The following is a 144,179-nucleotide window of genomic DNA, read 5'->3' on the forward strand; positions in this document are numbered from 1 at the left end:
AAAGAAAATGTTCAGATCTTGCCCTTTTAGGGTTAAAAATGTCAAGTAAGAGCAGGAGAGTCTCTTTGCCACAGTAAACCATCCCCTGACATGGGGCTTGCTCATTGTTACTACACCCACATGGCAAACAAATGCAGCTTTAGGGCAGGCTGGGTCCTCAGCTGGCCTGTGACACCTTTCTGGCTCCTGTAAATACATTTTCTTCAAATAGGAACAAAAGTACAGAACCAGGAAGGGAAATGGTATTGCCTCATTCCAACACAGATCCACTTCTTGTCCCAACATGGTCAGGGCATGCACTAAGAGATAATAACAAATAATTACTGTGAGGTGTCTGAACACAGCCTAAGAGAAACAAGAGCACAAGTTCCATGGCAAATTGATGGAACTATTCACTTGAAGTATAAAATAGGCTTTGTAGATATTAAAGCATTAATTTATTTGCGTAAATTCAGTCTTGTAGTCCTAGTTAATCTGAGGACATTTATTGAAGTACATGGGACATTATAAACTTTTTAATTAAATATAGGAATTCTTCAGCATGGTGAGATTCAAACTCTAATTCACAAGATCCAAATAGGAAAGAAAATTATTTCCTGACTGAAATTATTGTGCACTCACCTGGAATGCACATTCCACATTTACCATATTCAGAGAAGGGAAAACAGCTGTTACACAAAAGAACATAACAGAGTAAATATTGGGAGCTGCAAGATGAAACAAGTGTGAAGATGAATCATCAGGAATGTTTTGCTGAGCCTTTGAAGTTGTATTCCCATTTATCTAGAGCGCTCAAATGGCAAAAAGCACAATGACCATGTGATAGTTTCAGACTGGCAAGTTGCATTCAAAGTTAAAATGTTTGATCTTATATTTTGTAGCTCTCTCTGGTTACACTGTTGGGCTTGCAGATTTCCTTTTTTTTTTTTTTTTTTTTAACTAAAATCTCTTTCTCATTGTAACTCATTCAACTATCTTAGCAAGGCTTTTGACATGGTCTTCCAATGTAGCCCTTAATCAAACTGGTGAAATACAGTTTCAATTGATGGGCTATGAGTGGAAAATTGACTGGGCAGGGAACAGGCTGCAATGAACAGCATAGAGGGCAGTGAATCCCAACACTGATCCTCAGGAGTCATGGGATCAAAGGATTGTGGAATCACTTAGTTTGGAAAAGACACACACAACCAGTCACTGATCCAGAGCATTACCTGCTTGCTCAGCCCCAGCCTGGTGGCTGTGGGGCAGCAGCCTTTGCTGGGGTCAGTGCTTCCAGTGCTATTTTTAATGACTCAAACAATGGAAGTCAATACACTCACAGCAGGTTTGTAGGGAATATCAAAGGGAAGGGGCCAGTACACTGGAAGGTGACAGAATTCCATTCAGAGGAATTCCAAAGGTATAGACTGTTTAACAAAAGGAAATGGAATGTCTGTCACAGACATCTTTTATGAAAAATCCTTTCCTTAAGATTTTTCCTTCTGAGAAGCTGAGAGGCTTCAGGAACAAAATGTGAACTTTGATTATCTGCTTCTGTGGAATGCAACAGGTGGACCTTTGATTGGTCCATGTTAGTTCTTTCTAAATAACAGCCAATCACAGTCAGCTGGCTCGGACAGAGAGTCCTTGACAAATCCTTTGTTATCATTCTTTCCTATTCTATTCTAAGCTAACCTTCTGATGAAATCCTTTCTTCTATTCTTTTAGCATAGTTTTAATGTAATATATATCATAAAATAATAAATCAGCCTTCTGAAACATGGAGTCAGATCCTCATCTGTTCCCTCATCCTCAGACCCCTGTGAACACGGTCACAGGACGTCCTTGTACTTGGGGTGGAATAACCACACTCAACTGCCCATGCTGAGTGCTAGCAGCTGGAAAGGAGCTGTGCAAAACACACCTGTGGTCCTGTGGGGCATGAAAATGAGTCAAAACTTTCTCCTTCCAGTGAAAAACATCCTGGCCTCTATTAGGAAGGGCTCGCAAACAGGGCCAATGAAATAATTATTCCCTTCCATTCAGCACTTGTGAGAAGTCACCTGGAGTTCTGTGTCCAGCGCAATAAAGGATATTGTCATAGCAGAGCAAGTTCAGCACAAGGGTCACCCCACCCAGAGGATTAGGGGGCTGGAGCACAGGATGAGTAGAGGCTGAGACAGCTGGCTTGCAAACCTGAAAAAATGAAAATCTAAAGGGAGGTCTGCAGCTGCTTAAAGAGAGGGTACAGAGAAGAGAGACTCAGACTCCTCCTAGAGGTGCAAGAGATAAAACTGCCAAAGGACACATATGGCAATAAAGGAAACTCTGACTAGTATGGAAAAATCATTCACAATAACAGTAAGCAAAATAATGTCCAGAGAGACTCTATCTCTTCACACTGGACATATTAAAATCTCAGTTGGACACACCCTGTGAAACCTGCCCTAAGCCTGGCCCCACTTTGAGCAGAGAGTTGGGCCAGAAAACTTGCAGAGGTCTTTTCTCATCTATTTTATTAAGAAGATAGATTCCTCATTATGGAAATTTATTCCATCCATTCTAGAATAAAGTGATTTATTTTAAGTCCCTCTTTCTTCATGGCCTACCATTATAGAAAATATGTAATTACATAACTGCTGTCTTGTAGATGGCTAGTATTACATGAAATAAATTCAACCTTTACTATTTTTTATCCAGGAAATTTATCATTAAAAAAAATACCCTACACAATTAGTACTTGGTTATTTAACACCCAGAACAATCATTAAATTAAACCAGAAATTTTTGAGAAAAAAAAACTAAACCTTATATGAGAAGACTGAGGATTAAGAAAATGAAATAGAAATAATTCTATAGAAATCTATTTTCTTGTATAATAATTCCATTTCAGATATTCAAATACATAGGCCAGTAAAAATCACAAAGCTACACTCCTTAGTTTATATATCAGAAATTACAAGTATACTACAGAACCATTCAATGATTTCTTTAAACACCTAACCTTTTGAATAGATCCATTATGAGTTGGCTGTGGCTAAAAACCTCAAAGATTTGTCAGCTGAGATAGATCAAAGAAAATTATGCTGATCTATTTGAGAATAATAGATTTATTTCAAGTGTTGAGCTGATTATTTTTTAGCGACTACATAAGATACTTTAAGCAGACTGATATAATTTATACATTGTGAGGTTGGATCCTAGCCCAAAGCTACAATTTTAGTTGTTAGACATCTAAGCCACAGCTATTCATTGTAAATTCCTTTTATATTGATAAACAACTAGAAATTTCTAGACAATTACTCTGAGAGAGTGTCTAAGTGCCAATAAATCACATTCTGGAGTTGCCTATTTACCTCCATTCATTGTTAAAAAACCCAGGTGACTGGAGTAAGGGCATATTGATGTTTTGGGTCAGGAGTGTTTCCAAGGCAAATATCAGATCGTGAATGGGGGAACTGCTTTCATCTGCCACAAGAAGATGCATTCCAGGATCACAACTGAGTACTTCTACTGAGACTAGAGTATTCACAAATAACCACTACAAAACTCAAATAGTTTATCAGAGTTAATCACAAATAACCACTACAAAACTCAGGTAGCTTATCAGAACTCCACTCCTCAGAATCAACTGTTTGGGTTCTACAGATTCATTCCTATTCCTTGCATCATTTTCTAATGATGACACAGTGCATAACCAAAATTAAGACCTGTATGTTTAACAAAGACTAATTTCATTTTAGGTATCCAGTCGCTAACAACTCATTCATGTTAAAGACTACCCATTTATGCCACCATGAGGTTACAGCTCATGAGGTTACCATGAGGTTACAGTTTTCAGAACACGGTGTCACTGAAGCTCTCAATTGATATTGTGATTTAGAAGTCTTCACTTATTGACTTTTTTGTTTATTTAAAAGAAGAGCAATGACATAAAAAGTTTGATCGGTAAATATTTAAATCTTCACATGGCCTTCTACTGACATTTGGAAGGTCCCCATGAATGTCATGTTAATGTGAGGTTTAGGAGACAGTTTCTTCCCTGAGGGCCCTTGGGATAGGAGCACTTTTTGGTTTTTTTCCTCTCAACAATTCTTAGTTGTCTCATCACCTGCTTTGCAATGAATTTGAAAAGTAACCCTCCTATGATAGACAGTGCAGAAATCTATGATCTTCTCTAGCTCCCCATGTTCTTCTGTGAGATCGTGTCTTGTAGGCATGGTAATAAATTGAATGAACTATCTGCCATGTGATTAAGCCTCACTTTGGGAAGAACAAGTCAATCAGATCTACCAGACTTGAAACAGTTTCAAAAGTCACAGACTACTGCTGTACAAGATGAATTTGAATGGTGAGTAAAATGATCAAATTAAAAAAAATAGATTTCTATTGGAAATCTCACTGATGGATCACTAGGAAAAGATGGGGCATAACTCACTGGTAATGGACTTAATAATTTCTTTCCAGATTATTTTGTTGTGTGTTTATATTTAATTATTTCCTATATTTTTTGCTGTTTGCTTCATTTCCAATGTTTGTTTGTAGTGTTCCTTTTACCTTTACTGTATCAAATTTGTACAATAAAACAAAATAACTCCACTTAACAAAGATGTATCAAGTTTTGCCAGGCAACAATATCATTTTAGCATGGCATGACAGAATTAAAACATGTAAGTTTTCTTATTTTTAGAATCTAGTGGCAAGTATAGGCGGCAATGGTACTAGACACTGCAAGAGCTTTTCTGTCAAACTACACAGGCCAGTGAGATGGCTGTGCAAAATTCTGTGCCTTACACTGAAGTAAACCCCAAATGACTTACTTTTTCAACTCAGTTATACACCAGGAATATGAAGAGCAGCCATAAATTCCGACTTGCCAGATCTCCCAATCCACAAATGACAAACACATCAGTCCTGCATGAAAGATGGCATTTTGGAAGGCAGCCTTGAAATCAGGTTTGAGATGATCTGTAGAAGTTATGAGTACTATGTAAAGTCACTCCTTGACACTATTCAAAACATATTCTCTGGGGTCTTGAATCCCTCACAGACAAAATGAGGCAGCTGGCCTAAGGCTTACAAGGCTTTTGCCCAGGATACGAAGGCCAGAGCTACCTACCGAACTTAGCATAGAGCAAGGAAATTGAAAATTAGTAGTAATTTTAGACATTAGAAGGAATTTCTTCATAGAAAAGGTAACTAGATATTGGAATGAGCTGCCCAGGGAAGTGGTGAAGTCACCATCACTGGAAGGATTTAAGGAAAGACTGGACATGGCAATCAGTGCCATGGTCTGGTTGACATGGTGGTGTTGGGTCATGGGTTGGACTCGATGAGCTCAGAGGTCTTCTCCAGCCTGGCTGATTTTGTGAAATGGACAGGGGTACACTAGAAGGAAAGGAAAGTAAATGTGTCAGACTTTTTCCAAATCTAGAGTCATGAAGAGTGGAGAAGCATGAAATTCCCCAAGTCTCACTGTTGCGTCATCATCAGAGATGCTCCATTTATTGCCAGGAAACCCATTAATGAAATTCTGTGAATTCAAAACAAAAAAAACCCCACAACTCAACCTGGAACTGCAGGAATGTACTGTACAAACAAACAATTGTCCATTTCATCAAATGGAACTATAAAACAAAACAAAAACTGAGCTGGCCAATAAAAAGATTCTGCAAATTATTGTAAAGAGAAATGTTTAACTTATGAGAAGGGTGGAGACTATTTTCTAACTGCTGGTCAGAGTAAAAGGAAACAATTCAGTGCTAATCTGACCAAGAAAAGTGAAAGCTAGGAATTGAACATTCTGATTTTGCACAATAAAAAATTAGATCGGTTAGGCAACTGGAACAACCTAAACCATAAAAAATTTGATTCTTTTTTCTATACAAAATCTTTCAGCTACATACATATAGGAAGATTGCATGCAAGTATCCATGTCACACTACTGGCATTGCTTTCAAAGCCCATGGTAAAGAGAACCAAGTATTCATTACAGACATAAGTTTTTCTAGTCAGAAAGAAGTGTTTAAAAAAGAGTAACTGTTCAAGTTCATTTACTGGTTTTCTTTTATCAACAATCAACTTAGAACTCTTTAAGTCTCATTTACCTCTGCAGTTAAAAAAAGCCAGTCACTGTAAAAGTTAGGTTAAAAAATTTCAACATTTGTTGTTTTCAGATCTTATGGCAAATTACTTATTTTTTATATATAGTATAGTAAATCAACATTGAAAATAATATTTTTATGTATGGCTAAATATCCATATATATACACATTGGTTTAGAATATCTTGCAATTATATGTTGACCATTTAAAATATCTCCCTGAGTTTTGATAACAGCAAGAATGAAAATAAATATATCACATTTTATTTTGGATTATGTGATGGGTAAATCTGTAACTTTATGCTGTAAAATATTCTAGGATTATTGGAAAATAGTATCTTTTGGTAACTATGAATCACAAACCTTTAAAAATACTTAATAATTAAATATTATTTCAAATAACTCTTCTAAAAAATATGAGAAAAAGTGCAAGAAATTTAAATTCATTGAAAGAACTATTCAGAAATACATGTTTCATACTTTTCAGGTTGCATGAAAATCCAGATATAACTTTATAAAATGCCTACGCCATGACGATGCATTTTCCTATAATAGCCTGCTTAAAAAAAACCAAAAAAAAAGACTGTAGTTGTTATTGCAAGTCAGGACAGAGCTTCTTATGACTGACAAATCCACAAGATTGAGTGGCTTGTACAAATCTTATAAATGTCCATTTCTGGGAACTGAAAACGAACTGGCTTCATTCTCTCCACATATATTATCTGTTCTTCCCATTCATTTTGCACTGAAGTTAAGCTTTCCTAAAGCAAATTGCAGACTGCTTACCACATGTAGCAATTAAAAAAAACTATCTTCTATAATTTTGCCACTTAAAAATGATTAAAACCATTAATGTTTATGAAAATTCTCATTAATTTAATTCAGTATTTTTATGCTATCAGTAGATGGAGTTAGTCAAAAACCCTGTTATCAACAATTCCAAAACTACTGTGATCCTCTTAGCACAGTGTGAAAAACCTGTTTTATTATAGAAATGTATCTGCCTTGTGTATATCACTCCTTAATTTAAGCATACCTGCACAAGTGCCATAAGCCCAAAATATTTTATTACAAATGAGGCTAGCAGCACCTGGCTTATGAGGTTGCCCTTTTGACATTAGGTCTCCTACATCAGGTTGCAAGTTTATTTGCCAGGCTTCACATAAATATGGGTGACTTGCTATGAATTTTTAAAGAAATGAGTAATCCAAAGTTTTCCCAAAAGCCAGAATGAAGGTGCTTAGTCTCTGGAGACTTCCAATGACACTGTACAGCAGCATCTGTTTTTTACCACCCACTCAGCTACTTTATCAAAGCTGCAGATATGAATGGAAAATTGAAGCCAAAGTCACTGTAGCAGAAACCATCTCAGATGTTTCCATAGTCATCTGTTATGTTTTTATAGATTTAAAAATCCTCATTTCAGGAGTGGTACTTCATAAACAAGGACATTAAATTGTCACTGGAAAAAATCTTTTCATTTTGGATGGTATTATTCATTCTTCATTGTTTTTCCCCTTTCTTTTTTAATCCTGAAGCTTTTCCATGCAGAAATTAATAATAAAAAAAAAGCTATTGAAAGGCTGAAAGTTATATTCTATATATATTTCTCTATATATATATATTTCTAATTTCATCGACTTTTTAAATGTCAGAAGTTTTTAATGACATTTTCTTCAGGTAGTTGGTGGAATCTGGTAAATAAAGGCATTTATTCAAGATGGAGGTTAATGCATACTGGCCACCTATTACAGTGCACATTATATATATGGAAAGAAGGGAAAAGAGAAGTAGCAATAACATTAGGCAGTAATGTCTGCTCTATAAAAAGGATTACTTTGGAACAAGTCCAAAAGGGACTGAATTCATATTGGAGTACAAAATATAGTTTTGTTCAAGACTTCAGTTCTGGAAGCCTTTGAGATGCTTGAATTTATCAGAATTTCAGCTCTTTAAATTCATTTATTCAAGCCATGCAACATTCTTCCCCTGCACACTACTGCGCCTGACCAACATCTATCTCAGATTTAAGCACAGCACAGATCCTGTGTCTGAAACCCTCAAGGGAGACAGTCTAGCAGTTTAACACAAAATGACACAACTCTACTTTAGTGGGAAGACAAAATGGATCAGCTCGAGAGAGAAGTCAATGAAGTTTAGTTTTAAGGCATATCTGGGGAAGAGCAGCAGTGCCTCTTCCTCTTTGTGTAACAAATGAAACACATATTGCACTGGAAGGCTGTGCAGCTCTCACACTGCCTGCACCGCCTCAGCAGGCAGTCTGGGCAGGCACAAGATTTAACTAAAATGTTAACACCAGTAGGATGACTATTATATTCATCTCAAGTTGGCGCAGCCTTCCTTAAATCTCCAGATTATAATTTATCCACCTATGTTTCTGACTGGTTTTATCCTACACCGTAAAGCAAAATAATTGTGGTTTTTTTCCCCAAAAATATTGCCCTTCTATTCAATCACAGACTGATGGAACAGCTGAGATTGGAAGGGAATCTCTGGACATCAGCTGGTCCACTGCCCATGGCCAGGAACACCACACATGGCAGCAGACCCTACCCATGGCAAGGACAAGGAACAAATTCCCTTTTTAGCTCAGTCTCTCACTGTATCTGGTGTTCCAGATCTGTTTTATAGCAGCTGACTTTTCCAAGCACACTTTCCCGAACCTTTGTGCCTAGCTCAGGAGCCCAGAGTCCACATTAGGAAATATGTAAAGATAAAGAATATGATGAGGCTTAAGAAGATTCTAGAGAGTTGAAAATTGGTAGAGTTTTGCCATAATTAGGTTTCCATTTTGTTGTGCTCTTTTTTCTGTTATTGGCTTTTCTACTTCTTCATTAATTCTTTCCCAAAACAGGAATTTCATCTGCCAATCAAAAAGCATACATTTTTCTGATGAGAATTTAATGAGTTTCCACTATTATTGTACTCTATTACGTCATTACAGCTTTTTGTGCATCTTTTCATAAATAAACTTCTGTGTTAAAAGCATAAATGACTGCTTTTAATTTATGCTTTTAACACAGAAGTACATATTTTTTTTAATTGCATTGACCTTTCAGTAAGTGAGAAACCCTATGGATTTTAATTAGAACAATACAGTGAATTTTGAGGTTTTCCATTTTAAATTTTGAATGAAAAACTGTCACACTTTAGGGAACAGCTGGACTATATAGCTAATTAACAGACTTTCCATAAACATTTTTGTATTATATTCAGATAGAATTGAGCTAATTAATAAAAATTAAATGCTAGCAAGGCCTATTTTCATTCACACAGAAACAAGGTAAATTCAGAAAAAGTTATCCAAACAAAGGATAACCTTTGAAAGGGTAATGCAAAGTTAAAAGATGCGTGGCAATGATTTTGAAAATAATTGATGATTTTTTATGTCATAATTATTTAAAGTACCATTTTCAGGGACTGGATGATCAGTACTTTCAGGAAGCCAGGCCTTTTGACAGTGCCTTGGTCTGGATGCCAAAAATATGACATCTATAGTGCTTCATATTACAATATTGGTGAAAAAGATTATACAAACCACAAAGCACTTCCAAACATGGGCTCAGGAATATCTGACACAGAGCTCAGTCGTTGCATGAAAAATTGCACACAGAAAGAAATGAATGAGAATTTTAAAACAGATGCACAAACCTCAGGAATAGAAAGCGGGGATTGTTAAATCCTATGGAAGGAAATGATACCAAAAGTAGTAAGGATTAATAATTTTCAAATGAGTTCAGGCCTCACCACAATGTTTAAGCAATCTGATGATTTGTACAATAATTTTAATTAGGCAGTGAAATGATTGTGAGAACTGAAAATGAGGCAGCTCCTGAAATTTTCTGGCTTTCAAATTAGAATTCTATCTGGCTGAGTTAAAACTTTTGAAGCATGTTTACACAAGCTCACAAAAGTGTGGAGAAAAATATGCAGGAACTTCTAAAATCACCAAATCCATCTTCCAGCTCTGACACACACTGGATTTCATTATACTTTTCAGCAATTTATAAAGGTCATATGTTAATGCAAAATACAATTTATCCCTACTCCAATTAGAAAATTGTTCCACAATCCAAGAGATTGTAAAATTCCAATTAAATATTGTTCTGTTTGAAATGGTCCCCGTAGAGTAGAGTGTCTGTGAAAACAGCAGTGAATGTACTCTGGAGGGCCTGGCCCAAATGAAATCAGGAAATCACCAAATACAAAGGCACAAGATCTCTCTAGGGATGTGTTGTCATGGCTGTCACTCTCTCCAGCCACTCAGTTATGCCACACACTCAGAGCTTCAGTATTCAAACAATACTTTCCTTTTGAAGCAAATTAAACATTGGTATGCAATCACAATTTAATCACATTTGCCCTTTCTTCTAAAATGTAGTGAAATGTGCTGAAACAAGACAATACTGACAGTCAAGTAAAATCTTCCTAAAACATCATAATCATAAATTCAGGTTATTAAATCACCATTGATCTTCTACATTCATCCTTTGGACTCTTGTATGCCTCATGTCCTAATAGTCATAATTGATAACTCCATAATAATCAATAATATAATACAATCAATAGTCATAACTGATAACTTCACTTTCACTGAAATTAAAAAGTGACACAATTTAATAGAGTTTGTTTGGTTTTTATTTTTTTAAGCAACCTGAATTTCTTATCCATGAAGCTCAGGTTCCTGCAGCAGTGACAAAATACCAGTATTCTCTCCCCTTCCTGGTAAATATTTTAGTTTTAGGATCTGTCATTCTAAGTTATGATGAATTTGCAAGACAACTTCCTTGTGAAGACCAAAAATGGAAATGCATAGTGTGAACATGGTTTAGATCATGCTGCAGCCTTCTCCACTAGGAATGGTAGGAATGATTACAGGCTGATATGACAGGAGAGATGTGATTATGGTAGGAAAGATATGATTATCATAGGAAAGAGTCTGTCCATGCTCACATTGTTGAGTCTCCAGAGGCTTTGCTGTTCCTGGCTCTGCCACTGACGCAAGCTCTCACTGAGGCTTTTCTGTTTTACCCTCTAATAATATTTAGGTTGCTTCCTGCAGACAGAAAGCCTTCTGTTAAATTTCCCAATGGACACTCTTGTAGAGATAAGAATTAAAGTTATAAAGAAAAAGTGATTGCACAAAGGTCACCAAAATACAAAGTCTGAATGTCCAGATCTTCCAAATTCCATTTTGGAGGCTTAAAGACAATTTATAACCTATATCTTTATGAGGCCTAACAAAAGTTAATTATTTCCTCACTATCAATCATCTTGAACTAGTGAAAGCAATTTTTTTTCTTGAGAGCTATGATGCTATCATTTCAGTTCAGATCTTTACTTTAAAATTCCAAGTGGTAAAGTCAGATGCTTAATTCCCAAACTTGGGTTCCTTTTTCTGAAGAGCAGGAAATTGCCTTCTTTCAGATGTCACTTTCGCTTTCTGCAGTCACGTTTCACACAGCAAGGTGTGCCTTTTCAAAAAAAAAAGGTTAAAAAAAAAGGGTGGGGCAGAGGAGGAACAGCTTCGCACACACATTAATCCCAAACAGAATGGGATCTCTTTGCATAATGAATTTCTATAGTTCCGTAATGAAACTGACCCTACTCCATTACCTTGTTTTTAGAAAATGAGCCATTGTTTCCTCTGTCAAACCAGCAGGAAAAGGCCAAAACATAATAAAGACTTTGGTTCAATAAATTTACTGTGAATTATTTTTCATTATTTAATTTTTTCAAAAGTCTTTTGTTTGTTTGCAAATGCTTTAAATAGAAACATAGCAGAGCAAAATTTTACCACATCACTGCTGAGAACTTTATAAGAGGAAAGCCACAATACAGGAACAAAATATTAAAGTAAAAAAGCTAAAGGTATTTCAGGTGCCAGCCTCTGCCACTAATGGTGTTGCAGTGCACAAAAGAAAATTATATTATCCTGAAATATGAAGCCTAATGTTGAAAGCCAAGCTGGGTGGAAAAAAATGAAGTGGCAAATTTTCAAACACAGACATTTGTCAGTCATCTTTCAGGCCAAGAAAAGAAGTCTATCATTTTAGCAACACACAAGTAGCATTTATGCTGTTAAGATATTCTAATTTTAAAGGTAAATGCATTTTTTTAAAAATCTGTTACTGAAAGATTTGTAGGTTCAAATAAGGTTGTTTACATCACTACAAATTTTATTGCTTCCTCTTTTCATTTTTTCTGATTTTTTCTTCAAGAGAACATATTTGAATCCTGACATTACAGATGATTACAGACCCTCACAAAGGTGAGCTGGAGGCTCACAATATGGTAATTTCATCAGTCATCTGAGAAAGGGCCTCTACCAGCACAAAAAACATAAAGATAAACCTTTTGATAGATAATGTGTTTTAGCTGCAGCCCCACCATGTTCCTTCCCTGAATACACTCACCAAAGCAGTCAAACCCAATTTTATTGGAGGTACAATAAAATTCTAAAAAGAATAGTTATGATTTTGTCACAGGATACTACAAAATAATCCTGGCTATAAATTAAGATTTAGGTCCACATCTGCAGCATCAAGTTAGGTAGTCAGGGGTCTCACACTGAAAGGTGTGATCACATTGAAAGGGCAATCAAGTCTGAAAATGTTCCTGGCTCCAGCACTGATGCCCACTTTGCCCTGTTCTCTATTCAATCCTGATATGGCACTATGCTAACATAGGAAAATCCTCAATTTTACCCTTCCCTAGTGGCTGCTGGTATCGTATGGTAAATATTCAAGTCCCGTATCCAGAGTCTACTGCTGAAAAGGTGTTCATGAGACAGCTCCAAAACAAGATAAAATGAGGCATGTTTTACCACACACATATAGTTATTTTCAGACAAGTGACAGAAGCTGCCCTTAATTCCAGCTGTTAGGTTCATTACAATGCCTGATGATTTCTGAATGGCACATAGAGAATTGACATCCACTAGAATTATTAAAGTAAAATTATTGAAGATGGGCAGATATTCTGTAAAGGGGCAAACTGACAAAAGACTACAGATGAAAGTTGCAAATATAATCTTTATGTAATTTCCAGAAGCTGGGTGTTAAATACCTAAGAACTTCTAAAATTACAAGCAAATCCACCCAGAAAGAGCTTCAAAAATTTGGTGCTTCAAAAACCCTTTCTGTCAGCAAGGGATGCAGTGCTTAATATTTGGCCAAACTATCACAGAGAAACTTCAGGCAGTAAGATGAAGGAGCTCAGATAGGTATGAAATAACAAGAACAATACAGTTGGATGTACAGTAGGCCTGCTTTGAGTTTTAATGGGATTTAAAACTCCCAGGGAGAAAATGTAATGAAATTTTATTGTTCTTATTATTATTCTTATTACTACTACTACCACTACCACTACATTTTCTGATTTTGTAGGGGTTAGTTCTCCTGGAAGTTAATTCTCTTCAATACCTCAAACCTTCAGTAAAATAAAATTTTCTGCAGATTACTTCATAGTACTTGGTGCAGCTTCTGGAATTACATGTCTATATATACAGATATGTGACATGTAATATGTGTGTGCATATGAGTTTGTGTTTTATATTCTGAAATAAATATAATAGTTATAGAACTATAAACTAAGAAGTTCACACAGGAAGAGTACAGTTAAGCTTTTTTAATGTTCAATTACTACAAGTACACACAAACCACATGGATAAGTTATATGAAATTCTACATTCATACTGTAAATACAGAAGACAATACTATTCATATAAAAGAACAGTATTTTAACACCTGCATATTTACACCTGAATATTTACAAACCGTTAGTAATAAAGTTATTTTAAAATCAAGTAAGATAAAAATGAACATTTTGTTCTACAGGTTTTAGGGGTTTTTTCTGTTTAAATAAAACCTTCAAGACATGCCACCCACATACAGGCTCGCTGTTGCCTGGAAATCAACACACCTGAAAGGATGGAATACTGAAAGGAGATAGTTTCACTCTGCATCATCTACTGAGAGTAGGTGGTCAGAAATTAATAGAGGTGGAAGACTATTTAAAAGGGACTCAGCTGGCAGAATGGTACCCCAGAAGTCCTACAGAAGTGCACAGCCAGGAGCTGAGTATTATCTACAAGGTAGGCTCTTTAATTCTATTACTGCTTTTTCTAGATGAGATTTAGTCACTCATTTAATTTCTTCTTTTTACTTTACTATTTTAATGTAAAATGAGTTTATGAAAAAAAGTCCAGTTAAAATACAACCTAATATTTAGAAGAAACTGCTCTAAATCATGTTATGAATTAGAGGCAGAAGAGTTACAGGTTAATATGAATTACAGCAAACCACTGGAAAACTGGAAAAACTCATTTTTAATTCATTAAGTAGTACCAAATAGTTTATATTTAGTCAAATTTGCTACAGTAAATAATGCCAGTTTTCTAGATACAGTATGTATTTATGAAAATAAGTATTTCAAAAAAACAGAAATGAATTTTTAAAAACTCCACATATGCAACCCTTAACATATTATATAAATATAATTACATATAATATATATATAGTGTCTTTAAAAAAGGGTTTCCTCATACAATTTTTTTTATTTATTCATTGGATAAATGTATTTACCTTTCAAATGTCCCACCATAAGAGCTGAACTTGTTAGGTCTATCACAGAACATCTGTAAATACAGAGCACAGTGAACAAGCAGGAGCTAACAATCACCTACACTTATGTTACTCAAAACTCTAAAACGTTCCTGATTTTATTAAGCCTCCTGTCTTCTTCTCCTAGTTCCAGAACTTGACAATGTATTGCCCTGGGAGCTGCTTCTTCCTCTTAAGTGCCTGCCTTATTGCTACATCCCTTGGTAATCCCCAGCGTAGCAGCCACCAGTGCTTCCAAAGTGTGCCGTGGAATGAGGTTTTACAGAAGATTGAGCAACTGGTAAGTCAAAGAGAAAAACACTGGCACAATTGATAGATGTCATTTTCCATCTTTCTTCAGTTTAGGTGTAAGGAATTCTCAGATGTGGAACTGCCAGATTACGATTTTTTTCGCCACATAATTAAGAAGTTATGAGTCAGATGTTCCTTCTCTCCAAAACCAATAATCCTAAATTTAGATTTTAATTCACACTCATCTTGTTGAATATATGACATTCGTGTGCCTTCCCAAGAATAGTGCAGAGTCATCTGGCAGTCCTTCTAACTGGCCTCAGCTGAAAGTGTAACTCCATATTGTGCTTAACCACAATATAATCTCGCTAAAAGAAAAAGACATCCACAGTCACAAAGTTTTTGGTACAAATACTCTATGCAGCTGGTTTTGAAATCATCTATATGGAAAGTTTCCTTACCCACTTTGACTTCTTTGGTGGCCTGCCCTTTCCTCAACTCTGTACATATTGACATTCCTGAAAAATTTGAAAAAAGTTGAAAGAAGCAGCTATTCTTCCCATTTCAGACAGCCTTGGGAAGCAAATGAATCTTCTTCAAACTCATGAGATATAATGTCAGTGTTGTCAGTTTTACACTTCATTGTAAAGAAACCAACTGAGAAGTGACTTCTATGAATTTTTTACATAATAAACCTGGTTAAGCACATGCTTATAGTTTATTTGTCATTTTTTCTTTAAGAACAAAAGAGGCTTTTCCCTGGAGTGTGAAGAAGTGAGCAATGAAGATTTGTGTTTCCCTGAGCAGATGCTGAAGGCAGTAAGTAGAGAAACACATGTACTTGACATTATCTCACTGTAGTAGCTTTACCTCACTCAGCCTATGCATCTTGTCATGAGACTTCTACACTAGAGTTGTGCCACATTGTATTACAGACTTAAATGATAACTCTGACTGCTGACTTTTCAGCCTAAATTATTTCCTGAAGAGGCTATTTATGGAAATCGATGTTTTCTTCCTTCTCCTACTATTTAAGTCACAATGCCACTTTTATAAGGAAAGGGTTAGGTTTTTCTTGTTAGTCCTGCTGTTTAAAGGGGAAAAATTAGTTGGAATCAGTCTGGTAGAATAGAAATCACCAGAACAGCATGCTGGCATCAGTTTAAGTCAGAAGCAGATCCCATAAAGGCAGTGCAGGGGTAATTCCATGTACTACTCAGTACATACATCAATTCATGTGCACAGCTCACTTTGCATCCAGATCTTCAGTGCCACAAAATAAGATACTGGCTGAGAATGTGGCACTGCACCCCAGCAATTCATTCTGCATGTTTCCAGCTCATCTCTTCAATGGATGTTCTAAAATGCACCCAGGGAACAGAAGGACAAAGGATGCAATATTGGCCTCTCCTGTATTTCATCTTCTTCAAGGTAGCGGGAGCTGCCCCTCATCAGACAGGGACTGTGCTTGGGAGGAAAGCCCTGCACAGTCTGATGTCTTGGGCCTTCAAGAATTCAAAAGATCTGCTTCTTCCTCTTGGCCTTTTATTGACTATTGCTTATGCATTGTAAATATAAAGGTATATAAATGCAGCCCAAAAATGCAAGATGGATTAATTTTACAAAATAAGGCTCCTCCTTTTTAAAGCAACTTGAATTGAAGCAACTCATTAATTGCAATTGCAAGTTGAACATACAGTTCCCAATTTTCAAATAAATGTCATCTTTGCAACGCATGTTACTAGCTAGAATTTTTGTACTGAAAAATTTAGAAAAGCACAGGAAAATGGTGAAAATTGTTTAACAACTTATGATAATTGGACTCAGGTAGTTGAAAAATTAACTTATGTTTTAGAGCAGATTTTACAAACTGAATTTGTTTATACTTTTTTTTTTTGTCATCACAGGTAAAATATGATAATGCAGCCATTGTCCATATATTGCATGAAATTGCTGAGTTTTTCAACAGAGCAGACACTCCTTTTCAAAATAAGGACACTTTTCTAAGAGAAATGTATGAGACTCATGCTCAGCTCAAGACATGTGTAAGTACAATTTATTCATTTATATGGCATGATATTCAAGTCAGGTATTCATGGTGAGGGAAATTGACAATATGTATGCTGAAAATGCAATAGAAAACTTAAAATACTATGTTTTTAAATATTGATACTTAAATCTTATGTCTGAAAGTAAAAAGATAGGCATCTTTCAACTCTTTTACTGACCTGTATGATACAGGCAATTTTAAGTTCACACATTTTATTTATGGGCTTATCTAAAGATGTGATGCTAAAAACCAGTATTTCACTTTTTTCTCCTTAAAGACTGCACTACTTCTAAACAGAATTACCTACTATTTTAAATAATATCAGTTTCATGTGTTTTTCTTCAAGTATGTATGACTTCTGACAAGCCAAGCTAGCATAAAAAATTACATGCAAATTGTAGGCAAAAAATCTTAGGTCTGCATTCAGCCTGTTTGAGCTGAGTGAACTACTTGAACATATGTGCAAATAGTCAACTCAGTTGGGGTCAGCTTAAGAACTATTTACAGAGGACAAAGCCTCAGATTTACTGTAGCTTCCCTTGAGCTAATGCCTGTGCCAGGCACCAGATTTGCAGGAGAGCAAAACTGGGCATGCAAAGAGTGGTGCAGGGGAGGGAACTCCTCCTCAGCTCCACGGGGCAGGGAGCTTTCCATGGCCGGACACTGGCCTGGGCAGGAGCACAGGGACACTGACTGACCTCCAAACCCACTCTGCTGCTCCTGCCAGGCCAGACCCCAGGACTAAGTGTGTCCAGCCATGGACAATAACCACTGCTTAATACATATATATATACACACATACACATCAATAGTTATTCTGTGCTACTGATCAAACATAATCACCTCTGCACATCTGTAACACTGAATGTCAGTGACCACCAGTTACTCTGAAATCTGTTTCCTTCAGACAGCACACACTGACAAAACCAGTATTGCTACAAAACAAAAAGATCCCTAGACCCTTGCCTTCCCTTGAACACTGGTATATTTATTTCCTGAGCTCTCTGCAGACACTGTGTGCTGCACTACCTCTAGCATTAACCCGTTCAGCGGGCTTGCACATGGCAGCAGAATTACAGCGCTCTCAGTTGATAACCATGTCCATCAGAGGGCACTGTTTGAACTTTTATGTCCTAGTCATTGTTCAAAATAACATTTCTCTTCTCTTCTCTTCTCTTCTCTTCTCTTCTCTTCTCTTCTCTTCTCTTCTCTTCTCTTCTCTTCTCTTCTCTTCTCTTCTCTTCTCTTCTCTTCTCTTCTCTTCTCTTCTCTTCTCTTCTCTTCTCTTCTCTTCTCTTCTCTTCTCTTCTCTTCTCTTCTCTTCTCTTCTCTTCTCTTCTCTTCTCTTCCCTTCCCTTCCCTTCCCTTCCCTTCCCTTCCCTTCCCTTCCCTTCCCTTCCCTTCCCTTCCCTTCCCTTCCCTTCCCTTCCCTTCCCTTCCCTTCCCTTCCCTTCCCTTCCCTTCCCTTCCCTTCCCTTCCCTTCCCTTCCCTTCCCTTCCCTTCCCTTCCCTTCCCTTCCCTTCCCTTCCCTTCCCTTCCCTTCCCTTCCCTTCCCTTCCCTTCCCTTCCCTTCCCTTTCCCTTCCCTTCCCTTCCCTTCCCTTCCCTTCCCTTCCCTTCCCTCAGCTGAAGCCCAGACATAACATTAGCCATGAATCTCTGGTGAAAGACTGCTTCAAGAAAATGGAGGAATTTGTGGCCAAGGTAAGTTCCTTTGGCTGTTTCTTCCTGGCCTGTTTTAATTTAAGGAAGTCTAAAGATAAAAAGCAGCTTCTTGTGCAAGAAGTCCCATGGCTTATCAAAGCTGCACATACCTGTGAAATTGTGCCCCACTTCCATGCACTATGGATTTTCACTCACTGAAAATCTTCTGGTCCATACTCATGTCAAGGCCAATGTATCATCATGGGCTTTTAAAAAACATTTCATTTTAATTCAGCACCAAAACCCATGGCAGTCTGTGCCTATTTAGAAAAACTTTACATCACATTGGTCAGGATTGGCTATGTGTCTGTTGGTGGAAAAGGTCATCATATATACTAAAGAATATTTATACTTTAGATAGACTTCTTAAAAATAATTTTTTTTCTTAAATTTCTTTTAAATAATTATATGCTTCTTCTCAACTCACATTTTGCTTGCCATAATATTGGATGTAATTTTTTTACAAACCAGTTAATAGACACTTCTTAATAACCTTTTTTTTTCACAGTCAAATGACCACTGTGTTTGGCAAGAGATCCATGCACATTCCAGAGAGATTCTCCAAAGAATTGAAAACTACGCTTTCAGAAGAAGAGCAAAGCATTAGCAAAATCAGTTCCCATCACACACTTCAAGGATCTTCTATCAAGTCAAGATGTAAAAATTAAAGGAAGAAGCAAATACACTGTATGCCTTTAAGACTATAAACAGATTAACTTATGTCAAGATATTTTTCTACACTAATATAAAAACTTAAGCCTTAATAAAAAGGATGCAAAAAACCCCTGTGTGAATATATTTGTATTTATTTGTTTTATAAAAACAAAGGTGATATTTTTCATAAAATAGGTATCATAGATAAGGCCCTCCAAAACTGTTTTCAAGCCAAAAAATCAGCAGATCAGTTACCCTGTTTGATATCACAGCCATCAAGCTATGGAAATACAAACCTCTGACAGCCTAATGCTTTTCCAATGCACATCTCACATTTGCACTCTTGCACTTTTACCACTGCAGTCACAAGGCTGCCTAACCATCCATGCATGAAAAGATCAACCTCTTTCCACAACACTGCGCTGCCAGTGGTGAGGAACAGCCATTCAGAAATTCTGAGATTGAAGTTTGGTCATCCAGATGCAAATTTTATACATGTACAGATAGTTAAAAAAACAAACACAACAAAACAAATGAACAAACAAACAAATCTCCATGTTCTGTTGTAAAGACTAGGCAGCTCAACAGCAAAATACCTTTAAATGCTCACATGGTAGCTAATAGGCACTGGCAGCACTGCATACTGGCACATTTTTCCAAACAGCTCACTGATTATTTCAGAGCCTGCAGAAGAAGATAACATCTATGAAACTGACAGTTTTGAAGGAGAGAAGGGAGGGGTACAGTGAATGAACAGTGTTTCATAATATCTTTTAGCAATGTGATACGCCTTATTCCTGTGGTTCCTGATTTCTAGGCACTGGTTTTCAAGCTGTCTCTTCAGACAAACAAAGATGGTAAAACAAATCAGAAGACTGCAAAAGATTCTAATATTTACTCTTAACTTAGATTGCACAAAGATGAAAAGAGTAAAAATATTTGTAATACCATATGGATGTCATTTTCTTACCATTTTTGGACATTGTTTGGTTGGTTTTAAATCTGGTTCTAGTCTTTACAGGCAGCCTAGCACCTCACTTCAGTGTGACTTTCCCAAAGCCATCTCTCCTTTCAAAAATGGCTTCAGAAAAAAACCCCCAAAATTTATCTTTTACAAAGAAATATAAGAGTAACCAGTTAATCAATATTAACCCTTTTGGACCATCACTTTGTCACCAAGTTTAACACAAAACTCAGTGGTGTTCTTTCAGGACATATTCATTATACTGCCCTGTTCTTGCATCATCTGAATTGGAAAGTGTTCACTCAGCTGAGACTTGATCAGTGTGCAGACACTGTTCCAGCTGAAAAAAATAACCCCCTGAAGTCACAGAGAAATCAGTACATGAATCCATATTCTTCAATGAATAAATTCCACTAAGCAAAATAATACATTAAAATAATGAACAGACTTTCCACATCTTTGAACTGAAGGAGTGTTTTGTATTCATTACTTTCTAAGGAAGATATTATTACATATTGGTGTTATTTTTATTTAAATCTAGCCTTTCCATCATAAATGGTAAAGTGCCAGTGTAAGCATATTATATATAATAATAGCATTAAATACTTAAAAAGAAAAATATAAAAATAATAATAATAAAGTCTTACTGTGACTTTCTAATGTGTTCCCTTGATTATAGTTCAATTTAAAACATACACATATTTATTCTGTAACATGTACACATTCGTAAACTGAGTTTGAGTACGATTATTATTCTAATGCATATGTCTGAATATTTATTTTAATACTGGTCATAACCTGTTTTGATCAGATTGGAAAGTACAAAAAGCATTTAGATTATTTAATGCAGAAAGTATAAGGAGACAAAAACAACTTTGGAAAAATAAAGGAGTGAAGAGATGCACTGGGCTTTCAAGTTTCAGATAATGAAGCATTTGATGAATGCATCATTTCTACAATATATATCCAAATCTTCTACCATACAGGAAGATTGACTAGTATTAGGAAATTTTTAGGCACCTAGCAGTGACACTGTGCATTTGAAATAGCCAAGGACAGACATTTTAGTTTCTGATGGAAAAGTTGGCAATTTCTAACTTTCTTTGGTCTTCAATGAATAAACCAACCAGTGCTCCCTTCATAGTAACACATTTTTCTGTTTATTCACATATTTGCAGGCAAGTTAGAGCGATATATGAAACTAAAGCATCTGTTATATTCTGTCAGGGGACATCAATCACAAATCATGGCCACAATCCACTCTGTGTGCCAGGCAGTGACAGAAAGTTTAGACCAGCAGGTATAAATATATAAAAATTTATATATATACATATATGCATCTATCTACCTATCTATCTATACATATACATATAAATTTACAAAATTTACATTTTTTTTTCCTTCATTCTCAGGAAAACTCTCTACAGCACAGGGTAGCCCAAAAATACCCAAGCAAACTTCAAAACACTTGGCCATAGCATGATCAACACACAGGCTAAAGATCAATACTTCACTTGGGCTCTGAAGAGAAGAATAACCAAGAGCAATCTTGGTCTTATACAACAAAAATTTAACATGGCTCAAAAAATATCAATGCATAACTCACTATTCATGAGTGGTTTATTCAAATTTTTATTTTTCCTGATAAACAGCATTAGAATTGCTAAAGGTTTTTATGCTTTGGAAAAAAAAAGACAGAAGCTATTTAGCATCTTCTAAAGCACTGATTTTGCAGTGAGAGAGAAAAGAAAAGGCTGGAGGGAAAAGATTTTTAAAAGGAAGAGAACTAAAAATATGAAAGAATTATCATGTTAAACAGCCTACACTTTTTCTTGGAAAGCTGTAGATAGAGGATTGAATATATGTTATCTTATTTAGCATATGTTTATGAAGTATTTCAACATGAAAGTATTTCAGAATATAAATAAAGCAAGCAGACTGTACACACTATGAAACATCATCTTTGGAATAGACAAAATTTATTCTTTTTTCTTCCATTTGAAGTGTCTAGCATGCACAAATTTAAAACTACTCTTTTCTAGTACTCTTTTCACTAGCATGCAGAAAATTTAAAACTACTCTTTTCTAGTACTTTTTTCTAGTACTTATGTCCAGCAAATATAATTTTATCTGCCTAGAGGAATTTGTAATATCAAAATTTAAGCATAGCTTACTTTACCTGTTGAGTATTCACACTCAAAATTTCATCTTAAAAGCATCTTTGTGAAACCTTATTCCTCAGTAGCAGCCTTGATAATTACAAGAAGTGTGTATATCCTCAGATGTAGCAAGCACAATCTTTTAATTAAAGAACATATTAAAAGTATAATACTGGAAGTTGACTAGCAATACTGTATTATATAAACATCATTTTTACTGAGACCAGATTAATGAGTCTTCAATTCCAACCCATGAAAGAGATGAGAGTAGTCACTCTTTCCAACATACATGAAGATCTGTGATAACTTTGAAAGTTTTTACCCTGCATTCTTATTTCCACAGGCTTTTCCCAATATCATGTGATGTAATTTGATTTTAAACTCTTCCCTAGTCTGTATTGGATAACCAGCATCATTAAAAGTCTAAAAGTACCCTTGTTATAGTCTGAACTGATAAATTTAATGAAGCACATAGCACAGTTTGGTTTGTCACTCAGATTCAGCATGGACATTTTAGTGTAGCTGATATAGTAAGAGCTCCTAGCTGCCTTTGACCCAGCTATCTCTCAAGAAATGCACCTGGTGGCATACAGGAACGGCAAAAATAGCAGGAGCAAGTTTAAATGGGCATATTTATGCTATTAGCATGTGACAACCAAAATATACACTAGTTATTTGATGTTTAGAGTTTTAATCCACTCCATTTGCACAGAGGCATCTCAAGAGGGACAGGGAAGAGCAGCATGAGGCAAAAAGGCACAAATGGGAAAATTCTGCTTACGGCTGATTTTACTCAGCTATAGCAACTGAGCTGTTGTTCAGTTTTTAACATAAACTCACAGCTGAAAACAAGAAGGAATGAGTGCCACAAACCAGCTTCTAGACCTTAATGAGAATACATGGCTTTCAGTTTAATCTGAGCTAACCACAGCATTGGAAGAAAGCAGCCCCACATTGCCTTTTATGTGATCTTCACTCAGACATAGCAGAGGAAAAAACCTTGCTACAGCACAGCTTGTTACAGGCTGGGGGAGCTATTTGTAGGCTAATAAGAGAAAAATAGCTGCTCTGAATTATACTCCAGAGAACTCTTCGTTCCTGATCATAACAGAGAGCTTCCGTTTAGCTTAAGCTCGTGTGAGTCAGTCCACACTGCATATCAAAACACTAATAGCTCATGGTGCTTTGATGAAGGGATTTTATTTTGTTTTGTTGGACTTTGTTAGCAACACACTCTTCACGTGAAAATCTTATTGCTGTAATCATCCTAAGTCTAATTTGCTTTAGATAATTTTGAAATGCTTAGAGAAAAATGGTAAGGATTTTATAGCAACCATGTTGCTCTTTACAAGTTACTTTTAATACTTGATGCACTGTCATACTACAATATTATTAAATTCCACTTCTTGAAACCACTCAAGTCCAGTACAATTTAATAGTCCCATTTTCTCTAGCTAGCTTGGAATATCAAAATGTTTTTTCTAATGGGAACTGTTCACAGACAACACTCTTTCTGACAAACAGAACAGCAGTTCTGCAATAAAGAAGCTTTATAGCTAAAGCTCTTTCCTTTTTATGTTTTTATATTCTCACCCCATCCTTTTTCCTTCTTTACTTGCATTTTCCATGAATATACCACAACTGCACATCAGAAAAACCTAGCAAAGTCTAGCTGAGTTACCAAGTTGTTTTCCAAGTAAGACTTTTCTTGCAGCATGGAGTCCTGAAAATAATTCCATCATCAACAATCTGAGTTCATAAGACAGTCTCACCAGAAATACAGAATTTACCTGGAACCCCAGCTTCCCCTCTAGAAGGGCAGGTCTAGCACAGAGGAACATGTTTAGCCTTTGTCCAGCTCAGCAGATTCACAATTCTTTCTAACTCAGCCTTGAAACTTCAGTGGACACATGGCTCCAACGTCTCAACTGTAAACTTGCATAGGGGTCACTTCAAAAACCATCCAGATGCAAAATCCTGTGCAATATTTTCTAGAATGATCCTGCTTGAGCAGACAGGTAGGACCAGATAACCTTCCAGCCTTAGCCACTCTGCTTTCCTCTCTTTTGCCGCAGAACTGAATGTTATTGGCAAGAATGACCTGCTGTTCCTGTTGATGAGAATGAACATTCTGCTCCTGCTATTTAAACACTGTCCATCTTTCTGTTTTGTGAATAACTTCTGCCTCTTAATAAATATAGATAATATAGGTAAAATTGCCAGCGAATATTAAACATTACAGATAAAATAATGAAAATATTATTTCCATAGGGTACTCTCTTACATCTGAATTCTTTATTCCTGGTCAAAGACATTTTCTTATTAAACTCTCATGTCCTGAAAGATATAACCAGATGCAATGTTCATTTTTAAGTACAATATTTACATGGCAAAATTATTTAAAGCTAATTTGGAAACTACTTCAAATTGTCACTCATGTTATCTCATAAGGTTTAACTTTGAATGCTTAACCCAGAGCAGAGGGGAAACTGTGCTGCAAGCCTGATGATATGAACTCATTACAAGGCTGAAAAGGTTGTAAAACTGAATCAGCTCCACGATAAAGGAACAGAGTACAAATCTCCCATTTGCCCTCCCCGTGTGATCCGTGTGCTGGATCCGTGCTCAGCAGCCTCTCCCTCCCACACTGCACCTTTCCTCCTAAGGATGGTTATTGCTGTTTTTCCAGGTGTTTGCTGACTGACAAGCCATGGAAGTAATTGCTGCTCCAGACTTGGCTGCGTGCTGCCAGACCTACTCCACAAGTCATATTCACTTTCATTTTCAGTGCTGGCCTAACTCTGTAGCAAAATCCCCTCCTTTAATGACATCATCTACAGCAGCAGGCACTGTGGCCTCTTCTCGGGGGGCATGGCTTTTGGGAAATTGTGGCCCTAACACCTGCAAAGAAAATGCCTGTAATTTCAATAATTTTGGTCTTTTCATGCTTCTAACAACTCTCTTACCTGCCCAAGTAGGTACCCCTTGGGTCTGAATCTGTCAGCTATAAAATTTTTCCTCTTTTCTCATTAATCACAATCCTACACTGACTCATGCTGTTCACCTACACAACTGCACAGTAAGAATTTCCTCACAGGACCCCAAATTTCTAAAACTACACCGGTTCTTTCTTAAACAAAATTATTTTCAGGCCAGCTGCAACTTGCTTGGCAGTGGAACCACCTGTGTAAGCCCCACCTGATGCTTTTAGCCTGTAACTGACATTCTTCCCTTCCATGGAAGATGCTATACCATGTTCCAAAGTACATCCTACACTGGGACACAGAGGAGGAGATAATTCAAATACACCTTCTGATCCTCTGGATGAAAAAAGTTGAAGAGACCTACACCAAAACACTTGTGAATGCAATAAGAGACCTGTGCCAACCTTTCTCCAGCTCTGAGATTCTAAAGGCAAGATGCTGTGTGAGGCATTTGGTCTCAGCAGCAAATGGGTGACTCGAGGTCAAAGAAACACTGCCTTCCTGGAAGGGAAATGAGCAGCCTAAGAAAATTGACTGTAAACATTGAACATTAAATGTGCTCCATCTATGCCTGATCCAAACAATCACCATTCAATTTACTCACAATATGCCATCTATTTTCACATAATGATCCTAATGGTAGTACTCAAATGTATTTTGAAAGAACTTTGGTCACTTACAAAAACAATCAAATAAATCAATTTTTCTTCATTTAAATTCTAAGGGGATTCAAGGAACTATTATGCGAGTAAGGAAAAAAAACAAAAAGGCAAGAAACCAGATATTTAATATGTTTGTATTTGGACATTTAATATATTTGAGCACTGGCTCAAACTCTTAAATTCTTCAATTCTATGCTACACAGAAGTTTACAACATTATTAATTCTGTAAATAAAAGCAAACCCAACCTGGTTTGGACTTTTTACTCAGCTCTGTTCCATAGTTTAAATATGCCACTTAAATTCTCAGTTATACCTGCAAACTATTTCTAAACTGGGGGTTCTGGCATAGGCAATATGTTTGGGCTGTTTTTGGGGGTTTTTTTATTGTGCTTGACTTTTTTTTCAGGGGGGAGGGTGGGGGTTGTGCTACAGAATCTGAGATTAGACTTTTTCTGGTGCTGTTCTGTGCGAGGGATGCATACAAATGCATTTTCCAAGGAATTCAATATTAAATACATCTTTGCTAACTTATTAAATTTCAGAGACAAGGAGAAATGGGATGTTATTAATTCCCCTCACAGGAAGAAAACAGATCACATTGCATGAGGCATCCAGACTGGCTTCTTGCAAATGAAAATGGCTCTGCCAGTTATTACAGGCTATATTTTTAATTCTGTAAGGGAAGCATTACACTTTTTTCATCCTCTGTTATGATATTGAATCAATGCCATAGAAATATTTAGAAGCAAGAGTACAAAAATTGTAGCAGTTAACTATTATATTAAAACTAATAATGGGAGTGAAAAAACCTGTTATTCTTATCTTCAATTTAAGAAGAAAGGAGGAAAGAGGTGGGAAGAAAGTGGAAAGTAGAGAAAGCAAGGAGAAAAAGAAAATGGATGATAAGAAAATACATTAAAGGAAGGAAAGGAAGGCAAAGACTGCTCTTGAAACGCTAATTATTTGGATGGAATACCTTACTTCATTGCATTATCTAGGTACTTGTAATCTCTCTCAGAACCTACTGGCTGCTAACACACGTGTAATGATGATCCCACTCTCAGCTCTGGTACCAAAATTGTTTTTTGTAGTCTCCTCAGTCTTGCAAACACAACTCTGTGGCACGGTACTCCCCAGAGAGTTTTCGAAAGAGACAAAAACGTCCTGCACACTCTGGAACACATTCCATTTAGAGCAGTTATGCTCTCCCTCCACCTCACTGCCCCCCAGATCAATGTCTCCATTAGGCTTAGGCAATTTTTACTCTTCTTTAATTTGAAGACACCATGTTGAACAAGAGCCTTTGGAGGACTAGGGTCACATCATGTACAATAAATTCTGCAGTCATGTATCACTCTGTCCATCTGAGCAGTCTGTCACTAATGGCTGCCTGAGGTCTCCACAGCCACCTAAGTTATTTTAAGCATTGCTGGAGCTGCCATTTTCAGGCAAGGCACAAAACTGCAAAGAAAACATGCACAATCTCTATTGCAAAGAGTGAAATCTATCCTCAAAGGTAAAGTAAACCAACAAGAAATATATCTCAAATCCATTATTTAACAGCACAAATAAAAGCAATATAAATTCTCACACTTCAGCAAAAGTATTTGGTAAGTAGGAAGTTGAGGATTTACACTGCAATGGACAACAAGGTCTTCTATTTAACTCTCATGTATTACAAAACATAAAGATTGCAAACTATAAGCCACAATCAGTTTATTTTTAAATAAACTAAAATTCTCCAGTATTACAAGAACTGTTGAATATTTGGGGGAACTACTGCACAAACAAGTATTTGGGAGGACTGCATTCTTAATTCATCATATCAGTAACCATGTATATGTAACATTTATAATACTTCAACTATATTGCCATGATAACTCTGTAAAATTCTATTCTTTGTGGAAGGGAACAACCATTGTGATGCTTGTAAAATATCAGAGTTTACATTTAGGAATGAAGTTACACTAACCAATCAAATTAATGAGATCAGATCATTACTAATGGTAGCATTTTTTGAAATATAGTTATGAGCACGTAGTTTTAAGTAGAAAAACATTCCTGTGATTTTTTGGTTGTTTTTCTCTTAGACATAAAAATGATTCTTAATGTCATAAAAAAGAAGAGACTACTGTCTCCTTGAGCAGACCTGAGTTGCACAAATCATCTACATTCTTTATCTTTCCTAGTTCTTTCAGACTTTTCCCCTTGCAGGTATTTCCATCAATCCTGCTAAGGGAAGGAACAGAGAAAGCTTCAAGCCAAATTATCCATTTGGCCCCAATCCACATAAGCACTTAGTTGATGTGTTCTGTATTTGTGTCTTTTCAGAAACAAGTGGCTAAACATTATTCTAACCAAACTCTGTCAAGGAATATGATATAACAAATCTTCAGAGAACTCCTTAATATCATTCACTCTTTAACAGTGGTGACCTCCATGTAATATTCCATAATGCACATATATATATATATATATATATATATATATATATATATATATATATATATATGTATATAGTCTAACACTTCAGTACATGACTAGGAAGGCATGCTCAATGAGATAAGTCTTGTCCAGGTACATTGAAGCCTTCCTCCACAATCTGCCCACCAATCAAGAGGACATTTTCTGGATGGGGACACTCCAACCCTCCTGGTGAAGCTGTTCCAAGGATTCAGTAATTCAGAAGTACTGTACAAAAGGATAATACCACCTATAATAAATTAGGGCATTAATCTAAAAGAAAGTTCTGCATTTTAGACAATGTTCTAAGGTTACTGTTCACATTTTTACACTGACCATCAAACGAAACAAACATAATTTGAGAATTATCCCATGAATAGTAAGAATTCTCCTTGGTATCTCAAATCCTTTCACACTAGTTAAGAGAAAGCTGCAGAACTATCACATTCTGAGAACACATGAGCAGTCCATATCCTTTTAATGCAGACTGTGAACATGTATACATTGCCCTACCCATATCCCAATACATACCTTTTGTGGCTCATACTACAGTAAGTTTGCAAATTATCAAATGATGGCTCACTGTGGAAATTTTCTAGGAAAGGGTTTCATTTTCTTCACCCCCAAACCTGGAGAAATAGCTTAGTAAATTGTATGATTGGTTAATTGACTAATTAGCACATTTCCTCGTATTGAAGTGTTCAGCAGGTTTTTTCCTGTTTTTGAGGATTTTTAAACCACTGAGCAATTATGATACATGTATGACTAGCATGGCTCAATTTTTCCAAAAAGAGTATCTTACACCATGTATCTTTTACAGTAACACAGATCCTCTTTGGTCTGCAATAATTTTGGGTGGTATTTAGCTCAGTTGTGAATTTTCCTACTCAATAAAACACAAAGAATAATGCACTTTTCAATTAGGAAGTGGACTCCAGGTCACATCAAACCACAGAAAGATGAGGTTTTAGGGGTTTAGAACTTGGTTGGGTTTTTTTTTCAATAATCAAAGTTTGAAAGTTAGATAACCAAGACATATATAGCATGTTGTTTGATGGTAGCATTAAGCAGTAAATTTAGGAGCCGGCAGCAGGAGGAAGGAAAAGCAGTGACACATAATGAACCTGTTGGGCACGAATTAAAAATGTGTATGTGTCATTTAAGAAATCATACACGAATTTACCAGAGAACAAATAATATCAAGGCTAAAGACCATACTGACATATTTTCCATATAACTACTTATAGAACATTTTCCATAAAACCCTGGAGGCTTCCAAACTACTATAAGCTGAACAATAGCTTTTGGTTTTAAAGCTATGTAACAACACTCCCATTCAGAATGTTTTGGCTAGGATTTAATTTGCTACTGATTTATCATGTTTTACATTTAGATTCTAAGATAAAAACAGAGTGGAAGAAATTACTTCTAGAAAGTACTGTTCAATCATTGTCTTTTATATTTTAATTAAGAACAGTTATAATTAAGTAAACATAGGAATTAAATTTGTGCTTTTCATTTACAGAAGTACCATTAAAAACTCTTCTACTTTTATTTCAGTGGGAATTTATTCAATGCCTTAAATTGGTACCTAATCTTTCAAGTGAAGAATCAGTTACAGCAAATTCAAAGCAACAGCCATTTGACATTCAAGAAAAGGTTGTAGCTCATGTTCAACACATGATTTTCCTTCATGATGAATATATGGTGATGTTTTGTCGTTCCTCACTGAAAACAATAAAAAATCCTCTATAGCTGACATGTAGGACCAGGAAATATTATCGTACGGGAAGTAGGGGAGTATTATGAAAAAAATCAGTCAGTTCTCTTAAAGAAATCACTGTCACCATCTGCTCAGAAATGATATCTAAATGACTTATTAGTTCCTTCTTTTCATGCTTATCTGTGCATTCCATGACTAGCCTGCATAATTTCAAAATGCCAGAATTTCTGTAAATTCTTTCATCTGATTTTCTGTTCTCTGCCTGGTTTTTAATAGTACTAAAAGGTTGAATATGCAGAATTTATTTGTCTTTATGGTTCCAAAGTGTCATGAAAGAAAGACAGCTGAGCAGAAGAAACAACTCCTCCAAGAACTTTAGACAAACTTGGAAGTGTGGGCTCAGGTACCACAGATGCCAGAAAATCCACACCCAAGAAAGGTCTAGCTGTAGAAAACTGTTTCAGCTGTCTGGAAATCCATTCATTCAGTTCTAGTATCCATGCTGTAATCTCATTCTCTTTGGGCATAACTTGCTCTTCCCAGGTGAACCGGATTTCAGTGGAAAATGCTGTGCTGGATGTGGTACTGGGTGCACCTGTGGTATCACACCCAGAAGATGAACTGTACAGTTTAAAGCAGCATCTGTAATGATGCTGGTGTAGCAAGGGAAGGTGGGTAGCAAGCCAATGTTAGAGGGTAAATCAGGATTTTTTAGGTCATGATAAGATTCAAAGATGGGCAGATATGCTTGACCTATATGGCACAGGGAACAAACAGGAAATGTGAAAAGGATGCACCAGACCACCTGCAATGGTATCAGAGAACAGTCAAACTCACCTGCCCTCTCTGTTCCAGGTAAACTGGTTCCATTTAGTATCACAGTAACAGGACAATTATAACAGCTAATGTAGTGTGCAAATGACCTGCTGAGGCTTTATTCAGATACACAGTTTATCTGAAAAGAGCCTATTCTCTCAGTGTCAGTATGATTTATACATGTGTACCTAGCTGCATTAACAATATCCCACAAGGCTAACACTGTTTCCCCCAACAATCTTCAACCCTTAAGCCAGGCAGTCACTCACTCTTAAGATTATAGGCAATTGTATTGCTGGAAGATATTTAAGTGTATCAAGACAGCCTCAGGAACAAACAGTTCCAAATCCATTCCTCTCCTCCCACCTCTAAAAACCCAACACAGCCAAAACACAATTCTTCCCCGACAGCTCTGTTGAAGAACAAGGAGTAGCTATAATAAATGATGAAAATATTAGCAGATTCCTTGTTACACGAGGGAGAAAAAAATAATCACAAGTTTAATTGTTCAATAGAGCGATTGAAGAAAAAAATACTTTCAGAAAATAGGAGCTCCTTAGCATCGAGGTTGTATTGGGAAGCAACAGGGACACATCTACTTCCAGAAAAAGTGTGAATGCTATAGCTACAGTGAATAGCCATTTTTAATGGATGCACCAAGCAAACACTAGCAACAAGAAGTTGTCTTTGTCGAAGTGGTCCTGAGATGACAATGGTCCTTCGTCCATGGTGCTAAAATAGTCATAATAGTTTCTACCAGCAATAGATCTTCTTGGTTTTACAGGTTTTGGATCAAGTCCCGAATCACTCTGTTGAAGATTGCAATGCAAGTTGTTTTCCATTACCATCTGTATGGCAGATTACCTTTGCCAAGTGGACAGTTTGCTTTATCTCTCTCTTTGAGTGACCACATTCACACCTCCTGATAACAACTATTGAATGCCAGTGCATGACTGATAAGAACTATAACATCCCATTGTGAGATGTGAGCCCAGAGGGAGGAGCCAAGCATTGCTACCCAGATACAATCCAGAGGTTTTTGAGACACCAGCATGGCTTTCCCCACGGGATTCCCCAGAGGAACAGCAGCTGCCTCTTCTTCTTCCATGGGATCTTCAGAGGAAGAATACATCCTTCTCTACAGATCCCCTTTGCTCCAACAGAACCACACCTGACACTGCAGGAGGGCTGCAGCCACATTTCCAATGGGACTGCCCCCAACAGCCTGACCCACAGGGTGTCAGGTTGGGTTCTGACTCTCAGTGTTGTTCTAGTGTACTGCATTGTTTATTTTATCTTTTTTTTTTTTTTTCCCTATTAAAGAACTGTTATTTCCTGCTCCCATATTTTTGCCTGAGAGTCCCTTAATTTAAAATTTATAGCAATTTGGAGGGGTGGGGAGGGTTTACATTCTCCATTTCATAGGAGGCTCCTGCCTTCCTTATCAGACTCCTGTCTTTTCAAACCAAGACACACTCAAAGACCTTAATTCAGCTTTTGCAGAGCTGTTCTCAAATAAAATAATGTGATTTCAAATCAAACCAAAATCTTTTGAACACAGCGTGATTTAAGGATTCTATAACAGAAGTTCACTACCATTATAATCTGTGACTCAAGACTTCAGATTCAGGAAAGAATACAGCAAATTCCCTACAGAGATATTAATGTTCATGGTATGCAATCTATTTGTCAATGAATCGTTTCTGTTTGTCAGATCACACTCATTACAGTCTCGGTGTAGATTTGCAAACTACAAAAAGTGTGGGCCGCCCACACACTAGGTATAAGTATCCATTTTCAGGTATGGCTTCAAACACTTATCTATGAGTAATTTTGACCGAACTACTCAAATGACTGTACTTCCACATGTGCCTGTGTGAAAGCTGACAGGATGAGCTCGTGTATTTTTACGATGTGAGTTGTCTGTGATGTGATGAAGACATTGAATAAAACCAGTAATTAACACAGCAATTAAAACATAAAACTCGAGTCAGCATTTTGATGCTGCTCCTGACTCTCTCCCTGACTTGCTTTATTATTTCGTGCAAGTAAGCTGGCCCGATTTCGCAAATACTTTTACTTATGCAAAGTACCACAAACAACTGTATAGAGGGTAATACAGCTTTATTTGCCTAAATTACCAAAACTCGGCGCTATTAATGTTTCTGTGACTATGCACGCTGCTATGATCAAGAGAATTACCCTGCCAGCGTGGGGTTACAATACAGGGAGTTTAAGAGCGCACTTAAGTAGTAGTACTTAGCACTAACCACTCCCCAGGCAAAAGCATCAGGGCATAAGAGGAGAACGAAAAGAAAGGCAGGAAGATTGCGATTCCCACCCAGAGCAATTCCTCCCAGCTGCTTTGCCTCTGTTGCTCTCTGACTCAAACTCTGTCTCAGTCGTCAATACTCACAGAATTCCTGTTCCTACCGGCGCCTGAACGCCCACTGCGGGCTGAGGAGCCTCAGCGGGAGCACACACCTGAGGAGCATGAGAGGCCAGAGGAGCAGAGCTCGGGGCCTCAGTGTGTCCCTGCCCGCCCCCGGGCCACGGATCCTGCCAGACGCGGCCAGGAGCCGTCTGTCTGTCTGTCCGTCCCGCATTCCCAGCGGGAATGAGCCGCGCTCTCCGCGCCCTGCCAGAGCCTTCCGAGCAGCAGCCGGGCGGGCCAGCGAGCCCGAGCCGCCCGGAGGCATCGGGCTGCGAGGAACCGACACGCTGGAAGCGGATTCCCCCCTAGAGCCTAGGGCAGAGCCGTGAGGGCGGCGGGAAGCCGCCGGAGAGCCTCTGCTGAAGGGGCTGCCCAGGGGAGCCGCAGGCGCGACGGAGACACGCGGCGTTCCTCAGCCGCTACTGCGGGGAGGATGAGCCAGCTCTAGCCAACACAACTCCCTCCCCCGCACTGCCGCCGTGCCAAGGCGCCAGCCATGTTCCCGCATCGCCCCCACCTCGGGCGCCGGGAAGGAGCGGGGGAAGGGGAAAGAGGGCGGGGAGGCGGCGCCGGGACTCCCGCCCCGCTGGGGCCGCCCCCGCCCACCTGCCCGCGCCCCCGCCCCGCCCGCCGCGCTCGCGGCGCCAGCTCGGCCGCTGATTGGCCGCGCCGCCCGCCCGTCAGCGCCGCTCCCGCAGGGCTGAGGGGGCGGGGCCGCGCCGCGCTGTCAGCGGCGCGCGGGGAGGGCGCGGCGGCGGGGCAGAGCGGGGGGCGGCGGGTGAGAGGAGCTTAAGAGCTGCTGCTCGGCTCGCTTTTTTTCCCGGGCTTTTGCACACAGTCTCGCCCCTTCCCTCAGGTTTTCTGCAGAGATTTACGTGCCGGTGACCACGCACCCACACCGGGCTGCTCGGGCTCTTTTCCCGCAGAGGCCGAACGCTCGGTCCAGCGGAGCGGGGGCAGACCCCGGCGGCCAGGGGCTCCCTCAGCGACCGCGCTCCGCCTCGCCCGCCGGTGCCGCTCCCGCAGCGCCATGGATCACCAGCCCAAGTTCTTCGAGAACCTCTCGGGCGCCGGGAAGGCCATCGCGGTGCTGACCAGCGGCGGCGATGCCCAAGGTAACGGCTCGCACCGTTTACTCCGGAAGCACGGGGAGGACGAGGGGAAGGAGCCGCGGGGGAGCTGCGGGCACGGTGGGGAGTGGGGCAGCAGGAGGAGAGGGCGAGGAGCCCCTGGAGGGCGGTGTGAGGGGCAGGAAGGAAGGGCCTCCCCGGCTGGCCGGGCGCCCATGCGGGAGGCCGGGGTAACAGCGTGGGCTGCTCCAGGGCTGGTGTCGGCAAGCCACGGTGCGGCACATGGAGGGAGTGGAGAGAGGGCTCTGGGAGCGGCTCACACGGGATTGCAGTGGTGCTCGGGTTCCTCTTTCCGTGCTGGCCTTCGACCCGGCTTTCCTACTAAGCGCATTTAAAAGATAAATCATTTTTGCACGGCTTGGGCTCTTAAGGTTCAAACATCCCTTCTTCCCTTCTCACCCCTTTTTCCCCTCTCCCTCCTCTGCCCTAGGCTGGGCAAGGGAGAGGGTAGAAACGCTGCTGCAGTAACTTTTACTACCGAGCTGTCTGCTTCCCCGGGGAGATGGTGGGGTGAGGAGGGATGGCTGATGCGAGCGGGGGAGGAGGAGGTCGTGCTGCCCTGCACGGCGGGTGGGAGGCTTGGCTGCGCTGCTGGGGCTCTGCCAGCCCTCGCCTCATCTGCTTTTTCACTTCGTTTTGGCACCAGCAACACGTTTATGTTCCTACCCGTGGTTTAGAACGCTCAGATGGTGGTTTACTTTCCCACCCCGTAGGAGTATGTTAGAAACGTGTCTCGCCTTCTTAAATCTCTTCAGTGTAGAGGAAGTCGTAGCTACTACAGGACAGGGCGAACAAAAGACCTGCAGACATTAAGAAGGATGGCAAAGAAAAGAGGCTCGATCACAATATACCTAGTCAAGAATCCATTTTTTTTCACACTTTAGTTTCTCCTTTCCTACCAGAATGGGTCCTTTCCAACTCAGCATATTCTGTGATTCTATGGTAATAGTTTAAAGTTTCAGTTAATTAAGATTTCAAACACGCAACGCTCCGTGCTGTTCGAGAGGACTCTTGCTCTGCTTATACGAGAAGAGTTGCTAAAAGCAATTATCATTGATTGAACACCTTCTCTTAATTTACAGTTGCTTTACTTTTTTTTTTTTTTTTTCGCCGGGACTGTCTCGAGAGTACTTTCGCCTAAAGAAGCAGCGGCACTCGTTCGCGTTTGTGAAGAGGATGGGGGGTGGGAGCCTCTCCTTTCGTTCTGCCTGAGCTCGGTGGGTTAGGGACTGATCTCTCCCCAGATTTTACACGGGGACGAGCCCGCAGCCTCCCCTCTCCCCTTCCCCGGGTTTCCCGGCGCGTCCATGCGGTGGTGGCTTGCATGGACCAGTGTCTCCCTCCTTCCCTCCCTCCGCCGGTGTGTACGTGATCCGCTGCGAGTCGCTGCAGATTCCGCCTCTTTGCGTCATCTGGGCTGGGAGAAGCATCCTCCCTCCCCCTGCCCGCAGGAATAACGGGGAGCCCCCGGGTTTACCTAGGATTAGCCGAAACTCTAATCGGGATGAAAGGGATTTGTTGCCATCGAGGAGGAAAATGTTGCAGTTCTGGATGGAAAAAACAAATCGATGCGGTTAAATGGCTTCTCTTACCCCTCGGTGGGGCTACACTTGTTCGAGTTTTAACCAGTTTGCCCTCAGTGACATCGGTTCCACTGCTATATGATTCTAGGAGGAACCGAGAACCTGAGCATCCCTGTGTTAATGGTCTGGTGGCCAAATCGCCATTTTCATTTAAAAGTGTGGCAGGGCACTGCCTGAAGCAGCAGTAGCGTGCTCAGCAAGAGGCTGAGCCCTGCAACTTGCTTCCGCGTGGCTGGAGATTATATAATGCAGCAGCAGATGCATCTCCTTTTATAAAGTACTAATCTTCGCTGGCCCCTGTGTGAATTAAGGCATTTGAAGGACTTGCAGAATCCACGGGTAACATCGAGACTTTACATCTGGCGGATTGCCACAGAAGCACGGAGAGTTCCAAAGTAACAGCCTATGAAAGTTACTGTCTAAGGACTGGGCTTGTCACAAAGACCAAAAAAAGTAAACTGGATGCCTTCCAAGCTGTTTCACTGGCAGCATTGTTGCCCTAACTTTGAAGAACAAGGAAATAACCTTCCCAGCATTTTAGAACTTGATCATTTTACCTGAATCACACAACACAGCGTGTGTGACCATAACCCTTTACTGTCTTGGTAGCAGCAGAGATGTGTAAAATAAGCAGCCTCAAGTCAGTTTGAAGGTTAGGAGTTAACCAAGGGACAGAATGAGTCATGCCCTGTCAAGGTCATTTGCCCTTTGGAGGACAGAGTGTAAATGTGTGAGAGAAGTGAAGTCCCGAAGTACACGGAGAAGGAAGTTGCTGTTACTGCTGTTTGAAAATAATCTGTTCCAGCAAAGTGTAGGTGAGGCAAAGCTGCTGACTCAGAAGTAGGCGAAAAAGTTTTAGGAATAAAGTTCCAGTCTTCTGTTTTGTTATAGATTCGTCAGACACTAAAAGTCTTCAAAATATCTGTAATCCAAACTAAACTCACAAACAATTGGGTAGAAAAAACACCTGTTAAACACAAAATCTTTATATGTGCTAGTATTTAGATTGGGCTGTAAGTCTGAGCACAGACTAAAATACACGTAAAATTATTTTAAGGTGAAATTAACCCCTTTGTTGTTATTTGTACTTCTAATAACTTAAAAGTAGAGTTATGTAAATTTCACAAGGCTTTCTATGTAAGTTTTCAGTTAGTTCCCTGCATTGCTGCTACTTCCTTGAAAGTTTCATTTTTCTTTTTTGTTTTTCTATATGTAGAATTTTAAAGACTATAGAATATGTATGTGTCATACTGGACTTTTTTTCTTTGTGGAGTTAAAGAATTTATCAGTGATTGGTTTCACAGGAAAAAAAGATCTCTCTTTAGTATGCTTATAATATGTATAAGTACTAAACTTGATAGTATCACTTCAGCTAACCAGTGTTAAATTGTGAGCTAAAAATGGACTTTCCACTGTAATCACAAGTACCTTGAGAGGCAAAAGAAGTTCTGACAATCAATTCTCAATATTTATGGGTTGGTTCAGTTTCTGGAGCATTTCTAAATTGTACTGGTTGCAGCTCAGGGAGGTGGTTTAATAAATGGGGTTTAATAAGTCACACTTCTCACTTTGTTGGATTCTCTGGCCATTGTGCTTCAGGTCATGAAGTGCCCTGGCTGACTTTTGTGCGGGTCGGGTTTTGTGCGGGTTGGGTTTTTTGTGTGGGTTGGGTTTTCTGTGGGCTGCCCGTGGCTGCACAGGCAGCCCTGCCCGCCGTGGGTGCCCGACGTTCCCGCGTCAGTAGCTCTTGGCCTCCCAGGAGCCATTCCGGGACCACGGAAGCGTCGTGGGAAGCTGTGACAGAAGGTGATTGTGCCCTCCTGGGGAAGGATGTGCTTGTGGCTCTGAGGCTGCTGCCCAGCCAACTGACTCAAGGTCATTGTCTGAACAGGGCCATGTTGTTTTTCAGACAAACTCAGATTCAGCGTTGAGGAGGACAGCACAAGTAAGGGATGTGATGGTCTGGAATATCATAGCCCATCCTGCTGAAATAAAGAGTTTTGTATCCCTACGTTCAAAGCGTTCCAGGCTTCCCAAAAACCAAACCCAAGCAAACCAAAGTTCCAAGTCTCTGTTAGTAGTGTAGATATACAAGTTTTGTCCTGGTGACATAGATTGGAAGAAGAAATCTTGGCACTGAACAGATGAAAAAGCTCAGCTCCTTCAGCAAATACTGGGTTTAAAAACAACTTAAAAAGAACCCTGAAGAAGCCTTTTGGATTCCAGAGCTTTGGAATACCACTGACCATGACTATGGAACCATGCTCTTGAAGCATTACAGGCTGAGGATGTATTTAATATAGTAGTGTAAATGCATTGATCTTGTCTGGGTGGCAAAATTTCTTTTTCCACCATAAGCTTCTCAACTAATACAGTAAAATAAATATTTTTTTTAAAAGTCACAAGCTAAAACAACCCATACTCTTCTTATGACATCCAAATTAGAGTTTATTTGTTAACACTTATGTGATTTGAACATAGTCACAAGGAATTTTTGAATTCTAGACCCCCTCAAAGGCACTTTTTCCAGCTAAGAATAGTGCATGCAAATAGACATGTATATGAAATGCATATATATGTGTCTATAGACAAGATAACTACTATTTGTATGTAAAATTAAGGAATGCAGTTATTAATGGATGAGTGTAACTGTATCAATGCATTTAGTATTCTTGAGAAGCTGCTTCTGTAATTAGTGGATTTAATGGTTGAAGCTGGTTTCTTAAGATTTTTATTTTAATTTTTAAGAAGGAGATGCATTTGCCATCTGCAATTGTATATATTTGTGCTGTAGAATGTTCTGATCTAATACAGTTGGTGTTCAGGAAAATTGTGTGATGTTTTCTTCATGTATCTAGAATAATTACTGTGATTCTATTCAGTAAAATCTGTAATGTAATTAAAAGTAAATCAGACAAATTCAAGTTGTGTTTTTATTGATTTGTTCAGTTCTTGTATTTGACTCCTTCTCTTTTGATGATTATAGACTCTTACTGACATAACCATTTACATATTTGAATAAAATCTTCCTGTTTGGTAATGTTTAGACATTTTCCTTAGTGATTTTTGCTATATAGTCTTTTAAGTCTGAATCTTTATTCAGGGTAGCACTGAAACATATGTGCTAAGTCATTAAGCCTGCATTAAAGCCAATGTTTATCTTTAAAATTGGTGATACTTTAGTATTTCTTGATGCTTGTCCAAGATGCATCGTTTTGCTTTTGAATGGTTTATGTTACAGTTATTTATTTAAAGGCATGTCTAGCTGACTAAAGCAAGGCAAACTTGGCTTAAGCACAAACTCATGTAGAACCTCCTCTCTTGTAGTGGTGCAGATGCCCATGGACCAGGACGTAGGCACAGGAGAGGGGTACTCTTTAGGAGGCAGAGAGAGCCCCTGAAATAATGTAAAGATTTCAGCAGTACTGTTTGTAACCCTGGTATGAAAACCAAATGCTCCTTTTAAGGACAATTGAATAAACAAGATCAAGGACAATAAATTATCAACTTTTAAATTAATTCAAATGTTATGTAAAGCCCTGAAAGTAGCTGCATTTCACTTAATCTTTGCTGAGTCCAAAAGAGCAAAATAAATATTTTCCTTTTTCCAAGGTTTTAATGCAAAAGCCAGTAGTAATTCAGAAACATTTAAAATAATACTTATATTATTAAAAAAAATACTGGTTTTACTTGTGGCTTTCTTTTGAAGCTGCTATTCTAATCCTATATGTTTATCAAACTGCATTTATTGTTCAGGACTAAATCCACAGTTAACCTGCTAAATCTCTTATAAAGTAATAAGCACGAGTAATAACATTTCATGGTTATTGCAGTAATTCACAAATACTTTTGTAAGATTCCACAAATAATGAAATTTATTAAACAGTTCTACGGAGGCTTCATGATTTTTTTTTCTTGAATTACTGCAGTTAAGACAGCCAAATTGTAGAAATCTAAAGCTGTAATGTGTTAACTGTGTTTTGTAGGTATTGAATTTTAATATCCTTTAGTCCTCAGCCCTCTGAAATGTAAACCAGGAGCTTGCCACCAGACAACCAAGTCCTTTTTCTCTATAAGGAGATAACATATACAACATGAAATAACAATGAAATGTAGTTACCTAAACTTCTAAAACTGCAGTGGTAGTACTGGGAAGATGCTGTCTGTGTTCTGTGGGATTACACTTTTTTTTCCCCTGGTATTTTGCCTTTTTACAGAGCAGGCAAATTGTGAATTTTCCTATTTTTCATGCAAGAAACATGGAAACTGAAAGGTATTCACTAAGAAATTATGTGGCTGTATTAAGGATTTATGTGCAAACTTTCCACAGCAAACTAAACAACAACAACCCCCCTCCAAAAAAAAAAACCCAAAAGCCAAAACACAACTGCCAAAAAACCTCAGTACCAAGCAGCAACAACAAAAAAGCCTCCCACACAAAATGTGCTTTAATAGAAGCAAGCTGTGGGCTTTGGTGAAAGGAGTACCTTGTGCTGAGTGTTCCTGTTTGTGGAAAATGGCAGTGCTGGGATGAGCTGTCAGTTTGTTAAAATTAAAGGTCTTTGTGTCTCAGGGGTGTTAATTTTGTTATGAAAACTGTTTCACTGAGGAGATAACTTTGCTCTGTTTGATCTGAGATTTATCATGCTAACTTTCCTTTCATTACAGACTGTCAGATGAGAGTCTCTGTTTTTCTTTGGCATCATCCACTTCTTTGTCTAAAGCTGTGCTTTTAGCTGGCTTGGCATTGGAAAGCTTTTTTCCAGCTATGCCACAAGGCCAACTCTGGCTGAAAGAATTCTTGCTACAATTTCCTAAAACAGGACTTACGTGACAACATTGTTACTTCTGATTTTTATCTGAAGTGTAAGTGACATCTACATAAACAGCAAAACCAACTTTTTGGTTGTGGCAAACTTAATTTTTTTGTTTTGCTTTGAGCAACTTCAGGGACTTACTGGTGTGCTCATAAGTTATGAATCTTTGAGAAAAACTCAGCCGGATTCTTTAGACAGGTTGACTTTTATAGCTCAATATTTTTTGCAGTAAAGGTAGATACTGTGTAAGATTAGATCTTTGGGACTTGCTGTGTTGTTTATATATTCTAGTTACAAGCTTTTTATATCTGCAGAGAGGAGAACACTTAGCACCTGTGTTGAGCAGCAGAGCTTACCTGCTTCTTGGCTGTTTTGATATTAAATGGAGGAGTGTTGGAGAATTGGTGCCTGGCACTTGGGGTTGTCATCCTTCTTGCATCCATTTTTCACTAATGTGCCAAGACGCACAGTATAGCCTAACTATTTCTCTCTTTGTGCTTTGTGTGAGCTCTTATGTCTGTTTTGGTGGTATGGAAGCAATTAGTTGATTAGTTCTGGAAAGTTCCTGAATAATGGGTAAGGTAAGGCAGTATCTGAAGGAATGAATTATAAGAGAAATTCATTTGGCTGTGTAGAGGGACCAGTGGAATTCCACTGTTGCTCAGGAGGTTAAGTGTTTGACCATGGGACTTAAATGGAAAATTTTCCATAATTATTGTTTGTCAGATGTCTTGTGAGCAGGGAATTCCAATCAGAGCTTGCATTTTTGGGACCAAAGTGGTGTTCAGACACTTTCCTGTCAAATGAGTCAATATGGTATTATTTATGTTAATTACATTTGTCTTTTTAGATGAGCGTCTGTCCAGGTCAACTTTGGCTCTGCTCCCCACAAAATGCTGTATATACACCTGTGTTATTTTGGAAATCCCAGAAAATCTGTTCAAATATAATTTCTTATCTGAAGAAGCTAAATTTTAGCTTGCTGAATGTTTTGCATTTCAGACTGGAAACTAACCAATATTGCAAAATTAATTTACTTCGTTGTTCAGTAGCTGTAACTTCTACAATGCTATTTTGCAGTCAGCAGCAATTTCATCTCTGATTAACACACACACTGGCATTCACATAATTATTGTAACAAAGAATAATTCTGAGCCCTTCATACTCATGGGCTGCTTGCACTGTCATTAAGCAAATTTCTGTTTTAATGGATGCTGGTCATTGTCTTTCTTTAGGAGTGAATTAGTGTTCCCTTTCTTTTCAAGACACAATACTTTTGCTCTGCAGAAAGTGCTGGATGACTTTAACAATGTGATTTTGCTTTTTCTTCCCAGGTATGAATGCTGCTGTGCGGGCAGTAGTGCGCATGGGAATCTATGTAAATGCCAAAGTCTATTTTATTTATGAGGTTAGTTTTGTTTCATTCATTCTGTATTTTGTCTTCTCACTAAACTTGAGTTTTTGTAAAAACACCATGGAGACTAAATAGTATAAATTAAAAATGTTGTAGGTGCCATTCCTTTTCACTGTGTGTTTTATTTTGTACTTTTGATTTTTATGGAAATTTACATCTCACAAGGTATATTCTTAAACTATGTAATTAAAAGTAATTTCTTAAATATATGGAATTCTTTGTGTGCTGCCAAAGACTTGAAAGCATTGTCACCCTGCAGTGAGCTACATATCTGTGCACTGGTTGGATGTTTGGCCTCAATTATTGTACTCCATAAATATTTTCCTAAACCTGTTTAAACCACTAATTCTTAATCCTTTGACTCCATTTTCCTAGAGTATGCTAAGGATGTATCCTCACCCTCACTTCACAGCTTAGTTTTGATCAAGGGTGCTGTGGCACTGGTGCCATCTTGCCTGACTTATAGGTTGCAACTGAAGAAACTCAACCAACAAACACAAAAAAGCCACATCAAAAACTTGACCCTCCTTGGTCTGTCCTGACATCAGAATTTTGTGGTTGAAATTTGTAACTGTATGTGCAGAAATATTGTAAATTTCTGTAGCAATCATGCAATAAGAAAAAAAGATGGGGCAAGTTTAATGTCAGTACCAAGGTGATGCTCCACTTGTTTGTATTCCTGGTATAGACTTTTGCAGTTAGACTTCCTTGTAAAGGGCACTTTCAGTTTTTATACAATTTTTACAATTGTAGATTAAACAATACAATAAATAGATACAATAGATAAGTACAATAAATACAATGCAGTAAATACATTCTGTTCCCACTGGAATTCCTGTACAGCTCATTAGTAGTCTGAGGTTATTACAAATCATAAGAAAAAATTTCTAAAGTCTAACTTTAATATAAAAATATAAAGTACTAGAATTCATAGAAGTGCTTAGAAAATGCTTTCATTTTAGTTTTGTGCATAGTAAATACAGAATTTGTCTTTAAAAAGTAGCTGTTTATCCAGTTTTTCCCTGTCTGCTTATTCCTATAGCTCATTTACTAATGAGATGCAAAGTATATTGAAATGCAAATAAGCAGAGGACTGTGCTCCAAAATTCTTTCTTACTACTGTGCTAGGGCAAGTTGCTCTGAATACTTAGTGTGTGCTAATTACATGGCCAATCTCTGGAATTCCTTCAGTGTTCAGCTGTTGTGCAGGCTCACTGAAATGGGTCAGATACTTCTCTGGAGGGTAGTAAGGAGGGTGTTTTGGGCATCTTTAAGGCCAGAACTTGGATTTGAATTTATTTTTTGATCAAGTTAAAGAATTGACATATTTTTTCACCTTTTAAACATATTTGGTATCACAGAGTGATAAATTTCAAGAGAACTTTAAATACTTGTTTTTTCTGAACTGGACTTATCAAAATAGTGCTATTTAATTTAGGGTGCTCCTGTGTTTGGTAGAATTCGCCAGTGTGAAGTCACAGATAATTCAGAATGAAAAGTGATTGTAAAAGAAGTAGTCAATGTTGGGAATTTTCAGTTTCCCATATGTATTGTCCTTCTGTCTTCAATGTAACAGCAGGGTCTCTGAGGAAATGCACATTTCATTTGCAAGTATGGGCTCTGAAAAAGATCTTGCTTCTAGATTAGTCCATTCAGTTCTGTATTTTGTAAAGTACTGAACACTAAGCTTTGTTCTTCTCTGACTGGTGATAATTGAAATATGAAGTCAGTTTTCCTTCACAATGCCTACAAGTACTTCAGAGAAACAGAGTTGCAGGCACCGAAATGAAACAGCTGTTTAATTTTACCCCTTTGAAATGGGAAACAGATGAAGGTGACAAGTGTAATAGAAGGTAAAAGTCTTCTTCTGATACTTGTCACTAATGTTCCCTGTTCTAAGCCTTTGTGTGATGGATAGAGGGGTTGTATTTTTGGGTATAGTTTGAGTTATTTAATGCTTTTAATAAAGTATTCCCTCTGAGTTACTTGAGTGTGTAAGCAAAGAGGATAGTGTATCTTAAGCCAACGTTTTGAGCATTTTAACACTTAGATCAGGATAAAATGATATTTGTATTGAAGCTGCTCTGAAATAATGAAGGAAAAACCTGAAGTGGCCATATCCAAAAGAAGAAAAAAAGTATTTGGATCCAAAAACGGAGTTAAAGGTCTCAGCCTTTTCAAGCTTATTTTGCTGTAGTCATCATATCCTTTATTTCTCCTGTAGCTGTGTCTGGACCTTTTTTACACTGCAAAACCATCTGTCTTCTACAGCTGTGGGCAGCACTAGTTCCATATTCTAAGTAAAAAAGTAATTCTGTTTTCCTAACTCCATTTTTCTTCATCTTGTGATGAGGAATTACCAAGATAAATTAATTAAAATTGGTAGTGAATAAGACCTAAGTAATTTTCTAGCCTTTTAAAATTGGTTTTATGAAAGCCCAAATAAAGAAACAGTTACATACTGGACTTCATGGCCTATTTGGACTTCAAGTCCCAAAAGGAAAAAAAGAGTAAACTCATGTGAAAGTGAAAACTAGAAGATAATTTATATAAAAGCTATTATTTGTTATATATCTTTTTTATAATTTGTATAAAACCCATGAATTTTTAGATATAAAATTTAAAAACCCCTTGTATTTCTTAATTCACTGAAGTTAGCACATTTCAAATTTTTGCCATTAATTGCAAATCTATACAGTTCTGCTAGCTTCACAGTTTTGTATTTTTTAATATTTTATTTTAGTCTGTAGTTATCCATCTTGACTATCATCTTATTATTCCTCAAATCTACTCCAGTCTGAATTAAAATTTGAATACCCACGGATTAATTTCACTCATGGTATGGGAATTTAGGAGCTGGAAGTATGTGTAGAGTATCAGGCTGTTCTAGGGAGATAGTTTAATTTTTTTTTCCACTGATCAGAAACTATTAAAATCAGGTTAATTTTTCTTTTGTCTTGTTTTTCCTTTTTAATTGAGAATGGGAAAAAAAAGTGATGCCTCTCATTTATGGCAGCTCAGTTTTAGAAACTTGAGGTCTTAAATATTTATACAAATAACCTGCCCTTTTTCCAGGGTTGAAGCACACAGTTCCCAGTGGATGTGGGCTCTTGCTACTAAGCTATGGAGCTTTTAGATTGTGCATCTTGGTTAAGAGTCTTTTTCTCCAGAGGCCAGCATTGGGAGTGCAATGGGATGGCAGCCATGGATTCCTGTGAGGCAAACTTCATGTCTTTTCTTGGGGGTTTGTGCACTCACTGGCAATATTATTTTATGTTGTTGAGCAATGGCTAAGAATCCTCAGTGAGTAAATTCACATAACTCTTAAAGCCCCAAATGTCTCACATGTAACACATCAGAAGATGATTGTTCTTTTTCAAAAGCTTTTGTCTTCAGAATTCAGGCTGGAAGCCATGTTTGCTCCTGCCACACTCTCCTGGAGTTGCAGTGTGTGAATGTACCCTGTGAGCACTGAACCCACAAGGATTCCTTCTTCTTCTTCTTTGAATATTTAGGTTTTGGGTACATGAAGGATTAAACATAAAATGGAGCTGATCTTCACACACACACTTTTTGACAGTTCATTTTTTCCATTCTTGCTACACAGTTTTTGTCTCAGTACACAAGCACCTGTATTTTTAGGATCTAAGTAAGAATATACTTTTTTAATATAAATTGACAGATTCCCACCCTCATATTAAGATCTGTAGTCACATCTGCCAGTGATTTTTAGTAACAATTGGAGCAGTGGTAAACTTTCAAACATACATTGTCCAGTCCTCATCAGTGTTTATCTAACTAAAACAATAAATGGAAATCATCATCATTTATACTCAATTGTATTTAGTAATTTATTTTTTTTCCCCAATAGCTTTTTTAGAAAGCTGTTCTAATTCTATAGCTTGTATCTTTTAATGGTGTGGAAAACAATGTGACAGTTCTACCTGCCTTACTCAGAGGTGGCATACACATACTTGGCAGACAACTGAATTAGGAAAAGTTCTTATAACAGTTAAAACAGATCATGATTCCAAAGGTTCCCTGCCCTTACCTTGTAGTGGGAGGAATTGTTAATATATCCCCAGTTCTCACTTGTCTGCACAGATATGAACTCCTGACTGAAATGCACAAATTCCTTCTATTTTAAAGAAACATGGAGCAGGAATGGGTCATAGCTCATCCTTAGCCTAGCTATGAGGTGTTTGATGTCTTACAACTTAATCTACTATTTTATCTCTTTACTTTGTTCTGTGTTTTAGATTTGTTAATCTGAAAATTGGGAATTTTATTCCATCAGTCTTATTTCTGTATAGATTTCTTATATTTAATACTTGTTTGGATGCACTTTTGTTTTTCCTCTCAAGTTAAAATGGAAGGTGAATGACTTGAGCACACATGTACTGTACATGTTGTTGTCAGCTCTCAGTGCAGCTTACTGTAGTCAGTGTTACAAACTGAATTAAGATGCAACATTACACTATTTACTGCCAGTGGATCTCTTGAGTTATTGTAGCTGTCAATGGAAATACTTAAAGAGAAAGTTTTCACTCCAGTACTGAATGATACAAGTAACATCCAATTCTATGTTTAAAAAAAATCAAACAAGCAAAGCTGGTGCTGAATGAACTTAGTAACTTATTAGCCATCATCAAGCTTAGTTGTATCTACTGCAATGTTTCTTTCTGAGGATCTTTCCACTTTATCTGAGGCTGAATTTTTTTTAAGTTGCTATGTAGATTAAGCATTATTCATTTTCCACTTTGCTCTAATTTTAATAAATTTTGTAAATAATGGCTTAGCTCTTCAAGTCACTGTGTGTGTGTACATTAACATAGAAATAGTGTGTCCTGTATTTAGGGGCCCACAAGGGAACTGGGAATATAATTCACCAGGAACTAATGGTGGGACAAGGAGTAATGGGGGCAAAGTGAAAGAGTGGAAATGCAGGTTAGCTATATGGAGGGAATTCTTTACTGTGAGAGTGCTGAGTCACTGAGCAGGTTTCCCAGAGCAGATGTGGATGCCCCAAGCCTGGCAGTGCTCCAGGCCAGGTGGGATGGGCATTGAGCAGCCTGCTCTAGTGGGAGATGTCCCTGCTGATGGCTGGGAACTGGAACTTGATGATCTTCTAAGGTTCTGTTCAGCCCGCACCATTCTGTGTGTATACATTAGATACACCTCGTACACATGAGAATGTACAAGATATTGAAAAGGTCTGTTGGATGGCAGAAATTAGAGATATAAATTGTTTTCCATCTTGATGCTTTTGGCTATTGCTTGATCATATTGTCTCTAAATTATTCAGTCAAGTCTCACTGAGCAGAAACTTTCATGCTTTCCCCCTGGAATCTGTGCTGGAATCCTGAAGTGCCTAATTGAGTAACTGGTACTTCTGCTGTGTCCAGGTTATCTTTACATTCTAATTTTCTTGTGCTGGTGAGGACTCAAAGTTTGACATAAAATATCATATATATTATATGAATACTAAGCCACTATAGGCTTAGTATGTTTCCAAGTTACTGCTTATTGAGTAAATTCTGCATGTACCCTGAATTGTGCCAAATTAAATTTTTCCAGTTTATAATGTCAGTTTTGCTGTTTTCTGAATTTCTTCTTTTTCTAGTTCCTGACTTATTAAAAAAAAAAAAAAAACAAAAAAGTGCAGAGAGGAAAAACTGTTAACTGATTGTTCCTTGGTATGGGGAATATATACACATAATCTAAAAATGGAGACATAAACACTGCCATGGTTATTTTTCTTTAGTAATTCTTTATTTATTTTCTTTAGCATGTTATGATTTTCTCTGTGAATTTAAATAAATGTCAAAAAGTTGAATGATAATTCCAGTTTTATTCTGGTGTCTGTCAGTTAGAGTTTTCTAAACTTAGGACTTGGCTGCTTTTTCTTTTTCTTTTTCTTTTTCTTTTTCTTTTTCTTTTTCTTTTTCTTTTTCTTTTTCGTTTTCTTTTCCTTTTTTTCTTTTTCTTTTTTTCTTTTTGCTTTTCTTTGTTTTTATTTTAAATCAATGCTCACAATATCACCTAATGGAAAATAATCTGTAATTGCCATCCTGCTAGTATTTTTATAGAGAGGAAATAAAGCAAAGCCAGACAAAACCCTTCAGCTGCTTGCTGGATAGGTTTCCTTGTTCCAGATAAGTGAAGTTCTTCTCATATGACAGCATGCAGTGGTTTCAGAAGACCATTTAAGTTAAGGTATTAGGAATTTCTTAAATGCATCACTAAAAATTGTATTTCTTTCCTATTAAATGTCTTTTATTTATTGTGTGACTGCCTCAAAAAAAAAAAAGGAAAAAAGGTTGCGTCATCTGATTTCTTGTTCTTTCATGAAAAAATTTAGATTATTGCTCTTTATCATGTTTTGGTTATTACCAGCACTGTGGGGAAAAATGTACAACGTGTTACAAAGATTTCCTAAGTTCATGGCCCCAGGCTGAGATTATGCTTTTAAGGAACATATTTTATAATGCATTTCAAAGTTCTTTGTAAATTTTTGAAAATATATTTGAATATTTATTCTTCGAGAAGAAGCTCATTATCATTCTAGTTTTATAGCTGTGTAATCTCAGTAAAGTGTTACCTTATCTTGATGATGTTTTTGTAACTGATCCTTTAGTAGGAGGGTTTGTTTTGCTTTTTCCCCCATAAAGGAAGCACTGATACCTTCTTGAACACAGTTTCATTTAAATTGAGTATTTTTTAATTCAATGTTTTTAATTAAATTTTAATTAAAGTGCACAAAGTGAGTATTACTGTAGTGGAAATTTGATGTAGTTTTTAAAATCAGACTTATGAAATACTTTCCCTTTTGCAGGGTTACCAGGGAATGGTTGATGGAGGTGATAATATTGTAGAAGTTTCATGGGAAAGTGTTTCGAGTATCCTGCAAGTGGTAAGTGCTGTGGGATGAGAGTGGGACCCAAAACCTCTTTATTCAAACAGAAGAGCCAAAATTCCAGATCCAGGCGCCTGCTGGAGTTGTGTATTTGGACTGGGTGTGATGAGTGGCCAGCACGTGCCTCTTCCAGCAGAGCCTGGTTTCTGCACTGACACTTGCTGGAGATCTTGGTGTGGTCTTGAATTTGGAGCCCAGAAATTATCTTGAAAATCTTTGTTCTAGATTTGCAATGTCACCTGTCATTAGCCTCCTGAAGCCATACAGGCAAGTCTATATTTAGTAGAAAAGACATTATAGGGCTAAAACATGAAACAGCTGTTTTGCAAGGCAATTAATTTCTTACGAAACCCTGTTGTCTTTCTGTGTAAGTGGATTTAGAATTATAGTAAGGGATGTAATTACAGTGCAGTTCTGCAGAGCTCACATACTGCCAGTGCCTTGGTACATTTTTGTTCCAGCATTCTGCACTGTGGCCATTTGGATCTCCCCAGCTTTTGCTCAGCATGGTAATGTTGTTGCCTCTTCCAGAGCAGGTGCTATGTTTGGGGAAGAGGCCTTACTGCTTGCCAAGCTTTCTGAAAATACCTCCAGGTGAAGCATGGGTTTCTTTGGTTTTTTTTTTTGTAAAGTTAATGAACACAAAACAGTTAGCAGAGACAATTTTTTGTTTTTTTAAACCAATGCCCTGGAGTACTGTGAGGTATTTTGTCCCCTGTGTTTGGTTGTTTTTCTCTACTTCTTTTTTTCCCCCTTGTCTATCTTGCAGAATTTTTAAGTAGAATCGTGGAATATATCAAGTTGATAGGGACCCATAAGGACCATTGAGTCCTAAAACTAAACAATATGACTAAGAGCATCATCCAGATTAATTTTATGATGACAGGAAAATTGAGTTTTCTTGGACAAGCCACACAAGAGCATAGGCAGGAGCAGGATGTAGGCTTCTGTACATGTGTAGGGTAAAAGAAAAACATCTTTCTGAGCTTTATTGCTGGTAATGCAGCAGACCAACATTGAACCTCAGCATGTATCTTACAGAATAGAATGTGTTGTTTTGATGAGAAAGATTTTACAGCCCATTGTGTATTTGTTTATTCAGAACAAGTAACACTTTGTTTCAAGTACAGTTTTTTTTCCTCTTGCAGCTGTTTTCTTCTAAGTATGAAAATACCTAGTTTTAGAGACATTTTTTAGTTCTGATTTTTTTTCAGCATCTCCATGGGTGCACATCTGTCTTTTTTTCTGGAGACAGCTGAATTCTGTTCCACTTTCTTTTTTCTTTCCACTAGCAGCTATGCAACACAGGTGACAAACTGGCCTGAGAGCTTAAATATCTATTGATAGGGTGAATTGTGTCAGTACAGCCACTCCAGATTTGAAGTTCAAATGTAGATGGATGTGACAGATTTACTACTAGTTAAAGTGAAGGGAATGTTTATGCAAAAGGGATGTAATCATCTCCAGATTTGCTTGCAGGACAAAAAAATACTACTTTTTACTGTGACAATAAATAAGGCAAAAATTAAACTTCTTAAATGACTGAACAACATAAACACAGAAGATGTGTCAATGATGTGTGTCCAGCAAGACACCCAGCAGTTTTCAGTGACAGGGCAGTTCAGTTATTTTTAAAAATACCACGATTTGCAAAAGAAGCTTTTAAATTCATATTAATAAATGCAACAGATAATCAGTAAAAAAGAAAATGTAGCATTAGTCTGGTCTATAAGGAATTAAAGACATTTATTTCCATAATTCTGTGGAACAACAATGGATGCTAATTTTGAATTTCAGGGATACATTTTTTTCTCTTATTGTCTAGGTATCTTGTGATATTTGGGAGAAAAATACCACACTGAGGCAAATTAATGTAAATTCTTAACTAGTTAATATATCACTTTTTAATTTAAGTAGCAACCTATTTATTTTAATACTGCTAAAATTAATCGGATGTAATTTAACATTTTCCTTCCAGAGTAGCTCTTTATCAGTCATTTTTGAGTGTTTTTTTTTTGTTGTTTTTGTGTGTGTGTATATCTGTGTGTGTATGTATCTGTTCTTGAACATAAATTCCCACAGGTTTGATAATTTGTATATCATTACCTTACCTCACTGTAAAATTGAAAGACGGAGGTTATGCTACAAACCTCATCACCGATCCATCTTAGAAATGCACAGCAATGTTCTGGAACATTGAATTAAATAAAAGTGCTGTTCTTGCCTGTGCTAGGGGGGCACGGTGATCGGCAGCGCGCGCTGCAAGTCGTTCCGCACGCGCGAGGGCCGCCTGCAGGCCGCCTGCAACCTGGTGCAGAGGGGCATCACCAACCTGTGCGTGATCGGCGGCGACGGCAGCCTGACCGGCGCCAACCTCTTCCGCGAGGAGTGGAGCGGGCTGCTGGAGGAGCTGGCACAGAAAGGTCAGTGTGCCCTCAGCCCCCTGGGCTTCCCCTCCAGTCTGCAGGGGAGTTATGGACCCTGACTGCAGGGGTGCAGGCTCTATCCGCAGGGTACGTCTAAAGTTTAAAAATCAAATACGTCATTCTAGGAAATCGCGTAGTTCTTAAAAAATAATACCTTTTGGTTTCTGTAGATCCGCTCATGTGGATCGTAAAGATCCAAAACAGCCAAATAAGTCACTGGGCAGCAATCTGTGTGGCTTTTGTCCTCTATTATGAGTAATTTTCAGGATCTGAGCTTCATACCTTTTGCTTGAAAAGCTCTATGCCCTCATATCCAATCTGAGGTGGTAATTCCTTTCCTACAACAAGTGACACATTTGTATGTTATTAAATTATGATGCTTTCCTTCCTATGTGTCATTGTTTAAGATCAGAACATTAAGAGGCTGTTGATAGAAGTACAGCCAGCCCAGTAGTTGCCTTTGATAGCATCCAGAAAAATGCACAGGGAAGAGTAAAGACTAAAATAATGCTGTGTTGATGCTATGTGTTACTCATAATGCATAAAAACTCTGATGGGTTCCATCCATTTCTGTCTTTGGAGCTTCTTGAACCAGATGCTGTTAGCAGTCCTTAATGAATTTCTCTTTCATGAATGTACACAGTCTACTTGAAGGCATAGAGAATTTTGCTGAAAACACTGTGTAGCAAGGAGTTCTGCAGCTTCACTGAATAATGAAGATTGTGAAGAATCTTCTTCTGTTTATTTTGATCCTGCTGGCTTCTAGATCATTTGATATCCATAGTTTCTGTGTTAGAGTAAACCATGAATGATCAATCCTGCTTCCTCTCTGCATGCCACTTGAGATTTTACAGCTGTCTTATTTTCCCTTCATCATCTCTTTTTCTAGATGGAAGAATCCTAGTTTGCTTAGTTGTTCCTTATATGTAAGTTCTATATCTTTGATCATCTTTGTTGCCCTTCTCTGAACCTTTTCCAGTTCTACCCTGTTTTGAGGTGGGGAGGACCACAACTGCACCCAGTATTCAAGATGAGGGCAAACCATGGATCTACACAGTAGTATAATGATGTTTGTTTTGTTCTCTACTCTTTTCTTAATATTTTCTAATATTTTGATTTTTTTTACTGCTATTGAGCATTGAAGCTGATTTATTAATGAAAACAGCATTTTTATATTATGCTGGAAATAGTGTTATTTGTTTGTGATGTTAGGGTACATTTTTTTCATGTGTCTTAGTTTACATTTATCTGCAATGAATTCCATCTGATACTTTACTGCTCACTGTGTCTTGCTAGTCTTCATTTCTTCTCAAACACTCCATATGTTTAGATCCCAAATAATTCAGTTTGATCAATGAACTTTGGCACTTTGCTGCTCATTCCCTTTTCCAGGTTATTGCTGAGTGAACAGCGCAGATCCCTGTAGAGCTCCATTGATTTCCTTCCTAAGATACAAGAATTTGTGTTTACCACTGCCTCGTATTTTTTACCTCTGTTTCACATTATTTACTCTATGAAAAGCCTTCTGTCTTGTACAGTGACTGCTTAGTTTCCTCAAAATCCTTTGGCAAAAGACTTTGTCAATGGCTTTTTAGAAATCTAAGTAGAATATGTCAACCAGATATTAAGTCACATTTGGAACTCTAGAAGAGGTTTGTAATGCATGGTATACATTCATAGAAAACATTTTGATTCTTCTTCACAATGTTATATATATATCTTCATGGACATTAGTTATATTTTTTCATTATGGTTTCTGCTGTTTTTCTAATGTAGACATTAAACACACTGATACATAGTACTTGAATCTCATATTAAAAATTTGGCATTATATTTACTACCATCCCATCCACAGATACTAAGGTAGTTTTAAGTGCTTAAGCATCTAAGGTGTTTCATCCTTGAGATCCTTTAGAGCTCTTGGATGATGCAGCATTTTCATTGCTGTCTTGGGAGACACTGCTAAGACGTAGAATAGGAGCTTTTCTGTTCTGTTTGCTTATTAATCATGAAATCAGAGCCTTTCAGTGTTGCAAAAGAGAAGTCTTCAAAAGTTGGATGCTGGTTTCTAACTGTTTATATATGCCCATAATCACATCCAGTTTGCATCCTTTTGCTTCTTCATTGCATGTTCTACACTGAAACTACAGTTTGAATGCTACTGTTTTAATTTGAAACCATCAATTTTAAGATTGGTTACAAACTTGATAATTATTTGACACTTTGAAATGGACTGAAAAGCTCTTATTTCCTTCCTTACTGTAAGGAGTTCTGTGCAGGATTCTTTTGTTTGGATGTTTGACTGGCTTTTGTTTGTAGTTTTGACTAACCTTGTTGCCTAAAATATCTAAACATAATTTAATGTTTGGATATGTTTAGTTTATAAAAGTAGAGCACCCAAGCAATACATCTAATGTTTTTTTTTTAGTAGTCTTACAGTTCTTTCTCTGAATACTTCTTTACAGGAAAGATTGATGCAGAGGCTGTTAAGAAATATGCTTACCTTAACATTGTGGGAATGGTTGGATCCATAGACAATGACTTCTGTGGCACTGATATGACCATAGGTACTGACTCAGCTCTGCACAGAATAATTGAAGTTGTGGATGCCATCATGACCACTGCTCAGAGGTAAATTGAGCATATTATAGAGACTGATAACAAATGCACACATGCTTATGCTTTTGTTTAAGTTCATTTTAAATAGAGGTTAGGTAGGTGGGGAAATAAAATTTCTTTTTGGCCGCATGTTTCAAATGTCTTGGTTTCTTTTTTTCTTAATAAGTGCTTTTTCATCATTCCTGTTATGGCAGCACTTCAAGTATGCAATCACAGAGACTGCATCAGCCTTAGGGGCAGACTTGGTTTCAATGTTTTGAGTCTTTTTCAGCCATAGTCTGCTAGAGAAGATCCAGACACACCATGAATAATACAAAAATAGCATCTGTGTTATATAAGCTTTATTTCAGTAAGAATGAAGCAATTAATTTTTTTTAAATACAGCTATACCATTACAGTTCTTAACTATGGGTCTGCATCATTTACATTTCCAGTAAAGGTTCATATCTTCTCTCATAGCATGTTTTGCAAGAAAGTAGTGAAAATGCATTGGAAGATACTTAATTTGAAATATATTATTTAATATGATAATGATTTTGTTTTTCTAATATTTTTCTGTTTTGCTAAGGAATTCTGAGTTCAGTAATCATAGTAAACACAAGCTGTTTCATGATACTAGGTTCAGTTAATTTGTTTTCTTATTTTGACAGCCATCAGAGGACATTTGTTCTGGAGGTTATGGGGAGACACTGTGGGTATGTATTGTCTTCAGCATTTTGTGTCTTGTACGGGTGCAATTATGAAAGAAATCTGAACCATAAAAGTCTCATAATTTGTTCTGTTTTTTAGCTATCTAGCTCTGGTTAGTGCCTTAGCCTGTGGTGCAGATTGGGTGTTTATTCCTGAATACCCACCAGAAGAAGGCTGGGAAGATTCAATGTGTGTTAAGCTTTCAGAGGTAATTTGTCAATGTGTTTGAGATTCCCTCATGTCTTTGTGCATGTTTATTTAAGCAGTGATGAAAAAATGTGATCAGGACTTTGAGCAAATCTTTGGTTTTGGTGTCACATAAAGTTCTCTGTGATCTTGAACATTTCTTTTCTTGTACTCTGTGATTGTTTTGAGAAGTCATATGACCTGCCCTGGGAATTGCATAAAGTTAAATCTATATAAGCCATATGTGTACATTTCCTCAGCAATTTGGTGTTAGACATTTTACTTAATCAGTGACAAGATGTGTATGAAAATAAAAGGCTGAGAACACATCACGTATGAGTGATCAAATACAAGGAATGTTTCCTCAAATCCTAGCAGCTTAATGTATAGCAAATGATTATAAAATTATGTTGTAAATTACTGTTGGTTTTTTTTTTTTTTAACTACAGGAATATGCTTTTATTTTTATTACAGAACCGTGCACGAAAGAAAAGGCTGAATATTATTATTGTAGCTGAAGGAGCTATTGATTGCCACAACAAACCTATAACATCAGAGAAGGTTAAGGATGTAAGTGTCAACATCCCTATGATACAAGATTTCTGTTCATAAGATGGGGCTTATTGTTAACAATAACATTTCTGTAGAGTAAATCTGTTCCCATTAAGTAGTTTATCACACAATTGTATTTTATCCTTGTGCTTTATCATCTAAAATTCCATAGTCAAATTAAAGGGCAATGTTTTCAGTGGCAATTAATTGGAACCTTTTCTCTTTGTAATGCAACACAGCAATTCAAAAGCATCTGCTTCATGTGTGCCTTAATTGACAGTTTGAAATCAGCTCAAACCTATATTTATAATCCTATTTTACTTTGTATGTCTTGTAAAATTTTTAATATTGGTCTGTCTCACAGTGAACTAATACTGTGTGCTTTGGACAAAGTCTTGTCCAAATGGTTGCTTTGCTAAAAATTTCATTGGTGTTTAAGATTAAAAAAATTTTTAAGCTGCATTTTTATGCCTTTTTTGTTTTTTTAAAGGGCTCATTAAGAAATAAATTGGGAAATAGTCATTGGTGGAAAGGAGCTATGATACTCTGGCTTTACCTGGGATTTAACTGTCCTGTGACTATAAGTTCTGTTTTCCATTAGCTGTCAGTTTTAGAGATACCTTTGACTTCATTCAGAATTGCACTTTTGTGAAGTAACATTTAGCATTAAGTGGTGTTAAATGTACATGATGCTAACATCTATATAAATAATGGTAATGATAAACCCAGTGTACTTTGAAATTCTTTGCAGCTTGTGGTTCAGCGGCTTGGTTTTGACACCCGGGTAACCATCCTGGGCCATGTGCAAAGAGGTGGAACCCCTTCAGCTTTTGACAGAATTCTTGTGAGTATTCCCAAATAACTGCTCATGCCACCACACAGGACAACTGCATTTTATTACTTATTTGGGGTGGGATGGTTCTCTACCTGATTAACTTGACAAATCCAACTGTTATCTCACACTGACTGTCTGAATAGCTCTAATTCAGAGTAGTGAAACACTTTGTGGGAAGGAATCCATGCTTAAGATCGAAGTGCAAAGCTTAATCATCCATACTTATGGATGTAAACAGCCCACAACTTTTTCACCTTACCAAGGAGTGATTTGTGGAGAAATCAGGACCATTTCTGTGGTTGGAGGCCTTGTGTGTTTCAGTGCCAGCTTGACCACTCAAAGGTTCTCTCCTTGCAGGCGAGTCGTATGGGTGTGGAAGCCGTGCTTGCCCTTTTAGAAGCTACTCCCGATACTCCTGCCTGTGTTGTGTCCCTGTCTGGAAACCAGGCTGTCCGTCTGCCTCTGATGGAGTGTGTGCAGATGGTGAGGCTCTGGCAAAAAGCCAGTTTATGTTATTTATTTACTACAACAGATTACTATGTACAATAATTGCCTGTCCTCATTAGGACATTGATGGAATGTGTTCAGCACTTTCCCGTGTTTGGGAATGAATAATGAAGTTCATATATGTTCTCTATGTGTTACTATTCACTATTCATTTGCAAACTATCAAGGAATAACAAATACATAACTTCTTAATGTTTTCTAAAATTTCATCTCAGAACTTCTGTTTTTATTGTTACAACAAATTCTTCAGATGCTTGCATCCATTTACATGTCATACACAAGTCAGGTTTCTTCACTAAAACTGCACAGTTTAAACTGAAGGAAAAAAGTTCACAATAGATACGTTGATTTCTTTGTCCCATTAAAGCTTTAGGTATTTGTTTCTACTTTCTTCTTCTCCTCCACCCTGTAATTTATTCTATGAGAGGTGGTAGCTCATAAATTGAGCAAATGTCAGTATTTCTTTTTTCACTTTGGAAATATATTAAAACATGGAATATACTAAATATTTGAAGTCCTGTATTTTTTAAACATACTGAGTAATCAACTTGTTTTTTCAAGACTCAAGAAGTCCAGAAAGCCATGGATGAGGGAAGATTCCTTGAGGCTGTGAGGCTTCGTGGAAGGTATGGCCAATAGCTTATATCAGTTTATTTGCTGTAGAAAGGAATAATTGTTTTGCTGTTATGCTGGCACATGACATTTTATTTTAAATATTTTACTAACTGTATGGTTTTATGGGTTTGAGAATGAGAGAAGACAGAAGAGTTGCCTAAATAGAATAATTGAAATTCTTACTTGCACCAAAACAAAGCAAACTGTAATTCTCTGCTGTGTCAGACTGGGAGCTGTTCCTGGGCTAACTGGTCACAAAGCAAAAAGCTGCTGTGCTGTATGACCTGACTGGTAGCTGCCATAAGTTTGTTTATTCATGAATTTGAGGCCAGTCCTGTGAGCTTGTTTTTAAGTAGTTGGTAGTTTTCCAGCAGTAATGTTGGAGGAGGTATTCTTCAGTCCTGTCCGGAGAGTGATTTCTGTTTCAAGTCATCTGATAATAAAATGTTTTCTCCCCAGTCTAGATAACTAATTTATTACCTGCATAGTTGTTTTACATTTTGTGACTCTTATCTTAAAGAATTGAATATTTTTCATTGTTCTCTCATTTCCGGTTTTTGCCATGTTTTGCATGTGCATTAACCATGGTGTCAATATTTAATACCAATTTTTTAATGTTTCTGAAAAATTCAAATGTTCCTTTAAAATAGCTATGAGTTTAAAATGTTACTATTTTATTTGCTTATCTTATTTGCTCCTTTGTTTAGGAGCTTTGAAAACAACCTTAACACGTACAAATTACTGTCGCACAAAAAGCCAGATGCTGAGCTTCCAAAGGTAAGGGGGTTTGTTAAAGTGCAATGCATGTCTGCTTTGGGATCCATTAATAACTCCCTTCAAACCTCTATTATAGCATAGGTTACAAATTAAATATTATGAAGATACTTGAAGCACACTAGTTTATTCTAATAATAGGTAACAGTTTTAAAGTGAAATACAATTGTAACTAGAAAATTGCTGAAGACAGTTTCCTTCTGTCTTGGATGTACAGCTGGTCCCAGTTGTTAAAATGTCTGGTCCTAATAGTTACTATTTTGCCCTCTGTTTCTTACCATGGAGAGAAGGAGGGGTGATAGTTTAAGATCATGATTAAGACTCTGAAAATATTTCAATAAAGGAGGGTTCTCTATTAAAAGAATTCTAAGCCTTCCTTTTGAAGGGTAAAACCACTCAAGTGTAAGGGCAAATACAGGAATTCATGGAAAGCAGTACTGAGGGCAGATCCATCACCTTCATGTGAAATAAGTCACTATGCATAATACAGTTTAAATTAAATAAATGGACATTTAGATTCTCTGTAGTTCCTAAGATTTGTATAAAAGGAAATTTGGATTTATTTAGGAAGCAGACACTAAATTTTGTGTGCAAACAAATCTTAGAAGGGATTTATTTTTGGTTTATTAGAAGTTTACTGAATAATTCTGTTTGATCATAGTTGGTCACTATGTCATCTCATCTTGTTAATTCCTCTTTTAACTGTGGTTTGTGACCATTTGTTACCTTATTTGCATAATGATGTTGCTGTTATACTTCCTAGAAGTCTTTTTCCCAAATAAATATTTGAGTAATGATGGCTGGTGGTAGCTTCTCAATATTATAAAGGGGCAAAATTGCATTGATAATACAGTAAGGTCCTAAGACTGACCATAAAGAGATCAGGGAATTCAGGGGTTTTACGTGGATGTTTAACATTTTCTTTGGCAGATCAGGTGTTTGGGTTTTGGTTTGTTGTGGTTTTTTTTTTTTTTTTGTGTTTGTTTTTTTTTTTTTTTTTTTTTGTTTTTTTTTTTTTTGTTTTTTTGTTTTTGTTTTTTTTTTTTTTTTTTTTTTTTGTTTTTGTTTTTTGTTTTTGTTTTTTTTTTTTTTTTGTTTTTGTTTTTTTTTTTAAGTACAGCAATCCAAATCCAGCACTGTTAGCCCTGGGCTTTTGTATTTTTTTTAGATACTTCTCTTATACCTTCTGTGATAAATGGCATTAGAAGGAAATGTAGGCCATGTGTAATTACTAACTACTCAGATTTGACCATACTAACAAAACCGTGTGCCTTCAGTAAAAGAGGTTGAATAGGAATTAAAAAGTAGATGAAATGTGCATGTCACAGGAATTGCGGAGAGAGCTAAGCTGATCGGATCAGGAGAGCCAGCTGAATGCTCTGCTTCAGCAGTGCTTCTGCACACATTATATTTTGCTGTTTGTGTTTACATTGCATTTTTATGCAATCCTTCAACTGTACAAGAACAAAAAAAAACCACCAAAAAAAAGCCCCCTACATATAGTCTGGTTTGTGTCTCTTTTATTGTGTTTTTTTTGGGGGGGGCTGTTGTTGGTTTGGTTTTTTTTTTTTTTTGTTTGTTTGTTTGTTTTTGTTTGCTTGTTTTGGTTTTTAATCAGATGAGATTCTATGATGGTTACCTAACAACTGTTCTATTTTTTTTTGTTCTGTTTATTTTTGTTCTCTTCTTACAGAATAAAGATAAATACCTTCTACCTCTTCTGCAGGACCAAATTGTTATAATTGTCATTCAAAAATATTTTTAAAACTTCCATAATCTGAAAATGTTTGGTGTTGGGAAAGATGCTGAGTGCTTGTGTTCACTAATGTTTTGTCAGCTGTTTGAAAAAACTGGCCAATAGCTTTAATTTTAAAACTTGCCTGTTCCTCTCTGCATTGTACTGATGATATACAAATAAATGCTGTGGTGCTAGAGTCTCTTTTCTTTTGCTTTTTTGTTGTTGATGTGTTTGCAAAAAAAATTCCTGCTTTAGTAACATGAAGCTGGTTGAATAAATAACAGTGGCCAGGTTGGGTGGAGCTCTGAGCAGCCTGGTCTAGTGAATGGTGTCCCTGGCCATGTCAGGGGGTTGGAATGAGATGATCTTTATGATCCTTCCAACCCAAACTATTCTGTGATTCTATTTTATGTTTCTTGAACCTGGGCTAGAATATAAAAACCTGAATAATTTAACTTGTAAACCAAATGTAATTATGATAAAGTCTTATTTAAGAACAAACATTCTTTTTTTTTTTAATTGTTTGTCTCTTTGATATTCTGCAAGTGGGAAAATGTGTCTGCTCCTTGCAGTTAACTTCAAATTTTCAACGTGTTTAGGGGCTTTGAAAGTTTTTTTTCCTGCATTCCAGTATTTAGCAATTGCATATTATGTACAAATTAACTATAGTGTGGAAATCAAAGTCCTTACTAAATACAATTTTCTATCTTGCAGAGTAATTTCAATGTGGCAGTTTTAAATGTGGGTGCCCCTGCAGCTGGAATGAACGCCGCCGTGAGGGCTGCAGTGAGGGTTGGCATGACTGAAGGTCACAAAATCTTTGCTGTCATTGATGGCTTTGAAGGCTTCGCTAGAGGGAAGGTCAGTGTCACGTGTGTGTTACCAAGTGCTAGGTACCCCATCCCACATGAACACAACCTTTGTTCATGTTCTTGGAAGGTATGTTCTGTCATACCTGCTGAGGGAACTGGCTCTCCAAGTGCTTTTATTTCATAAAGATCTCTAAAACCTAGATTGTAACTATTTCTCAACTATTCAAGTCTGTAAATTCATTTATGCTGAGTGTTGCTAATCACATGCTGCAGAGCTACAAAATGAGTTCAGATGAATCCTGCCTTTGAGTTTTGGTCAATGTTGAGCATCTTGAAGTTTTTTCAGAGTAGCAGATTAATCTCTGATTCTGAACAATGAGCTATTGCACATGTATTCCTTTGCTATAAGAAACTTTGTAATGGTGCTTACTGAGGGAGGAAGATTTTCTTTCCTTAGGTAAGTTAGATTCTTCTATTCACCTGTTTTTAAATGTTATGCATTGGTTGGTGTACTGAAGAGAAACTGAATGCAAGATTACTGATTTCTGTGCTTGGCTGGAGGCATAGATCCCAAAACTTACATCAAAGACCTAACTTAGATTTTTTTTTGCTTCACATTCAGTAGGAGTGGATGTGAAAATAGGATTGAGATATGAAACACAGTGACAGGTTCATCTTGGTCTGGAAGAAGAAAGAACAAATGGAATGGAAAGGACTTGCAGCCTACTGCAAGGCAACAAAGCAGTTAGGGTATCCAGGGGTAACACCGAAAGGGATTATAGTAGTTCAGGACAAATAGAGTTAAACTCTTGATGCTGTTTTCTTCCTTGGCCTCATTTAGTTTTAGTGATGTCACTGCCCACAACTTCTTCCAACAGCTTTTCATGAAGTAGTACCTGTTTTTTGCTGCAGCTCAAGAGAATGAACTGAATAATCACTGAACAAAATCTCTGTTTTTACTTTTATTCAAAGATTAAGGAAATTTCCTGGGGAGATGTTGGAGGCTGGACTGGTCAAGGAGGATCAATTCTTGGTACAAAACGGTAACATCAATATTTTTGTCAATTGATATGATGAACTCTAGTGCTTTATATAGCCACTGTATGATTCCATGTTCTTTTCTTCCCATTGAGTGTTTTTAAGTCCTCAGTTTTTTATATTGGGGTTTTTTGAGTTTTTCTTTTGTTCAAATCCTTGTGTTCCAACTTGGGTATCTTTATAGTGCTGAACCAGCTCTGAAGAGTTGGACCTCAACTTAAAAATTTCCAGGGGGTCCTTACACTTGAAAGAATTTGAAACCTGCAGTTTCCTTACACTTGACATGAGTCCTTATTGTTTGTCTGGAGGAGATACTTGTATGGATAAATATGTAAAAAAAACCAGTTGTGTTGCCTGCTGACTTTATGGTTTCAGCTTAGTAATGAATTCTTAGTGCTTCAGAGTCTGTAAATTGTTTTTATTTTTCTTTTGGTTTAATGATTTTTAGTACTCTTCCTGCAAAATATTTGGAGAAGATTGCTGACCAGATGCGCACTAACAACATTAACGCCCTTATGGTTATTGGTGGATTTGAGGTACACTGAAATATCTAATTATGTCTAAGTAGACTAGAATTCCTAACAAAATTAATAGTTTGGTTTGATTTTTACCCAATCTTCATGTAAGATGCATTTGGTTCTATGTGTATTTGATACATGACATAGATAGTGTTTAGAATCCTAAGTGTTGTCTATCAGTGGTTCTCTGGGAAGCTGGCATTCAATACAGTGCCTAGAACTGCTAAAGAGATGTGCTAAATGAATAAATGAGGTGAGATAGTGTTATAGTTTTTTGTATTAAAATAAATTAATGACTTCTGCTGTGCAAGTTTCAGTCTGTACTGTATCAATACTTAAAACATCTTTGCAGAAGTTCTTGACTCTTAGTAGAAATTGCACTATGGTTTCTTATTTAAGCCACTTCTCTCACATAGTCCATGTCAAAATCTGTTATGGGTCTAGAGAAATTTTTTTTTTCCTGTATTTCATGTTTGCTTTGTTCTAAAAAAACAATTAATTTTGGAAATTTTGATTCAGGAAAGTGTTTTGCCCACTCCTTGCAGAGAAGAATGTGCTCATTGCTTTTTGATAAAGAATGTATCTTCCTTTTTTGTCCAAGCTGTTAGCTATGACCCTAATTCAGGAATATCAAGATTTTTAAATCAGGAGTAACAGTACCTGAAGATTGGGGAAGTAGTTTGTTTTGTTGAAAACCAACTTTCTGTGCCTAAATTGTTCATTTTCAAGAGAACATGTGCTCTGTTTATTGTTTTCAAATATATGTCTGTTTCTAATACTTTCTTTTTTGTCTATGTTAGATTTTAGTGGTTCCTTAGTGCTCTGACTTGCTGAAGTGTGCTGTGGTAGAAATGGCTCCCCCTGTGGCCCTTCTCATTTTGTCACTCCCAACTCTGCCCTTCCTTTATTCATCCTAATTTTTCACCTGATGCCTGTGCCCAACAGGCTTACCTTGGACTTCTGGAATTGTCAGCAGCTCGGGAGAAATATGACGAATTCTGTGTTCCAATGGTTATGGTTCCTGCAACTGTATCCAACAATGTACCGGGTTCAGATTTCAGCATTGGTGCAGATACTGCTCTGAACACTATAACTGATGTAAGTCTGCTCTGGTGTGCATATACTAACAAAGCAGTTGTTTAAACTTACTTAATTGGCTACTACTGGATATTTTTGTAGACCAGAACTTCAGAAATGTGATCTGGGAAATTAAAATTACTTGATATAGCCACAGTCATGGCACCACTGTAGAAAAGAGAAAGTCTAGGATCCCAAATGCTTCCATTTAGTTTCTGCTGAAGCTACAATGACCTCTGAATTTTTTAAGTGCAAGATGGCATCTCTTGTTGTATAAGAAAGAAAGAAACCTAAAGCTGAGACTTGGATGATCATTTGCAGTGTAGAGGGGGAAAAAACCCGTGTTCATAATATAGAGTTGTAGTATACCCAGCTGCAGCTCTGAGGAAAGTTGCTCTGTTGAGAAGGAGATTCTTAGTTATGTGACATCTTTACTCCTCTAAGACAATACATAAAATCCGTATTTCTCAGTACTAGGCATTACATTTATTCTCCTAATAGCAGATTTAATAAATAGAGTTGAGACATGTGAAGTATTTTTTTAAAATATCAAATCCATTAATACAACATAAAGTAAAAATTGAATGTTTAATCTCTTATGAGGAAAAAGCTTCTCTACTTTGAGTGTGATAGAGCAGTGGAGAAAGCTGCCCAGGGAGGTGCTGCAGTCTCCTGTGGAGATGATCCAAACCCTCCTGGGTTGTTCCTGTGTCACTTGCTCAGGTGTTCTGCCTTGGCAGGGGGGTGGGCTGCATGACCTCCAGAGGTCCCTTCCAACCCCAGCCATTCCTCAGTTAATTTCAGTTGAACAGAAAGCTTAGTCAGTTGGACAAAAAGAGTTTCAAGTTGCTTTTGAAAACTAAATGACAGTTCTCTTATCACTTAAAGGTATTTGAAAATTTTAATCATGATAGCTTTTTCATGTCAAGGATTCTTCAGGTGCCACCAACTTTGAATGCACTACCATTTTTTTTCCTGCCATTCTAGTATAAATAATTTTAACTTCATCAAAGGAAACCCTTCAGTTAGGAAATACCAGTTTCCTGAAGTATTGCCTTGAATAAGACTGTAAGCTAACTAAAATTCACTGAATTAAATGTTTATTGACAACTTGGGTTGTATATCAAACAACTTGATGTTGTTTCCAGTTCTGGTAAATAAAAATATCTGTCCAAAATGACTGATCATGAACTAAGGTGAGTAAAATGATTGTGCATAACATCTGCTTTCCCTCTTTTCTTATCTTCATAAACTTTGTTAACCATACTGACTTCTTTTTATAGGTTATTTCATGCAAAGGAGATATGTAGTAGTCAGGCAGTTTGTGTTGTTTGCTTTTCTGTTTAAGTTTCTAGGTGTCATTTGCCTTCATTAAATATAAAGGTGTTTGTATTTTCAATGTGAGAGTTGAAAACTTTTCAAAAGCTTTTTTTTTTTTTTTGCTAATGGCTTTCTTCTGGTTGTTTTGCACTTAATTTTGCCTAGATTTTTCTTTGGATTAAATATGAAAAGTAATGGCTTAGCAAGATTTATATTCAGTTGAGTAGAAAATTAAATTTGGGGGTTTTCTCTTTTTTTTTTTGTTTGGTTTGGTTCGCCTTTTTTTTTTTTGGAGGGAGTAGACTTTTCAGACTTTTGCATTCGGAAGACATCATTTCAGTTTTTTGCTCTGATTGTTTGAATGTGATTCACAAAAACTCCCAGTGAAAAATGCATCCTTTCATTCTTGTGCCATGCTCAGATGAGGTGCAGTAGCAACTGTGCCCCTGTTAAATGTGACCAGATAAGCCCAGTACCTGTCATACAATTGACTGTCATAAACCAAAGTAGGAGGTGGACATGAATATCCATTTTATCAAGTTTATAGATAGGTTTTATTCCTGTTACCACAGTTAGGTCAATAAATGCATCATAGTTTTCAGTGCTGTCAGAGCACCAAAATGCTCAGTTTTTCAGTGCTGTCTGAACACCAAAGTGGCATCACACTCAGTTTTTCTGTGGTATGGTTCTTACTTGTGTGCTCTTGCCTCCCTCTAGTCAGGTAAGTACAACTGTGCTGGTAATCAGGGATTGTTGCTCTGTGCCATCATTAGACAATTGGCAGTTGTTTTAACTTGTCAAGTGTAAATAGTATGCTGAAACATTGGCTGATAAAATGTGTTAAAATTCTGCATTTAAAAAGAAAAACAAAAAACTGACTTAACAGATACATAACTTCTGAATGAGAGATTAGTAAAGGGTGTGCTCCTCACAAAGGCATAAACATTGCTCAATAACTACTTTAGATTCTATATCATGGGGACCCTTCTGAAATGTTCAATTTTTTCCATTTCTGTTTCATAATCTTGGCTTCAAATTTGATTTATCTTTTGAATAGTGTTTTGAATTTATGATAAACTGTATTTTTCACTTCACTTTTCAGAATATTAGAAAAACTGCTAATGACAGCATAAAGTACCTGGGAAAAGCTGGATGTTTCTACCTGAGGAGAATATGCCTAAGGCTGATCTTTATAGACATAAAAAGTTACCCTTGTAGGATTGCAGGATAAGAACATGAACTTCAAATTTTCTATTAAATGAAGCATCACTAAAATAACTACTATAATAAAAAATCTATATTTTCAAGTATGTTACTAATTCAATGAAATAAATAGGATATTAGTTTAGATGTCAGACCTCAGGGATGTGACAGCCATGAAATGAAAGGAAAGGTGTCAGCTAGATGACAATAATGGAACCTGAAAAAGGGAGAGACTAAAACTATTCCACTGTGTTTCTTTGACAATCATACCTTTCTTTTCACCAAAGGAAAAGGGGGTACAGATTGATGATTTGGTTTTGTAGAAAAAAAAAAACCAAAAACGTTCCCCGAGGAACGAAGAAAACTACAGTCAGGTGCCTTAAGGCACACATTTCCCATGGAAAACAGACATTACTCTGAGCTAGAAAGCTGAAAATTAGCCAGGCCACTAGCTAACCTGTTAACTTTTCATCTCCTTCAGTCCTAGTAACAGCTGATGTGGAGTAAGGGCAGTAACTCCATTCCCTTCAGTGGGCATTTGTATTTAGATCATTTTAAGTCAACAAACAGTAGTCTTTGCTTGACTGCAGAATTTTTATAAAGCATCCTTGGTTATGTTGATTATGGCAACAACCTTTTTAGTAACACAAATCCAATAAAAGGGTAGGAAATTATTAAACCATTTTATTAACATAGTGCAATATCCCTCTATGGCCTTACTGTAATAATTAAAAAAAATATTAGCATAGCAGTTGCTAAAAACATTGATCACTTATTTACCCTTTATAATTAAGTGACCATATATTAAAAGCATTTTAATGTTTTGCCACAGTGATGCAAAGATGTTGCATATAATCATCTAATGCTCGAGCTTGGTGAAGGTACAGTCATTGGATATGTTGGCTGAATCACTTGCATCAAATAAAATGGCAATATTTAATGCAAGTACAACATATCATAACTGCATCTTAACATATCATAAATGCAGACTAACCAGTTATGTTAGTTATTGCTCTACTTCTCCCTTTGACTTGTTTTTCCAGAAGTCTTAATATAAAACCTTTTAGAGAAACTCATGTTCTGCAGATCTCCAGGAAGCTGTGTGTTTTTACCAAACTGCTGTTACTTTGTATGTCTTTATTCTTTTAATGGAAATAAAAGTTCAAAGCAGCCTGACTGAGCTGAGCCAGGCAATTACTGGAATTTCCTAAGTGAAGTCTCAGCCACTCAAAAAACCAAATCCCAAATAACCCCTCCTATTTGTTGCTCCTGACTCTAGTTCTTCTGAGTTCTTTGGGTCTGAAAGTGCCATCTTTTAGACTGTGTTTCAACCTCAAACTGAAAGTATAGCACTGAGCCATTTCATTTACAAAACAGTGAGAAGAGAAATTTTTTAGAAAGTTGGTTTGTACTTATGCACCTACAGCCATAAATATCCTGTCTTCTCACTGAACAGGATCTGCTCTGTCTAGAACAAAAGCTCAGAAGGAGAACAGGAAGGGGGTTTACCCATAATTTTCTTCTAAGTTTTTCCTTAATCCAGTCACTGTGCAGATATGCCTGGAGATACCTCAGTAGGTAGCTAATTTTGATCTGCAGTAATTGGCTTCTCTGAACCCATTTGAGAAATCAAGAAAATGAGACTTCTGTGAACATCAGTTTCTGGGAGAAAGAGATGAAAACATCGTGTCCTATGTAATCAGGCTTTCTGGTGGAGAGCCATTACACAGGCAGTTTGAAAAATTGCCACACTTCATGAGAGATGCTGATGAGTTTAGATTAGAAATAATTGGAATAATGTAATGTATGTTTACTTAACACAGCTGAAAAATCTCAACATTTATTTTGACATCCACTAGGAGCACCTAATCCTTTTGACATGATGATATATTTTGTAGAGTTTGGAGTCATTCCAAGGACCTAAAACTGCTTTTCAAAGAATCCTCGAACTATACTTGCAAACTTTATTAACTCATCCATGTGCATACGTTCCTGGATTTTTCTAGGCCTACATCCAGTCTGTGTTCACAGAGGCAGATGTGTGATGTTGATAGAAACTTTGAAGGCATGGGTGAACTTTTTTTCCTTTCTCTTGGTGGAAATAGATGCGTGTCTTGACTTTCTAGGATAACATAGTTTTTTAAAAAAGTGTCTTTCTTTAAGCATTTTCTTCAAGTTGCAAGGGTTTTACTAGTTAACTTTCTAAGCTCCTTAGCATGTATCAAACTGTTCTTTAAGTTCTTTCTTGAGGAATGATTTCCAGTCTGGCTTTGTGATATGCTTTCCTACCCAGCTGCTTCAAACCTCTCTGCACACTTCACCTTCAGTCTGTACTAACTTGTACTAATCCTCTGCATTTCTTCAAAGAGCATTGTGCCAATGCAACCCCAGTGCACTGTTGTGGTATGTACAGGATATTTCCACTCCCCCCCCCCAAATAATCTCACCAATTGTATTTACTTGGGCCAATGGACAGCCACATTTACCATCACATGCCAGGAGTCATTAGCAGAGCAGCCCAAAGCCAAGGAATGTTTCACTCACACTTGTACCACTGCTTCAGGCCTTTGAAAGTTGTGTGCAGCTCTACGAGGCGCGTGCCAGCTTTGAGGAGTTTGCAGTTCCTATATGTGTTGTGCCTGCTACTATTAGCAACAATGTGCCAGGCACAGACTATAGCCTTGGTGCTGACACTGCCTTGAATGCTATTGTGGAGGTAAGACTGCATATCTTTTAAAAGTTAAGATGATAAAATGCATAAGATGAGGTTACTTAAAGACTTTGAAATGCCTGGTTTTCTTAAATAACTCAGTTACTTGTGTTTTTTAATAGTTAATACTTCAGTTTTCAAAGACTGAATAAAGATTAACCTTAGAAAAAATATGTTAAATGCCTAATTTTTGGGTACTATCTTTAGTTCTTCAAGACTCCTGCATTAGTGCTTAAGGTATTTTTACTAGGAATCAAATGTTTTGCTTTCTTCAATTTAATTTTTATCTTAACTTAAGTAAAAGATTACTTAGGTAAAAGAAGAAAGCACATATTTTATAAATAAATGCCTCATCTGCTGGGTGACCTAATGACTGAGCTCAGAGCAATAGAGCATTTTAAGTACATGATTAACACTAAACACATGAATAATCCCATAAACTCCATTAGGCTTAACATACATTAAGTGCATATAAATGCATGGATAGTATAAGCAGTTAAGTGTGTCACTGATGTTCAGCTAAACAATGCAGGGTCAGAACAGTCAGTGTTCTAGTTTTAGTCTACCATAGTTTTTTCCTTGGATACAACTGCTTTATGAGCTCTTTGAGTCCTATTTACTCTGCTTAAGACACAGCAAAGGGAACTGAGCTGAGATGTAATGCAAACAAATGAGTAAATCTTACCAGCTTTGAGTTTTTATCAAACCCATCATTAGCAAGCCATATAACAAAGCATGAAGTAATTTGCCAAGGAAGTCAAATCAAGACTACAGGTGCAGGGGGTTAGGAAAAGCAGGTTTGTTTTCCTGCTTTATACAGTGTTCTTACACAGAGAGTGAAAAAGCTCAGTAGATAACTGGAAGAGCTGTGGCAGCACACAGGGTGGCCTGGCCTTTGGGAGCTGCAGTGCAGCATCCCTGGGCTGAGATGTCCTGAGGTGTGGTGTGGGCTCATCATGTAACAATGTTCACAGGCAGGACATGGGTACTTCACCACTCCTTCAGCTTCCCCCCCCCCTTATCCTGACATTTATTCAAGTAGCTAAATCTTGGAATTGTGAATGATGCACCTTCAAAAGTGGTAACTTTGGAAACACAATGGGGCAACAAATGATTGCATATAGTGCTGCTTCCTCTTATGTAATTTTTTGGGTACTAAGTTAATTACAGTTTGTATGCATATCAGTGATGCTTTCTGTAAAACAAAATATGGTTGCATCATTTGAATTTTATTGTCATTAGGATGTTTAGTTAATGCTAATAGCAGAACACTTGATTTGGTGTTTCAAACATTAAGATTTCTCATTAAGCTGGGTCAGTTCATATGAAAGCTCAACTAGCAACAGAATTCCAAAATGAGTCCTCAGACCTTGTTTGTGATGTCTGAAACCTGCATCAAGCATTTGAGGTTTGGCTTTTCCAGCCTATAGTGTAGTGTATGAATTAATAATTCGTTTAAGTCTACCTGTGCCAATTTCATATTTGGGTATTTCTGTCACAGTAATTCTGAGAAAGCAAGAGTAGTGGAAAGTTTGTACTCCATCTCTTGTATGGTCAAGGACAGAAACCCCTCTAAGTAGATTTTAACTGATTAGTCCCATTGGCAATGACTGATTTACCTCCTTGCTTGGTACTTGGAGATTCTCAAAAGGCAGAAAATTCCACTCTCCTGCCAGCAGATGGAAAATCTTTTTAGAAATCTTGGGATTTACAAATACTAGAAGTCTCTCAAAATGGTGGAAGTCTTCACATGTATCTTTATTGTCTAAAGACAAGATTGTTTTACAACGTAAGTGAAACACATAGTACCTATCCAGTTTCAGGCAGCTCTTTAAAAAATGAGTTAAATTTCTCCAGTGCTAGATTATTCTGCAAAAATTTTCATGAAAGAATGTCTGCAAGGAGAAAGTCGAGTGCTTGGTGACACTGTAAAACCCAAGAGACGAAAGAAAGTGTCATTTTGAAAGACTGACAGAAAGTCAACATAGACTTTTGTAACAGAGTTTGTTATGGAGATACTTCTCTGCTTGGGATAACAGAATATCCATATTCTGAATAAATTCATGTGAATGCTGCACTTTTGTGTGTGAGCACATAATAGGCATATATGCAAATAAATAAATAAAATATGTATAAATTAAATTACATGTATCTTTTGCTAGCTTGACCTAAGTACCTGCATATACTGGTCTTAGTCTTTAAATCCATTAAACTCTCTTATATTAGAAATTCTAGAGTTTTTATATTAAGTTTTCTCATATATCAGGTAATGATTTGTTCTGTGATGTGTTAGGTATGGTTTTAAGGGCCATATTGCTCATAATCTGAATTTCAGAAGTAGTATTTTCAGTTAGCTGAATGAAGTTCTGGTTTTAAAAAACCATGAACTAGAAATACCTCAAATATTACAGCATCTACAGTTACTCATTCAAAAAATCAGAAAGTTGGGGGATTTTTTAATGTTACCATAATTCAGGTTGCAAGATGACAACTTTCCAGGTACCTTCAATTTTTGTTAAACAGAACTGGTATTGGGACACTACATCAGTTTCACAAAATTCTTCCTGTCACAAAGTGTGGTATATCCTATTTATTTATTTGTTTCTAAGACAAAGAAGAAAATAAGGGCTCTTTATTTCTCTGACTTGCTTTCTGAAAGGAAAATACATTTATCAACAACTTTAAAATAACTTCAAATGGTAGAAAAAATTCATTCCAGGAGGTCAGTTTGTCAAAAAGATTCTTGAGTATTACTAAAACCTAAAGGTGAATAGTAAACTATTTTCTGCATTTTCCTGAGTTACAATGTTTTCCTAAGATTCCTAGGTCTTGCCACACTGGAGATTGCCTCTGTCTTTGTTACTTTCCTCTTCTCTTAGGCAGCTCTAAGAAATAACTGGTTTCATGTAAGTAACAGATCTCCATGTAGAGAACATTCCATATGCTGGGCACAGTAAGGTGCAAATGGAGATTCCAGTCTTGTTACAGTAACTATGTACCTGTTTGTATAAAACCAAAACCATTTTAAAAAATGCACCAGTAGTGCTTGAATGAACTCTATTATACTGGAAATCATTGCTGGAAAGTAAATGGGCAGTACATGCTCCGGACTTAAGAAGTTCAGTATAGATGGGAATGAAGTGAATTCCAATAATTTCAATACTAAGAAGAAGTAAGCTTAAGTAATGAATAGAGTTAAAGAAGAGAAGTTTATTCATCCCACAATTCCTTGAAAAGCTTCGTTATATCTACTTGTATCTGTGTTAGAAAACGCAGATACACAACTGGTTAATGCCACTACAAACCAAAATGAACTCTTCTTTCAGTGTTTGCAGGAAGCAAGTATATGTTAAGAATTGCTAGTAGAAAAACATTTTATTTCTACCCTGGTGTTCAATGTAGGATTTATAAGAAATCCTTTATTGTATAATTATTATAGTTATATGCGCTATGCCGTTTCCGAATTCTTTAAAGATTCATTCTTTACAAATGCTTTATTTTTAACTCTTTTGTTACCAGTAGGTGACACAAAGTTGCATGACATACAAAAGCGTAAGCAGTGAGGGGTTGTAGTGCATACTCAGGCTGTGGTGTCTCTGAGCAGACGTGTGACCGCATCAAGCAGTCGGCCAGCGGCACCAAGCGCCGCGTGTTCATCATCGAGACCATGGGCGGCTACTGCGGCTACCTGGCCAACATGGGGGCCCTGGCAGCAGGAGCTGATGCTGCTTACATCTTCGAGGAGCAGTTTGATATCAGGGAGCTCCAGGTATTCAGCACCTTTTTTTGCTCATTCTTAAGTAGATCTAAAGCTGTTGTACGTGTGTATTGTAATCTGTGTACTTGAAGTAGTTGGTTCATGAAAGAAAGAAACAGCTGAGGTGGGGCCTAAAATCTGGCTTGTCATGCCAGTTCCTATAATATATAACATTATATAAAGGAGTGTGTGGAGGAATAGAATGTAAGAGAATAGTGCAGAAGGCAGTCTCACACCTGAGGAGTTGCAGCTGTACTAATCACCAAAGATTAGGAACAGCCCTGCCCTTAATAGGCCACAGCTGTGTCCAATGAAAAGACAAGTGCTACAAAAGACTGGGTTAGCTGGTTGAAAAGGGAGCTGCAGTTTGTGAGTTGTGCTGTGAGGAGCTGCCCTGAGAAATCACCGAGAAGGTTTGGAACTTCTGCAATAAGATGACAACAATTGGTGACCCCAAGTGATTCTGACATGATCCTGTGGTGATTCAGGTAGAGAGAGCAGTAAGGAGGTGATCCTGTGGTGGTTTGGGAAAAAGGTCTTAAATATTAAGCAACGTGATCCCAAGGTGATTCAGGAAGATGACTGCAGACCTAAGAGAAATAAGGTGAAAACAGGAGTGTAGACATAGACACAATCACTGTTGACACCCACGTTCACTAAAATGACAAAAATAATTATATTGGCTATTAAGCACTACTAGATTATTGGTTCATTTTTAGTCTTCTGATTGAAATTCAAATTAAATGAACAGACCTGGGTAGTTTTAAAATAAAGCCAAAACCAAGAGAACAGTATTTTCTTATTATGGTAGAGTTGTATTTAAAGGCTGTTCAGGACAAGAACTGACCAGTATGTCAGGTTTATTAGATACTGACTCTGTTACCACAGCTATTCAGAGCATGTCTGGAAGTGTTACTGAAATAAAGCCCTCAGGCTTTAAGGATTATGGATTATGGTGTACACAAGCTGATGTGGAACTTGTCTGCTGTGAGGACTTTTCACTTCTGAGATGGTTAGTGCTAGCTGCAGTCATAGGCAAACACAAAGTTAAAAGGATAGAAATTTCCTGAGAAGCACAGAGATGTGAAATGAATCAGAATTTATCCCCATGCAGTTGTTGCCAGGACCAGAAGTAAGGGCAGGCTGTAAACTTCAGTGGCAATTTTTGTATTTTTATGTATATCAAGCTGGATGCTGTAGCAGTATAGAATATAAAAAACTCCTTTGATTTAATAAAATCTGATATTTCTGATATAGAGAAAGATGTTAATTTTAACCCAAGATGAATTGCCATACACAGCATGTTATCCTGCATCTCCAAAAATCTTGATAATTTCAATTTGCACATAATGCGTTATGTGGAATATTCAACAGAAGTTCTCAGGAAATGTAGATTCATTAAAGTTGTTTCAGATACAGAGTTCTGTATGGATTTTTAAAAATACTTTTGTTTCTAGGCTAATGTGGAACACTTGACTGAAAAAATGAAAACCAGTATCCAGCGTGGTCTAGTGCTGAGGTAAGTAATAGTTGTAATAGATGGCATCAGTGATACTGAGCATTCCCAGCCAGGTAGGCTGCTTGGCCACTTGGAATGACACTCCAAGTCTATATTCCTTGATTGTTCCTTTAACTTGAGATTTTTAGAAAAGCTGTGCTTCAAAAGGCAATTCTGGGACCTGTCTGGAAGTGCAAGTCTAAAACTTCTTTCCCTGTAAATATTTGCTCTGTAATCTAATACTTCATCCTGTTTTCAGTCTGTTTTCTCATTGGGTTTGTCTTTTATTCCAGATTCCTTCTTACAAAAGTAGTGTGTCACACTATGACCTTTACTGTAAAACCCCTAAAAATCATGAGCCTGTTACTTAAAAGTGAGTGTGTGTGATCAGATGAAAATGTCCCAGCCAGGATTACTGCTATCAAGAAAAGGGAAAAGACTTGTCATTCAGTAGCTGCAAAGGCATCCAGTGCTTTAGAGTAAACTTGCTAACTGTCTGGCCTTAATTGTTACAGAAATGAGAATTGCAATGAGAACTACACAACTGATTTCATTTATCAGCTGTATTCTGAAGAAGGAAAAGGAGTGTTTGACTGTCGAAAAAATGTATTGGGCCATATGCAGCAGGTAAATAGAAGCCTACAGTTACAAACAGCACTACACTATTCCCCATGTGAAACAAGTCTGACTCAAGATAAGGAAAAAAGTGTGGATTTTTGTTTGTAGGCAACTCAGAAGGATTTTTTATCATCAGGTTTTATTGCAAACCTTTTTTAAAAATCTAGGAAAAATGCATTAGATTCTTTATTAATTTCATTTTTCTTCCTCTTCTGTCTCAATAAATAATTCCTCTTCTTATATTTAATTGTAATACCTTCCTCATAATACAATTATCTGCCCATCCATAATGTGTCTGCCTCTTGAACCCTCTTGAAGAGCAGAGATTTCATAAATCTATGCAGATGGGTGTTTTTGTGGAAGAGACAGAAGTGAGCTACTCCTTTGGCCTGTGTTGTCTGCATGGCTTTATCTCACTGTGCAGCTGGTGGGTGGGCAAAGGGAGGTCCTGATTTGGCTACACTTAGCACTGACCTGGAGGAAAATGCACAGTCCCCTCCATTCTTCTAAATAAGAATTAGAACTGATTCTGTGGGAATTCCACAGGTGCTGAACACAAATTTTAGACACCTTAGACTGACTAATGGGGTGGGGCTTTTGGTTTGTTTTTCTAAGTGAGGGAAATGGAAATAAGAGGTAGAGCAGGCCGTAAGCAGAGATAACTGCTAAAACAAACACCAATCCTGCTTTGATAAGCTAACCCAGAATTCAATTTTTGCACAGGGTGGAGCACCTTCACCATTTGATAGAAATTTCGGGACAAAAATTTCAGCAAAAGCTATGCAGTGGATCTCCAAAAAACTGAAGGAAACCTACCGGAAAGGTGCAGAAACGTTTGGTGCAGTTTCTTGTTACTGTCTTTGGTTGTCTGTCAGTATGTAAGACTCCTTCACTTTGCAAACAAATGACAATTTGTTAGTCAACATACTTCTTCCCATCTTGGTGTTTTTTATTATTCAGTAGTGCCTTTCTGTGCTTCTTGCTGTATGAGCATTTCCACTTGAGTGAGGTCAATAATTCAGATAGCTGTTTCATGATCCTCTTAAAATAGCCAGTGTGATGGAAGGTTTACATGCATGCAGGAATTGATGTTTGTATAGTTACATTTGTTCTTTTTTGTTTCATGCTGCCTTCATGGGAGACAGAAGGAGGTAATATTTAGTCTTTGACAATTATTGTAAAGCACTACTTCCTAAAATCTGATCTAAAACTGGATGCTAAAATTCAAGCATTTTGTTGTTTAACTGCACTGTTATTTCATTGCTAATCATTGAAGTTAAGCTAAAAAGATCTAATCCTATTAAAGCACTAATTTGATGTTATATTAATCTATTAAATAATCAGTAGCTGAAATTAGGCTACTGTAAGTTTTTGTTCAGTTTAATTACAGAAAAGTGGTATTTGCCCTTATACTTGTAAGAAAGATGCTGAATTACTTCATTGGTTTTAGGAAAAGTATTTGCCAATACCGATGACTCGGTTTGTTTGCTGGGAATGCGGAGACGCAACCTTGTTTTCCAACCCGTGGCTGAGCTGAAGAGTGAAACAGACTTTGTGTATGTATGCCCTGCCTGGTGTAAACACCTCACCGCAGCCTGCCTTGCCCCACTCCAAACAAACACTTCCCAACGCCTTCCTGCTTTTGCCTGAGGCCTGAATTCTCCCAGATCTACTTGGGTTGTTTGCTTCTCTCTTGCTTTTGTGCTTTTACTTCATCCTCCTTACACTTTAAAGTCTCATTGTGAAGTCTGGGACTCTGCTGTCCTGTTAAGTAACCTCCATGTGATTGCTTTTGCCTTAATGCCTAGAATTACTTTACTTCTGTTTTAGTTCACTGGGGCAGCATTTTTGTGCCAAATTGGGATTATGTTAAACACTTCCAGTACGACCTGTTCATTTCTTTGGGATTCTGTCCTTGATTCTTCTCATTTGTGTCAGTGTTTTACATCCCCCCATGATGGTCAATGCCTGATTCCATTCCTAAGGAAGGTGTTTGCCTTACCCCATGTATTTCACCTCCCTGTTTCCCCCCCAGACACAGGATTCCCAAGGAGCAGTGGTGGCTGAAGCTGCGACCGCTGATGAAGATCCTGGCCAAGTACAAGACCAGCTATGATGTGTCAGACTCAGGCCAGCTGGAACACGTGGCCATGCTCCCAAAGGAAGCTGAGACTGGAGCCATCTAAACACACCACATTTAGATTGTTGTCATAGATGCACATTGTGAGTAACAATGCTTTAGAATCGTTAAAGCTTTGTTTTGTAACATTTAAATTATTGTTCCAGCACTTTATGTGAAACAAGACGTTCAGCTGTCACACAGATTTTGTCCTGTTTGTGTGTTATATTTGAAACAAACCCTTGCATCTAATGGAGAACACCAGTACTGATACTGCCCTTTAACAAGCAAGTGCAACACCGTTCTATGCACTCCGTAAGTTACTCATCTACTGCACTTTGTATCAGAGTACTTACACCCAAAAATAAGTGTAGATGGCTAGTTCTTGTGTTGAGTTACAGGATGTGCTTAATGTTTCTGAAATGAAATAAAATACTGTTGCAAACATCTCATGTATGTGCACTTGCTTTTAAACAGCTGGGAGAATAATACTTGAAGGATTCTCTATAGACTCCAGTGAAGGAAAAAGAAACTCCCCTTTTCATTCCTCAGCTCTGCAGGAAGTAGTCACACCAGAGCAAGCATTTTTTCGTTGCTGCTTCAGGATCAGGCTAGGAGTTGAAATAATTTCCCATTGTACAGGAAAGATAAAGCTAGTTCTTGGGGTTGGCAGTGGGGAAGAACAGCTTCAGCAAGGTGAGATTCATAAGGGAGGAACCTGGCCCTTGCTTCATGTTTCCCTTTTCTCAGAGCTTCTTTAAGATCAACACCCCCAGTACTGATCAGAAAGGGTAACAAGGCACAAAAACAGGCAAAAATGTTTTCTCATGCTAGTTTATGTTAACTGCACCTTGACAACAAAGTAAATACTAAATCATGGCATATCAAAATCTGACTAAATGTTGCCCAAACTGTCAAGCTAAATGAACTTTATACAAAATAGACTCCCCTGATTGATTAGGGATTTTCCCACTGCACTGCACACTCAGCTTGCTGGAATGTACTGTCACAGACTGCTCAGGGTGAAGGTGGCTTATGCAAAGGCAGCTGGAATTACCACACCACAGAATGAAATCTGTCAGTATGAGAGACAGCTCTTTATATACCCAACACAAACATAATTTCAAACAAAACACCATTTAAAACTAGAGTTTTACATATACAAAAATATTTCATTTATATAGTATTCGTATGTGATTGGAGGAGTGAGGCTTCAGTAAAAGATTAAGGTCTGTCTTTGCCATGCAGAGCATGTAATTCTTGCTCTCAAATACTGTATGGTTAGAAAATTTTTCACATTGTTATTTTGAGAAGGGGAGCTTCTAACTGGTTTGGTGAACACTGTTAAAAAACAGCAATGAATATTTCAGTTGGACCATAGCACTGCTAAAAGTTACTAAAAACCCCTAATGTTGTAGTGCTGAACACCCAGAGAAAAGCCAAAGTCATCGTTTGACCCATGAGGGATCTTTGGTGATATCTGCATTTTCTGGGCCAAGTACAGCTTGACCACGAGTGCTCTTCCCAGCTGCAAGGTACCTGGAAATAAAAAAAAAAAAAACACATAAACAAGTGACAAACTGCTACATTTGGTTAACCACAGCTCTGCTGTGAAAGTTAAAAATACTCCCATCTCAGGAAGAGTGTCCTTTGCTGCATACAACTTGAGTTGTGCCCACTCATCACAACAACCTCTTCTTAACCCTGTACTTACAGGGAATCTTACATCTACAGTGGAATTCAGAACTCACACACAAAATGCTACAAGTGGAGTAGAACCAGCTCATATAGTGCACTCATACCTACTCATGCAGTCTACCCAGACAGTTCCTGGGCCTTTCAAAAGTAAATCAAACCAAATCTCCCACAAACTCAGAGTGTAGGAGGGAATTGCATCTGCTAAACATGCAATAAACAGGATATCATTAACATATCCTTTTCGAGGTTACAGAAGAAAATAGTGAAAGTAGTATGAAAGACCAAGGGAAGAAAATCAGTAACTTAAATATGACAACTGAGCAGAGGCTTACTTGTTTGATACATCAACCAAGTTATCACTGTTGACAGCAAAAAGTTGCTCTCTGTGCGACTGCTTCATTTCATCTGAAATGCCATACAGGAAATGACCCATTCCTAGGGAAAAGAAAACAAAACCACTCACTGCTCTGGTGCACTGGAATCTGTCACAGCCACATGCAGGAACAAGAGCAAACTACAACAGGAATATGTGCTCAAAAGGAATAGGGACTTCCATTAAATCATCATGCTGAGAGAATATCCAGCTGAATCGAGCACAGTAAGTTAAAACCAGGGTGAGGTAGTAACAGTTTCCTATTTAGGAAAAAAGCAATTCTATTTTGGCAAATGATTTAGTTTGTCAGAAATCTGAATATAACAGTGGTTCAGGAAACTCAAACATAATTCATTCTGAAGAGTGTTGGTTCTAACAACTTTTTAAACAAACTGCATTTCATGAAGCTTCTGTTTTTGGAACTATTTTATTTCCAATCAGTTGTGATGCATCTGCAATGTGAAGGTTTGCTCACAGTTTTGTACTACACAGAAATCTGCACACAAATGCTTTAATGTTTTGTTGGAGTATTTGCCCACAGCATTTTAATTGCTCCTTGAACAACCAGAGAACTCCAAAATAATCAGAGAAAAGCTTTTTGTCAGGCAAATAACCATAGGGAAATAAAGGTAGCTGGAAGGATTTGAGTCAACTTAGTCCAATCTCCCGCCCAAGGCAGGGCTGACTTCCCAGCCAGGTAAGGTTTTCACATCCATCTGCAGTGCCCAGTGACTCAGGAGCATGAAGGGACAGGCATTCCTTGCACCAGTTCCCAGGCCTCTGGAACAGAGCTCTCCTGTTCAGGGCTCTGTTAAGATCTGTGTTCAAATGCCAAAGAATGTTCATCATCCCTCGCTGACACCAACACCCAACGTGTGGCACTGCACTCATGTGCACCTCACACCCATTGCTTTTTAACTGCCCAGACCAAAACCAGATCCTGACAGGTAAAAGTTTAATTTGAAGTCTTCTTGTTTAAAAAGTTAGTGCTAATACAAGCACATTTTAAAATAATGCTGATCTTAACCCTGTAATTCCTTTGTGAATGGGAAGGAAATGTGTTTTAACTGGGCAAGTTTTGGACTGAAATTCAGCTACAGAGCAAGGGAGGGAAGTGAGGACAGCAAAGCTACATGTCAGTAAAAGATACTACCACTGCATCATGAATGTGCAGATCTGCAGAGAAGCTAAAAACACCCTCCACCCCAGCAGACAGACTTCTGTGCTCTAAATTCAGAGAACATATGCACAAAGGGCTAGTGACATTCACAGTCAGTATGCCTGCTTGAGTCAGGAAGGTAATCCCTCAGCTCTTTTTGCATCAGAGGACCAGTATTTCTTTTCATTTGTCTGCATATAATGCTCTCCAAACCTAAAATCATTTCCTCAATCAACCTCCATGAGACACAGAGGACCAGTAACACAAAACTTCAGCAGATCCTGAGTGGTTTCTGAAAAGGAGCAACAGGAACCAGCAGATTCATCAAAACTGCCATTATCTCTCATCTTCCAAACATGCATTTTAGCATCTAACACCGTTGAGCAAACTATATTCTTCCCTTTAAACCAAAATTAAAAAGCAAATAAACACTGACAGGCCTGGGAGGTTGATGAGAATGTACCTTTGTCTGAAGGAGCTATTGGTGCATCCACAGCAGCAAACACTGCTAGTTTAGCTTCATCAATATCTTGCTGGGTGAATTCTCCAGATTTGGCCCATTCGACTGCTTTTTCAAATGTTTTCAAGGTGGCTAATGAATTTGGGTCTCTTAGAAGAAAAAGAAAACACAAAAATTGATTACTTCAGTCTGAAAAAATGAAAAACCAAAATTCCTTTATTCTCACTTCATTCATAATTTACTATGCATCACACGTGGGGAAAAACAAATTATAAACTTCATGATAAACTTCATAAACAAAAAGAGGTTCTGGGGTTTGGTTTTGCATTTCTTTTCCAGAAGAAAAATATTGTTACGAACCAAGCAGATTCAGAATTTTAGATACACAGGTACAGAATTTCAGCTGCCTAAAAGTAGTTCCAAGATGTTGCAGAGAGAAGTGGTGTAATAAAAGCAGGTCAGGTAAGCCAGTGCTGTTCACAGTGGGCTCACAAACCACCACTGCCACTACTGCCCACACCAGGAATATTTATGATATGCCCTATCTTCTCTCAGTTGCTTTTCTTGCCACACCTGTTTTTACTCTCTGTAAAACAGGTGCCACAGGTTAGCTACTACTGGCAAGTTGAGGACTACTGCCAGGACAAGTCCTACCATGCTGAGACTTCACAGAAAGGCCAGACTGCTCAAAGCTCAGTGAGGAACCCTGACCAAGCACTGTGCCAGCCTGCCTCTGGGCTAGGAAAACAGCTGAAGCCAGGACTCCAGCCACACAACACTGCTAGTGGGGATTACAACTGTAATATGTCCAGTTGAAATTTCATCAGAAAGTGCCTTGGTAAGCTAAATGCAGGGTAACTGTTCTGGACTGGCAAAAGAGAAGAACAGAAAAGAAAGAGCAAGCAGTTCTAGCTTATCACCAGCAATGCCTTCTGCTGAATCTCTGATGATTTCAGCCACTCGTTTTAAGGAAGTTGCATATTTTCAACTCAGGACCTTAGGGAACACCACCATTCTACTTCATGGTCTCAAATTTAGAGTAATCTTAAATTTCCTTTTTTAGGGCCTCCTTAACCCAGAAATAAACAAGTGCAAGCCAGTTATACATAAATCTGAGATAGTGAACACCTAAGTGCAGAGGTGCAGCAGTGGTTGCTACTAGCAGAGATAAAGTAAGCTTTCCCAAGGATACAAACAAGATACAGCAAGGATGGTTTTATTAGGCAATCTAACTTCATCAGCACTGAATCGCTCACTTAATTTCATCCCTTCTATTTCATTTCTTGAAAGACTGCTACAAGAAAGTCACAAATAAGACACAGTGAAATGCAGTCAGTGGTCCCCTCAGCCATCAAGAGGAAAGAAATGCACTGTTACCTGTAGGAGTAGAATGTGAATATTCCATTTTGACTAAGTTTAGCACCTCCACCATAAGCCCCTCCTTTCTCTCTGATTTCTGTATGTAGGAATTTAGCTGTCATCAGCCGTGCGAGAATTCGAAGGCTGAAATGAGAGAAACAGAAGCAGTGAAGCTGTGAATTGAGCAACAGTGATAGTCCCAACTGCCTCAAAAGGTCACCCAGATCCCCATCTGCAATGCACTGCTGCTTGTAATCTATGACACTTTCAACAGCAATGCTCACTATTTAATAATAGCTGAATAATGTCACATCACTGTAAGAGGACTCTGAACTTTGTTACATGCATCAGGACTGTCAACTCAGGACATGTCCAAGTAGGTGGGGCTGTTTATTCCAAGGTAGGGGACAGCAGCCCCTCATTACTGAATCCCAGCATTTACAGGACTGCTCTGAGTCCAGCCATGCAGCAGCTGCTTCATAAAGATTTTGTGACAAATGCACTGAAAATGATTGCCTACCAACACTCCATTTTCTGCAGTCAGCCCAACCCTTTCCATTTTGCTATGTGCTGTGCAGTGCACTGAGAGCTCCCTGATGTTGTGCTCCCCACCTGGCATAGTCTGCAGCCGTGTAGGGAACGGTTCGAATGCACTCCCCGATATAGTTCACTGGGAAGGGAAGTACAAAGTGGGTCTTCATCTGGCATGGCTTGAAAGTAGGATCCTAGGAGGAGAACACATTATTGTCACAGCAGCACAGACAATCTACCCATCTGAGAACTCTCAGTTTTTTGAGAACTAGGAAATTCTGCCAGACATACACACAAATAAATGCTAAAGCTGTCACTTATCCTACCCTGCAACCAGTGACATTTCCCTTGTGTCTGTATCAGCAATCCAGTACAAAGAACGGCCTTGGAAAGCTAAAGGAGAGGGATACCATACATCAGCTACCCATCCTTTGCACTCCTCCCTCAGTTCTGCAGATTCTGAATCACTACCCAGGAGTTTGGATTTAGCCACAGATTTACTTTGACTGAAATGTGTTTGTAACTCTCTACTTGTGTCACACATGTACATGTCACCATATCAAATCCCAACCCATCCATTCTAGACATTGGAAACAGAGCCAGGAACTGTGTATCCACAAAAAAAGTAAGCTATTTATGACAGCAGCTGTAGTATAAACTCCTGCTCAAACATCCCCTGCAACAGACTCTATTCTTCCTTACAACCTCACTTTTAAACTTCCAGCCCCCTTCATGTCTCTGGGCCTTGGCAGAGCTTGCTCCTCTGCCTCTCTGACACATTCACCTGCTTGTGTGCACAAGCAGATCCTTACACACCTCCAGTGTCACTATTTCAGAACTCCCCATCCTCTCTTAAATTCAGAAACTCCATTCCCAGACCCTCATACAACTCTGGCTGGGCCAAGCAAAGCAGTGCATTTGCAGCACTGGGCTGAGCCCTCTCTTCTAAAAGGAGAGTTCAGGGTATGCTTTTCATCCCTGTAGCCAAATACAGATCTTCATTTTCACCTAATTTTCCACTAATGCTCTTCTGTCAGCTGTCATTCACACTAAGAATCATTTAGGGAGGAGACCAAGGAAAGGAAGGGACTAACTGGAAGTGATTGAGTTTGATGGTTAGCTGTGGAACTGAAGGGCATGAATTATGTTTCAGTGCTGCTGTAACAGTTTAAGATGGACCATTACCATCAGTAACAGCCCTGTAATACCAATACCCCTCACCAATAATGTACTTACATTAACTAATTTCCTTGTGATCTGCACACCAGTACCCATTTCACTTCCCACAGGTTTTGCTTCTGAAGATTTCTACAAGAGAGCCAGTTCTCATATTAAAAGATGATTTAACAATTCAGACCAAGACTACTACAAATGCAACCCCTTCCACTCAAATCTCTCTAAGGCAATTATCAAACCATGTCTTCACAAACATAAGCAAGGTACTTGATTTTATATTCTTTATATTTCCTAAACAAATGCCAAATTATTTTCTTCCAAGGGTCATCTGGCACTGAGAGACACCAAGACCCAGATTAAATGAGGCCCATAAAGTTACAAACTGTCATTTCACTCATGGGTAAGGAACTGGGAGCTTATTCCAGTTTCATCAGAAATTAAGACAGATCTGCATAGAGACAGAGCAGATCCTTTGTCAACTCCACTGAATCTAGCATATTTTGTGCCAAATGTCCTGAACACCCTGAAAACAAAACAAACTGACATACAACTGAGGAACTGCACATCATGCCCTATTTGCTTTTGGCCACCATTTCAAGTAAAGCTCAGCTAAAAGTTTTATGCAACAAGGAAAAGAAGAAATTCTTTTTTCACATCCCACACTGAAGCAGTAACCCCAGGGTAAGGCTTAGCAGCTGATCTCCTGCATTTCTATTGTCCACTGTGCTGCACTGAAGACACTCCATGGCAAAACAGAGCAGCTGATCACAGAGATGTCTGGCAGATTTCTTCAGACATGGACACAACATCTGACTTCAAACTTTTCTGATTGCATAATGGTACTGACATGATCGAGTCAACTGTATTTGATGCCCTAATGACAAATGACATTTTCTCACCTCAATCACATGCGGACGAACAGGTTTTCTCTCTTTTTTACTTCTGGCTATGCCCTTTAGAAATTTCTCTACTTCTTTAGAAGCTTCTGGTATCTGCTGAGGTGCTGCATTCACAGAACATCTGTCAAAAATACATATCAAATTTTTAAGTATGGTTTTATGCTTTCAGAGAGTCTTTTATAATTTGTACCACTTTGTCTTTCTAAACATTTTCTATTAAATCATCAGAATGCTAGGTCAGTGATCTCAGGTAATCACTAACAGAGAGAGAGGAAAAATACTCAATCTAGCACCTGATGTGGAAAAAAAAATTACAATCCAATAGCTGTTCTTTTGCTCATCCTAGACCAAAAGTTGAGCAGTAGCTGTCAAACCCCTTCTGTGCACTAGACAGGACTAGCTCAGTTTTGCAAACAAAAAGGTCTCTGAAGGAAAATAATGCCCTCTGTATCCTCTCTTTACAGGCTGGCCTAATATGGTTTTAAACACTACAGATATTTACATAACTTCATTTATCATTTCATGCTTTAAAAAACAAAATTTTGCAACTTATGTCACTTCAAACAGATCCATTTTGGGAACTAGTGCATCTGACATTAAAACTCCTTAATGTGCTCTCTTTACTTTTTCCAATATATGCATAGAGCAAGTTTCAGAATGTCACTCCTTTCCTTCTAGGAGTGAAACAAAAATCCAAACCAAACTATATTCAACTGTTACAAAACAATACAACAGGATGTGTCCAATGGGCACCTTGAAAGGAAAAACAAAAGGCACATTTTTGACTGTTTCTGTAAAATCACACAGGTCACTTACAAGCTTTGGGTACAAGTGTTACCTACAAAATTTGCTGCAAGTTTCTCAAACCATTTGAAAACTGAACAAAATGAGCTACCATAGCACCACAGCTCCTGCTCTGTAAGCAAGGGGGATGTAAATTAACATTTCTGTAGTTTTTCCACAGACATCCCATTTTATAAAACCCCAGTACACCATGAGGTGCACTGAGAAAAGCATATTCACAGCCCATGGCCTCTCTTTAACCAAAATTCCCCTTTCTTTTTAGCTCACCTGATGTTGTCACTGTTTAATAAATACTTCTTAATGCGTGGCAGTTTGCGCAGTACTGGTTTAATATCAGGCATTTCTGCTATTCTCTTCATCAACTTCACCTGGGCAGCAAGGGAAGGCAGAAAGACCACAGATTAAATCCACAGGAAGAATTAACACAAACCAGCCTGTAACTCCACAGTCAAGGATTTGGGCCTTGCTGAAGGGCATCATTAACATCTCACCTGATCCATCCCACTGAACATTTCCTGCAGCTCTCCAGAAGGTGTAAGGTTTTTGCTGGCTCTAATAGAGGCATATAAATGCCCACAATCTGGAATGCCATTTGACAGCTCCTGGGCAGTCTTCTTAACCAGCACTCTGAAATGTTCTTCCTCCTCAAATCTTGGGCTGAAAAGGAACACAAACATGTCTCATGCAAAAGGACACCAATGAAATTTATTTTTCATCATCCCAAGTTCAACAAAGTGCATTTAAACTGTTGGTTGTCCATTTAATCCACTATATAGTCATGCTTTTGATGCAATATGTAAATTTAGAAAGACAGAGATAGAATTATGAAAATAAATCCCAAAGTAAGATCTCGAAGAAGAGAAGAATGGTTGGGGGAAGAGTGAAAAAGAGAACCCCAAAACACATGCAAACCCACAAACAAACAAAACCCAATGTACTGTACTTGTTAAATATTTCACTCCATAAATTCATCATGTCTGGCAGATTTCTATCCAAGCACAGAGATGAAAAGAGCACACCCTGAAGGAAAAAAATAAAACACAAAAAACCCTTCACACAAGACAACCACAGTAATGGCCCAAGAAATTCACAGTAACTTTTCATGGATGTGATACAATGATGCCAACCTAATGCTACACATTACAAAATCACTCCAATGCAGGCTGTGCTACAGAAATGAGAGCAGATAGGAAACATGATCACTCTTCTCACAAAGCAAGCCTGGTAATTCCTCAATTTCTTCTTCTCAACACCAAGCAGCAGTTCAGACACAAAATCTTGTGTTTTTTCCCATAAAGTGCAAGTTCTGTTCTGGGCTGCATGTTTCTCCAAAGGAATTCCTTTAATTTAACTCCAGGATCCACACAGAGCAGACCCCCAAAAATCTCAAGAAATATTGCAGAACTGTTATGCCCAACAGACAAATCTAATGATGCTGCCAAGAGTGACATAACACATTAGCAGCAAACTGTGTGTAACACCACACCTTTCTGTTCCCTCCCTCTGCTCCCAAAATATTTTGGAGCAGTCAAAAATATGGTGACAGATGCAAGTGAACCATTGCCCTGGACACAACACCCACATCAAGCACTCCCCTTAACACAGAACACTAAGTTACTGTAATTATCTAATTTATATCTTACAAGGACTTTCACTGCACATTATTCTGACCCTTTGCCTGGAAGCCCTGACTGACCCTTAACTACAGAACTGTCACTGCAAGTGTAACATCTGTAAAGTTATGATTAATTTACCTGTTCATAGACATCGAGGTGTGAATCATCTGGAATGATATGTGGGCTGACAGACATACCACCTGTTTTTAGTTCTATTTTCTGGGCTTGTTCCCTGTAATCAAGGGCTCCACATCCCATCCTGTGAAAAACAAAAGAGATTTGTTTCCCTCTTCAGTGTATGCCAAAACCAAAATTCATGTAGCATTAACAAATCAGTCTATTTAGGACAATACTTATTTAGCAACTAAACAATTTAGGGCATCATCAAGAAAACATAATATTTCATGTCTTATAAAAGCTTCCCACCAAGCTTTTCCATTAAAGCCTCCTGCTAATTTAAAATGCTGTATTAAAAAGCATGCTTTATGTGCAGGCTTGCTACCAACATCCTTAAGAACTATATTTAATAACATAAGTTATTCTCATCAACAAAAACACATTCCTCCCAGCCCAGGACACTTGTTCTGCTCTGTGCTCCTCTTTCCCTTGTGATGGGGTCATTCTTTCTGTCCCCACGTGGCAAAATTGCATCAGAAGTCGATTCAAGCAAAAACTTTAAACTCTGCTAGGCTATTTCTCATTTGTAGAAATTTTCCAATCTGTTGAGGGAACACTTGTATTGACACTGGCAAAAAGGCAATGCAGAGACTGGTGGAGAAGAGGAAACAATTTTGCAACACTGGGGAATAAAGAAGACTTTTTTCTGCAGAAACCAACTTAGCCTTTCCCTTGAATAGTAAGAACAGATGCTGAAATTATTGAAGTCAGTATTAGTATTTTGACAAGCTGTATCACAGCCTTTTCCTTCAGCTTCTAGGAAAGCAAAGCTCTCACCTGGTAATGACATTGCAGAAGAGTGGCACATATGGCTTGAGCTCCTCAGGGAGTGTGTTCAGGCTGGAAACAGCTCGGAAATAAACCACCCCATTGGTTGGCTGAGCACAGTACTGGACAGGAATGCCATCAGCTGGGGATAAAAAAAAACAAAAGCAAAGAATAACCAGCAGCTTCCTACTACAAACACACAAAAGTAAAATGAGTTCCTACAAGAACATCCCATTAAGAATAATTTTCTGTTGGTGTTTCAGAGCCACTTCTTGTTTAAATTTTGCACATTATACTGAACACTGGACCAAAGGGGTCTTTCTGTTTCTATCCATAGTAAGGTAATGGACACCTGGACAATTTGAAAAGAGAATTCTTCTAACAGAGGTCATATTTTAGAAATAAAAATCAAGTAAATAGTAACTTATTCCTGAACAAGTCAAAAATTTTTTCTTTCTTATTTTTGCCATCATCCATTCAAAAAAAAATGCGGAAAGCAGCTTCTTGTACTGTACACTCTTCCTGAACCAGGCCATCAGAATATAAACATTAGAATTTTCCCAAAACCACGTCATTTTTTGCATCAAAATTAAACAGTCGTGACACTTGTCGATAATTTTTGAAGAAAAAAGTCTCTTAGAAATATACTAAAGAACAGTATTTACCTGCAAAATTTTGACAGAACTGTAACAAAATTCAGAACTACCACTACTATCAGTCCCTGGGGAAACCACTAGCAAAGCAGGGAAAAACTTGCACTGAAGTTATGAGGAATTACAGTAACATTTTTTTCCTGTGGATCCTCTATGTTATATTCTGTAAAAACCAGGTAGGGAGGGACTGCAGTAAGGAAGGCTTGCTGCCCCAGCTGCCAAGATTCTGCAGCCTGGGTGAGCCTTTGGAAAGTGAGGAGATTGCTCAAGAGCACTGAATGTGCTGGCCAGAGACTGCTCTGAGTGCAGGGCAAGGTGGGAGCATGCCTGCAGCAGGGAGGTGCCAGCAGGAGCCCCTGCCAGCCCTGGGAAGGCCAGGAGGCTGCTCCATGTCCATGCTGCCCCTCAGAGGGGATGGCTCTGTGGATCCACTGCCATGTCTGCCAGAGGTGCTGGGCTGGAGTGGAGAAAAAGAGCACAACTATGGGCCACAAAGCCAGTCCATGCGCTGGGCAAGGGGCCACAGCTGGCCAGCAGCCAGGGAACAACCCAGCAGTGCTGCTCTTTGGGACATGAGGCAGTGGGGACACCAACCTGTGAGTGCTGTCTCCAGCACAGTGAAGGGGATTTTGGGCTCAATGTCAGACACTTTCAAAGCTGGGAGACAAGAGGTATCCTGAGGTTTGCTTTGAAGGGCAATTAATTCCAGACCTAGTAAGAAGAGAATAGCAAATTGTTATTTTCAGCTTGTAGTGGAAGCGCTGTCAAGACCTAAAACCTACTGAGATGATGCAGACCAGAAAAACTCAAGAGTCAAGTCTGGAGTCTTCTAACAGCAATTTTGCAAATATTTTCCTAAAGCAAATCTGCAGATTATCATGTAACAACAGCAAAGAAAACACTCTTGTTAGATTCTCTTTCCAACTCCCTCTTCACAACCTGTTTACAGTAACATGCAATTTAATCTTTAAGTGACACCTGCCAGTCTGTCCTGTCACTCAGCAAGCATCGACCCAGACCTGGCAGATAAGGAGCTTCTTTCTAACCCAATCTGTTCCAGTTCTTACTCAAGTGCTCTGTCAGAACACTGATGCAGCTAAATTGTTGTGATTACTTTCACATTTCAGACTTTCAGACACTAGCTGGTCACCTCTGAGTACTCTCCAATTTATCTCTGTAAGTAGAAAGCCTCCTCTGATTTCGTGCTCCCCTATCTCCTGTCACACACCAAAGCTTCAGAAGATTAATGCCACAGTTTTGGAGGATTTCTGTGACTACACACTGCTTTAACAAAATTAGATGACTGCCCACAGTTTTCAAGCATAAGTTATTCTCCAGAATAAGTTAAACCCAGCATTACTTTTATAGTTGTTTTTTTAACCAGAAAATGTAAGAAATATAATTACAAAATGTAAGTTTTACAGGAGCAGACCTGAGGCTCATAAATAAACAGCTTCAAGGTACATGGTATGTAACTATCTGAAGAGAGGGTGCCAAGAGGATGGAGCCAGGCTGCACTTGGTGCTGCTGAGCAAAAGGACAGGAGGCAACAGGCACAAACTGATGCACAAAAAAGTTCTAATTGAACATTAGAAAGAAGTTCTTTACTGTGCAGTGACCAAGCACAGAACAGATTGCCCACAGAGGGTGTGGAGTCTCCCTCACTGGAGATATTCCAGAACCCCTGGATGCAATGCTGTGCCACATGCTCTAGGATGTCCCTGCCTGAGCAGGGAGGTTGGCCCAGATGACCAACTGTGGTCCCTTCCAACCTGACCCATTCTGGGATTCTGGGAATTCATCTCCCACTCAGTGCAGGTTAACATGGGAAAGAATAAACAGATTGGTATTTTAAAGCAATTTCCTTCCTTGTGCCCTAATGAAGACATTGATCATTCTATTTTTGATTGTTAAAACAAATGAAATATACCAGCCATACACTGTAATGTAAGCACTGCCCTGCACAGCCCTGTAACACATACACACAAATTTGCAATGAAAAAACCCCATCCCTTTCAGAGCAAATGCTGCAGAATGCCTGAAAATTTAAAATATTCTACAGAATAACAGCTAAAAAACTGCCATACGAATAAAAATATGAAAAAGCAAGTTAACCTTTTTCAAAGATTTGTGTTTTTTCTTCTTCAGAAAGCGCATTGACCTTTTTTTCCAGCTTTTCTGCTTCCATTTTAGCTTGTTTATCATGGTAGTCTTCCTCTGGACTCATTGACAGAGTCAGTTTGTGTGGATTATCCTGCAGAAATAAACCCCAAAACAAAGCATTAATTCTGAGGGCAACTTCCTTGCCTCAGCTTATTGCTCCATCAGCAGCAGATAAACAGCCTGTGCATCATTTGGCTTGTACGTTATCAAAAGCATCACAACCACACAGACTGAGCCCTTGGTTTCATACAGACAAGCTGCTGTGGGGAAGAGGCTGCTCACCACTAGAACAAGCACCAACAGCCTTCTGCTAAGTTTCACTCTGGAGTCAGAATCCCTCAGCAGCACACAGTACTCATTAGTTTAATTAAATCCATGTTAAACAACTGTACATAACTCTACATGCTGTAAGTTTTATCTGGAGGGTGTAAGATGGGGAAATTCTGTTAAATGCAGGAGGGTTTGAATAAACACCTCTTCCAACTTGCCCAAGCTTGAGTGCACACAGATCCCAAGTGATGTAGGATGTGCAAGCCTTATCCTGCTCAGAAATGCTTTACACATCACTCTCACTGCCACAGAACTGCAGGCATTACGCAAGGGCCATAACTGCTGCTGAATTCTTCTCTGTTTACACCAGACCACAGAATTTTAATATCAAAATTACTCAAGCAGCTTCCATTTTCCATAATAGGAAAGCAAGGCCAACCAAAAGACAGTGACCTCAAAAAATGTCCATTTCAATATAGGAGTCAAACAGCAACATCTGGCACTGACAAGCACCAATAATTTGGGACAATGTAATCAGATTCTGTTTTATGAGTTTATTTCCCCCATGCCTGTGTGTAAAGACTCCAGAAACCTGACTACAGAGTTAAGGAGAGAAATGTGAGATTAACCAGCCATAGTAAAATGGACAGGATTAATAGCATTCTCCCCCTTGCTCCCTGCCTGCCTGCTTTAGTAATTTCCCAGCACAAGGTACAACAATGCATAACTTTATCATGTAAGAACATCCAACTGTTCTCATCATTTCCTACTGAAATGTGCCTTTGCCTCAGCCCCTTCAACAGAACTGTACAGTAAAGGACATTCACAAAAACACCTGTATTTCTTCCCTACAGAAGCCAAAACTTTAACAGCTCCCTACTACCTCCAGACACTAATTAATATTCTTAGAAAAACTGATTTCAACTGATGCTACTGACTTTTGGTTTTTTTTGGAGTATATTAGAATCTGGTTTTATTCCAATCAGGATAACAGTTACTTTTAATAAATCTGCCTTTCAAAACAAACAAGCTGACTAAGGAAAAAAAAAAAAAAACAAACAAAAACATATCAAGAAAAGCAAACAAACAAAACAAAGCCAACAAAACAAACAAACCCCACAAAAAACCCACACCACTTCTGCATTGCTATCCCTGATTTGTTTTGTTTTGTTTTTTTTTTCTGGAATTATCTAATTCAGGGCTCCAGAACTATTCAGCATTATAATGCCTTTACTGGATATTTTTTATTTCTGCAAAAGCTCCAGAAGAACATATGGAGAGGAAAAGAAGAGAAAGAGCAGAAAGTAATTGGCACTGACAGAGAGATTCAGACAGCAGTTCAATGAACATGAGGAACACCAAGACAATCTTACTTGAAACCAAATCCTTTGCAAGGAAAATGAGATACACCTTGCTATGACAATACTAAGGAACACACTAGGTCCAAAATTCTCTGTTCACATCTGAACTTCTCATCAGAAAAAAGAGAACTTCTACAGGAATCACAGTTTGGTAAAACTTTAGCATTTTATCAGTGTTCTAATAACTGTGGTTCCAAATGACCAGCCAGGTAATTTTTTTCCCCTTTGAAATTGTGGAAACTTAAACCATTAAAATTAAGATGTTTCATTTGAATATATTGCGGCTCAAGTCACACCTAGAAACAGGCAACATGGTGATAAAAAATTAGTCTTCAGTTTGACTTCAAAAACAAAATTGTGTTTTAAAAATTAATACAAGATAACTTTCTGTAAGTTCGTCTACCTTGAAGTATGTTTTAACTTTTTCCTGAAGAAACCTGGGATTTTCTTTAAGACACTGCTTGAACTGAGACACTTTATCTGCAATCTTCAGAAGCTCCACTGGATCCCCATCTTGATTCCAGCATGAGGCTATGAACTGAATGGGAAAGAATAATTAGGTAAGCAGGACAATCCATCTGCATTTCTCTAACTGACAGCATCAGTGTTCCAAAACCACCTTAACACTTCTACTTGAATAGCAGACAGAGTGAGTAATCCTAACATAGCTGCAGGGGGAAAAACATTGTTCAGATAAAAGTTCTATCCCCTGTTCTCTCCATTCTTGCCTCTAATTTCACCATACCAAACCACCATTTTTAAAATTATTACCCTTTTTTTTTTGCATAGCTGTGCACATTTGGAAATATACTGTAGTATTATTTAGTCCTCCACATTAAAATTAGTTTTTCAGCTCAAGAAAGAAGGAAAAGAGAAACAGGTGGTAGAGACAAAGTAGTACATGCATACTACAGTTTTGTATCAGCAAGATGAAATGATTTATAGGAAGGTGACTCAAACATGTAAGGTATGGAAATTAGATGAGACTTTGGAGAAAGAAAATACTAAACAATCAGAAATATTCCCAGGATATTACTTTTATTTTCTAATCTGAGTTTGCTTAAGTTGCTATTGAAAGTTCTCCAAAACAACACAAGTGCAAGATACCAAAAAGTTTCTCCATTTCTACTCTGTGTGAATGGGGAAAAACCAAAAACAAGACAAAGTTTAAAATCCCTGTCAAATTCACCTACGCATTTCTCATCTCTTACTTACATGCAGGTTCATAAGCCTTCACCATTTTAAAATAATAAATATTTTTATCTATTCTGTGGAAATTCCCTAATATGATACAAAGCAGAGTATTATTTTAGAACATGCTTGAGCTAATTCTCCTGGAATAGAAGCAGTCACTCCTTATTTGAGGTCGCTGTGGGATCATTACAACAGTTCAGTCCTGGTTCTCAGCAGGCAGCCTGAAAGTTTAACCATGTATCTGAGAGCATTGTCCAAGCAGTTTTTGAGCACTGACAGGACATGACCACTTCTTCAGTGTCATGGTTCATCCCTGGCAGCTCAGCTCCACACAGCCACTCACTCTGCCCCTCACAGCAGGACATGAAGGGAGGATCAGAAGGGTGAAAGTGAAGGAACTCATGTGCTGAAATAAATGCAGTTTAACAGGTAAAGCAAAAGCTGTGTGACAGCAGAGCAAGCCAAGGAATTCATTCCCTGCTTTCCAGGGGCAGGCAGATGTTCACCATGCCCAGCACAGCAGGGCTCCATCACATCTACTGCTGGCTTGGGAAGACAAACACAATCACTCCAAACATCCCCTCCTCTCTTCTTCCCTCAGCTCTTAGTGCTGAGCAAGGTGTGGGACAATCCTTGGGTCATTTGGGGTTGGCTGTCCCCTGGTGTCCCCTCCCAGCTCCTTGCCCATCACCAGTCTCCTGGCTGGTGGGGTGAGGGGGACAAGCAGAGCAGGCCCTGACACTGTGCCGACAGTGAGCAATAATGAAAACACCTCTGTGTTAGCAGCACAAACCCAGAGCACAGCCCCCTCCAGCCACTGGGAGGAGATTTAACGCTATCCCAGCCACCTGGGAGAGCTTGTTCCAATGTCTGACCACCCTCTTGTGAACAGCTTTTTCCGAATATCAAAACTGATGCCACTTATCTTGACTTTAACAGGGACTTTCAAAGTCCCACACAAAATCCTCCATTGTTAGATTGGAAAGATATGGATTTGATGAATGGACTATGGGATGGATAAGGAGTTGGCTGGATGGTGACATGCAAGCAGTTGCACTCCAATGGCCAGCATCCAAAGGGAGATCAGTGACAAGCACTGCCTGTCCCTCAGGGCTCTGGACTACTGAACACTTTTATTTATTACACAGCCAGTGGCACTGAGGGCACTCACAGCAGGTTTGCAGATGACACCAAGCTGAGAGGTGTGGTGGACACTGGAGGGAAGGGATGCCATCCAGAGGAACTTGAGGAGTGCACCTACATGAACCTCATGAAGTTCAAACAAGGCCAAGTGCAAGATCCTGCACTGGGGCTGGGCAATGATCAATAATCAGAACAAGTTTAGTGATTTAAGGTTTGAAAGCAGACCTGTAGAGAAGGGCTTGGGGATACTGGTGGGTGAGAAATTGGAAATGGGCCCACAATGAGTGTTCCCAGCCCAGAGAGCCAATTGTATCCTGGCATGCACCAGAAGAATCAGGGCCAGCAGGGTGAGGGAGGTGATGCTGCCCCTCTACCCCACTGCCATTAGAGCCCACCTGAGGAACTACATCCAGCTCTGGGGCCTGCAGTGCAAGACAGACACTCACCTGTCAAAGGTCAGAGGAGGACCACAAAAATGATCAAAGTGCTGGAACACCTCTCCTACAAAGACAGGCTGAGAGACTTGAGGGTGTTCAGCCTGGAGAGGGAAAGGGCTTTGGAGAAACCTTACTGTGGACTTTCAGTATATGAAGGGGGCTTATAAAAAGACTTTTTACACATCCTGTACAGACAGGACAAGCAGAAAAGGTTTTAAACTGAAAGGTGGCAGATTTAGATTGGACATAAAGAAGAAATTCTTTACTATGAGGGTTGTGAGACAGTGGAACAGGTTGCTGACAAAAGCTGTGGGTGCTCCTCCCTGGGAAGTGTTTGAAGACATGTCAAAAGTGCTCTGAGTAACTGGATTTGGTGAATGATGGCCCTGGTTATGGCAGGGAGGTTGGACCTGGATGATCTTCAAAGGTCCCTTCCAAAGCAAACCATTCTATGATATCTATGACCACTTTACTTATAACTAGGTCCCTGTAACGAGTCCCTCTTCAAAGCCAACTTCTAAAACATGACTTCAGGGAAACAAACTGAAACATAACTCTCCTCTATGGGAGTATTAGCACTAAATGCTGCAAGACTGGTCTTTCAAAGCAAGAAATATTCAAGAGCTTTCTTTTCTACAATGAAGGTGTAGCAGCTGAATTGATTTCAAGATTTAAAAATGTTGAGGGATTAAGTTATCTGCATAAATATTTCATCAGATAGAATTACTCACAACATCTGAAGACATGCCAGAAACTACTGACTATTAAAGTCAGGCATATTTTGCCATATTTACCATGAAACATGACAGGAACTTAAACATTCACAATTTGACTATTTGGCTGTATGGCAATCTGATTTGAAACAGCTTTTGTTTGTGCTCACCCATTGACAAATCTCCTGTTAATCCAGGGTTCTGCTTTTTTGCCTAACTGTATATATCTAGGAATGAAACCCTGCTGAAGCAAAGAATATACATCACCTGAGAGACACAAAGCAAAAGAGCCACCGAGGAGCTCAAGTTGCTGCAGAGCAGAAAGGAACAGAGGAGATTAAAGAATGAGTGGCTGCAGGAGACCCTGATTTCCACAGTGACTGCAAATGCTGCACCTCACTCATTCCAAATAAAAGATGACTTGCAGACTCCTTTCAGACACAACATTCTGCTGCAGAATGGATTTTCTGTAACAGTTTGGTATTAAAATCTGAGGATAAGAATTGCATTACTGTACATTTTCCCTCGTGAATCTAGAAATGAACTTGCAGCAGTACAATCCTGCAGTCCATAGAAAAATACAGTCCTTCTATTTGGCTTTTAGAAAACACACAGGCATCTAGCCAAAACACACAGTTCCCAGAGCCAGTATGATATGCCCCTCACAGAATAACCAGTGCTACTGCAATCAAAGCTGCTATTCAGGCAAAGACAACAGGCTACCTGCCTGATTAACTCATACACTGGGAAGTCCACAGACAGTCTGACAGCTACTGAAAAGAAAGATGTACACAATATGACAAAGGAAGAGCCCTTAAGTGGAAAGTTTTACATATCAGGAGCTGACAAAATGACCCTGTAATTTACAAAGACATAGGTGGTAGATTTTTTTGTAACTATTCTTAAAATATACACACAGACTTACAGACGTCAGGGCAAGTCCAAAACTCGTAGACTGATGCTTCAACTGTATTTCAATTTTGTGAAGTAGAGCTTCAATCCTATCTTCCTCAAACCCTTCCCTTTGGGAAGAAGTGATAAGAGAAGGAAATCATATCCATTAACACTGATCACTTTAAGTGAAGTTATGAAAATGAATTATTAGATCAATAAAGGAAGCACTACAACATAATGTCTTTCACACTGAATTAAAATTGATATGAAATAATGCAATCATGTTGTATCATTCAGAGAAACTGAACTAACATCATTAAACTCCTGAAGGTTACACTGATGAGAACAAACTACAATAAAGGAAGTAGCAGACACAAGTGGTAAGAGTACTGATCAATATTACTTCTGCTTTGGGGCCTTTATTGCAATATAACTCAATTTTTAAGGCATGTTATTATAATTATATACAAGTCTGTATTATTACATGCCTACATATTATTATATTAACTAAGAGTATTCTGAAAAATTTAGCATTACTCACGCAATAACTTCATCGATTGTTCTGTCAATGATCTGTTTCACAGTATCAATGTCTCTTTCAGCAATACCCTGTAGACCCACGCTGAAATAAGCTTCCCTTGTTGAGCCATTAAACCTAGAGTAAAACATAACCAACTCAGTGGTAAGTACTAAAAAGCATTAAAGCTGCCAGGAGAGGCAAGAGAAGGGAAAAAATACCCATTGCTTCAACATATACAAACAAACAAGATTTAAAAGCTAGACAGAAAGTAAAATAATTACCAAAGAGGCAAGAAATGGAACTTAAAAGCATTTTTGTCTAATTTCAGTAGTAACAGCCACTTAAGAAAACCCACAGTATATAGTTTTGGAGAAGAAAAACTGCTACAGAAGTAAAGCTGATATTTTCTGTTCATCTTCCCATTCATCTGTAATTTCTTTCAGGTACAGAAGTCTTTTTAAGGTGGAAATTTTTGCTGTGTGTAACACCAAACACATACATTTTACTTAATCAGGTGAGTGGAACAGTACTTCTGAAGCAGTATTTGTAAAGTAAGTGGTTAAGGTGAAGCTTTCCATGTTTACTGCAATTGTTATCAACTGTATTACAAAAACTTATAACAGTAAAAACAATTCTATCCAAGCTGTCAGGCAGGGTTAACCACAAAGCTCATCTTTACAGAGACAAAATGGCACTTGCAGAAATACAGAACACCTAGCAGTTCAAAGCCAACAAACAAAAAGCAATAGGTGCTCATGCACTAGTAGAAACCACTATTACATGTCTAAAAACCACAGAAGGAATTCAGTGACAGGCTCAGGCCCTGGATTCTGCAATACTCATCTCTGGGCTCAAACTTATGCCTGTAGATTCATCACCACAGTCACTAAGACAAATTAAAGCCAGCTCACAGAACAGTTAAACTCTACATCAATCCAGTCAAACTGGAAAAGAATCAGCTGACAAAAAATACAACATAATCCCTACTTCAGTGTCTAAAGAAGGATTTCTACTGCTATGGAATATTAAGATGTCTACATGGCACTGGCATGCATCACACAGGACTTGCACAAAGCCAACTACTTCATGTAGAGACAGGTCAAGCCAGGCAGAGTAAGACACTAAAATTATGGGCGAGCATAATAAGGTTTTCCATTCGAAACACCTGAGAGAGCCACTGAACAAAAAGGCATGAGTTTTGTCATCCCAAGTCTAAAAATCAGGCAGATGAATCATGCCTGGGAAGCACTTCCTTCTTTGTGCTGACAAAAAAGGCAAAATGTGATGAGCAGCTGAGCCCAAGTTCAGTGCAGATAATGCACCCACCCCCAGCCTGCTGCGTGCTCAGGAGATGGGCTGGGAGCTGCAGCTGGAGCAAGTGTCAGCTGAAATGCCCTTTTGTACTGACCCTGAGATTAGCTGAGTTGGTTAGAGCATTGTGCTAATAAGACTTGTGGGTTCAATCCCTGTACGGGGCCATTTACTTAAGAGTTAGACTTAGTGATCCTCCCAACTAACAATATTCTGTGCAACATTCTTTACTGAGGTGATGGCAAGTTAATAGCACCTGATTGAACAAAGGCACATTTGTGACAAGCCTAACTACTACTAAACCACAGAATAAATACAATTAAAGCCACGTGGTTACAGAGAATAGCTCACAAACACTTCAGAGTAATACTGAAATGTCCAGGATGAAACACCCAGGTAAATTAAGGCACTGAAAGTATTCCGTATTTTATCCATATTTTATCCTATCTATCCAATTTTTTTTGGTTCATAAGCTGTAAACAATACAACTTTGATTAAACCAACTTAGCTTCTATCTAAGTACTTTGATGAGACAAAAGTTACATCTGAGAATACTTCACAGTTCATTGTAAGAGGAGAAATTCTTACAATGTTTTAATATTAAAATAAGATTACTCTATTACTCTGGTGTAAATTGCTAGTATAAGAGATGAGTTCTTCCAACTTAGAAGTGCTTTTTAGTTTTTCTAACATTGCTTATAGTGATGAAATGTAAATTGCAACACTTACCCAACATCAGGAGAAAAATCTGTACCAACACCAGACTCAATTAAGGCTTTGTAAAAAGGAGAATTCGGCCCATCAACCAACAGTGAAGATAACAGGCTTAGGGTGAATGTTTCAAAAGTGTCTGTAATACTGAAGAAAAACAGTTAGTTCTTAGTCAGTTCTTAAAAACCATATGTGACATTCAGTACCACTGAGTCCATTTCAAAAGGACCAGAAAACAAAGGTAGAGGGAGCAAGGGATAAATAACTGTCAGCTGTGAAGCCCACATCAGACCTTAGGGAAACAGGAGGGCTCCACATCTTTCACTTGTTATAACTACCAGGACAGCAATTTAAATTGGGCTGCAAGGGGAGATAAGTTAGCAGCAGGGTCATACAGAAGAGCTGGCACATGGCAGGAAACTGAAAGGAAGACAATGTTTTCAAATGCCTCATCCACTGAACATTCTGTAAAGTAACACCTGATTTGTCTTGTGTCTATCCACTAAAGCAAATTATTCAGCAATTAAACTCTTATTTACTAAAGCAGGACTGAGCTATTTTCCCATGGCATTATTTTCTTTAGAGATGACATTTATCAAGAGGGACTGGGGACAAGAAACATGCGTGCACCTTGCTTTAAGATCTAAAATGAACCTTTTATTCAGAATTTCCTTTTGATATACTTACTCTGTCAACAAGTAGCTGACACTGACAGTGGTCTGCTTGGAAGGGTCAGCAGCAAAGGAGTCTAAGCCACATGTTACCCTGTGTTCTCTCTATAAAGTACAATAAATGATACACAATAAACTCACAGCAGAAGTTACAAACAAAATGTGACTTGCACCTTCATAGCACCATCTTTCCAATTATTTTAAATAATTTCACAGATGCTCAAGAATAAATTCAAGATCCATGAGCAAACACACAAACACACAGTATCTTGAAAAATTAGTGCAATCTCAATGTTTAAAAGTGGACAATATAAGAGAAGTTGAAGAAAGTCTGGCCATAAATAATATTCTGAGCTACTTTTGAAAGGAATGTTTACATTTCTGGACAAGCCAGGGAGGAAAATGAGGAGAGGGGAAAAAGAGAACATGAAAATTATTTTTGACACCAATGTTTGGAAGGTTAGATACCATTAGAAAGCATATTTCCTGACACTAAGAACCAGTATTTCTTTCATTAGTCCTAAATGCTTTCCATTAATAAGTGCTTCAGTGTTTCAAATGACAAGGGACTTCAAAATTGGAAATAAGAAAAACAAAAAACTGCAGGCAATCATTACAGTACTGAAACTCAAAAGTAACTGCAGTCTGTCCCCCATGTAACCAAAAATTAAAATACTTCAGCTCATTTACACAATTCTAAACAAATTAGTAACTCCAGCAGGTTAGGGTAAAATATTAACCTAGGGGGTTTTTGGGTTTAGTGTTTTTTGTTTGTTTGCTGGTTTTACTTACAGGTTTATCCCAGAGTTTCTGTTTTGGGATGTCAGTATTTGATTCAATTCTTTCAAATTTTGCCAATGCTTCCTCATGTATTTGCTTCAGATGTTGCTCCAGTGGAAAATTACCATAAGTGAAAAATCTGCATTTCAAAAAAATATTGGGATTATGTAGTTGACTTAATGTGAAATTTGCAGTAGCTACCTATATTATACTCTGAATTTCATGTGCTTTCCAGTAATTCTGCTACATCTGGAGTGGAAAATAGTTTGGTGGGTCTTCAACCTATGCAACAATCTCTTGATAAAAATCCACATTTCTCAGTTTGTGGGCCACAAAACACCTTATTATTTTCATTATGTTCAGGTATATTATGTTCAAATTTGTTCAGTTGCAGGAATATACAATATTTGAGAAAAAAAAATTAGTAATTGAAGCCAGAAACCCAGTGTCCCTAAGTTTCAGAAGACAAAATTCTTATGGTCGTCACACTTTAAGTATACAATACAATGATCCATGTCCTAGGTTTTGTCAGTCTATAAAACATGGCTGGACTCCATGGGTCACTCCAGCAAACACATACCCACAGCTGGACCAAATATGAGCACAAGGTTTGCCACAGGTAAATCTCATCCCCTGACTAAAATCTCAATGCCAGTACAGCAGAACACTTAGGATGATGAGAAAAATCAACAGATTGTAAAGGCACTGTCATGACACAAGCTGATGTTCCACAAGTGAATTAATCAGAGTAACAGATTGGCCACAAAATTTGTACAGGAGAAAGAATTATTTCCCTGCATGTAACCTTCAAATTGACTTTCAGTTAAAACACCTTATTAATACCAACCAAATCAGTACCTGAATCAAACAACTATCCGTTATTTAGAACTCAATACAATGATGCAGGAGAAAATTAAATCATTCTTTTTTAACTTCTAACTCAATCTGTTACTTCAAAGAGGACAGGAACCCTTAAATTAATCTCTGTTACTTGTATCTTAATCCCCTAATATATATATATATATATATATATATATATACACACACATATATACATATATATATATACATATATATACACACACACACACACACACGTATATATATATACATATATATATATATATATACACACACACATAAATATATATATATATTATTATACTATTATATAATAAGCTAAGTGCTTATTAGTATGCTCCCTTCCCCCCAGCTCATATGAGTTCAGGTCAATTGATCCCAAATCACATCTGCATGATCAGGCAAACAGACACACCTGAGAAAATCAGCCACCTTTGCCTCCTGCTTTCAACTCACTCTTCACTGCTCTTTCTAGAAAAAATTCCTTGCCTCCATGCAGTTCTAACTGCTGAAGGGCACAGGTTATCTTTGTTGCTGGCCATGTGGATAAGAACACTGTGCTTCTGGTTTTCTCCTCACAAAAGTACAAAGAAAGCCACTAACCCAGTAACCTAGCAAGTTAAATCATCAATCTCACATACCTGGAATTGCTTGGATGATAATGTGTGGCATGGAACTGCTTAAGCTGCTCCCATGTAAGGTCAGGAATACATAATGGATCTCCACCAGAAATTACACCATAAGTGTGATCAGGAAGGATTTTGTTCTGCAGGTGCTGTGCAAATATTCTCTCATTATCTGTCTTAATAGGAAAACACCACATTTCAGTGAAAGCCATCAAAACACATTTAAAAGAGAAAAGGTGCTCAATGATAAGACCTCAGAGCTCTAACTTTCACAACCTCCTCACATGCAGTCCCATGTACTCTAACAAAATGAGTTATGGTTCCATACTAATGTAAGAGAGTATTTTACATTAAAATCCATTAACAAAGTGCCTTTCAATATGTAAACAAACTTTTGACAGGCTAACTTCAAAAACTAAAATCTAGGCAACAGTGTTGACTTTACTGCAGACTTAAATTTTCACAGGGAGGAATTGGAATCTCTGGTGCAATAATGCCATCGATAACCTACAGCTGAAACTACTTCACCATCTGAAAGAACTGAAACCAAACATCCACAAAACTTACAAATGCCCCTTTCATTTCATTAAAAACAACTCCTTTGAAGACTAGAGGTGTCTGAGGATCAGCTGGGTTCTCATGTTCTAACCTCCAACCTTCTTGCCTGAAAAATGAACAACAGAAAATGTTGAGAGTTTGAAGGTTTTGCTGATTTGGAGGCAGGGGGAAGCTTTTTCTTTTTTTTAAATTTAAGGTTTGCATACTTCTCAAACTGTCTTACCAGAAATCTAGCTGACGTAGACATGGAAAGAAAGCTGCATCCAGGTACACCGACAGGAGGTTCTGAAAGTCCTTGGGATTTTGTGTTGAAAATGGATAGAGTGTGTAATCACTAGCTGCATAGAAATAAACATAAAAATCATCAGAACTTTTGAAAGTCTAAGACATGTTTTGCCATTGTTGATTTTTAATTTCTCATCCATTTAAATGTCTGGAAAAGAAGAAATGTACTAAATGAACTGTATTTTTGCTGAGGAATACACATATTTAACACTGCAGCTATTTTACCACGAAAACTTTGCTTTAGCCATATATCCATATAAATAATTAAATGTATTTCTGGATACTATAAAGCTCCAGCTCTGCTGGGATTTTGTAATGGACAAATGAACGAGACTTATTTTGCTGTCTTGCCTTGTTAGCTTTCTAATATCTCAGAACACTCACAGCCAATAATAATGGCTCTCCAAAGCCAAATTAGGGAGAGCCAACAGACAGCTCTACTGCAATAAAATCTCATGCACTTTAAGTGGCTTTATTTCTTTTGACTTACCTGTGAATGCATTCATGAAAGTGGACAGTGACCTGTTTAACATTTTAAAGAAGGGGTCTCTGCAGGGATACTTCTGGGAGCCACAGAGCACCGTGTGCTCCAGAATATGAGGGACGCCGGTGCTGTCCATGGGAGTGGTTCGGAACTGGATGCTGCAAGAGAGCAGGGAGAGGAATGCAGTCACTGGGAGGAAAATGCCCCCACTCCAGCCTGCACCTGTGATTTATGGCAGCATCATCACTGTAACAGCTAGCATGGCACACATCAGATACAGAGTTTGACTCTTCACACTCCTGAGCGCTCAGCCATCTCTTTCAGAGTACAGCCTCTGCACTTCTATTTCTGGAGTTAGTACAGAAGTTTTCAGCACAAGAGTAAACACATTTATTTTTACCCAAAAGGCTCAAATAAAACAACTTCATGGAAGGTTGCATAATCTCTGTCTCTGAAAGTTTTCAAGGCAGGAACTGGACCTGAATTTAACATTGATCCTGTTTTGAGCAGGATCTGAACAACAGACATCATGATATCTGGTCCAACCTGAAGAATTCTAAGAAGCCCTACAAAGGAAGGGCTGTCCTCCCTGTTATCACAGAATAATCCAGCCATGATGCCAGATTACAGCTGAAAAAAACACAAGGTGATGTGGAGATTGAATGTGTAATACCTATATTAATGTCTTACCTGAACAGATTATTGGAGTCCTCCCGAGCCACATGTAAGTACCTGGCTCCTGTCCCATCGTGACTAAGCTTCACTGCAGTCAGGAACAGCTCAGGAACAGCTGTCACCTGCATTGGAAGAAAACATCTGTATTGCAGTGTGACTTCAACTAGGTCAAATACATCATTCATGATACAGGAATTACAGTTTGTTGGTCTTATACCTAATACTGACTTACATAGTATGAAAAAAATTTTTGCTCCTATGGTTTGAAGGGAAAAAATAATTACGCAAATGGAAAATAAAATTTAAATGAAATTTTTAACCCAATGAAAGTATACTACCATCGAGGAACCATACTCTTGTGGTATAGATAAAAAGTCAATCCAAACTACAAAAAGCAAAGGCATATATTCAACTGTCAGTGGCTAGGGAAGACACAGAAAAAGCAAGGACCCTGTTGTATCGCTAGCTCTGTCACTAGCCATCACTTCTCACAAATAACCTTTACTCTCCACTCCTGCTTTTTCCTTTGAAAAAAGTAGAAAGAAATTCAACATATTTCCATGGCAGCTTTCCAACCGAGGTATTAAAAGCATCTGAGGAAATAACGTTATTACTTGAATACATTTATCAAAACACATGCACACAGTGAAGTCCTGTTACCTGTCAGGACTTTCAGAGGGCCACACCGACTGGCCACATCTGCAGCAGACACATCTGCAGCTCGTAGAGTGCAGTATTTTCTCTAGAATTAGCTCCCTATAAGAATATGTATTAATGGCACCTAAAGTACTTGTCGGCAGAGAAGTAACGACAAGGAATTCCTGAATCATTTTTACGACTGATCACCCAAAGCAAGTATTTAACGCGCAGACGCCGGGCCTCACCCAGTGCCTTGTCAGCCCGGGGAAGTTTATGTACACAAACAGAGCAACGCCGGCGGCGCTCACCTGCTTCACGGTGAAGCCGTGGATCTGCTCTCCCACCCGGTACTGCAGCGCTCTCTCGTTCGCGGCAATGCTCTTCCACCTCCACGCCCTGCGGCTCAGCGACCTGAAATGACAAAAAGTTCCCTGTGAACAAACGCGCTCCGGCCGGCGGTGCCGCAGCCGCGACCGACACCGGCCCCGGGGAGCAGGGCCCTGTGCCGGGGCAGGGGCTCGGAGCTCCGCAGCCCCTCGGCCGAGCGCCAGGGGCCGGGGCCGCGCAGGGCGAAGGTCCCCGCCCGCTCCATGCTCGCTCACCGGCCGCAGCCCAGCAGCCCCCGGTAGCGGCTCCACATGGCTGCGCGGGGCCGGAGGGCCGGGCCAGGCCACACAGCGGAGCACGGCACAGCGCAAACCGGCGCAGGCGCCGCCGCCCCGCCCGCATTGGCGGCGGCCCCGCGGCTCCGCCCCGCGCCCGGCCCGAGCGGCGGGGCCTGCCCGGCCGGCCTCGGGGCCGTGTTTGTCCGTGCTCCGCTTGCCGTTCTGGGGAGGGAGGCCTGGAATAGCAGGGGAATCTCTGGGAAGTGCCTTTGCGTTGTTCACGAAGTTCTCAGGAAAATCGAAAGCTCCGTTGGTTGTGAAAGGAGCGACCTTTGAGCAGAGTTTATTGCTTGCTTTTCCAAATTAAAGAAAACAGCAAAACAAAACACCCGAGATCACTGTGTTCCGAGGGCTGCTCGCTCGTGCCCTGCCGGTGTATGGCTATGTTAATGCAAATACTTGGTGAGGAAAATGGGCAAGGGCAGCAGCAGTAGATGGGCATAAAGCCACTATAATGACTGTCGGAACTCAGTACATCCCTCTGGCTGCCCAGAGTTGCCGTGGATCCTGTCGGGGGCTCGGATACCCTGGCGCGCAGCCCAAAACACTTGTGGATTTGATTATGACCCGTGGAGCAAATTACCAGCTTTGTATGAGGACCTGGAAGTCACAGAAGTTTAAACAGTATAATAATAAAATTATCACCGGGTGAAAAGGTAGATTTTAGGATTTTTGGAATGGGGGTTTTGGGGACGAGATGGAGGGACTTGGCCGTGTCTAGCCTTTCTTCTTCTTGGCTTCATCTTCTGCTGTGATGCTGGCACTTTGGGATTGGTTTAGAGTAGAAGCTCACTGTCCGACCTAGGTGATAGGTTTTGGAAAATAATTGTAAATATGTTATATGTAGTTTGTAGCATAAAAAGACAACATCGCCCTGAGGGTGGTGAAAGTGCCGCTGGCTGCCCTGCTGAGCAGACCTCGGCTGGGCAGAAAGAAAATTTTATAGATAAGATTTAATGAACAACTTCAAGACCGAAAAACTGAAGACCTTTGACTTGTTCTTCGGACACATGGGCCGAAACAGAGACTTTGCACGTATCTCGGGGCTGCAATTAACAACTAAACTCCGAGAAATGACCTGCGGCTGTGCCCTGCAGCCACACGAAGCCTCTGCACGGCCCAGATAAGCTTGGAAACATCTTTGTCACTGTCGTGGTGGGACCTCACTGCGGCTGCACAGGCTGTCGTGTCCACTAGGAAAGTGCTTGTATGTGCCTGGGCTTTAATTCCTCTGTTTTGTAAATGAATAGGATTTTGAGATAGTAACTTGAAATTTGATTTCATTCTGCACATTCATGAGGTTGCCCAGAAGGAAAGCACCTATGAAGTATGGCCACCAAATTGCCAATCCCTTGTTCCGGGATATACGAGCCTTGTTTCCTCATTTAGACGTAAAATGCCTGCCTGGTGCCAAATGAGAGTATGTGGGATCTTATATATGGAGTAAAGGGCAGGTCTCACGCCTCTTGTCCTCAATTCTTTGGCTATGATGTAAACAAAAAAAAAAAAAAAACAACAACAAAAAGAAAGGAATTTAAAGTATGCTGGGAATTTTTGTGTCCACCGTCTTTGATCTCTTCTCAGGCCGGAGTTGCCTGCCTCCAGCTACTGCTGTGGTCAGTCCCTGTTGAGATTTTATCACCCTCTCATGACTCTGGATGCACATTAGCCCTCCTGCCTGCACACTGTCCTCCCCAGTGGCCACATGGCTCCTGGTTGCTCCAAGACCCTTCATTTTCTCTGGTTGCCTCATTTGTGTTTTCCATGTAATTTGCTGATTTCATCAATTTTTAAATTAAATTAAAAAGCCAATAGCTTGCCATGTTGAAGTCTGGGTGTTGTGCATTAACCTATATAACCTGTTATCTATCTTAATTCATACCTTCTTCATTCTTTTTGAAGGTTAGTGAAATGATCTAATACTTCTTGTAAAGCTTAGATCCTGGATACTAGCAAATGCAATTTGTTTGCTACCTGTTTTTATTATACCGGATTTCTTCATTACCTCCTCTCAATTCACCTCCTCTCTTTTTCCTATTTTTATGTATTTGTTTCTGATTAAGTTCAAATAACACCCCTTTTCATAGGACCTGCTTCCAGTATATGTTTATTTTCAGTCTATGCCTATGTTTCCAGAAGTAATGTCTAACACTGTCATGATAGCAACTTCAACATTTCTTCAAATTAAAACCAGACAATGATGTAAACATATAATGAACAATGTTCTCAAAATCATGAACATATTTAAAAAATATTTTTGAGCCTAGTGTAGAACTATGAGATTACACTGCATGGTTCAGTTTTCAAAGAGTTCTGAGTGTTTTCATATCCTTATTTATTGGTTGCAACAAGGTCAATTTGTAGCAATTTTTGTATTCAAGGATATACTGTTGTTTCTGTTGACTGTTCAGCTCCTTCATTTTACTAACAGTTTGCTAATCTGACCATAAGCTGCTGTCTCTCTTTACAGATTTCTTGTCATCAATATTTAGTTTTCTTCATGGCTTATAACATTCATCTTAATGGAACATCAGGCTGGCGTTCTGCTGCAGACATTTATTTACTTTCAGTTGATGTGTATATTGGAAGGATGATTTTCTGGCTGTCTGTTTTCATATCACTGACATAGCGTTTGACAGGCAACCTTTCACAAACTTCACCAGGCTGAGCAAGCAGAGTTTCAAAATACATCAAACACCATTCCTAAACTTAATTACAAGATGGAAGTCTTTTATATGATCCTTTAGACAACTTTAAAATATTTTTTCTTTCTTCCGCCATTGTCTCTGATATGCTTTGTACATCAAAGCTTTTCTTCTGTGAAGCAAAACAAACTGGTTACAGTACTATTTTTTTTCCATTTTCTTGCTGTCTAAGATCTCTGGTGATAATGTAAGAGTAGTACATTGTATTCTTTGTAAAATATAGTCATATCATATATATGCAACATGACTTTTGCATCTTAAGAAAAGAGTAATTCAGAAAAACCGCTAGTATGGGAAAATATAACATATTTAACATTAGTTTTGTTGATTTGTCTTGATAAATGGCATAAAACCATTTGATTACCATGACCAGATTTTGCTTTCAGTTATTTAGTGACAAATTCTATGTAACTGTAATTGCATCAAATGAGCTTTTCAAATGGTGAGAATGAGATGATAATTTAATTCTCAGTGTTTGAGTAGAGAGATACTTTTGCTTAGTATTATTTTCCTTCAAAAGATTTTGTTTTCTATCACATGTTTATGTAAGTTAGATATTTGATCTAAAAAGTCCCATGCCTACACAAGCTGTTTCTTTCAAAAAAATTCAACATACTCTGTTCAAGAATGGAAATGCTATTTTGCGTTTAGCAAGAAGTTCCATTCTTTATCCTCTGCAGCAGAGGTTGGTCCCTCCCACTTGACAAATTCATCTTATATTCATAAACAATGAGGCCCAAAGTTTGCCAAGTTAAAATATCTGAAAAAGAGATAGACTCTCTGCCTACCAGCCCTTTCCTGAAGGCCATGAGTAAAGGCTTTCTTTATGAGTGAAGGGGGTTCATGACAATGGTGTTAGCTGGTGGGTTGAGAATGACTTTTAGCATCCCAGATGCCAGCCCTGCTCTACCCCAGTTCCCTGCAATCACCACCCATCACCTTCCTGAGAGAGGTTCTGCTAATAATAAGTCTTTGAAAGGAGAGGATCATGATCCCAGCTTCAGTTGTACCTTGAGCATCACAGAACCCTGCTAGTACCCTTTGCTTTTGTACCAATTTTGTTTCTGGAATTTATCGTAGAATCATACAACAGTTTGTGTTGGAAGGCACTTCAATGATCATTGAATTCCAACACCCCCTGCCAAGGGTGGACACCTTCCACTATTCCCAAAGCCCCGTCCAACCTAGCCTTGAACACTTCCAGGGATGGGGCCTCCACAGCTGCACTGGGCAATCCACATCAGTGCCTCGCCACCCTCTGAGCAAGAAACTTTTTCTTAAAATCTAATCTAAACTTCCCTCTTTCAGTTTATGGCCATTACCCCTTGTCCTATCCCTACACGCCTTTACAAAAAGCCCCATTCTAGATTTCTTGTAGACTCCCTTTAGAAATGTTCATGTCTATCTTTAAGTGTATTTTCTTCGATAACAAAGCCTCAGCAAGCCAAGGATCTTGTGTCACAATTGTCAGGCAACATTCAGTGGGGCACTGAAATCAGTATTTTGCAAAGCCACATGGAGAGGAATCCCATGCCTCAGCACACCTTCTCATTCAACTTGTCTTTATTTTTTTCCAGATAGGTTTGCAAGAGGCAGAGACAGAAGCTGATGGTTGTACTGCTGATGCTTTTCTTCCTTCTTCCTAATTTCATAAGTATCTCTTTAGCCTGAAATTTAGGATTTGGACTTCCCTAGGGATTGTCTGCCCACTAGCAGCCTCCTGTCTGTAGCATTTGGAAGATTATGAAACAAATATTTGTTAAAGAGAGGGGAACATTCCCCACAAAGATTTTGCAGTAGAAATCAAAATTTAAACAAAGCCCAATGTTTAGGGTGATGTTTTTTGTAGAGTTTATTTCAAGAGATCCCATAAGGTGGAAATAGGTTTTGCGCTGGGCTTCGTGACCCCATGCAGGACTACAGCTGGCACATGCAGACCCTGCTTTGTACTGTCTGTCAGAGAACAGGATACTGCTATTGCTGCAGTGCCAGAAGTAGGTTTGTTCCCAAATGATCATTTGAAAGAAGGAAAAAAGGAAACTCATGCCTTGCTAAAAGCCTGGATAAGGTAGTATATCAGAAGTGCATCTGTGTTTAAGGGTTATTGTAAGCCAACCAGAGTATCTGGTTAGGGTCAAAACAGAAACCTTACTTAATAGTTTACATTTCAAATAATTTTACTACCCTCTTTAAAAATCTCAAAATATAACATTTTGATCACTCCTTCTACTAACAAATAGTGTGACAGTGAGGAATTCAGGGACAGGAAGGTAAAGAGGAAATAAAGGTTTGGGTCAAGATTGGTAAAAAGTACCTGGTCCTGTAATTTTATGCATACCTATAAGTGAGGGCACATATCAATGTTATTTGCACAAAACAGGATATCATGAAGAAATAAATGAAAAACATTGCTACAGAATATCACAAATGTAGAAGTGGAAGTTTGCTCAACACCTCATTTCTCAGGAGTTAAGCAGAACTTTGTGCATAACTTGAATACTGTCTCCAAATTGCAATTTAGTGTTGTGTTCAAGCTCTGTATGAGTCACTTGTTAACAATAGCAGCTGAAGGAATATTATTCTGTTTGGAAGGACCTTCCTTGGCTGGTTGCTTATAATACCCAGAAATATTCTGCTATGTAGCTTACCTATTCTTACCAGACTTTTCATTTATCCTTTTACAAAAATATTTTGGGAATATCTCCACTTAATATTAGTAATGTTACTTGCTGTAGGGAGGTAGCTCTAACATGGATTATCATGAGTTACTTTGAAGTCCATTTTTCTCAACAGAAAAAAACCCAAAAGCCTCACTGATAAGAAATTTCACTGTTGTTGTCACAGACCTGTTCATAAACTATAGTCCACAGCACCAAGAAGAGGATGAACATATTCTCAATACTGCAGAGTGATCTAGATTTTATGAATTTTCTTTTAACCTTTGTTGGCTAACCTTAGTTGGATTATATTTAATTTCTCAACTTCTTTGTTGAACCACAGTGAGACAAACCAGGGTAGAGATTAATGCTGTGCAGATGTGGTCTCTCACATAACTCTAACAATGTTCATCAGTCTTGCTCCTGTCACCCTGCTGACAGAGAGCCTTTATTAAGTCCTTAGCAGTGCAGAGACACAAATAGCCCAGCTACAGGCCAAAGCAAACTCTTTGTGTGTGGGAATAACAATGTCTGCATAAAAGAGTTGTGGAGTTCATGCTAGAATTTTCATTTTCAAAGGGAGCTCACTGCCTATATCTGCAAAACCACATTCTAGATCTTGTGGAGATGTAATAATGGAAAAAAAGTGAAATATTTGCCTGCACTATAAATGAAGCATATATTGGGGACAGATGAGATCTAGTCCATATCTGATGCTGTCCAGAATAGATGGCAAATCACTCTGCATCTATTTATGTTTCAACTACCACTCTGGAAATAATTTTTTCACATTATCTCTTACCTTTCATTTTGGGAGGAGGAGGACTAAAAGGAGAGAAAAAGTATTTAACCCTTCAATTTCCAGCAATTTTTACATATTTAAGTGTCACAGCATAAATTGCAGTCAAGACAGCCATGATACACAGAGTGACACCATACAATTTCAGAAAGTTTCAACCCATACACAGTAACACCTTAGCACTTCAGAAAGCTTTCATGTGTCTGCCCATACAGAGTCACATCAGAAGACTGCAGGTGTAGGCTCTTCTTGTTCTTTATCCCAATCTTTTATCCCCTCCTGTTGGTGCATTGCAGCTGTGTGCCCTCTGTTCTTTGGTGGTCGGTCAGTGCCCCTGGGCACTCCCTGGCTCCTTGCTGTCAGTGCTGCTCACCTGCTGCTTCTCACAGCTGTGCCCACTGGGGATGGGGCTCAGCCACAGCCCCGCTCCCAATCACCACAAACTGTGTGCCTGCACTTAAGTGTCAAAGTTACAGGGTGTCTCCATGATGAAAAGCATCTTCAATTGCAAAGCCAGAGAGAGAAGATTGTATAAATTAAGGCACTTAGCCCATGGTCTCCTCAGGCTACCATGTGGCCCTAAAATATAACTGAGGAGAGGGAATTTTAGTTTTAATTACCTGAAATAGTGAGAGCTGCAATACAGCTTACTGGGGCAGTGCTATTATAATATGAAAATGTTCTTCATCCCTCTTTGTGTGGAAAAAGGGCCTTGAAGGAATCTGAAGTGCAAAGCCCTGGCATTAAGTTAATAGTTGTATAAGGTGATGGCAGCCTAACCCTGTAAAGTCCTGTTCTAGTTGTCTTTTAGAAAAGGTTTTTGAGCAACTTATCTCCATAATTTTACCAGGTTTCATTTCAAGACGAGGTTATTCACTTCAAAAGCCTGAGAGTGAATTAATGTTTATATGATCTGAACCACCAGGGGATGGTATTGCCAGAGTCTGTACTCCAATAGCCAGAGGAGCAATTCCTTACTGATCTTCAGCTTTCCTTATTATATTTGAAAGCATAGTGTACTCAGCTGGGTGAACTCAGACATGCTGAAGTAGCAGTGACAGTAAAAATGCCATATTTTCAACTGTGACTACCTAAGGTAAAAGAAGTTTGTTATGTAAAGAGACAGGTGCTTGCATAAGTTGTGTACATTACATTGAAGTGAAGACATTCCCCATTGTCTGTCCCCATATTGCAGTGCTGTCAAAAGCTCTCATCCCTACTCTGATTGTTCATTTCCTGTGCTAGCAGTGTAAAATCATAGAACCATTTAGTTTGGAAAAGACTTTTAAGATTATCAAGTTCAACCATTACTGTCACATTGCCAAGTCCACCACTAAACCATGTCCCAAAGCAGCACATCTACATGTCTTCTAAATTCCTTCAGGACTGATGACTCAACCACTTCTCTGTTTCAGTGATTGACAACCATTTCCATTAAGATATTTTTCTTAATATGCAAATCTAAACTCCCCCTGATGCAGCTTAGGGCAATTTCCTCTCATGTCTTGTCACTGGCAGAAGAGGCTGATCCCCATCTGGCTGCACCCTCCTTTCATGGAGCTGTAGGGAGCAATGAGGGTTCCTCTGAGCCTCCTTTCTCCCGGCTAAGACCCCCAGGTTCCTCAGCTGCTCCTTATGGAACTTGTGCTGCAGACCCTTCCTCAGCTCCGTTCCCTTCTCTGGACACAATCCAGCACCCCAGCTCTTCCTTGTCAGGAGAGGCCCAAAGTGAGCGCAGGGTTTGAGGTGGGGCCTCACCTGTGCGGAGTGCAGGGGAGCCACGCCTTCCTCAGTCCTGCTGGCCACACAAGTTGTGCTGGGTTGGACTGAGGTAGAATTAATTGTCTTCACAGGGGCAGGTACGGGGTTGTATTTTGGATTTTGCTGAACACAGGGTTGATAATTTAGCAACGTTGAGCTGGGCTTACATTAAGCTGAGGCCTTCTCTGCATTTCATTCGCTCACAGTGGCCAAGGAGGCTGGGGGAGCCTGGGAGGGTGAGAGGAGACAAAGCCAAGATAGGTGGCCACAGCCAATTGACCAAAGGGTCATTCCAGACCGTGTGACATTGTGCTCACTATATAAAGTGGGGGAAAGAAGGAGAAAAGTGGCATGTTTGGAGTGATGGGGTCTTCACAAGTCACCATTATGTGTGATGGGGCCCAGGTCTCCTGGAGATGGCTGAACACCTGCCTGCCATGGGAACCACCAAATAATTTCTTCTTTTCTTTCCTTTGTCCTTGCTTTCACCGGGTCTTTATCTCACCCCTTTTGATTTGCTTCCCCATCCCACTGGTGGGACGGTGAGGGAGCAGATGTCTGGTGCTTGGTTGTTGGCTGAGGTAAAACCACAGCACAAACTGTGATGCCATGGGCCATCTTGGCTACCTGAGCACCATGTAGGCCACCTGGGCAATCCCATGCTGCAGCTGATTTGGGGTGATGCATGGGCTGATTGCTCAGCAAACTGAGCATGTAAGGGATAGGCTCTTCCTGCTTTTCCCTCATCTGAGCACTCAGCTTTTCTGTTGTTCATCTTGTCTCTTTAAACAAAACATGTAATCTAATATCCTTGGGACTTCTGCTCTCATCAGGTTCCATTGCAATTAGTTGGCAGAGTAGAGGGGAACTCAGTGATGGGCAGGAAAAGCATGAGCTGCATGTCTAATTTTCTTAGCAAACCAAGATGTACAAAGGATATCCAGGTAAAGTATTCAAAACATTCTCCAGTTCACTGACTCTTTCTGAAAAGCAAGGCATGTTATATTCTAAGTAGTACTTGGTTTTAGATTTTGTACTGCGTCTTAAACAGCTGTTTAAAATGCAGCACAAAATGCAACTTGACTTACACTTTATTATTGTAAACAAATGCTAAGCAGAAACCATCTGTATCTTCTACTGTTAATGTCTACATGGTGCTGCAGTTGGCCAGCTCTTATAAACACATTGTAGACATGAGACACAATTTCAAGTCTTGTTAAATGTCTTTTTTGTATCATCATTTTGTGCCATTGAAATTAAACTTTAAAATGCGGGTCATTTTTCTGAAGATTTGGAGTCAAAACACTTCAGAAATGTTGAAGATTGCACATTACTTTTTTAACTTGCTCAAAACCCTTGTTTTCAGTTAATTCTCAAGTCTCATGGGTCAAACAATTTTTGCTAACTTGCATATGCCATAGTAAGTCATATACTGAAATAAACAGCATTTCATGAAGTACAGATCAGTGCAGTATTGTCCCATGGTTTTTGTTCTTTCTGGTTCTTTCTCCATAGCTGCTGTTACAGTGGCAGCTGATGGAAGGAGAGCTGCACAAGTACTGCTACAACCAGAATAGCATCCTTCTGACAGAGCTGCAGCTTCTGCAGTCCTTGAGTTTCAGGCAGGGTACAGACATTCCTGTACATCTCCTGGGAGCTACACCTACGTGAGGTTGCAAAACTGAGGCAGGGTTTTATCATGCACCTTTCACTTCTACTTACAGTTTTCAGGACATGTAAGTCTCTCTCCTTTGAATAATCCATAAAGTCTTCAAACAGGCAACATGACCTAATCTGCTGAATGATCTCATGCTTTGTCAGATGTAAAATTTCTCATCTCATTTCCAAAGTGAACGAAATGAGATGATTTGAAGTTTTGAAAAGACGTCTCTGAAATGTATGAACATATTTGTTTCATCTTCCACATGTAACCCAAATACAGAGCCCATTATGATGTACTCCACACAGTATACAGTTCATTATGTTCAGCAACATGTCTCTCCCTTCGTGTATTAAAGCAAAGTATTCTCTTTCATCTCTGTTCCTGATAAAGACCTGCCACCTTTGCTGCTTAATAATTGAAGGCAACCTACTACAGAAGCTTAGTGTTGGATGACTGCCTGCAACAATAACATGAAAATTGAGTTAGTATTTTTGATGGCTTTAGTAGTTATTAAAACTGAATCCTCTATGTCATGACTCCAGGAATCTTAACTTTGCCGCTGACTTACAAAAAGAAGCCCTGACCTTGCTAAGGTTCATGGTGACTTTTTGCATCACTATAATCTCTACTTCAGTCACCAAGTCTCTCAGTCTTATTTCTCAAAGGATACATGAGTTAAGGCTGCTATTCTTATCTGTTTTATATATAATAGGATTGCATTAATTGATCAGTAGAACTCAGGAACAATATTAATTTATTTGTCAGAAACCTCTGTGTTGACATATATAGGTGAAACTTCCGGAGTTCCAGGAAAGTTGGCACTTTTTACAGAAATGCAAATTTATTTGTATACATTTGAAATTCAAATATATGTTGCTCTTAATCCTTCATTATGACTTTCAAAACAAGGTAATTTTTTGAAACACTTATTTTACGTAAATGGATTTCCTACACAAATGGATCTAGTTTAAACACAGACTAAGTCACCTCTATGGTGATTTTATACATTTTGAAAACTTTAGGGGTTTTTTGTGCTATTTTTCTTGGCAACATGAAAATTAATTCAGCAGTGAATCTTTCTCAAGAGCAGCAAATTCTCTAAAGCTTGCTTTTTGCTGATTTTGACCAAAATCATAGCCAAAAGCAGTGTTAAAAGAACTCATGATGTTAGCTTGTAGCTACAGCCTCCTGCATTGTTAAAACAAACAAACAAGGAGCATTTCAGAGTGGATTTCATCCATATGTATGGGGAATGTACATGTCACACAGCTTTCCATCCCTTTGCAGTGTCACCTCCCATGTCTTTCACAAACAAATGGAGAATGAAGAGGATGTGAAAAAATGCTGATCAAATCAAAGACCACTCTGCAAATAGGGTCAGCACAGCAAGGTTTCAGTTAGAGGTTTGTCCTTTCATTTTATCAGGAGAAACTGGACTGAACTATGGCTAATGGGGTATGAAGTCACAAACAGAAAAATTCCAGACTGAAGTTGTGAGGCTATGACAAAAGGGAACTAAAAAGAGATTGGAAGATTCTAATTAAAAAATGTACAGCTGGAAATATGGAATCCTTGGAGCCTCCAAATTTTACTGACAATAGAATATATGTAACATTTTTCACTTTACCTGTTCTATATACTTCACATTTCTGTGCTTAGCAAGTCAGAAAAAGGCACTCTGCTTCTGAATCATCAAATATTGTTTTTTAATTTTCCCTATAAGATGAATACCCAATAAAAACATCAAGGCGAGGCAGCATGTGTCAGTACACTTTGTCTCTAGAGTGACAACTGAGCACAAAAGTGAGCATGATAATAACTTTGACTTATTCAACTCTTAAACATAACTTAGGGTGCAATTGCATCCAGATGAGGCAATGTCTCATACAGTGCTGCTCTGGGCCAAAGCTTTTGCCCTCTTGCAGTTTGTGTGCCATTATTGTGATAAGCTCTTCTATTGTGCTTAACTCAAGCACATACAGTTTGCCATTCAAAACAGAACCAACAGAGCTTTCAATAAATGCAATAATGTACATCCTGAATGTCAGATACAACATCAACCAATAGAAAAATTACCATACATGGAAAAATCATTGAATATACATGCCCCCAGGCCTGCTTACTGATACAGTTCTTTCAGTAATTTATCTATTAAAAGTAGAGCTCACCAAACTCACATTTTGCCTTCAGATAACCGTGTTTGGCTAAAATAAACTATTTAACTGTGTGCTGTGTAATGTGTCAAGCACCCATGTATGTTGTACACATGCAAACTATTTAAATAAATTAGCCACGAATACCAAGAATGCCAAACATGCCAAGAATATATCCAGTTTGAGATTATAGATTATAGACTATAGATTATAAATTATAGAATATCAATTATAGATTATAGATTCTACTCTCTTAATGTTGGCCCCAAACCTTCTTCTAGTACATCAACAATTTCCAGAGGAAGGTTTGATGTAATTAAATTACAAGAAGGACTGAATTTATTTGCAAAACTGAACAGTTATATTTTCTGCTTAACACATTGTTCAAAAATAGAAGATATAAAGTCAAGCTAGGAATTCAAATACATATTCATTTTCAAAAATAACAATTTTGCACAAATAGGCTTTGAAATAATATCTCATGGGCAAGCTTGTTTTGAGAGAAAATTAATTGGAGAATTACATAATGTTGTTAGTAAGCAATTAAAATTCAACAGAGCCTTAAAATTTACACCTTAGGGAACGCTGGTCAAATTTACACATCTTTCAAAAATAAAAGTACAAACTGCTTCCAAAATGCTATTACATGCCATGCATATTTAAGAGTTTTCTGCTAAATGATCCGTTTAGCATAGCTTAAATTATCTTGGGAATACTCTTTTAGTTTAGTGACTTTGGAACTGTCAAAAAATTATTTGTCCTCCACAACTGAACAGGTTTTGTTACACTCAATCCATTCCTTGGATGACAATTTTGCTTTTTTCACACATATTAATGGTTCATTTTTTAAGGAACTGATACTCACAGTGGAGAATTTTAGGTTGATGTGATAGTAGGTGTTGGATTAGTGAAAAGTTATAAAACTCTCCCATCTTCCACACCTTTGAAGACTTTGGAGAAGGTAGAAGGAAAACTAATAGAATGCAAGACAAAGCTGGTGGGTATTTGTACCACACATAGGGTATTTAAAGCTGGCCAGAGAATAGGGAAGGAGAGGAAAGCTGAACTGAGGCTATGTCATGGGAAGGGAAGATATCAGTTTTAGGTGAGATCGAGGATCATGGCAGACTTAATGTTCCAGTAATGGTATTGGAAAGTGACACATGCTCTGATTTTTGCAGGAAAGTCACAGTTTGCAAGTTTGTAGCTCCAGAAGCTCCTGAATCATCTTACAGGCAGCTTTAGAGTTCAGACTGATAGCTTTAGTGTTCGGTTTTTGCGGTGGGTTTCATGGTTTAACCTCAGACAGCAACTAAGCCCCACACAGCTGCTCACACACCCTCCCCAGTGGAAAAGAAGAGATAATTGGGAGACTAAAAGTGAGGAAACTCATGGATTAAGATAAAAACAGTTTAATAGGGGTGTGGGGAAAGCTGCATGTGCAAGCAGAGGAGACCCGGGAATTCCTCCCCTGCTTCCCATGTGCAGGCAGGTGTTCAGCCATGCCCAGGAAGGCAGGGTTCCATCATGTGTCATGGTGACTTGGCATGACAAACTCCACCACTCTGTATGTTCCCCCCACAGCTTTGTACCCTGGTGTCACATGGTGTGGGACATCCCTTGGGTGAGCTGGGATCCGCTGTCCCCTCCAGCTGTCCCCCTTCTCTGGCTCCCCGGCCTCCTTGCTGGTGGGGCAGGCTGAGAAGCAGAAAAGGCTTTGAGTGTCAGCACTGCTCAGCCATAGGTGGAACATCCATGAGTTAGCAACAGTTTCCAGCTCAGATGAAGAGCCCAGCCCCACACTAGCTATTGGGAAGAAAATTAACTCTGTCCCAGCCAGAACCAGCATGGACAGCTCCCAGGCCTGCACACAGCCCTCTCCTGCCAGTGTCCCTGCAGCCCAGGAATTTCCATGACCTGAGCCTTTCCACACCTGAGCTGCAGTGAAGGATTTGTGAGCCCAAGAGAGCCAGGTTGGTTGTTGGTCACCAAGCCTCTGGAGAATGAGGGCTCTCCCCCTCATATCTTAAAACCTCCTGGATAAAGCACTGAGTTCTGTTTTGCAGCATTACTTCTACCCCAATCTTATTTAAAGCTGATGCCAGCACCCTTTTTATGGCAAAGCCGTGGCTTAACCTCCACTTTCCTGTCAGTCACCCTGCTGGTTTTAGCTTCCCTCCTTTTGCTGCTCCAATTGCATTATCGATTGGGCTGCCTCCAGGAGGAGCCTTTGTTTGACACAGTTGGCAGTGAGACAAGCCGAGCACTTAGAGCTCATTAGGTGGGTGGGATTAGACTCTAAAGCTAAAATCTGACACTGCAGCAAAGTGATAAAACTCCTCCAATGCTATTCATAACCTCCTCTGAAAATTGAAGGCAGTTATTGCATGTGCAATTTATGATTTGCTGTCTTAAAAGATCTCACTGGAGATGTGGTTCTCCACTGAAATTTTACAAATTTTTTAATATGTGGTCTAGGCTGAATTTTTGTTGTTTATCTTTCTAGAAATCTGTCCATGACATGACAAAACTTTGCAATGTGATTATTTTAAGCTGAAACTAGGTTCAAAATCTAGGTTTGCAAATGGAGCAAAAAAGTGTATTTTAAAGTGTCATAAAACTGCTGCCATCACTGAAAAAAGCAAGCTTAAGGTATTCTGTAATAGGATCAAAAACCGATAGTATTTTTCCTAAACGAAGAAGAACAATATCTTCTTTTATACAGCACAGAGAAGATAAGGCCATGGCTGTGTGATACAAAACAACACCGTGTTCCAGATCCCTCTGCCAGCTTCGAGTTGTTTGGTGTGGCTGAAGGGCAGAGCACATTCCCGTGCCAGGAATGTCCATGCCCATGCTCATCTGAGTTACAGAAACAGTGTGGTTCTCATTCCATGACAAAAACATTTTAAGACAAGTTGCAGTGTGACATTGGTACGTTTGTAATGCTTTTAGTTTTGTGGCTGGCCTGTCCATCCCTGCACTGCTTGGTGCACACAAACCTGGAATTTATGAACACTTGTGAAGAATGGAGCTATGATATAGCATGGAAAGGCACGAAGAGATGGAACATCCTATGTGCACATTTGGCTCTAAACAGCACACAGTAAATAAGAGCCCAGTGTTGAGTGTCCTGAGAGTTACCAGGAGTATTATTTTATGGTATACTAGCTATTATCACCACTAAATAACATTGTAGAAAAACCAGTGCATGATCTAAACCAGTATTCATTAATTAACAATTAGTTAACTATCTTCAGTTTTACATTTTCCTGTGTGCTGGGGTTTTTATACCAGTTAAAGTTTCTAAATCTAGTTTTGTGAAATAAAATGCAAAGATTGGTATCTAATGAGTATTTTTCTAATGGAGACAGGATGTATGAGAAATGTCCCACTGAGCAGTCTGGGCAGGAGTAATCTAGAAGGAAAATAACTGAATTATGAAGAAATAACCTGAAGAGTCGAAGCCAAGACTGCAGAGTCTCTGTAAAACTTCCTGGCTGTTACAGTTCCAAAGGGAACCACAAACAAGAAAAGAGTGGAGACCTCTCAGCTTCAGATGTAAGAAAACAAAGTTAGAGCACTCACTGATCAGTGAATACTGCCCTGTGCAAAACATCATTCTTTAATTAAAACTCTTCCTGTCTGCCAAGGGAGAGGACACCATGCAGTTTTGCTGGCAGCTAACTTTAGCCAATGGATTGTAGCAGTCTCTATATACAATATTTTCTTAAAGAACCGGAAGGTTGTGGTTGAAAGGAATGAATGTTTCTGCCCTTTGCACCCTTGAACAGAGGGAAACACTAATTGTCCATGAGGAAACAGCCAGCTCGGTTTTCCCATGGCCACTCAAGCTGTTGCACATCTGCACAGAATTAAAAGTTATAATTTCCAACTAAATAGACATACATATGTAGATTGTGCATTAATTAGCTGTGGTTGTGTTTAAAGGCCATGATTAAAGATCACAATCTTCTTGCCTAAAGGACTTTCCATGAAAATAAAAGGACAGTTTTTGTCCCCAGACTGGCTGAGGGAAATCCAGTTGGAATATTTCCCCATTTTGAACTATGATTAAGCAATGCCTTGAAAACTATATAATGAAAACATTCTCCATCATTTTCAATTGCAGTTTTCCAATTAACTCAGAGCATAACCTATTTAACAATTAGCACGCAATGATGTCTGTCCTTACTGGTAAAAAATATCAGTTTGACTTTGCTATGATGAAAGCTTTTACTTTTCAAGGGTTGATGCACTCACGTGTTTGGAAGTAGGCTGATATCAGATATGTCCAGCTGGAATATACATCCCACTCACTGATGGAATCTAGTGAGGGGTGTTTTCCGTGGGCGAAGTTCACCAGAAAGGAAATGGAAAAGGGGCCAATATCAAAAGGCATTTCGAGCTGCACAGAGAATACTCCATATGTTGGATTCTGAAATCAGCAGGCAGAGTGCTGAATGACACAGGGTGGCAGCACAGATCAACAATACTGCCTTCTGCCCATAGAAAGCGTAATAAATCCCCATGTCCTTGCAGAAATTTGTGGTTTTTATTGGGGCTTTTTGTTCATGGTTTATTGTCACTGTGTGATAGTTTTCCTTAAAAGATTGTTCACCTCAAGTTGGATTGAAGTCAAGGTAATTACTCTGGCTCATTCTAGTGCTAAATTAAGTCATTACTGGGTAAAGAAACAAGCTCCTAGGGTGGACAAAGTTAGATAATCCAGGTGAAATCCTGGAACATTGTTGAAATCAAATGAGTGGGTTTTTATGGACTTTAATGGGACCTGGATTTCAATGCTAGACTGGGAGTTTCAGCAGATCGAAGGAAAGGGCAGTAAGATTCAGGCATTTAAGTCATTTAAGTCCCTTTGGTTTGAGGACAGTGTTGCAGAGGATGGTTCTAACTTGTTTGGAAATTCTAATCCCAAATCCACATTCAGTCACTTGCCCCACTGACCTGATTCCTAGGAGTTTTGCATGTTTGCACTCCCCGTTGTCTGAATGCAAATATGTTGAGAAAGTGTGTGATGTTTCCTTTAGGCAGCGCTATTCCTGGAATTTCTGTCCTTTAGAGGGTTCAGTTTGAAAATTTAATATATTGTTTTAATTTCCACATATTCCTTTTGTGTAATGATACACAAAAGGCAAAATTAACTTGTAACTTTCAGCAGAACTACACTTAAGATTTATTTCTCCATGTCTGGGGTGCAGAAATTTGCGTTAATTTTTGTACTCATAACAGCTGCCTTGTCCATCTGGGTTTCCAGCCCACAAAGACATATGCAGCTTCTTAACTTTAAGCATACTAGTTTTGCCATTGCAATCACATGAAATTACTCCCATGTTTTAAGTGCATGTTAGCAGAATCAAGGACCTTAAGTACACTGTGAGGTAGAGATCATTCTCTAAATTCTGTGACTCAGTGGGAAGTAATAAATGTGTAATGCCCTTGCATTTTCCAGCCACAATGTCAGCATTGCTTTAATTTAATCCATTGTATTTATTGTCTCAGGAACAAAAGTCTCATTTATTAGTAAGTTTGAAAAAGAAAAAAAGAAAAGGGTTTTCTTCCATTTGCTTAGTCATTTATTATTCTTTAATGCGCTTTCAGCTCTTGTCCATTGTGAAAAACACTATAGTAACTGGAGATACAATGAAATTATGACATCTCAGGAGAAAAGAGACTTAAATCTGTGCAAATGAGAGAAGAAAGGATTTTTAGCCACTGTTCATAACTCTTTTCATTCATTTTGAGTGATATCTACTGAGAAGCTCTGTCTACTAAGCATTATATGAGAAAATAGGTTTTACTTTTTTGTATAGCTAACACTGAAAATAGGTGCTTTTTTCAGATTTGATTTCTTGTCTTTTGAATTAAAAACCAAAACACTTCACCCATCCTTTAAATGCTGCAGTGAAGATAAAGGTCAAGTGCTTTATCTTCATATAAAGATGATTACAATAATCTCCTTACTCATTCCCTTCAAAAAGCTGACTTTTCAGTGCCCTCCATATCTTTCATGCAGTCCTTTGCTTCTGGACATCCTTGTTTCATTCCCATTTTCTGGGTATGAATGCAAGAACACTGCTTTGGTCCAAGTGACTGCACATTGCACCAACTATCATTAGATACAGGGAAGATAATAAATGGAAAAGAAGTTAGCTATAAGAGGAAAGAATTTTCCATGAGTTGAGGCAATCTGTGTCAATGTCAAAAGGAGGAAGGACATTTTCATGGCATATATTATGCAGCTCTAAACACTTCCTTGAATATACATTCTGAGCACATAGTCTCTATGATAGAGGTTGTAAGGGGATTTTTAACTTTTATTCCTCAGGGCTTCATTCTGCAATGTGGTGTTGAAAGGCTGCAATTCCTTCTGAAATCATGAAAGTGGTGGAACGTTAGCTGATTTAAATACTTGTAGATCCATTCAAGTCTTTCTCCTTCTTTCAGTAACAGTTTACCCCAGCAAAAATCCTAGTCCTTAGAAAAAGGAATTTAACAGTTCCAGAAGCTGTTCATTTGTTACAGGATCAAATCAGCAGGCATCAACAGCACCATGAAGCATATTCCCAAGAGACAGCTGGGATTTCATACATCTTGGGTATCTGTCAGAATTCTGGTGCTAAGAAAGTAAGCACAATTCAGAGAGGCAGAAAAACCTGAGCAGTAACTACTTTGTTGCTAATATTGAGGTGGCATCTGATATTTGAAGTTCTAATCCTGCTATATTATGATACACTCAGATTAGACAGTAAATGAATTTTTAAAATAGCCAAAATGGCTAGGGATAATTGCAACCAAATTGTCCTCAATACTGTTTAAAGAATCATTAAGATAATAAAGATCATTAAAAAATTGCCCAAAATAGCTCCAACTATATTGTCTCACCTCCAAGTAAAAGTACCCAAGATGATTCCATCAGCACATCAGAGCACTGAGAATTTCTATGGAGATGTGAGGTGTAATGGATAATCTGACAAATGTAACTATTATGGTTTGAGCACATCACCAAAATAGCTCCCTGCCTTCTGGAAAGCAACAGTACGTTTTAGAATAGCTCAGACTCAATTCATATTGATCCACGTAAAGAATAATGACCAACCACACTGTTTCAGTAGAATTAATCCAATCTCTTTCCCTACTTCTCTTGTTGAAGCCTCAAGAGAGAGTTATTGATTTCTTATACTGTTATGCTCATTCACTTACTGTGTGGCAATGACCTACTTTCTGTTTAACACAGCGAACGCAGAACTCTGACTGCACCAACATCCAGCATTAGGCTTATGCATATAGAGCTGTGATTGTCAGAGATAAAATCTGACATCCAATAAGTCTTTGATCTTGAAAGGAAATGGTGCTTATTTGCATCTAAGTGCTTGCAAGCAATTGCAGGTAATCCAAATGGAGAATCAAAGCCAGAGGAGCTTTTTGTGAGTAATTCACATTTTAAAATTCTAGGCAAAAAGCAGCTTGGTTTTGATTTGCTCAGAGAAGCATGGGCACTAAATTTGCTGAAGTTTATAAAAGCAGCTCCTTTCCAAGTCCCTGTGACCTTGCCTTTGGCCATTGCAAAATAAATGCTAATTAATGGAGCAAAAAGTGATATTTATTTGTTCCTTGGAAGTCTCTTACTTGAGAAGGATGCAACCTGGAGGGGATGTTGATATTGATTATTATAAAAAGAAAATAGCATGTTTCCTCCTGTGTTACAATCTTGCACGTGTACTGGGGAGGATGGAAAGCCAGGTAATGAATAACAGAAAGGTTTGGCTCAAAGGCCTGTGGAGTGCACATCATCATGCCTCAGGATGAGCAGTGTGAGAGACACATGGCTTTATGGCAGGACTGCTTTGGTACTGGGCAAAACTGTCATAATCTTGCATGCTTTGTGCCAAGACAATTGATTTACTTGAAATTGGAAAATTTACTTGAAATGTGTAAAATTGGATAATCCCACTGTCAATTAGTGATGTCCTTCATGTGAAGGTAGGAAAAAGGCTCCAAAAATTTAAAAAAAAAAAAAGAGAGGTTTGAAAATTTGGGTTGAGAAGAACAAAACTTCCACTGCAAAAATTCTCTGTAGATGGAATTTTCATTGGTGATTTTGTTTTATCTTGTTTTGTTTTGTTGGTGTTTTAGGTTGGGGTGTTTTTTTGGTTTTGATTTTTGAAGAAAGGCCATTTAAAAAAAAATGCAGCATTTTTCTCAGAGGTAATACTGGGCAATACTTTGTGACACAAGTAAGACTTTCAGGTTTTGTCTAACTTAGATTCTTCAAAATGAATGCAGACTGTGGTACATACAAGTTTTGATTGAATTCATATTGTAAGGCAGATTTTCATACTTTTCTTTTCAGTCAGCATTCCTCCAGTGTCTTCAGAAAATTCCTGGTGAAGCTGGGCATTGCTCAGTCTAGATAAAGTTATCAAGCAAGCTCTAAATGAGTATTTAGGACAGATCTACATGAGAACCTTTAGCCAAAAACAGAGCTTAGCTCCTCATCCTGGTGTGCATGTCCTAGTTTTCTACTGTTATAAGCTTGTGAATCATGGCTACCTGGATAATATATAAATGTATGTGTCCAAAGTTTCTTTATTTTTCTACTGCATTTGTTTGAGTAAAGTAACATTTTCATCTACTCAAAAAGAAAGGAACTATGAAAAATTTAAAAAAATGAGTTTTTTATATAGTCTAGTGAAAAAATATAAAAAAATTTATATTTTTTAAATTTCTAGAATCTCTTAAAAATTAATTTTATTTCCTTTAAATTGCTCTCTTTCTTATGTTTAACAAAAATGAAGCCATCTCCTGAAAATGAAAAAAACCTCCATAATAAATGAAAAGCAGTATTGCTACAAGACATTTCCAGTGACAGATCCTTAGATTTACTTTTAATGTGCATATATGACAACATATTTTTAGAAGTTCAGAGCTGTGCCTCTGTAGCTGCTAGCTGCCCTGTGTTACTTGACAACCAAGTCTTTTACAGTGCATCAAAGAACAGGATCACTAGCCATTTTTCACATGCCAAGTTTCAAATACAATTTTATCTGGTTTTTGAGTGATCTTTCTGGGGGCAAAAGTGCTCCTATCACTTTTCTTTGTTCACAGTTCAGAAGCAGCAAGGCTTTTCACCTTCTCATAATTCAAAATACTTTACCAACTTTACTCTTGCTGTAAAAGTTAATTAGCAGCTATTATAACATTCCTTTCACTTTCTGACAAGACATATAGGCGTGTGTATATATACATATATAATTATAGTTTTACATCCTTTCATTCAGTGCATTGCATCATCTGAGCCTGCATGGTAAATGACAATTATTGTCTCTGTGTTTTCTAGCGGTATTAATGTTCAAAGTCACAGCAAACTGTCCTTCATATAAAGAAGTTTAATCCTAGAGTAATTAGGTTCTTCTTTCATCTTCTCTCACAAGACAGAGAAGGGGGAAAAAAATTCCAAACCACTAAAAACATGCAGGCATTGAGTCAGTCTTTCTGTGATGATGTAAGTGAACAAATAGACCGCAAACTTTCTGGGACAGTCAGGAGAAATCCTTTCATGTGGGGTGGATCTCAGAAACCCTGTTTGCAAATGTCATGTATGAAATGGATCACGTTGGAAGTCAGGCTGCTCCCCTGCAGCAGCTTCACCAAAATCTGTCTTGGTTTGGGAAGACAGATGTCTGCTAAGGAAGGCAGGAAGTGGAAAAATGTAAATCCCCTCCCTCCAAATTGTTCTAAATTTGAAATTAAGGGGCTCTCAGGCAAAAATATGGGAGCAGGAATAGCAGTTATTTACAGGGAAGAAAATAAAAAGATGAAATAAACAATGCAGTAATACAAAACAACACAGACAGAGTCAGAATACAAACTGACACCCTGCTGGTCAGGGTATGGTTGCAGCCCAATTGGAATTGTGGCTGCAGTCCTTCTTGAGTGTCAAGTGTGGTTCTGTTGGAGCAGGGATCCTGTAGAAAAGTGTAATCTTCCTCTGAAGATCCAGTGGAAGAGGCAGCTTCTCCTCTGTTCACTGGTGCTTTCCAGGTTGATTGAAAACAATCGGCTGGAAGGACCTGCCTACACAGGGAAATGGCACAAGTGGCCCTTGCTAAGATGTGTAATTTCCCTCTTATTATGCTAATTAAAGAAAATTGCTCTCAATAGTACAAAATGATATATCTATATTGGTTCAATTTAACTAGTGTTCCATAGCTGCAAAGGCAGTGCACAAAAGCAAATAAAAAGATATTCAGGTAGAATTTGTGGAGAGTGTTCAAGCAGCTCTCCAAAAGAAGAGCTAAGGTTTAGTGTTTCCACACTACAGATCCTGCTTTATGCTGTTCAAGGGATTTTCTACACTGTTTTTCTGATTTTGTAATATAACACTTGCTGACTCTCCTGATAAATCTGATTCAATGAAGACAGTATTACAAAGTGAAAAATGCTGTCTCCTTTGACAAAGAGAAAGCACATTTTTTTGGTCAGAATTATGTAATTTCACTTCCAAAGAACAAGAACAAATAAAATAAAAATCTTTTTTAGGTTTGTCCCAGGCTACTGAAGATTCAGTGGGCATCTTTTAAGTTAGCATTAATAAAAGTTCAATCTAAACTGCCTTAACTCTGATTTAAAGGGAGGAAAACAAGTCATGCAGCAACTACACTATACAATGTGGAAAATATAATGGTTGTTGTCAGAACCATAGTTTTGTATTCCCTGATTAATTTCCAAACTATCGTTGTATCTTTGGGATACACTTGAATGTAATTTCCATTTGTTTTAGGTGAATAGAAAGCAGAGCAAAATTTATGGTTATAGAAGTATTCTTATTTATTTTGAGAAAAAAAATCATTGTAGAAATAAAATGTAACTTGATTGACTGCAATAATCACAGTTTATATTCCAACAGCAGCCATGAAAAATCAACCTTTTCTGGATGCTGTATCCTTTTTTCTCTAAATGTGGGAGATCGTGAACTTATATAAAAAAAGGGTACAGCACTTTATTGTAGTTCTACGGTGACTTGGTAACTATTGGGGTGCAATTTTTCCATGTATGTGTAAAGTATAGGTGTTAGCTTTGGCAACCATAAAGTTTATGGCATTGGTGGGAGGATCCATTTCTTCACACTGTGTTACTGTTTTCCTAGTACTGTGGGCAGGAGCCTAAAAACACACCCACCACCAGCAAATGAGCTGGAGTGATAAAATAACGACACTGTCATTGCTGACAGTCCTACAGAAAGTGCCAAGAAAAGTTAAAGTTGGGCTTTAACCTGTGAACTTAAGGAAGGTGGAAAGTGGAAAGTGGAAAGTGGAAAGTGGAAAGTGGAAAGTGGAAAGTGGAAAGTGGAAGGAATCCCAGCAATTCCAGCTTGGGAGCACACCCCGTCACCTACAGCAGCAGATGCACCATGCATGCTCTTCAACTCTTGGGAAAAGATTCCATTTTGAAATCTGTTAAATATTACAACTTGTTCTGCTTGGATGGCCAACAAGTCACCAGTTACAAAGTGGTTTCCTGTTCAAAGAATGAGGTGCAAGGTGTCAATGAATTTCATAACCAGCCCCTGAGAGGTTACACTTTGATTAGGTTTTAATTGATAATCAAAGTAGAAAGATTCTGTCCAGTTGCTGGTTTCTGAAATCATTAAAACTCTCACCTCTGGTCAAAACTTATCATCTTCAGCTTATATTTAAGTTAAATGAATATTTGGAAGTCTCATTTATAGCAAAGTGACAGCAGGATGAATGAATTAATTTATTTTGTAGCATTGGCAGGAAAAAAAGAAACAGGCAAAGTAAAATATTTCAGCCTTGCTGGCAAGAGATGCATAAAGGAAGACCTGTAGTTTAGCTTTTAAATAATGCATGCAAACTCTACACTGGGGTTCCAGTCAGATCACCTGGTTTTTCAAGTAACAGGGGTTTTTTTAGGGTCTCCACTTTCTGAGAAGTAGCTGGAATTCACAGTTTGTTTTCTCTCTGTGCTCTCATTGAAGTTTTATCTGTTGAAGTTTTATCTGTCTGCACCTTTTTTGGATTTTTTTTTAAATTGTGTTTTGTTGTTTTTTTATTTTATATTGTTTCTTTGGGTTTTTTTTTTTTTGTGCCTATACTATCTATGCACCTGACAAGATTTTTTTTTTATACTTAGAACAGTCCAGTTAGGATTTTTTTGAGTAATTTTGCAAATAAATTATCACAATACAAAATGGAAATTCTCCAAGGTCCCTCTTCAAGGGCTATAAATTCAGAAAAGATTATATCACCTGCCACTTCCTGGCTGCGTGACTCTGACACCAAATCATTTCTATATTGTGGTTATTTTTTTCTGCACAAATGACAGCCACTGAGGTGCTGTGTAGCTCTCTTGGAGAGCAAGCTAAGCACTGGGGACAGGTGGAACATGCCCAGTTCTGCAAAGTGAGGGGTTTTGGGTGTGTATTTGGCTGGGGCAAGTGTTGGTCTCTGTGCGTGGTCACCACTGTAAGGCTCAAACAGACCTGGGGATCCAAACCACACCATGAATATGCAACATTCCCTGCTACAGATTGGAGGGAATCTGTTGGGAAAAAAGGAGTAATCACAATTATACCATTTATCCATTAGCTGTCCAGTGATTCTTCTCCTCACATTGCAAATTTTGGCAAAAATCAAACTGCTCTGATGAGAGAAAAAAAGAAAATGAAGTGTGTGGGAACTAAAAGCAAGGCATCACAGATTTGCAAGAGGTTGCTTTGTTGTGACAGGAGTAAATGATCTTAGAGTGACTTCTAGGTAAAATTGTGCAAACTTGCAGATGTTTCTCTTGGAAGAGGTTTACCTAATCTCTTACAAAATCTATTTTTAAGATTTCCTATGTTACCTTTCTTGAACTTTATTTGGTGTAAAAATGAGTTCTAATAATACCATGAAGACAAAGAGATATCAAGAGAGACAAACCTGAGCTGTTTAGTGAGATGATAGAAATTTATTATTCACAGCTGCATACACACGATTTTGAGTTCTAACAGCCAGCAATTAGTTTAAACAGTAATACCACCAAGGGAAGCATAACTTAGTTAAAATTTACATTTAAATGAGATCATTTGGAGAAATAAAATGCAGAACAATCTGTTATTTTTATATAACATTTCATAGTAGGTTTTCTTAGCAAGGTATTCCTCACAATATAGTTTTATTGCTTGCTGGTTGGAAATTGCTGTGATTCATTTGTATGTGCAGTGCAAAAAAAAAAGTCTCACTAACCATTTGTTCATTAACAACCTGATGCAGAAAATTATCTCTATTCAGGAAAGCACATTAACCACGTTTAACTTAACTTTATTTAGCTTGGCCCTGCTGAAAGCTCAGCACGTACTTAAGTGTTTTTCTGAACACGAATTGAAATTCCAAATGCATTTTTTTTGCTCTGTTCAATCATCTTCTCAACTTACAGAGATAAAAACTGTTTCTGTTATGATGCTTTTTGAATTTGCCAGCTATTTTGAATGCTTGTAACCAGTTAAAAACAATGATACATCATCTTTCACTAAGACTTGGTGGGGACTTTTATGTCAGATAGGAATCTCTTGGGATTTAATTGTGAATTTTAGAATTAGAACAAAATGAAAATTGGATATTCCATATTCTGGGAAGCTCCTTCATTTCTGTCTTTTTTTTTAATCTGAATTTTTGACTATTATTAGAATTAAAATGATCCCCAGAATAAAAATTTGCTAAATAAAGATTATTGACATTCCCAAGTCAAAATTAGTCCATTCAGTTTTGTCTTGATGTTAAGCATTAAACTGCATCATCTAATGAAGGAAGAGTATTTATAGGGTTTCAGGAATCTTTTTTCCAATTTCCCCACACAGCTGGATTTTCTGTCTGGACTTGTAACATAGAATATATAGTTTTTAAGGACTCTGGAGAGTAACTGTCTTTCCTCTGTGGCAAAACAAAATGTCCAGCTATCAGCTTTAACAGGACCCAGGCAAGGAACAGGGGAAAGCTTTTGGGGCATAGCACTCTGGAAAAACATCTTGCAAGGAGGTTGGCAGAGAAGGACCCTTAACCCTGAGCTCCCTGGGGAGCCAGGAGCCGTGCATGCAGCCTGGGGAAATGCAGAGGATTCTGCTCTGGGGGCTGATTCCTGGAGTGCCTCTGCCTGAGCTGGCAGGCAGCAGGCAAAGGCACTGACAGGAATGTGGCTTGTGGAGTTTATCAACAAAAATACTGCCAGCCAGGACTCTATCTCCTGCTGGAAGGACTACAGTGTGTGCCTGTATCCATGAGACACCTCTCTGCTGAATAAACTGGGTATGACAGAGTAGACCAGGGCCTGTAATGGATGGCTTCATTATCCATCCTGCACCTAGAATGAGCAAATGTTTCCTAGAGGACAGAGTAAGATGGGTTTGTGACAGAAAGCATTTATATAAAGACTTGATGGGACAGCTAATAATGAAAAACAGTTACATACACAGAATAAGAAGGTCCAGACACAAAGGTAGCTGAATTGAATTTATATTAATAGTGAGAGTTCTGTGATCTATTAATTATGAAAGAATATACTCTTTCATTTCTTATTTTTATCACTATTATTTCTTATTTTTCTCCTTTTTTTCATCCTCTGACTTACTGCAGTGGTTTTTAATACATCAGTGGCATGGCATTTTCTGACTAAGTGCTAAACTGGGCTCCTTGAGCTTTCCTCTCACCACTAGACAATGCTAATAAAACCTCTCTTGAAAAGCATGAGGTAAACCTGTTTTGAGATGGGTAATTGGATGGGTATCAAAAAGGCCTGTGCCAGCAAAAAAGTTTAAAAACATAAAAGCGAATGGTCAAGGCCAAAAATGATGTAACTTAATGAAAACTTGGCCATCCTCAAGCCCGAAACCCAGACTCATCAGTCATTCCTGATCACTGCTGCAAGCTCCAGTGTAATAAAACAGAGTTTTAAACAGTCTCGTTTTGACATGTTTATGCATTTGTGATGCACCCTTGTCTCTATCTGCAAACGACCCTCTGGCAGTGTCAGCAGACAGAGAGACCAGGATGGGACAGCCTTGGAGGCACTCATTGCTAATGGTCAGCTGTGTGCCTGGTCAAGAGGGAGCAGGGCACGAGAGGCAGCCAGCTCCCAAATCCCCTGTGCTGGCCTCGTGCCTTGGTGTACCCAGCTGCCACTTACAGAAACACTAAAATTCATGGTTAAAAATGTCCCTCTGAGGAATTTTAATAGCTGGCAACTAAGCTCTAAGTAGTATCATTTGTTCAATTGAAAAGTTTCTTTTAATTATCAAGTCAGTTTTCATTGCGACCTCTTAAATGTGTAGTTCCAATGTTTGTTTTCTTTCAATTGGACAGGTCCTTGTGTAAAACCACAGCTTTTCTCTCTGTGCTGTAGGCAGAGTGACAGCTTGTCAGGTTTTATTACAACAGTTGCCAGCAGTTTTCCTTCAGAGTTAGCGGAAACCTGAACGAGAGTAACTTCTCAGGCTTTGGCATTTCCTTTGTGCAGCACAGACACGTTGTGCAACCAGGCAGTCAGGCTGGAGTGGGGTGTGATAAATATTTGGCCACCTGACGTGATCAGCTGATAGCAACTGGGCAAACCCACAAGTGTGAAAATGCTGCAGGATGGATGATTCATTCTGGCGTGGGGCAGCATCCTCCTGGCTTTGTTGGGCTTTGCCTCAGACCCTGAGCTCCCAGCAGACTTTCAGATGTCCCTTCTGCTGAGCATCTGGGTGACTTAAATTAGAGTTATCTCCTTGCTATGAGGGAATTTTACTGCAGGTTGTTCACATGAAAGAAAAAATTATCTGCAATGGCTGCACTGGTAATGGCTCTTTAGAGTAAACATTTCTTCCTTATGTCATATGTGCAAGGAAAGCTTTCTGCTTGCTGCTGCTGCGGGCAAGCCCCTTGCCAGTGGATCCAAACAGGGCTTGAATTTGCATTTGCCATCCACAAATCTGCAAGCAAGGGACACATCTGCCTGTCTTCAACTTTTCCTGTCCTGAAGTACGTTGGTAGAATTGGCTTTGAGAGAAAACTGATCTTTGTAGAGACATATGCTGCTTCCTTGCACACAAACCAGCCTCCCTCACACAAGCAGAAATAGTTGTTCTTATAAGAACTGTGAGTGAGGTAAATATACACTAGATCTGTATTTTCAAGAATTCATAGCCATAAAGTTGATGTCATACAAAGGCATATTTGAAACATTGAACTTGATTTCAGTAGCATGGCCATTGTTGTTTGTAAGGAATAAATCAATCTGCATATCTCCAGAACTGGACTTGAATTTTTTGGTATTTAAAAATATTAAAACTGACTCATTCTTAGGGTATATGTCATTTTTAAGAACTTTCAAAAATAAAAGCATCCTGCTGGGAATATTTATAAACCAAAATGAAAATTGTATTTTAACTAGAATGTAGAACTAAATAGAATTAAAATGTATTTTAACTAGAATTCTGCTATATTAATGTCTGTTCTATTAAAACAGTCTGGCAAATAAATTTCAATTTTTTCAGTGGAGAATGAAAATTGTGCAGCTGCTTGACTCTTAAAAATTGCCAACATTTTGCTTTCTGTTCTGTAGAAGAAAGAAAAAATTTCAGGTCTCATTTGGAAATTTTTAGATTTCATATAGTATTGACTTCTTATTTTCCTTTCAGCATTCTCACTTCTTAGATATTCTATAATAATGGAGTGAAATTCAGCATGCATTACATTAAACCAGCTGAAACCAGGAAAATCTGTGTCAAGGAGGTGCCTCTGCAGTACAGAAAGGGATCAGTTTTCCACTGTTTGTTTGCACTTTTAAGGAATTGGTCCTACCTGCACTGCATGAAAAGATTGTGTTTTTCTTTTCTCAAAGATACAGAGACATTGTACTGCAGATGCTGGATAGACACAGCTGGCTAATCCAACTGTGCTGGCTGTGATGCAGGTGAATAGGGCAGGAGAGAAAAGATTTTTCCTTTTCTGGGAAATCATGCCCTGACTTCAGCAGATTCCACAAGCATTGATGCCCAGGTGAAGGTGGGGATGCCCAATGACTCATAAGTGAGCAGGGACAGCAGAAGCCATTGATCTGTCCTTTGGTTTAGGATGGTGAATAAATGCAAATATGGTCTTCACTTGTGTTCTTTAAGGGAGCTTTGCTCCTCCTGAGCTCTCCCAGGGCTGCGTGGAAGAGCCAGGATCGATGGCAGGCTGTGTGCTCACCGTGGCTCCCGAGCTCATTTCTGCTTCAGCAAATAAGAACCTGGTGCACAGACTGACACGGGGCACGCTGCTGAATGGGGATGGGAACAGAGATTAAATCACTTGAGACTGTGCTCCTCACTCCTGGTTTTGCTTCTGTCTATTTGAAGTGCAAAATAAACTGGACATGTTCATAAAAAGTTTCAGCAAATGCTTGTTATATCTTGGCTCTTATTTTCTGTGTGTGTTGATCAAATAGAGACAGATGGAATCTGGTGGTGATTTAAGACATTAATGTGGCCACAGATTGTGCTGTAAACCATATTATAATCCATGTTTCATATGGAAGCTGAAATTCTAGACTGAATAACGATCTTACTGTTCAAATACAGTGCATTCACTGTCATTTATAACATAAAAGGACAACTGCAGAGTAAGAAAATAAATAAATATATGGGGTTACTTGTAGGAAAGCAGAATATTTATCTATTTGAGCTTGAAAAGGTGTCCCAGGCTGTGATTTAAGAGGGTAATGATTGCAATAAATCAAATGAAGCAGGGGCCTAGATTAAAGATGAGAAAGCTAACATGGCCAAGATAAATGCATTTGAGTAAAGTTACTTATTTGTGATGATTGCAAGATTGGGTTCTGCAGCTGGTGTAAGACCCATCTTAATTTTCCTGCTAACAAAACAGGTTTATAGGCATCGTGTTACTTGCTCTATAACTCCATGAATCTTGTATTTTAACTAGAATTCTGTCATATTAATGTCTGTTCTATTAAAACAGTCTGGCAAATAAATTTCAGTGTCTGGAACATGCTGAGGTGTATCATGAACTGTCAAAGCTTTGTACCCACAATTCTAATTCAACCATTTAATTGCCTGTGGCCATAGGACTCACAATACCTGGAGGTAAATCAAACATATTGTGCGGACATGTGTGTACGTTTATATATTTAAATGTCTGTATATGAATAAGTAGTTTATTTCATTTATCTGTATTGTTATACATAATAACAACAAGATTCATTTTCCTTATTGAGGCCATTGTCTGAATGTACTTTGTTGCTAATATTTTCCATCCTTGGTATCACTGGAGACTTTTTTTTGAAAAAAACAGAAGAACACAAATGTTTATAACTTTATTATTTTGTATGCTTCAGCCGTTTTATCTGATGTAAGTATTTTTAAATTATTTCATTTTTAATCTTATTTTATACAATGAATAGAGCAGTGGAGAAACTCATAACAGAAATTGAAAGCACAGGGATATAAAAGATGAATAAGGGAATGTGATAAAAAATGCAAAATAATAAAAAGTATAGAAGAAATAGATCAGGAGCATCTGTTCTCCCTGTCTCATAACACAAGAATATGGGGGCTTTTATGAAATTAAAAGGTGGAAAATTCAAAACAGATAAAAAGAAATATATTGTTGCACAGAGCTGGTAAATATTAAAACTTCTTAGAAAGAATGCTTTTAAGGCTGAAGACTTAGTAAGATTAAAAGGTAGCTGGATGTTTATGTAGTTCCCAGGAATGTCCCCATCAACAATAGTGAATGATAATATAAATTCTGAAAGATTTAATAAGCTTCATGCCACAGGTTTGCTGCAATCTTTATCTATCCCAGCTCTGGGCTCTGTCTGGCAGGCATTGTGTTTCTTGGTTACGTGATCACCTGCTTCTGGTGATTCCCTGGGAAAGGGCTGCAAGTGAGACTGGTGTTCCTACGAGAAAATATGGCCTTTTTGGGTAATACTGATATTCAAGGAGCTTCCTTGTATTCCTTAGAGGCTCTTTCTACAAAAATGTGATGTTTTATACAGAGTTATATAAAGAGCTCACTGGCTGAGGCTACAGGCAGGCTCAGAGTCTGAGGCACCTCTGTGCCCAGTGTTTGTTCCTCACCACTGAGGAGCTGGGGGTGATGAACCAGAGCTCCCAAGGGCTGAGCCTTCACTCATCCCTCTTCCCAGGGAGGTGATTGTACATTATCACACCTGACTCATGAGATTGGGGTGCAGCTGAGATCATGGGGACTTGTGGGCTGCAGCAGCATGGATTTACTTGGGCATCTTTGAGGGAGAAAGATGGAATGTAGAGTAAATTGGGGTAAGACATAGAAATATTCTGAAATTATGATTATGAATCATGCAATTTCAAGGATATGAGCCAATTTTAAAAATCCAGCCCCTGGGGATTTAAATTAAATATATATGTGTATATATATATATATGTATATATATATATATATATATATATATATGTATATATATATATATTCAAGGAACACAGTTTATAGATTTATAAAATTGTGAACATTTGAAAGTGGGAGGAATTGGGGGGTTGGATTTGCAAAGAAGTACAGAGGGATTGGTCCGGTCCTCTTTATTTGAATTAAAAAATGAATTGTTTCACTCTCTCTAGAGCACTAAAAATTAGATGACATTTTAAATGGACAGTCGATAGTTAAAATGTCTTAGATGAAATTTTAATCCCAGTCTATATTATTCCAGCCCTGGCAGTGTTCCCTTTGTCTCTGGGCATTTGACTGACTGCAGTGCTTGGGCCTCACATGCTTGGCTCACGTGCAGCAAGTGCCTTGGATGGGATTCATCTGAGTAGATGTAAGCACCTACCTTGGACACGAACAGTCTGGATACTGACAAGCAGAGGACATGAGGCATAACTCCTCAGAGTCTGCTCCTGCACTCCCTGGCCTTTCTGACAGACAGCTTTGGCAAGGGCTCATTGTCTTCTAACTCTCTACTAGGAAGAAGCACCATTCCCAAACCATTCATTCATAACTTTTTCTCAGAGCAATAAATATTTCAAATAATTTTCTTGCCTTATTACTCTGAATTTTCTTTAAGCTTTTAAACAATAGATAGAGACCTTCAGGAGCTCAGGAATTACTTGAAAGCGTGCGTCTTTTTCAAAATTTTGTCTCTCCTTCTTTGTCTCTTCCTCTTTACTAAAAACTGAACTGCAAACTTCCATTCCACAGTGTTTCACTCACTTTGCTCCAGTGAATTCCTAAGCAGCTCTTACAACCAGTTGTTCATCTTAGCCAAGTCTTCGGACTTGAAATATTGGCACATCCCGGTCTTTAAGCACTGCCTTGTCCCAAAGCATTTATTATAAACAGATGATAATTAAGATTCATATGATAATTAAGGTTTAATGACCATTCATTATAATCCATGTGCCAGATGCAAATTTACTTCCAGTGGAGTGAAGTCAATATAGAGTGAAAGGAAGCAGTGATGGTAAACAAGCACCACATTTATCATGGCATGGTGAAAAACTCCCGGTATCAAGTTGTACGTAGGGAGGTTCTTCAAACACACAATTGGTCACAGTTCACTTTATAGGTGTGGATTAGTTGTCATTTATTACTCCTTTGTTTGACTACCCTGCAAGCAAATGAGTTCACGTCTGACATTATACATAGAATAATTATTGTTTGAAACCTTTCATCAGTTCTCTGTGTTCATGATTTTTCTCAACTTTTCTTGATTTTCAAAAGCTGTTCATGTCTACCAAGAGACACAATTCAAATATTCAACTTGAGAAGCTAGCAAAAGCCTTCTTCACTTTTAGCATGACAGTCATCCTACAGAAGGGCATATATCCCACAAATAACAAAATTAGTCTTCAAACATTTCCTTTCTCCCACACTAATATGTGGAATGCTAAGCATATGCAGAATCCTTGCTGAGCCTCTCAGTTCAGGTTTTTGGTATTTAAGTGGAGAATTCCCTTAATTATTCAAACAAATTAACTCCTTGTTTAATCAATTCTTGGAGATCAAGTCTCCAGATAGAATTTCAAGGGTGGAGTTTTGATGGTCCAATAGATTATGTCCTTTAAGACTGTGGGGAATTCTGTACCAGAGACAATAAAATAAGCCTATTTCAGTGTACATTTTGTGGAATTTAAAGTCATGAATGATACCCCCAGTGCTAAGAGCGTTTGTCCTACAAATCAAACAAAACTGCTGACTGCAATAAAAAGTGACTGCAGCCTTTGAGAAAATGGGGAAAATCATATGGGACTGAATAGCCTAGCACCAAGGAACATAAAAGAGATGGAAATGTTTGCAAAAAAATAGCATCACGCTTTGTAGAAGGATAAATGTTTACATGGGTGCTGGGTGCTTGCTTAAATCGCTGCTAGAATTCTTTTCCCACAGCATCTAGAATCAACAACCTGAATTAAGAGAAGAATTTAAAAGGGGTGTTTCGTTTCAGAAGATATGTCTGGGAAAATTTACCATGTCTACAAATGCATTTCAAGTAAATTGTTAATAAGCATAAGAATAATTCTGTTCTGATGGATGACCTCTTCATTTTTAACCCTGCATGTACTCCTATATTTAGTTGCAGTCTACTTCCTTACAACTATAGATGCCCTAAGTTCATATGTGCTTAGAAGCAGATTAATTAAATTATATTTATGATTTTTCTAACATGAAACATTTTCCTATCATAATGAGGTTGAGGGGCTTTGGAGTAGAAGAACTCTCCTTTTTTTTACTCTGACTAAGGAACTAAGAACATAACTATGACTTTAATAGAATACAAATCTTCAATAAGGGAATGTTCTTAATATAACCATCACATCCCTTCTGATTTACTCCAGTCTGTCTTGTACAGTTCCATTGAAATGAGTTAGTTCCAACTTCCTGTAGTTTTCCTCAGGTATTTTAACAGCAATGGAGTTATTTCTTGCAATAAGACTATTTCTTGCTCATTAGCATGCAATTGCCATGTTATGAATGATGATAAAAGTACTAAAATAATTATTCCATTTTACAAGCTTAGGTTCATGTTAATGAATATTTTAAAATAGTCAGAGAATGAGATAACATTTGGTTACCATCCAGACACTCTCTTGCCCTTCAGAATATGGCCACATATTGTACACTGGTCATGAGTCAGAAACGAAAGGTATTTTTATAGCTAATGTGAAAGGCCGTAATCTTTACACAGTATTTCTCTTTCTAAAGCAATCTTTATTTATTATTTGGTTTGATTTTAAAGGTAAACATGTATGTCTGAGTAATAATTGTAAAAAACCCCACAAAGACATTCCCTTTATTCCTTGTAAGTGGAAGGTGGGTGAGGGTTTAACCTCAGAAGAGCTGACCTAGGGAATGGTGACTTACTGGGCTGTGCAATTGTGCTTATGGAAAAGTTCCAAGTTTGAGGAAATCTGGCAGTAGGACACAGACAGAGTTTTATGCTGATGATCAAACATGGCAAAGGTTCTGGTACTTGTAAATTCCAGTCACATTATCTCTTCCTGAAAAATGATGACTTGTTTTGACAATGTGTCGCTAAATACATACCTCCTAAATTAGGAGCCTGGGCTCTGGGGGAATGGATACAGGATGGGGGTTTGAGAAATGGTAAAATCCAAACTCTCCTCCACTGCTGACCTGCTCTGTGTCCAGAGGCAAGGTCATCAACTCTCAGTCTCAATTTCCCCCTTGCAAAAGTTCTCTGGTCATCTAAACTAAACATTTATTATGGATAATTAAAATTGTCTCATTGCAGGGCATTGTTTCAATGTTCTTTTTCCTATTCAACATTTTCCTATTCAACATTCAACATGTAACATTTAGTATCAAATATTCATTTACTTCTGGCTTCTTTGAGTTCAAGGAGTCTCAATCTCTGTTTATTTATGTTTATACATCAAACTAAAGGCATCAATCTTTTGTGTGTGTGTGTGTGTGTGTGTATTTGCATTTGAAATCTTTAACGGCCGGTAAATAGTTAAAGAGCCAGTTGAATGTGTAAAGTGCCCAACTATGATTTGTGATATATCAGTCTTTCTTGTTGTATGAAATTCTAGCTGCTTCTGTATTTTTGAAGGTTTTAGGAGATTACTAGGTTGGATCCTTAGCTGGTTTCAACTGCCATAGCTCCGCTGAAGTCAGTGACAGTGTGTTTTAAATCAGACCTGCAGGACCCAAGCACGATGGTGGCCAACTTCATCAAACTGTCATATTTCACATCATTCTGTATCAAAGCTAAATGCAAATGCTGCACTGCACATGATACATTGCTCAGGAGTCAGTCAGATCCAGCCAATTTACATCAGCAGATTAGCTTGCTCAATTCGTATAACCAAACATCCAGCACTCACAAAAACCTCCAAGAAATTGAAAAAAACGAACTGTGGGGGACAGTGAAACCACAGACCAGAGGTACAGGCTGGCCCTACATGTGGCTGCAGTGGGGAGACAGGGGTGCCTGGGGTTTAGCTCTGTTGCTGTCACTGATTTATTGAGTGACCTTGGAAATGTCTTTGTGCCGCAGTGACCATCTGTAGCACCACTTAAATACCTTGCCAGCTTAATTGCTGCTTCTCAAGCATTGTAAGACCCTTTGGTAAAAGACATCATGTCTGTTTAATGTCACACTGTTTTACTTGAAACCCAGAAATGTTCAGAATATGCAATGCTGAATGTAACGCTGTTCAAAACCATATGTCTTATTTCAATAATTCACTGTGAGTACCTAGGGAAAATGCTATGCAATAAAATCCCATGTTAGCCTTCCTTAGATACAGTAATTGTAAGTTATCTCAGATGTCTGTAGATTTCAATCCGAGCGCTTGTCTCAAATTCCAGCTGCTTTAGTAATTTATAAATTACAGATCTCATCCAGCTCCCACTGAAATCAAAGGAGGGACCTCCACTGATTTTGCAGGATGCTGGAACTGGCCTAAAAAGAATATTTGAGAACCACAGCCATTAAGAGAAATTCATGCAGCACCACCATGTTACACAAAAGAGAAGAGATGCACAACCAGTCCTGGGATGGTGATACTCAGTTTTTAATGGCAATTAAAAGGTTTTGGTGTAGGTGAGCTAAAGAAAGAGTGAAATAAAATTACCTACACTATGTTATCTGAGGTGGACTGGTAATTTTCATATGAAATAATGCATATGATAGTGTAATTCAGCTGGTTATAACAGGAAACCTCCAGGTCTCACTGACTAATTTGTTACAGCAAGTCCATATTAGCATGGATCCAATTTTTTAGTTTAAGTACAAAGAAACTTAGAAAGTCTCTCACAAAGTGCCCCTGTCAAATCTCAGAGAGAAATTCTGCTTTTTACAGTGTGTTTTATTTGTACTTGGGGGCATGTTCCTAATTACAGTTGTGGGAGTAATTTGTAGAGGGTATGCAATTTGAAAAATAGAGCTTTTCTTTCTGCTGGCAGAAATATTTGCAAGTGGATGATGGTGTCCTCCAGTGTCTGCTCTGAGGTTCACTTGGTGAATCTCTCTTCCAGGCACTTCACAGAGAGCAATTTTAAATGCCAGAATAAAAGGCATCTTTGCCTCCTGACCCCCCATTAGGCTCTTGTTGCATACTGAAAGAATGAGAGGAAAAGTTTGGCTGTGGCACACACCAAGCTGAAATTTTTGCAAGATGGTGTAATTGGAAGGCTTTTAAATTTATAGCACTTGTCCCTTTGTATCCCCTCATTTTTTCTAGTTTCATTCTTCAGGAAAAATAATATGTTCTGCTTCTCCTTGCTATGGCTGAGCTGCTGCTAAGAGTTCTGTCACATTTACCTAAACAATCACAATAAACACCATTATTAATCACTACATTATAAATCATTTCTAAAACATGAAAAAGAGTCTATAAAAGTATAATTTGCTTTGTTTGCAATATATTGTCCTTCCTCAGTGGCTGAAATTCTTTGCTGTACAGAAATTTTACCTACCAGACTCCAGAAAACACAGTGACCCAATGCTCTTCTGTTCAGGTCACATCCAAAGGACCTCAGCATAGACTGACAAAGGACAGATAATCCTCATAATAGTGCCTGTCTTTGCCATCCTTAAGGTATAAAAGGGCTCTAAAGGAGGCCAAAGTGGTCTCCAGAGGATACTTTATGAGAGCTTGGACACAAACAGTCTTAAAGCCTGGCTGAACACTGGTGGACATTTTAGGGTTTTTCAGGAACATTCTGAACACTGAATAATGCCACCCTTCTGTGCCCTTTGGACACCAAGGGAAGCAAATCTGTCTTGTACAAAGAGCTGAGAGGGTTCTTGTACAGCCCCTGCATTTGGGTAATGAGAATAAAGCTGCAGTCTGTTCCTGTGCTCTCCCGTTGCCAAAAATTGCACAGATTAATAACAAGAAATATTCAACCAGATTCTTAGACAAAGGAACCTCATGTACCCATTGGCAGCACCGGATCTAGCCAGGTATTGGACAGTCTGGTCCAAAGTACAGTGTCCTAATGTCCTAATTTTGCTGCTGATTATTCTTGTTGCTGATTTATTAAATCAGAGGTTATTTTAGGCAAATCCATCTTGTAATCCAGGGTCTGTCAGAAGGCTCCTGTCTGGAAGAAGCAGAGGCTAGAAGTAAGTGCTACTTAAGACTACTTGTAGGAGTAATTTCCCTTTTAATATCATATTATATATCAGGTGCCTGCCATGCATCAGCAATATAAAAGCTGGAGTAATCAAATTTAAAATAGGATGAAAGCAAAGCATGTTACTTAGCTCTGTCACATGCTGTTTCTATACTGTGTACAATGGAAGCAGGCACTGAAAGTAGAAGTACATGATATTAAATTTTATTTAGCATTTGCCTGGAGTGGATTTTCATTTAGCAATGTAGAGAGAGAGACTCCTACCCATTCATGCATATAGCTCTTATTTACAGTGCTGTGAATGACACAAGTCCCTGTGTAAGAGAACATATTTTTTTCCCAAACAGAACCATACAAGTGATGCTTTTGGTTGCTTAGAGATAACAACAGTAACAGATAGTCCCAGACTTTGCCTACTGGCTTTCTTCAGCATGTCTGTGATTTTATTTATTTATTTATTTATTTATTTATTTAAACAATTGTTTATTTGTATTGGAGGCTTTTTTGAATAACCCAGCACAGCACGGCAGCAGGGGCTGGAGCTCCCGGGGTTCCGTGGGTGCCGGGCTGGCTGCAGGAGCGTTCCACTAGGTGACAGTGTGCTCCTCGGAATCCTCGCCGTGAGGCGATGGGAGGTATTGAACCTTGCTAGGACTGCAATCATCGTTTGAAGAAAAATGTCCCCCAGAATAAACATTAGGAAAACTGCATACAAATTGCATTGTCTTTTCAGGGAAAAAAAATAAAAAATACCCCATGAGCTTAAAATGGGTTACAAATGGAACTCAAATACATACAAGTAACATGATGATTATTACGTCTCACCTCAAGAGAGCCAAGCATTTAACTGAGGTTACATATTGAATTAATATAAAAAAATATTAAAGACCACCCCCTAGCCCCCCTGCAGTATTTCTTTTTTCTTTTTTTTTTTTTTTTTTTTTTTTTTTTTTTTTTTTTTTAAGTAGCGCATGTTTGAGATCAATGGGGAAGGGTGATGAGGAAAATGTGGAAAATCCTTCCATCTCTCCTGGTAAAAGAAGCAGAGAAGCAGAGAATCAAAGTGTGTCTTTATCTTTGGGGTGGGGGGGGACTATCAGATGATGTCTACAGA

General features: G+C 38.4%; 2 protein-coding genes across 4 annotated transcripts; one reads left to right on the forward strand and one right to left on the reverse strand.

Annotated features, from left to right (window-relative positions):
* The first annotated feature begins 34,322 nt into the window (after positions 1-34,322).
* PFKP (phosphofructokinase, platelet) lies at positions 34,323-77,493 on the forward strand. Of its 3 annotated transcripts, none has more exons than XM_058042325.1 (23): positions 34,323-34,687; positions 42,437-42,510; positions 49,352-49,429; positions 51,666-51,855; positions 54,324-54,489; positions 55,128-55,172; positions 55,267-55,375; positions 55,828-55,923; positions 56,657-56,749; positions 57,098-57,223; positions 57,809-57,873; positions 58,570-58,639; positions 61,089-61,235; positions 62,159-62,229; positions 62,673-62,760; positions 63,688-63,840; positions 68,906-69,058; positions 72,657-72,821; positions 74,267-74,328; positions 74,823-74,934; positions 75,649-75,748; positions 76,376-76,481; positions 76,961-77,493. In XM_058042325.1, the coding sequence occupies exons 1-23, from the start codon at positions 34,603-34,605 to the stop codon at positions 77,109-77,111; spliced, it is 2,505 nt and encodes an 834-aa protein (XP_057898308.1). In that variant the 5' UTR covers positions 34,323-34,602; the 3' UTR covers positions 77,112-77,493. The 3 variants fall into 3 exon arrangements, with proteins under 3 accessions (XP_057898308.1, XP_057898316.1, XP_057898324.1); XM_058042333.1 differs by lacking the exon at positions 68,906-69,058 and adding an exon at positions 76,071-76,076 and having other exon boundaries at positions 34,325-34,687; XM_058042341.1 differs by lacking the exons at positions 34,323-34,687; positions 42,437-42,510; positions 49,352-49,429; positions 68,906-69,058 and having other exon boundaries at positions 51,672-51,855.
* A 369-nt stretch (positions 77,494-77,862) lies between these two features.
* On the reverse strand, positions 77,863-105,700 carry PITRM1 (pitrilysin metallopeptidase 1). Its single transcript, XM_058034795.1, has 27 exons — positions 105,616-105,700; positions 105,322-105,424; positions 104,390-104,496; positions 103,706-103,857; positions 103,154-103,268; positions 102,940-103,036; positions 102,388-102,548; positions 100,898-101,024; positions 100,122-100,210; positions 99,453-99,581; positions 97,434-97,547; positions 96,924-97,020; positions 92,915-93,049; positions 90,833-90,971; positions 89,312-89,428; positions 88,074-88,206; positions 87,258-87,378; positions 86,447-86,523; positions 85,995-86,160; positions 85,771-85,871; positions 84,700-84,820; positions 83,861-83,932; positions 82,706-82,818; positions 82,112-82,237; positions 80,738-80,883; positions 79,075-79,177; positions 77,863-78,583 (listed from the first exon to the last, which is right to left on the reverse strand). The coding sequence occupies exons 1-27, from the start codon at positions 105,651-105,653 to the stop codon at positions 78,490-78,492; spliced, it is 3,093 nt and encodes a 1,030-aa protein (XP_057890778.1). The 5' UTR covers positions 105,654-105,700; the 3' UTR covers positions 77,863-78,489.
* Positions 105,701-144,179: the final 38,479 nt, after the last annotated feature.

This window comes from Melospiza georgiana, chromosome 1, assembly GCF_028018845.1.
Source record: "Melospiza georgiana isolate bMelGeo1 chromosome 1, bMelGeo1.pri, whole genome shotgun sequence".
Taxonomy (NCBI): domain Eukaryota; kingdom Metazoa; phylum Chordata; class Aves; order Passeriformes; family Passerellidae; genus Melospiza; species Melospiza georgiana.

Coding starts and splice junctions, on each gene's coding strand:
- PFKP (XM_058042325.1), top strand. CDS start 34,603: ATGGATCACCAGCCCAAGTTCTTCGAGAACCTCTCGGGCGCCGGGAAG. Junction 62,230..62,672: donor TCAATTCTTGGTACAAAACG/GTAACATCAATA, acceptor AATGATTTTTAG/TACTCTTCCTGCAAAATATT. Junction 74,935..75,648: donor TATTGGGCCATATGCAGCAG/GTAAATAGAAGC, acceptor ATTTTTGCACAG/GGTGGAGCACCTTCACCATT.
- PITRM1 (XM_058034795.1), bottom strand. CDS start 105,653: ATGTGGAGCCGCTACCGGGGGCTGCTGGGCTGCGGCCG. Junction 104,497..105,321: donor ACGGCTTCACCGTGAAGCAG/GTGAGCGCCGCC, acceptor CTTCCAATGCAG/GTGACAGCTGTTCCTGAGCT. Junction 97,548..99,452: donor GATTTTTCTCCTGATGTTGG/GTAAGTGTTGCA, acceptor GTTTTACTCTAG/GTTTAATGGCTCAACAAGGG.